The sequence below is a fragment of the Vulpes lagopus genome, chromosome 6 (genome assembly GCF_018345385.1).
Source record: "Vulpes lagopus strain Blue_001 chromosome 6, ASM1834538v1, whole genome shotgun sequence".
Lineage (NCBI taxonomy): Eukaryota > Metazoa > Chordata > Mammalia > Carnivora > Canidae > Vulpes > Vulpes lagopus.
This window is the reverse complement of record NC_054829.1, coordinates 38193721-38337899: the sequence shown is the minus strand read 5'-3', so window position 1 is coordinate 38337899 and position 144179 is coordinate 38193721. Positions and strand designations below refer to the sequence as shown.

The following is a 144179-nucleotide window of genomic DNA, read 5'->3' as shown; positions in this document are numbered from 1 at the left end:
GCAAGGTTTGAGAAAGAGGCTGGAAGCAGGGAAACCAGTTAAGAGGCTTTTAGAATAATCCAAGAGGGAGATTATAAGATTTAGACTAGGGTGGGGCAGTAAGAAGATAAGTGAACCTCTAATGTAAGTGAAAGTCAGAGAGCAAGGACATTAGTCAGTGAACAAAAATTACTCTTAAAGTGCATATTGAAGAGAAAAGAGGTAAGACTACTGTAGATACTTTTAGTTAAAGTCAGTGGATTCCCCAATACTCTCCATCCCTTCTGCAAACCAAATGGATTCTCAGAGCATACTGGAAGTTTGATACTAGAGGCTCCTCTCCAGTCCACTTCTGCCTTCAGTAATAGATTCACACATTTATCAAGAGTTGGCTATGTTTTTTCAAAAACTTACATGTCAGTTCTTTTATCTTAAATAAACAGAAATGCTACAAATGCAAATTTAAAATTATTATTTCTATGTTTCTATGAAAACCAAAATGAGATACTTTGAAAAATCTGGGTAAAGATCAATCTCAAACATACATGCACAAATAATGTCAAATTAAGTTGGGAAAAAATTGTAAAATATGGGAAAAATTATAAAAATTCAGGCACAGTATGTGGAAAAATTATTTTTAAAATTTTGACAGCTTTTGTGTTCAAATTTTCTCCACATGTCTTTAAATTCTTGGTACTTTCAAGAAACCCAAACTGGAAATTGTAGGCAAAACTCTAAGGATGGATTTGTCTACAAACAATTAGATAAAATACCAATCGAGGGACTCTTACTTACAGAAGAGGCCTTAGCCCTTCATCACAAGATTGATGAGTGCATGTGCATTTATGTTTTAAATTTTAAAAATAGACATGAATTATACACATAATTCCTTACTATTCCCTGAATATTTTCATTAACCTTAACTCTTTTTGGTTAACCAAGGAGTTTCTATTATAGGTCAAAGTAGCTACAGAGACCTGCAAGACTTAAAGTTGTACAATGTTAATAAAGATTATCTGGATTAGGCAAAGGAAATTGGTTCATCTGTAGGCTATATCTACAAAAATTATTCTGAAAACTATGCTTTGTGAAAAAAATCTTAGCTGCTTATTTCTATGCTATAACTAAGAAAGAGCACCATCTAATGTGATCTACTGAAATTATTGTCGCAGGCCCCAGTCTTTCAAAAGAGAGAAAATAATAATAATAATAATAATTAGGTCAGTGATTTAAGCCTCCTTTCCTTTTCTCTATTCTGTATTCCAGGAGCAAGTCACTTCTTACTTCCAGAAGTGGAAGACTAAAGGAAACTTTAGCCTGCTATTGCTTCAACAAATTGCCTCAAATTAAGTGGCTTGAAACAACACAAATTTATTATCTGACAATTCTGGAGGTCAGAAAACCAAAAACTAGTCTTACAGGGCTAAACATTGGCAGTTAGTTCTGCATTCCTTCTGGAGCTCAAGGAGAGAATTTGTTCTTTGCCTTATCAAATTTCTAGAAGCAACCTGCATTCGTTGGCTCATGGCCCTCTTCCAGCAATAGCATCATTTCAACTTCTGATTCCATTATCACATCTTCTCTGTCTCTGATCCTCCTGATCCATCTCTCTTATAGGGATTCTTGTGACTGTACTGGCACCACCTAGATAATCCAAGATAATCTCCCCATCTCTAAACTCAATGTAATTATGCTTGTAAAGTCCCTTTTTGCCATGGAAGGTAATGTATTCACAGGTTTTGGAGAGTCGGATGTGGACATCTTTTGAGGGGGCATTATTCTGCCTCCCATAACCATATTTGTAAGGGCTCCAGTGAGAGACCTATAAAAAGTATCACATTGAAATTTATAAATTCTATTTTAAGGTAATGTTGACTGAATTTGAAAAATTATGTATAAATTCGCTAAATTACATATAAAGAAATCACTTAGCTTTAAAGATCCCAATTTTCATAAGTATTTTTTTATTAGTTTCATATAGCAGAAAAAGTCCATAAACTCAAATTTTAATTGATGAGTATTTCACTAAAGGATTTGCTTCTTGGCTATTCTTTTCCATTTTTCACATAGTAAAGTCAGATTTTTCCCATTACCATACTATGATACATTAATATGTCTTGAGTGGATCTAGACACATAATCTTGCCATTTGAATCAGTGCCATCTGTAAGAACTTAATGATTTTTCCACTTACTCTATATGTGAACATTTTATTAAAAATCATTATTTTTTTATGATTCATCTATACAGGTTAATAAAATAAAAGGAATATTTCAAGTCTTTATTTTAGAGAAATCTATTTTAAGATTCAATAATAACAGGGACATCTGGGTGGCTTAGTGGTTGAGCATCTGCCTTTGGCTCAGGTGGTGATCCCAGGGCCCTGGGGCCCAGTCCCGCATCAGGCTTCCTGCAGGGAGCCTGCTTCTCCCTCTGCCTATGTCTCTGCTTCTCTCTCTGTGTCACTCATGAATAAATAAAATCTTTTTAAAATTTCAATAATAATGAAATTTTCATGGATAGAACAAAACTGAGCTACTAAGGAGACACAAAAACAGAATTTGTCAGTTCAGTCTAATTTATTTTTCTTTCAGTTACTGCTCTTCCTTTTCTAACAGCAAGTAAAGAGGGAATCCATGAACTCTAAAGTTGACCTTTAAACTAGAAGATTCTGGTGCTTTTGGCTTCAGAAGAAAATTGGACAGCATTCTAAATTAGTGATGGGAACTCCTACAAAGGAATTAGTTAGGGAATTTGGGACAACTAGCTTTAGTAAAAAGCCTGATACTTTAGTGCTTATTATAAAGCTACATTCTTGGTAACGCCTATTGAAACAGGGCAATCAGTCATTTTACACAAATGACAAAAGCCTGTATGTCTGAATAAGTTGAATCATTTTATTAAGAATTCATATTTTTAAAAATAGAAACAAGGTCAGTCTTAATGAAGACAGAGCAAACATAAAATTCTAGAGAAACCAAGAGTCTCCAGTCTAAAATACTTCCCTCTTCTGTTTGCTGATTCCTGAAATTCTTTTAAAAGCCTCCTAATCCTCAACTAACTTAAAATGTAAACACCATTTAGAGAGCTCATTCATTAGAAGTGATTGTTATAAGATGCTTTCCTTAGTCCCCAATTTATTTACTTGTTTGTTTTTGAAAAACTAATTAACTAACTGCAAGGCACCTGATGAGGAAAATGAAGATGTAGAAGATAGAACTCTTACCAACTGAAAACTCCCGCTCAGTAAAAGAGAAACAAAGGGGGGAAAACTTTATTCTCATTTTCTGCACTTACCTTGTTAAGACCCTTTGGAAAGGGGGAAGCACCATCATATGTGATGAGGATGACGCCATCTGAAAAGCTAGAACGTAAGGTTCTGAGGGAGGTTAAAGGTTCAACAGTCTCTCACAGGTTCTGCCTCAAAACAACTCAGTTTAGTCATATAACTCTTGAACTAAAGAATTTTAAGTTGATTATCAAATAGGGCTTGTGGTAAGGACTGAATCTATTGATCTGAGTTTTGGAAGGTGAGCCGTTCTTAACTCTTTTTCTTTTATTATGTAGTTTATTCCTGTTACCAGCTCACCAATGGATGGTGGATCATTTGGCCAAGTGAAAGCTCCTCCCATAAAGATTACGAATGTAATAATGCCTGGGGGATTTAGCCATTACTTGGGATCTGACTTCACTTTAACTCCTGAAGTTGAAGGTATTTTCACAGTTTCTTAGTGAATGTAAAAGCAAATGAACAAAACACTGCATTTGAAACAAAAATCTCACTTTGACTTCCATTATTTCTTAAAACTGCATTTTTAAATTTACATTTCCTAAAATTGCACATTTGTTCAAGTTTCATGTAGTCATTCTGACTTCAGAGACTACAGTATTTTGAGGTTTTGCTCAACTACTAATATGTTGTACCTAAACATTTGCTCATAATGTGAACTTTGTGATACTTGCACAATTATTTCTTGAATTACTTATTTTCAAAGCTTTTGTTTCATTTTATGTATTTCATAGCACATGACTGCTAAAACCAATTCATCTGTGTGTCCTTCTAAAAGTAGAAAGTCAAAGGTTTAAAACTATCTGTGACAACAATTCTTGGAGCACAAAGAGAAGATCAGACTTTATCCCTGAAACCACAAGTAAACCATGAAGCTAATACTAGAGAAGAGTTTCAAGAGGTAGAGCTCTAAAGCAGGGAGTCCATTAAAAGGACAGGGCATGGAAATAATTCCTTCTATTATATACATTTTAGTTTAGGGTTGATCAAGACTTTTGTGTATTTCCAGATCTTCACCTCTTCCATTCCTTATTACATCCCACTTTGCATGGGATCACTATTAGAGAATAAAATTCAAAATCACAGTAATTATAAAATGGTCTAAGAGTCTACTAAGGATAATAGATTGCTCTGTGTGATTATTTTTAAAGGAAGCTCAGTCAAAAGAAACCCAAAATAATTTACTTTGTTAAGATATTATTTTTTGTTCAACTTATATCTCATACTTCTAAATACTTAAGATTTTAGTCATAGTGAGAATTTTTATGCTTTTGTCTAGTAGACATAACTGTCAATAAAGTGAGATAATGCCAAATTATTAGCTTCCTCAACAGTACAACGTCATCTTCAGGAATGTCATTAATATCTTTTTTTTTTTTTCGGCACTAGTTCAACCCTGGATTCATCTCCATAACATCCTTCTCAGATTTCTGTCTTCAGGATTTGTAGTGTGACTATTTTTTATGTTTTTCTTGAAAAGTCCTGTAATTTCTCTCCTGTTTCCAGACTGTTGCCGCAGTTTTGTTTTGTTTTGTTTTAGAATTATGGTCACTGGGATCCCTGGGTGGTGCAGCGGTTTAGCGCCTGCCTTTGGCCCAGGGTGCGATCCTGGAGACCCGGGATCGGATCCCACGTCGGGCTCCCGGTGCTTGGAGCCTGCTTCTCCCTCTGCCTGTGTCTCTGCCTCTCTCTCTCTCACTGTGTGCCTATCATAAATTAAAAAGAAAAATAGAATTATGGTCACTTTGTACATTTATTATGATACAGAGCTCTAGATATTTATATTTTTAAAAATTACCTAGAAACAATCAAATAGATTCACGAACTCAGAGAAATTTAAGCAGCATTAAGTGCTAGAAATCTATTCCAATTCTGTATTTTTATTTAAGATGTTTAATACATGTTATGAAATATGTACAGTGCACATTCAACAAAAGGGCAACAAAGCTTTATTACTTAATTCATTTTATTACTTAGTGTTTCTCATTGTTCCACAATTCCTAATTTCAGACAAAAAAAACAAGAATGCAGGCATTCTGACAAATAATCCTCGGAGCATCCATGCAGAAATAGCTTTTCGGCAACTCAGAGGGATAAATCTCTCTCCACCTCTTTTATCACATCAGAGTATGGCATCTCCAACTACACAGATGTACCAGAGCAACCCGGATGAGGGAAGGTAAAATTATTCTGTGTTTTAATATCATTTCTCATCATTAAAAAAAAAAACACTCCCCAAATCTGCTAGTCATGTATAAAAATAGGAAATATTGTGTTTTACTATTATTTGCTTACTGAGAGCTGGGAAAAACTGTCAGCATAAGGCTTCTTCTCCCACATTCACCCCACTTTCCCAAAGTCCTGTGTATTTAGATCATAATTCTAAGAGGCTTAGTAATGGCTGTTGAAGTAGAATAGTTCTCATCTAATACTTATATGAACACTGAAATAAACACTTGTAATTGCATTCTCTCCCAAATCACTTCTCAAATATGCAAAGCAGTTCACTTGTATTTTCAACAAGAGAAAAATTCAATTCTGAAATCACAAAGCCCAAGAATTTTTTAAATTCTTCAAGCCTCTCCTCTGGGAGAGGCTAGCCCTAGTAGCCAGCTCAATGCCTGAGAACCTGCAACTTCTCATCAGGAATCCACTCTGTTGCTCAACACCTGTCCACCTAGATTTCCAGTTATTTCCTGTCCACCAGCTTCTTGATAGCCAAGCTCCAGTCATATATCAGTGACCAACTCAGCAGCAGACCGAGGGTAGGCCTGGCTCTCGCTCTACTGACTTCCCTGCTAGTCTGGTCACATTCTGCGGACTCCTTAGGATAACCTGATTTTTAGATGGCCAAGAATAGGATCACTTTCTCTGTTGTACTGTCTTTTTGAAATTGAACACATATAAAATTTTTTACTGCAAAATTACCTTAAATTAGCTGATCCATTAAGAAAATAAGTCATAATTATTTGACTCATAAATATTTTATTTCTGATAGAATTCCTGGCAGTACTTTCCAAGATCAAATCAAATGAAATTGCCTAGAGAAATGAATATACACAAAGAAACCTATTTCTGTTTAGGAGTTATACAAAAACTAGCAGACAGAGCTGGTGAAAAAAATATATGAGATAATCATGTTACTTATTTTACTGAAGCACTTCAGTTCCATATGAAGATAATCTCTATCACCCTGGTTGAATTTTATTTAATATCACCCCTCTTAAACTCTCATTATGATTACCTTTATTATTCATTTGAATTCCTATATTAGAAAAACCATGAACCATTATATCATACAATTTGAAAAGATAGAAGTGACATAAAACAGAGAATCAAATATTTAGTCCTAGTATTGGAAGCATTTAGTTACAAAATCTTATTGTAGACTGTCATATTAAGATACTAAAAAAGGCAATTCTAGCAAATAAGTATATTTTATTTGTTGAATATTTATTTAGTTGGAGTTACCTAAAACTAAAGCATACATTTCTTACCAAACACAACTATTACTAAAGCAAGTTGAACTTTGTTCACTGAGCTACAAATTAGTATTTTAGGACTATAATTGGGAAAAAATACCTTAAACCGTATCTTCCCTAGGATTTGTTTAGAGATGCAAATTATGGGCATCAGTAGTACTTTCTAAAGGTGGCTAAGAGTTGGTGCAACCATGTATTCATGCTCTAAGAATAAAAAAATACTATTTCAAATAAAGGATTTGTTAATTGTACCCATAGTAATATAATTTTACAAGCAGTTTTAGGCTAAAAAGGACAAACTGAGTGGACACATTTAAATTCAAGACCCTTAACAATTGTATTTCACTGGAAATAATTTTTCTAAAACATTACGCTGCATAGTACTCGGACAGATCACAAATCAATCAAATATGTAATATCATAATTTTGAATTACATTGTTTTATTAAACATAGTTCTTTAAATTAATGACTCACTTGCCAATCATATTTTTATATAAATGGCCTGTATGATTCATGAATTATTCTACTAAAATTTTTCAGGTATTGGTTCAACATTGCATGTAGTTTTCCTACTATTTTAGATGTTCCTTACATGAAAATAAATTTTTACTAAAATGTGTGTATTTTATAATCTACCTGGAAATAGGCTGAAAGATATTTTGGAAACTAATTCCAATGCATATGCAATAATTTGTATCTTTTCATCTTTAAATGCTGTATGTTGATGAAGTAATCATGTAACATTTAAAATTCCAAACTTAATAGATTGATTTGATACTTCTTAATGGGTGGTTTTTAAACAACTATTGCTCTTAGGTGGAAATAAGATCCTTTGTTTAAAAAACAACTATGCAGTTCTTAAGATGTCCAGAAGATGTCTTTATTGCTCTTTAGTTTTGACAACTGCTTTCCTTGCAGTGCTCCAATGATGGTCTGTTCTCTGTTACTAACTTGGTATCATCGGCTTTTTTCTTTTATGATTTTGTATAAATGAAATACTGAATATATGTTGCTTTTGTAATGACAATTATCTTTAAATAATAAACTGGGTGGGAAAAGTAAATGTAACTGTCTTTCACTTAGAGAAAAGGAATTTTCAAGAATTAGAAAAGTATGAAGCAGGAAAAACATACCTCATTATTCAACATCCCTTTAACATTTAGCACACTTTCTTGTAGCCATTTTTTCTATGCATTTGTAATATATTTGAGATCTCTTATTTGATTTTTATGTACTATACATCATTAAATTTAGATATATCTTACCATTTTATTGTAAATTTTTAATTATATCTGAATTTCTTCTTGAAAGTAAATTAATTTGTAATACATATTTTTTTTAAATTGTTTTTAGAGAGAGAGAAGGGAAGAGAGGAAGAGAGAGAGAATCTTAAGTAGGCTCCATGCTCAGCACAGAGCCCATGCAGGGCTCAATCTCACAACTCTGAGATCATGACCTGAGCCAAAATCAAGAGTCAGATGCTTAACCAAGTGAGCCACCCAGGGACCCCAGTAATGATACATAATTTGATAGTAACACGAAAAATAATGTGAACATGTGCTTAGGCATTGCTAGGTACTATACAGAAAACAGACACGAATCCAACCTTTAGAACATTTTAATATGAATACATGCTAAATAATTTCATATAAAGCAATGAGGGAGATGATTACTAGCATAATTTGCACAGTTCTGAATCTTTTCTGCCATGAGAGCAGATGACACTGACATGATAGACAACATGCTCCCCTGGGAATGCTTAGATGCGTTAAGCCATTGGTTATGTGCAGTTCATAAAACAATAGCTAAAACTTCATCCCTTTCCTGTTTGACAAAACAAAAAGATGTAATTGAACAAGAGGGATGTTTTTATAAGAGTGACTTTAGATCTGCCCTGAATTATTTAAGTAAATAATACACACACTGAGGAATTTAAGTTATAGTTACAAATTTTTTGTAACATACTTCACAACTGATTACGATAAAACAGGCAAGTAGTACTTTAAATTTACAAACCACTAGCCCATATTTTACATGGTTATCCTAATAACCCACTCTATGGAGTAGATATGAAATGTATTTTCTCCATTTATATATAAGGAAATGGGAATAAGAAAAAGAGTAGATATCATATCAAATCCTAGATTTTTTCAACTCCCAATTCATTACTTTTTCAATTACTATGAGTGAATCAACATTTAATTATTATTCATGTGCTATGTAACCAGCTGTCATAGAGCCCTAATATATTAAAAACTGTAAACTATCATTATCTTCCAGTGTATTTAGCTTAGGGAAAATGCATAATTTCTACAGTAAAATTAGTCCTTTGCTCCCAGCAAATGTCCTGATAGATTTATTTTGTATGTAGCCATATGCGTGAATACATGACTTGTTTTAAATTAAAAACAATTCCACAAACAATATGGAAAGCTAAAAATTAGGGCACTTTATAAATGAGGAGCCTACAATGCTGAACTGAATATAGACAATATCAAAGTGATCTTTCAGTTTCTATATATGAAGATTGACTATAATTATTCAATAAGAAATTTATTATTTACTTCTATTTTTATAGTTCTAGACTTCTCTGATTATTGACACAAAATTAACTATGGTTGTGAACATAGTTTTGCTTAGAATATTTAATGTGCACTGCATATGTGTGTTTGTAGGCATTCATGGCCAGTTTTAAAATAATCCTTACATTTAAGTAACATGCCATTTCATTATTTATTTGTATCTTTCATATATTATGAGAAGTGTTTGTTTTAGAACATTAGATCTTATTGTTAGTCATGCTATAGGCTTTAAGTTTCAATTAAATGTTACGTAAAAAGAAGTAAAATATTTATAGTTCTATAAGAGTAGAAGCAAGCACTTATGGCCAAGTTCTGTTGGCTATTCAATGAATCAGATCAAATCAATTTTTTTATAAGGTAGAAACTGGCTGATTTGTTAGATTCCTCTATTATAATACTTAGAGCTTCTGGATGACTTCCAAGTGCTTACTTGCCTTCTTATTCATCTCTCTGTGCTTGCCTTCACTATTGAATACTACTTTTTAAGATTTTTATTATTTTTTTAAGTACACCCAACCTGGGGCTCAAACTTACAACCCCAAGATCAAGAGTCTCACTCTACCAACTAAGCCAGCCAGGTGCCCCTATTGAAATAGTTTCTTGTTTTGTTTTGTTTTGTTTTGAAATAGTTTTAAAGAAAAACTGTACAAATTGCAATTTTAGGGGGCACCTGGGTGGCTCAGTCAGTTAAGCATCTGTCTTCAGCTCAGGTCCTCAGGGTCCTGGGAGTGAGCCCCAAGTTAGGCTCCCCACTGTGGTGGGGGGAGTCTGCTTCTCCTTCTCCCTCTGCCCCTCCCCCTGCTTGTGCTCTCTCTCTCTCTCAAATAAATAAATAAAATCTTTTTTAAAAAATTGGAATTTTAGTTCACAGTCACCTTTAAGAACTAAGTCAAGAAGCATGCGGTTATTTTTTAGTAATATTTTATTTCCAGAAGTTTTTATCTTTTAAAAATATGAATTATAATATTCTTTATTACTATTTTTATTTTATTGATGAATAAAAATGTTTTTTAATCTGGGCATTTGGGTGGCTCAGTTGGTTAAGCATCCAAATCTTGATTGCAGCTCAGGTCATGATCTCAGGGTTGTGAGGTCCAGCCCAGCGTCAGGCTCTGTGCTGGGCATGGAGCCTGCTGAAGATTTTCTCTCTCCCTCTGCCCCTCCTTTCCCTCCTTCTTTAAAAAAAAAAAAAGAAAGAAAGAAATGTTTTGCAAATACTGAAAAGACACTTCTCAAAACCAAATTTGTGGGCAGCCTGGGTGGCTCAGTGGTTTAGCGCCGCCTTCAGCCCAGGGCTGATCCTGGAGTCCCGGGATTGAGTCCAGAAGTCGGGCTCCCTGCATGGAGCCTCCTTCTCCCTCTGCCTCTCTTTTTCTGTATCTCTCATGAATAAATAAAGTCTTTAAAAAAAAATTGTGCATTTTTTCTATCTTAAATTTTTGTTTTGGTGAGGATTTTTCCTTACAATTACGATAAAATGAATGATTTTATAGCCAAAACATGAAATGCAGTAACTTGAATGTAGAATATCCAGAGGGACACCTGGGTGCTCAGTGGTTGCATATGTCTGCCTTCAGCTCAGGGTGTGATCCTGGAGTCCCGGGATCGAGTCCCACATTGGGCTCTCCATACAGGGAGCCTGCTTCTCCCTCTGCCTGTGTCTCTGCCTCTCTCTGTGTGGCTAGCATGAATAAATAAATAAGATCTTTAAAAAAGAAAAAAAAAGAATATTCAAAGGAATTCAGAAGTAGCTTTGAAAGTGGTAATCATCTGAAATCAAATTATTAACCATTTATGTTTTATTTATTAGGCCTTTCTTTAACTGTATGGTCTCTTCAAGATATCAAAAACCAATTCATCAACATCATCATTTTCTATATAAAATACATGTGATTCTGAAATGCTGTTTAAAATTAAAATAGATTTTTCTTTTTCTCATTAAAAATTAGTATTTCCATAGGCTATGGATAACATTCTAATTAACTTACAAATGTTTAAATATATTTCATACCAAAAGAGTTAGATTTTTAAACATTACAAAGAGGGGGGAAAGGTTAGTGATGATCTTACTATTTTTGTAAGCCATTTTTGGTTACATTTATTTTTAAATAACATCTTTATTTTAAATAAAAAAAAATAAGATCATGTGGTATAAAAGCTGTAGATTTTAATCAGGGACCTGCATGTTTTACACCTTGCTTACTATAAAACATTCTTGTCTAGAAAATGTTTTAGTTCATTTTAGCAGTTTAGCTCTACTAAACTTTAGTTCCATCTTTAATTATAACATAATTATAATCTTTAATTATAGCATAATGCACCCTTTCTCTTTTCTTCCTCCCCAAAATGTTTTGCAAGTATGTTTCTCAAAGATCAACCAAAAGAGGCTAATCTGTAAAAAAATATATCAATAACATTTTAAAGTTTCTAGTTATTTCTTATTTCTTCCCATCATTTTGACTGAAAACAAGTATTTACAAACACTGGTAGCCTACTTTCTTATGGTCTTTCACTTTTTTATGAAGTGCTTTAAAAGAGTTCAATCAACCTTAATGGTGCATTTTTAGTTAAGGAAATAGAATGGGGAGAAGTCAATTTGAGCTCCCAGACGAACAAGTGTCTTGAGAAAGAATAGGCATAAATGGATTTAGAAAACAGAGAGAGTAGGAGTAAAATGCAGTGAGCAGAGCACTCAGGGAAGCCAGATACAATGGAAAGAGTAAAATACTGCAGAGCTTTTTAAGCTACATACAATTGGAACAATGGACTTGATCCAGCCATCTATGTTAAACTGTTAAAAGGTGAAAAGCAAGCTGGAATTCTATAAAGAGTGTTGAGGAACAGTAGAATGAAGAGCTTTAAATCTAAAGAGAATGAATGCAGTCATTCAATAGGATGGAAATGAAGTCAAAATTGGCATATTTCCCTGGTTAATTTACCTTGTGAAGGACTCTGTTCAGTTTTAGATATTAAGCCATTATTAGCAACAAAATAGTCTTTAAATTGCCACCTTTGGAGTTTTTAAGCAACAATATAGTGTACATCTGTGAATTTCATATGTACATACCACATACACATATACATGCAAATAAAAATACAACACATAGGTCTCATATAATTGTAACAATTTAACATTATAGACTACAGCAATAAGTACACTATATATGTCAAACTTACCATTCTTTAAAAACAAGGCTAATTTAGAGTTAGTGACAAAGATGCAAGTGTACAATTACAAAAACTTGAAAAAGAAAACTAATCTAGAATAACACATGTAACACATAGAACAGAATACTGTGGAGTGATTGAATGGCCTAATGTTTTCTTAATTAGCTGACAATCAGAAAAGTTTTTTTTACATTTTGGGGAAACTTTTATTGAATGTATCAATATACTTTCCTGCTTTGGTAACTAAAATAAATAAAATTTTATTTTCAATGATTTATAGTGAGAGCCTCATGGTGATAGTTGTTAATAATTTACAATTTTACAGAAATATAGCTGAAGAAAGTGTATAAAGTATGTCCTGTACTGAGGACATAATCTTGAAAGTTGCTTATGGCCAAGAACTAATATCGTATTATATTACTACTATGTTTTGAATGAAGGTATATCTATGGAACCAAATCTAAAACATCTATAAATAATTTAGAAATTGAGTAAGACTAAAATCCAAACATGTATTAATGTTAACAGGTTGGGCTATTTGTTAACTCTCAAAAAAAGAATTAGCCATATAATCATCATCCTTTTTTCTGTTATTAAGTGCTCTACATATTTATTTATTTTCTTTAGACTTAGTATTATTAACTGACTAATATTGACATTATCAAGGATTTAAACAACAGCTACAATGGACTTCTACAACACTGAAGATTTCTTAGTGTCACAAGAACCGTTTCAATACAATGCTAATTTCAGATTTTTTTCAGTGCATCGTAAGAAAATAAGAGTAGAAATATGTACTTACAACATGAGTATTTTGGTTGACTTCAATACTTAGAAAAGAAATAATCAAAAACAGTTATTAAAGATAATAAAGGCCAAACTTAATTTTTTTTTTAAATTTTTATTTATTTATGATAGTCACACAGCCAAAGAGAGGCAGAGACACAACACAGGCAGAGGGAGAAGCAGGCTCCACGCACCGGGAGCCCGACGTGGGACTCGATCCCAGGTCCGCAGGATCGCGCCCTGGGCCAAAGGCAGGCGCTAAACCGCTGCGCCACCCAGGGATCCCCAAACTTAATTTTTAAAGAGTATCATTTTCATGGCAGAAACAAAAAAATGAAAGAAAATTAATTTTTGGTTGGAAGCCATTTCTCTTATAACTCAGAAAGTGAAGTAGTTGTTTCTAATGTTAGATGCTGCATATTTTTAATCACTTTCAATCATATTCAAAAGATCAAAAAAGAATACTATGAGAAGCCTAGATGAGGAAAATCAAGTGAAAACAAAGCAGAATATTGGTATCAAGGTAATTTTATTCATATTGATTATAAAGTTTACCTCCTTTATTGGATCATAAACATTTATTTTACCCAGAGAACAATTATTAATATATACTATTTTGTTTCTCACTGAATTTTATAATTGTATTTATTGTGTTTATAATGAGTCCTTCAATGATATGTGGCGGGAAAAGAATAAAAATGATTTTTTAAAAAAATTCTAAAATCTACTCACTAATTTAACTGATGGTATAAGATTATTTAAAAAATATTAGAAATTTATGGGCTTATAAGTTTTTAAAAATTGATACTATTCCTTTGATATGTGTCACTTTTTCATGTATGTGTGATCAAGCCTACTATAGCTAACTGGACTATATACTATTTTTTAAATATTTTTATTTATTTATTTGAGAAACAGAGGGAGTACATGCACACACCAGTTGGGAGGTAGGGGGAAAGGGAGAAGCAGACTCCCCGTTGAGCAGGGAGCCTGACATGGGGCTCAATTCCAGGACCCTAAGATCATGGCTGGAGCCAAAGGCAGACACCTAACCGACTGAGCTACCCAGGTACCCCAAAATGGCCTATATATTAAAGAGCTAAGCACATGAATAATGTTTTGGCAGAGAATAGAAGATACACAAGTAACAAAAAGAAATATATAAATCAAAGAGCTGTCTTTCCACATAGTAGATCATTTCTAGTTCCTGACATTATACTATTATTGTTCTTTTACATTTATAAAAGATGTATACTTCACCATCTGGGAGACCAAAAACTCAAATATATACCGTATCAAATCTTCAACTGAACATATCAGTATAACAAAGAAAACAATATCAGAGCCAATTCCATGATCTATGAAATTATTTCCCCTAAGAATTACAAGCTTAGAAGACTTCAGGGACCTGTCATATAACCTAAATAAAGGAGATCAGATAAAACAAAAATTAACAGCCAGAAATATAATTGACTGCACTCTTACTAAAATAAAATGTGCTAGCTTCCATTTGCCCTTCCAGATATACCCACCACCTTTTTCCTACATTGTGATTCTAGAGAATGACTCATCAATTGACAAAAATCAATTGACAACATCAATTAGGGTTCTCTGTCTCTCTATCTGGCAGGTGGGTTTAGCCAATGGGAGACACTGGCAGTATATCAAAGAAAGGGAGAAGAATAAAATTTAGGCTTTAGTAGTAATTCTTTTACAAGGGCCCCAGCTCCTCTTGGGCTCTCCTAAAACTTCCTGGATTCTAGCAAACTCCCTCCTCTTACCTTCAGGCGTAAGGCAGTTGCAAATTTGTAATGTTTCACCAAAGCTGGTCTTTTATTATTTGTTACTCATCTGTTTGGAACTGATACCTGACATCTTTTTCTTCTACAGCAAGATGTTAATGTGAGGTTGGACTTGTGATGTGCTGCATAAAATACAGACTTCAATTCTGGGAGCCATATTTTTAAATCAGCCTCATGGGAAAATAAAGTGTTCCCAAATACAGGAACTTTAATTATGGATAAAAATCTTTGCACAGTATTTTTACATATTACTCCTGCAAAGTCTATGGAATTCTGGTACTCCAATGTCACTTTATTTAATTTTAAATTCACTAAATTCCACTTATAACTATTCATTCTCATTATCACTATTGAGAAAACTGCACAATTAGTTCATATTCTTAAAGTTTGAAATCCTGTAAACATTGAAATTTAGTCTTAAAGTCCATAATTTTAGAAGTGTCATCAGACCATCACTGATTTTTCTGGAAATTAATTTCAGCCTAAGTAAGGGGGCCAGACTACCCTTGTCAAGTTTGCAAAGATTAAATTTCTCTAGGATTGAGTAAAGTAAACCATACATCTGTGTAACTACTAGTGAATGTCCTTCCCGAGAAATTTTCAGAGCATTTAGATGTAATATCTGCCAAAAGGCTGTCCTTAAACAAATCTTCATTTGTGATCTGAGCCAAGAATCTTGTGGATAATTTGCACAAATCAGTTTTCCTGGTTGAAAAAACTCTCTTCAAAACCATGCTTGACTAAGCACCAAATCTGTTGTGCAGTACAGCAATCTATAGCATTGCGCATCCAGCTCATTAAGCTCCCGGCCCCACTCCACCGCCAACTGTACTGTGGCTTTTTCCCCCCTCAATTGTAGGTAATTTACTATTTTGGGCTAAAAGCCTAAAGAATTATTTTTCTTTATTATTAAATCTTATTAGCTGTAGCCCTGTGCCATGCTCCAGAATTTTTCTGTTTCCTTTACTGGCAACCAGTATTTAAGGTTTATGGTTAGGTCCTCCTCTGTGGTTGCTGATGGTGATTTTTTTTTATTGTTTCTGTTGTTGTAGTTGTTATTTTGTTAGAAATTGGGGGACAGTGATTCATTTGCCTATCTTAATCTAGAAATTCTTAATGAAGATTTTCATGTCTTTCCTAAACACTTAAAAATAATTCATGTGTGTCTTTAATGTCCAAAATGCTGAGTAAAGCTATATCAATCTAAAGGGAATGTAGTGTATTAAAGATTGGTTTTTATCAAGGTTAGTAGAAATGAAATGTGTTTGATTAGTATATTCAAGAGGTATATACATAGAAACTTTGAGGAACATTAGACAAAATGGGAAACCCAACAGAAATAAAGAATGTTTTGCATTTTTTTCAACCCAAGGAGTTGAAAGAAAGCTAAGGATGCTACCTACCAAGGATTAAGGTTTTGGTGAAGACTTCTTCATGACTACTATAGGTTGTCCTGGCAATGGGAGCCCCACCATATGAAAGTGATATTATGATGAAAACAAAAACAACCAAACTCACACACATGAAGTACATGAGAATTAAAGGCAAAATAACTTACGGTCTGGCTAGCTCTATATTGGGAAAATGTCTGGGGATGTTAAGTTTGAGTGTGGTTTATGCTGTATATAATCAGATAATGTAATCAAGTGTTATGTATCCATAGTAACTTATCCGTTGTACTTATGGCAATCATAACCTGGAAGAGTTTTTACATTGAGAAAATAAAGGAGCTTATTATCTTCCTGTCAAGTATAAGTTGGCTGGGGATTTAGGGAGTTCCAGTTCTTTGTTGTTTACATAGCTCTCCCCATCCTTTGCTATGGGCCCAGGTTTATTCTGCACAAATAGAAAAGTGGGATTAGAACTAAGAGTCAACACAGAAGTTCCTTGCTTCCATCAAAAATCATATGGAACCTACAAATAAATAAAAATAACTGGATTATTCATTGTGCTCTTCTCAGCAGTAGACAATGCTACAAATAATATATCCATACAGTTTTTCCTGTAACTTTCACAAACGTCTCTACCATTTCCTTAACTTACTGATGAAAATAATTTCTAATCAGGTTAGTGTTGGGGCTGCTGATGATAGGGGTGGGCACACCTGAACTTGAGATATGGACATCGGGACAGTGATTTATTTTTTCCACTATGAGTGTGAAGCCTCTGAAGGCACTTGTAGGCCATTAGGAATCTATTTGAAGAATAAAGCAATGCAAAACCAAAAGTGGAGAAAGTCTTGACGATGGTCTTTGAGCCTCTGGATGCAGTTTTTTCTTAAGATCTATCTTTAATCAATCCTACATGAATTGATAAGTCATTTGGGGAATTCAATTGCTGTCATTTGCAACCGAAAGTGTTCTGACATAGTGCAATGCATAAGATGTAGAAGATGATATCCTTTCTGTTTTGAGTTCTACAATTAAAGAGTAACGAAGAAATACAATTCCCCCACTTCCCACAATAGTAAGGATATTTGGTCATCAATTCATAAAACAGATTAGCTTTAAAAGTAAACAAAATGTAACTTCTCTTAGGATCAAAGGAACAATGGCCTGGGGAAAGAAAAGCTGCGAAGTTAATTGCTTGAGAAACTCAAAAGCAGGAGTAAGACATAGAGTAAAGCTATACCATAGGAAATCACATTTGATATAAGACTTTCTTAACAGGGAAGAAATAATTAAATGTTTCATAAGGTTTTGTTTTTTTTTTTTTTTTAAGATTACAATCTGGCCTGTATAAGGTGGTATACATCTAAGCATTATACTATACATAGCATTATACTATAACATAGTAATAAAAGTCAAAGGATCCATTACCCATCTATAAAATCCTAACTTCTCTGGACCTCTGGTTTCTCACCTCTAACACAAGCATCTCTTTTCACCCCTAAAATTGTGATTGAACATTAAAAGTTCATTTCAGTCTGACAATTAAATTTCTCAGCTACTACCAACATACACAAGCTTAGAAAAGCATGAAGAGTAAGTAGAAAAATTTCAAATAATAAATTTGAGCATAATGCAACAGAATTTGATGATATCAAATTCTTTTTCCAACCGCTTTATGCTTTTCATTTTTTCACCGTACTGTACTTTTAAATCTATTGACTAGCCCTCTTTTCAACTTCTGGTGCATATCTAGAAATCCATTCGTAGCTTCAACCACTTAAAAACTTTTTATTGTAGTAAAATATACAGAACACAAAATTTACCATTTTAATATTTTTTTCAAATGTGGTGGAATATACATAAAATTTACCATCTGAACCTTTTTTTTAAAAAAAAAAGATTTATTTATTCATGAGGGGGAGAGAGAGAGAGAGAGAGAGAGAGAGAGAGGCAGAGACACAGGTAGAGGGAGAAGCAGGCTCCTCACAGGGAGCCTGATGTGGGACTCAATCCCGGGACTCCAAGATCACACCCTGGCCAAAGGCAGGCGCTAAACCACTGAGCCCCCCAGGGATCCCCAACCATTTTCAATTGTACAGATCAGTGGCATTGAGTACATTCACAGTGCTGTGTAACCATCACCACCATCTATCTCTAGATCTCTTTTCACCTTGCAAAACGGATATTCTGTACCCGTTAAATAACTCCCTATTCCCCCTCCTGTAAGCCATTTTATTTTGTCTCTATGAATTTGATTATTGTCATGTAAGTAGAATCATACAGTATTTGTCTTTTTATGACTGGCTTATTTCACTTAGCATTATGTCTTCAAAGTCCATCCATGTCATAGCATGTGTCACAGTTTCCTTCTAAGGCTGAATAGTATTCCATGCTAAGTACATACCACCTTTTGCTTACCCATTCATCCATCAATTAACTTGGTTTGCTGTCACCTTTCATGGAATAATGCTGCTGTTATGAATAATGCTACTATGAACATTGTTGTACAAATATCTCTTCAACTCCCTGCTTTCACTTCTCTGAGGTATATACCCAGAAGTAGAATTTCTGGGCAATATGGTAATTCTATGTTTAATTTTTTGAGGAGCCACCATACCATTTTCCAGAGCAGCTGTGCCATTTTATATTCCCACAGGCAATGCACAAGAGTTCAGTTGAGAACTACTTTTATATACTATTTTATTATTTTTAAATAGTGTGCATTTCAAAAACACTGAAATGATCATCTAACCATGCTAACACGGCTATTATTTTCTAAAATCCAAAAGTTTTCTCATTTGTTTATTTTTACAGAACTGTAATACTTTATATTTTTTATTTTTTCTGCATTATACATCTAAGCATTTTCCATATTACAAAGCCCCAAATTATCATTTTAATGTCTGGATTATATTCAACCAAAGGGAGATACTATTATTTTCTTAATCATTGAAACTTTGAATATTCGAGTTGCTTCCAATTTTACATTAGAAATATGTGATAAACCTATGTTCATAAATCCTTTTGTTCTATTGAATATTTTCCATAGGAAGGTATTAATCAGTTAAAAAGTTTACACATTTTTATAGAGTTGACAAATATCACTAAATTTATTTCCAAAGGGATCATAACAATTTGTATTACCCTAGCAGTCTCACTGCAGTGACCCATGACTGGAGGGAGTTATCCTTCCAGGCATCTCTAATTCTCTAACAAGCTGCCTATCACCTGGCAAACACACAATCTATGTTTACTAATTGAATTCAAGAATAAATGAGAATTCCATTTAACTTAATCCTCAGCATTACTGAATTTTATTTTGTTTGCTAATTTACGATAGCCATTGCATTTTAGACTAGCTTAAATAAACTATTTAAAAAATTTTTGGCCTGCAAATCAGAAGGTCCATTAAAAAATGAATCTTCTTGCCAGCATAAAGGTCTTTCTTGGTATGTAAATATTTTCCTATACATTTCCAGGTGTAATGTAATTTCACTCAATTACAAACTTTCTAAACATAAAATTGGGGATCCCTGGATGGCGCAGCGGTTTGGCGCCTGCCTTTGGCCCAGGGCACAATCCTGGAGACCCGGGATCGAATCCCACGTCGGGCTCCCGGTGCATGGAGCCTGCTTCTCCCTCTGCCTGTGCCTGTGCCTGTGCCTCCCTCTCTCTCTCTCTCTCTCTCTCTGTGACTATCATAAATAAATAAAAATTAAAAAAAATAAACATAAAATTGTATTGTGGGGCCACTTTCCTAACTTGCCATCTTAAGTATTGGGTAGATATAACCTCTACTTAGCATTTATGTATAAGCAAACAAAATAGTATCAGCCATCAACTCATCATAACCAAAATGTAATTGGTTTTAAGTTTGTCTTATTTTTTCTTGTGAATTTTCTAGCCATTAAACTGAGTTTCTGACATTAATGTTTCTTTTTCATCTTTGTATCTGCCAAACTGACAAAATTTTGCATAGTAGGAATCAACAAATAGTTTTGGTATATATATTATGCTATATATTTTATTTGATCTAATTGAGAATAATTTTAAAGAATCATAATAAAAATAAATTATATATCCATTAAAAATACACATAAGGTACCCTCTTTATGTTAAACTACTAGAATAAAATTATCAAATAAAAAGATTTAAACTATCCTGATATTCAATGTAGTATTCAATTTTTCTTCACGGGTTGTAAATGATAATGGGAATGTTACAAAACTGTCAAATTCTTCCCAAAGCAATCTTCAATTTAATCAACATAGACAATCACTCTTTTCATTTCTATGGCAATAAGAAAATTTTAAGCAATATCTTTTGATTGGAGTTATCTTGAAAATTGCTTAGTTGGAGGCCTTTATTTTAAAATGCAACAAGCCTGAAATATTAAATGTAATTTGTCATGCAGCCTAGAGAAAGAATGAAGCATTTGGTACATTTTTCCTAATTGTTTCTGATTGCTGCCTGGATAGCTCCAGCACTTCTCTATCTTCAAAATCACCTTCCATGGCTTCAACATCCTTGACCATTACTTTTAATCAAAGAGGCTAAACATAAAATAATTTGACTATTATGTACCAGAAATCTTAACAATACTGGCTTTCACATTTTTATTTAATTGATCTTAAAGAGAGAGCCCTCAGTAAATTGTTAATGAATTCTGATTAGGGTGACAAATTACCTAATGTTAATACCAACAGCAATCACTGTCCCAGGAAAAGTGGTCAATACTGAAGTCAGTAGAATTCAATTTTCCAATGATAATCATGTTTTGGCCTGCTTAACAGTAAATAAAGCCCATTCCTATGTTTAAAGTGTGATTATTTAGAAAAGTTACACACCTTAAAAATTTGCATCAATTTGGGACGCCTGGGTGGCTCGATGGTTGAGCATCTGCCTTTGGCTCAGGGCATGATCCCAGTTCTGGGATCAAGTCCCACATGGGGCTCCCCACAGGGAGCCTGCTTCTCCCTCTGCCTAAGTCTCTGCGTCTCTCATAAATAAGTAAAATCTTTATTTAAAAAATTTGCATGAATTTCTTTCACACTAAGAATACTGTTTTCTTAAATTTCCAGGCTGTTATCTGAAGTTCCCATGTCCATTTATCCAAAAGGGAAGAAATCACTTAAGTTAATGCTTTGATAAGGGGTGAAGAAAATATTTGTCTAGCAAATAGGGATTATGAAAAAGGGACAAAGTATTTCAGAGCATTCTCCAGTAGGACTACTTTTGTTTCTGAACAGAATGGGTCATTTTCCTTGGGAGGAGGTAATAATGGATGGGATATTAATGCTGTAACTAAAAGGAGGGGAAATTAGCGTAGGGCCCTACTTGTTCACTTTCTCATAAGGCAAACATTATTCACTATGTGCACCAGAACAAAAACTAATAAAAATTTTTCCTGGAGGAATCCACATCACATTCAGATTAGAATTTTTAAGATGTACTATATTTTTAAAGAAAATGTTGGGGGATAGGGACACAGATTTTAAAAAAAAGAAGTCCTTTTACAGAGTAAATATAACTTGTAAGTTTTCCTAGTCCAATGTTCTAGCCCAGAGTGTATGTGAGCATACCAATGATGGAGGGACAAGTTGCACAGGGATACGTACTGACTCATGGGATGCCAAGTATATGCCTCTACACTAACTGTGCCATTGAATACAAATAGTTTCATCTGAGTTTTTCAGCAGAGAACATGAATTATTTGTTGGTTTTTTTTTTTTAAGATTTTATTTATTCATTCATAAAGACACACAGAGAGAATGAGAGGCAGAGACACAGGCAGAGGGAGAAGCAGACTCCATGCAGAGAGCCCAACGTGGGACTCGACCCAGGGTCTCCAGGATCACTCCCTGGGCTGCAGACGGTGCTAAACCGCTGCGCCACCAGGGCAGCCCATATTTGTTGGTTTTTATTACACATGTTAGACTGGACCTATGTGCCCTTAAAGAAAGCTTGTTTCTAAAATTTTATTCATTGTTGCCAAGAGGAAAAGTTATAAGGGAGAAGATTCACAGGAAAAAAAAATTCAGACTAGCTTTATATTTAAAAAAAAAAAAAAACACAAAAATGATCCATAGTTTTTTTTTTCCAAGTTTTTACTTAAATTCCAGTTAACATGCAGTTTAAGATTCATTTCAGGTGTAGAATTTACATACCCTCATCCCAACAAGTGTCCTCTTTAATCCTCATCACCTGTTACCCTATCCCCCCCCCACTTACCTCCCCTGTTTGGTTCTTAATACATGGTTGCTTCCACAAGTTAATACATCTTTCCTGCATGCTGCTCTTTGTTGTTATATATGTTTTCTAATTACAAAGTCTTTTAGGAGGAAAATTTTTTTAAGTTTTTTTTTTAATTTTTATTTATTTATGATAGTCACACACAGAGAGAGAAAGAGGCAGAGACATAGGCAGAGGGAGAAGCAGGCTCCATGCACCGGGAGCCCAAGGTGGGATTCGATCCCAGGTCTCCAGGATCGCGCCCTGGGCCAAAGGCAGGCGCTAAACCGCTGCGCCACCCAGGGATCCCTAGGAGGAAAATTTCTACGTAAAAAGTGAATCCAATATTTGGCTTGAAATTGATACGTAACAGTTTATTTATTTTTAAAGATTTTTATTTATTTATTCATGAAATACACAGAGAGAGAGAGAGAGAGAGGCAGAGACATAGGCAGAGGGAGAAGCAGGCTCCCCACAAGGAGCCTGATGTGGGACTCGATCCCAGATCCTGGGATCAGGACCTGAGCTGAGGCAGTCAACCGCTGAGCCATCCAGGTGTCCCTGTAACAGTATTTTAATTCAGTAGGTTTAATTATTATTTTAATATTCATTTCTATACATTGGTTTTCATTTAAATTATAAGCCTAAAATGCAGCTCTCATTTAAAAAAAATTTTGTCTAATTCTTGGAATAAGTTTTATTAAAAATTGTACTTTCTTTTAGGGCTGGGGTGGGGAGAGGCAACAGGAGGAGGAAAGAGAGAATCTTAAGCAGGCTCCACACCTAGCACGGAGCCCAACTCAGGGCTCCATCTATGACCCTGATATAATCTGAGCCGAAATCAAGAGTTGGGATGCTCAACTGACTGAGCCACCCAGGCACCCACCAAAATTGCTGTACTTAAAAATTGTGTTTCTAAGGGTGCCTGGGTGGCTCAACTGGTTAAGTGTCTGCCTTTGGCTCAGGTCATGATCCTGGAATCCCTGGATGGAGCCCTGCATCAGAATCCCTGCTCAGTGGAAGTCAGCTTCCAGCTTCTTCACCCCCTGTGCTCCCCACACCCTCCCCCCAACCCCAGCTGGTGCTCTCTCTCTCTTGCTCACTCACTCTCTCTTAAATAAATAAAATCGTTTTTAAAAAGTTATGTTACTAGGGGCACCTGGCTGGCTCAATTGGTGGAGCATGGGACTTGATCTCAGGGTTGTGAGTTCAAGCTCCACGTTGGGTGTAGAGATGACATAAAAGTATAATCTTACAAAAAAATTATATTGCTAAAAGATAAGTCACATATGAAAATTTCCATTAACATTTAGTTATTGCTAGTTTAATAAAATAGGATTCCCATATATTTTGTTATATATGTTTTACGTATGTACAAGTAGTTTACATATACATATCTGTATAAATAACACTAATACATGTAAAATTTACATACTAAAAATTTTATGTGCAACATTACAAAGAAATTCTAATCTTGAGAATATATATATAAATTCAGCCCAAAGGCTCTCATTTAGTATAAAATAAACTCACTTTAGGGATTCCTACAGATACATCATTGGAGTAGTCCAGATTCTAAAGCAGTCTCTGATTACCAGAGCTCAAAATGCACTGATATGCCAAGTAACTTATTGTGATTTCCAACTGTAATATAACATTTGAAAATAACAGCATTTCTCTCCCCATGAAAGCATGAATACTGTAATCATTTACTCATTAGAAACTAGCCAACTATATATTCCAGTCATTTTCTGGATAAGTGTACTATTATAAAAAACAAAACTCCCCTATGCCAAGTGGGTTTTTTTTGGAAGTGTAGAGATGTTTTTTATTGTCAGTTTAGTTTTGTGTATAATTATTTATCTGAAGAGATAAAAGTAATATGTGTTGTAAAAATACATTTATAGCACAAAAGAGTGACATAAAAAGCAAAAGTTCCCCTTCTCATCAATCCCCAATTAACTTCTCAAGGTTGACTTCTTTCATAGCTCCTTATGTAGCCTTCAAAATAAGCAAATCCAAAGCATGCTCATGCTTACATCTAGGTTTTAACATAAGATCATATTATAACTTTATAAAAGCTGGAATTTTTAAATTTTTTAAGTTAGACACGTTTGCAGAGCAACACACACACACATATATTCCCTTTTAACCTAATTTAACCTGCTCTCTATTGAAGAATGTTTTGTGTTTTGCTAAGTTCTGAGTATATCTTTGTACAAATATCACTGCATATTTAGGTGAGAAATCTGTAAAGGTGGGATATCTTTTTTAGAAATGAAATTTCTCTGTCAAAGGGAACTAAAGAGCCAAGCTAAGTTTCAAAGTTTGCAATCTACTAACTAACCCACCAACACTGGTTATTGTTGATATTGCTGTTATTTATATTTCATGTATAAATTTTGTTGTTGATATAGTTTATGTCAAGGTTTTTGTGGCTTTTTTTTTTTTTGCTAGATGTGGTTTCATTTCCCTTAAATATTTATCTGTGAGTAACCTCCAATTTTTATATTTTTAAACTTATTAACCTAAAGCAGGCATCACAACATAAGCTGTAGGAAGTAATTCTAACAAGTGTGGACTTTTCCATTCAACAGCAATAGTATGACTCTGGAAAGACTGTGAGAGTATATAAACTTTCTTCTACCTTTAGACTAATTACACTGAACTTCCTCTCCACCCTCCCCCCGACACACACATTCAATTACAATTTCAAACAGAAATTTTATCAGGCAACTTGCTCACTGCACATCCTTATATGTTCATTCTAAAGGAAAGTGATGATAACATTCACATAATCGTAAACAATCCGTACATTTATAAATAAAGAAGTTATCAGTTAAATGCCAGGAAAAGGACGTCTAAGAACTCCACCTCTAGCTTTAGAAATTAGTATTACTAAGACATATCCTTGGTAACTGCATCAATAGAAGTTAATCTTTGCTCCAATCTTAGTGTAGAACACTGGGAATAGATTATGAAATTTCATTTGCAGTCAGTTCTTATTTACATGTGCCAAAATAAGGGGAAATTTTTTTTTTTCCTTTGGAAATTGTTTTAATTCAGATCCATGTGTACCTTAATTTTTGTAGAGTCAAATCATGAATACACGTGGATATTTACAGAGTTTGATCTTTCAGTGAAAGTTATATTCACAAACTCTTACAAAATTTAACATAATTTTAAAAACAAAACTCTGGCCTTTTAAATATTTCAATTTTAGTGATTTTTCAATCTACCAATAATTCTACTGTGCTCTTTTTAAATGAATACCTAAAACGTTTTTTGGAACAACTTTTTAAAATAGTATTAACTAAAGCACTCCTAAAATTAAAAATCTAATCTGTTAAGTTACTGATGTGAATAATGAAATTTGAGAAAATTAAAAATTCTTAAAACCAATATCTGAGAAATTCTATCCTTTTCACCCTATGCTCATCAGAAATTAAACTTTTCAGAATTGTAATTTCATATATAATGTATTTTACGACAGTTTAAAACTAATTAATAACAAGCTACAATTACATTATGTATTGTTTATGGTCCTATTTATGAATGTTTACCTAGCATGAAATTCTCTTTTATATTAAAGGAAGTTTCAATATGAAACTTTATAATTAACTATTGGTCACTCCTTGTCTTATTTTATTAAAATATAGTTGATACAAAATGTTACATTAGTTTTTGGTGTACAACACAGACTGGACAAGTTTATAAGTTATACGATGCTCACTTTAAGTGTAGCTACCACCTGTCACCATACTATCCTATTACAATACCACTGACTGTATTCCCTACGGTGAGCCTTTTATCTCTGTGACTTATTCATTCCCTAATTGGAAGCCTGAATCGCTGTCTTTCATCCATTTTGCACATCCTACAATCCTCCTCCGCTCTGGCAACCATCAATTTGTTCTCTGTATTAATCGATCTGTTTCTGCTTTTTGTTTCAGATTTCACATATAAGTGAAAGCATGTGGTATTTGTCTTTCTCGGACTTTATTTCACTTCCCATTATATCCTACTCCCTGTCTTTAATATCCTCATAACTCAATGTCACCCAACCCATACGCCTGTGAGCATACTAAAATTGCTACCTATGATGACATGCCCATTCACAGGGTCTTTATATACATTTATATACATATCATGTTTTGTGACATAAAGAAATTAGATGAATTTCAAAAGCCGTGTAAAAAATCATCTCATTTTGTAGGCCCTTTTCTCTCTCCTAATGGTTTCCTTTATGTTTACTAATATCCAAACTCTGGCATTTCTTTCAATCTCATGATTTCATATAACTTATTTTAAGCGTAGAACACTTCTAAATCTCTAGGTCGTGACCAAGGTCTAATCCTATATCTGCAACTGGACATGTCCCTTTAAAACACATAATGTCTCAAGTGGATGATCTTTCTTTCCAAATCTATTCTTCTTATGCCTACTTTGGGGCACCTCAGACTTTTTGGTCACACAGCTTGAAGCTTAGGCTCAAACCTTTCCCACATTTTAGCTTTTCTGTTTCTTTGCCCTGGAAACTCAGCTTCCAAATTCCCTGAAGCCACTTCTCCACTTTAAATAATCTTACCCTGTGCTGCAGCTCTGTATTATTTTCAGAGCCCTCTGGTCAGTGGTCTGTGGGCAATAGGGCAGAGTGAGGATTTTATAATTCTGGATTCTTTTGTTCATTTGTTTTTTACTTTTTGGCAAGAGGAGTAACTTGAAAACAGGCATCACCATTACACAAAAACATGTATGCCATGATAATGGCTGGGTTAAACATTTTCTCTGGCTGAAGCAGCAGCTTCAGATTCTTGGTAATATTTAATTTTGTGTCAATCAGCAGAGTTAACAGAAAAAATATGGATCTTGAAGACATACAGATATAGGCTCAATTCCAAATCTCACTTAACTTTCTGAGGCTCAGAGTCCTTATATATGAAATGAGAATAAGCTACCTCCATAAGGTCAAGATTAAATAGGATCCATATATACCTGACTCATGTTCAAAATATTTACTAATTGAATGGATAATGTTCCTCATTCTGGAATACCTCTTCTCCCGCATCTTCACCAGCTAACTAGTATTTATTTTTTTATACTTCCGTTGCGGCCATCCTGAATTTCCCTAGAATGATTCCTATGTCCCACTTCAGTGTTTCTATGGCTGCAGTGCCTGTTTATCACACACTCTGTAATTACTGATGTCCTTAAGTCTCTCATTATATTCTGGTAAATTCCTTGAGGATACAGATCTTGTGTTACTTGATTTTGTATCTATAGCAATAGGCATGGTTCCTGGCAAACAGCCTCCACTATTTCAATAAATGATGAATGAATACTTTTTATATACAAGTAACCAAAGGCCTTGTACTGTAAATTTACTAATTTTATTCCTAGTGCAAAGTAATAAACATACTAGAAAAAAGAGAAAATTTTAACAACCAAATATCTGCAGCAGGTACCGCAAAAACAAAAATATTCTGATTGAATTATACTAATTTAAGGTGACAAAAATACGGCCTCTCTATGTAAAGAGAATAGTTTAAGCACTGAAGCTGTGCCTAACTAAGCGATCGTCAGTTAATGTAATCCAATCTACCCAATTCCCTGCGCAATAAATTGTCTCTATTATTACTACTACTTTACAATCCTGTATCACACAAGCAGTGAGCTGTGATGTCAGGGTTCCAACAATTTGGGCTTCCTGACTCCAGAGCCTCTACTCTTGCTTGACACACTACCCTGACTTCCTAGCAATTGCAGATGCCCCAAAGATGCTTAATGTGGTACCCTGACCCACGATGACTAAGGTTATGTCTTTCCCCCACAATGTGGGGAAACACGGAGTCCATTCCCCCTTCAGATCCAACGGTGAAAGGTTCTATCCACCAACTGTGTCTTTGAAGACAAGTGTATGTACATCATTGAAAGTGCACAGGGAGGCAGCCCAGGTGGCTCAGCGATTTAGCACCACCTTCAGCCCAGGGCCTGATCCTGGAGACCCGGGATCGAGTCCCTCGTTGGGCTCCCTGCATGGAGCCTGCTTCTCCCTCTGCCTGTCTCTGCCCCTCTCTCTCTCTCTAAATAAATAAACCTAAAAAAAAAAAAAAAAAAAAAACTGCACAGGGTTGTCTTCCACACACGTAAAATAAACTACACTTTCCCTCTGAATAGAGTAGTATCTTTTGTATATAGTTATCTATATCTATAGAGTAGTACCTTTTACATATATTTATATCTATATATAAAAGAATGCTTTGGCTTTCTTTTCATATTAGCACAAAAAGTCGTCCTATTATGGCCTGAAAACCTAGATATTTAAGAACAAAGAAATCATCTCCAGGAAAGCCAGAAAACAAAGGCCGCATTTACAGCCTTGAGGTTAAAGAGATCCAAACAAGGCCGTCCTGGAGAGCTCAGGAGTCCCAAGTAGGCAGAACTGCTAGTGTCAATCACTTAGGGAAACCCAAGCACCTCAACACTGACAAATGGACTTCAGAGTTCCCTCAAAGAGCCTCTAAATCACTGGAGACCAATGAACCAGTTTAACGCTCTAAGGGGCCGCCTCGTGGGCTTCCAACTGGCAATCTGGTGATGTCCAGAACACGGGCAAGGACTCTGACTCCATTGGACGTGTAACTTTAAACCAGCAAAACTGGGACTGGGACTCTGTGGCCACCCTGTAGAGATTCCCGCATCTTAAACTGCCCCTAAGGACAACAGTCCGCCACGGAGTTTGGTTTTGTTGTTGTTTTGTTCCGATTAGGATACGGGGGGCGGGGGGCGGGGGACTCGGGGGGGCTTTGCCTTATTAATTAAACAGACGCCTCCTTAGTAGCAATGATGCAGTGAAGGACATTCTGGTTCCTTGCATTTAAAATGCAAACACAAACCTCCTCAGGGAGAAAAGAAACAGGCAATAAAGGGCAACCGCTGGCACATCGACTCAGCTCCAATCTTCCAAGCCGAAGAGGACGTAGGAAGCAGCCCTTAAAAGCAAGCATCACCGGCAGCGAGCTGCGGAGGGACAGGCAAAGCACGGACGCGGTTAGCGGAAGTCGGCAGGCAGACCTCTGGGAAGCCAAAGCTCGCGAAATGGCGGCCGCACGCACGTCAATCGGCCGGAAAGCGCCACCCGCCCCTCGGACACGTCACGTCACCAGGGAAACGGCGCTCTTGCGTAGGGGCGGGGCTCCGGGTGAAAGTTCACGGCTGAGGCTGAGACCTTTCTCTCTCGTCCGGGTGGAGGCCTCGCGGCCCCGGGGGCGGCCGGAACTCGAGAGGCTCCCGCCGCCCGCCGTAGCGGGTTGAGGAGGGAGCGTGGGCCTCTCCCGCCAGCCCCGCCTCGCCCCGCCTCGCCCCGCCCAGCCGCCGAGCGGGGAAGCGCCCCTGAGGCGAGCGCAAGCCGAGGGGCGGGGCGAGCCCTCGGCTGCGGCGGAGCGCGCGGGAGTTGACGTTAGCCATGGAAACACGGAGCGGGCTCCGGGGCGAGCGCGGGGAGCTGGCGGCGCGGCCGCCTGCGCTTCTCCGCCTCCGCGTTCGGGTCGCAGGGAGCCTCCGGGCGGCGTCGCCCACCCCGGGTTTACCTGCAGAAATGCAGTTCCCGGGATTCCTTCGCCTCGCCTCTTCCCTCGGGTGACTCGAGGTACGTTTGATTCCCCGACACCCACCTGGGGACTTCTTGCCCACCTTGATTTCCAAGCCCGTGCAGAGCTACGCGTTTCTTTGCAGTTTTGATTCCCACAGATTTCCTCGTTCTTCGTTATACGACCTTTAGGTGCGGTTATTGCGCTTTTTAGACAGAAGGTGAACTCAGTAGCTGGAGGCATCTATACAGTGGGACTTTAACTTTCTTTCAAACGACTGCTGTAGCCCGTTGAGTTGCCGCGTTTTGTTTCTAAGAGATGCTTGCGAAATGGACAGTGGCCCATTGCGTCTTGATTTAGTGATGTCCTTGTTATTCTCAATAAAGTTTGTAAATTGCGTCCCTAGGGTAATACTGCGCTCATTCCTTACCTCCAGTAAACCACTTTTGCCCAAACGTAGTCAGCTTCTGGCCCCTTGAACATGAATGACCATCTGCTGGTCTCTTCACAACCCTATCAAGGGCCAGCGTTTACTTCAGTGAAATCTGCAGCAACAGAGGTTGTTTATCAGACCTGTGGAGTGATTATCTGGGTGTTTTTTTTTAAAGATTTTATTTATTTATTTATTCACGAGAGACACGGAGAGAGAGGGGGGACAGAGACAGGCAGAGGGAGAAGCAGGCTCCATGCAGGGAGCCCGACGTGGGACTCGATCTCGGGTCTCCAGGGTCACTCCCTGGGCTGAAGGCAGCGCTAAACCGCAGCGCCTCGCGGGCTACCCTGATTATTTGTTATTTACCAACCATTTCTCTTTTATTCGACTATATAATGTTAGGTGAGGGTTTTTTTTTTTTCAAATCATTCTTACGATTAGGGTAAAGGCTATCCTTTTTTTTTTTTTTATTAATTTTTATTGGTGTTCAATTTACCAACATACAGAAAAACACCCAGTGCTCATCCCGTCAAGTGCCCACCTCAGTGCCCGTCACCCAGTAACCCCCACCCCCCGCCCTCCTCCCCTTCCACCACCCCTAGTTCGTTTCCCAGAGTTAGGAGTCTTTATGTTCTGTCTCCCTTCCTGATATTTCCCAACATTTCTTTTCCCTTCCTTTATATTCCCTTTCACTATTATTTATATTCCCCAAATGAATGAGAACATACACTGTTTGTCCTTCTCCGATTGACTTATTTCACTCAGCAAGGCTATCCTTTATATTATTGAGTGTCCACTGCCACCCATGCCAAATCTCCAAACCTTTATCGTAACATCCAGAGCCAGACTCATGACCAGAGATACTGCCATTTTAATAATTTAACTGAGACATCTGTCAGCCACTCTTAAGTTTCCTTCGAGTTATTAGACAAGACCTGGTTGGGGAACTTATCTGTTTTTTTTTTTTTCTTTTGTAAGAACTTTGTTGAAATATAATTCACATTCCGTATAATTCACTCATTAAAAGTGAATTCACTCATTAAAAGTGTATATTACACATTTTTGGATGTATTAAACATTTTAAAAAGTGTACAGTTGTTTTTAGTATATTCAGAGAATTGTGCAGTTATAACTACAGTCAATTTTAGAACATTTCATCTCCCTTCAAAAAAGCCCTGTACCCTTTAGGATTATTCCCTCCCATCTTTGTCACTATCTTCTCCAGCCTTAGGCAAACATTAACCTGTTCTCTTGTCTTTATAGATTTGCATGTTCCAGACATTTCATATAAATGAAAGCATACAACATCAACATGTGGCCTTTTGTGATGTCTTCTTCCACTTAGCATTCAGTTTTCAAGGTTCATCCATGTTGTAGCATATGTCAGGACTTCATTCTTGTTTGTAGCCTAATAATATTCCGTCGAGTGGATTTATTACATTTTATTCATCTGTTAGTGGACGTTTCGGGTGTTTCCACTTCTTGACTATTCATATTTTTGCTGTGAAAGTTCCTGTACAGATTTTTGTGTAGTCTTATATTCTTATTTTTCTTAGGTGAATACCCAGGAATAGAATTGCTAGGTCATATGGTAACTCTAAGTTTAGCCTTTTTAGGAACTGCCAGACTAGTTTTGAAGGCAGCTGGGCCATTTTAGCTTGCGACTTGCGGGTTCTATTTTTTCCACAATCTCAACAATACTTGTTATTGTCCATCTTTTTCATAACCAGTTAAGTGGGTTTGAAGTGATAACTCATGGATTTGGTTTGCATTTCTCTTTTCTGATGTGGAGCATTGTCTTGTGTGATTATTGGCTATTTGTATATTATCTTTGGAGAAATGTCTATTTTAATCCTTTAAAATGACTTGTTTTTTTCACCATTGAGTTATAAGGGTTCCTTAAATATTCTAGGTGTAAGTCCCATATCATATATGTGATTTGCAGAATGTTTCTTTCCATTCTATGGGTTGTTTTCATTTTCTTGATAGTGAGAACCTTTTTCTTCTAGACACTTTCCCACTTGTTAACTCTTGTTGAGTCTTGCTTGCATGCCAGTGTCCTCATGCCGGCTTAGCTGACAAAAGTTTCCCATTTGACATTTTGGAGATTCCTCTTAGGCCCTCTTTTCCCTGAAAACTGTTTCTCCCAAATTACCTTCTATTTTTTCTAGCCTCAAAAAATAAAATTCCCTTTCATTTGGCAATGACTTAGTACGACTGAAAAACTCAGGCACCAACTGACATGGTGTGTTGGTTAAGTCACTTAATTTCACTGGTTCTCAGTTTTCTGTAAAGTAAGTTGGTTTACTTCTAGTACTCCATGTGAATGGTAGACTTCATTTACCTGATACTTGATTTTGAAAGAAAAACTTGAATTAATTAAGTTGAATTAATTGAGTTTATAATTGGTAAGATATACAGTGTGGAAAGGGTAAATTGGGGGAGAAGGAAACGTGTCAGCTGGCCCTGCTGCACATTTGTGATGTTAGGATGTGACTTTTGGCTATTTTCTACCATCTTATTTTTTCTCTAAAGTAACAAAATGCTAACAATTCGTATTCTACTGTTGTGCACTTGGGAAAGGTGAATTTTAGAACTGACAACTCATCATTCTACCTGTGAAGCTTTCCCAATTTCTGCAATAAATAGATCCTATGAGCTATCTACTTACCCTTTCCATCCAGTTATAGTTTTCTAATTCCTGTGAATTTACAGAAAGCTCTTAGAGTCAAAGACCCTTCTAAAATCTTGAATTTGAATAAATGCCATTTTGTAGATCAAGGAGATGATACAGCCTTTCATTTTAAGACTCTTTTGGGTGCTTACTACATAATTGATAAACTATAACATGAAATGTGTTTTTCATGTTTTAGCACTAAATGTCTTTCAAAAGGCTCTTCAAGAATTTAACTGTCCATTGAATGGCATTTAGTTAAGATTCATAGAGTATTTTCAGGATTATAGGGGTAGCTATCTTTGCATCTCTAGATTCCTATTAATATCCTTAACTGTTAGCACTATCAAAAAAAAGTCCACAGGTTTTTGCTTTTTAGAACTTCTTTCACAGTAACAAGTCATTGTATCCAGTGCAAACGAGAATTAGGTTGTGTTGTAGAATGTTTTTGAGTAAACCATTTCGTTTCTTATCCAGACATGAAGTTTTTGTTTTCTTTTTTTTTTTAAGATTTTATGTATTCATTCATGATAGAAAGAGAGAGAGGCAGAGACACAGGCAGAGGGAGAAGCAGGCTCCGTACTGGGAGCCGGACGGACTGGATCCTGGGACTCCAGGACTGCGCCCTGGGCCAAAGACAGGCGCTAAACCACTGAGCCACCCAGGGATCCCCTCTTTAAAAAAAAAAAAAAAAAAAAAAAGATGTTATTTATTTATTCATGAGAAACACACACAGAGAAGCATAGGCAGAGGGAGAAGGACCCTGGGATCACAGCCTGAGCCAAAGGCAGACAGACACTCAAGCACTGAGCCACCCAGGCATCCCAAATTTGTGTTTTTTTCCAAATTAATAAAGGTATGATGCTTAGAAAAGTAGAACTTCAGTATATTTCCTTTCACATTTTTATTTTATTTATTTATTTTTTTCCTTTCAGATTTTTAAAAATACTTTTTTAGGAACGTGGATGAGGACATTGTATTTATTACTGATAAAGTTTGTGTAGGCATTTTTTAAACAAGCAGAAATTGGGGATCCCGGGATTTAAAAGATTTTTTTTAAATCTTAAAAAAAAAAGTAGAAATTAATTTTTCTTGATGAGTTAATTATGTTTAAAAATTTTATATTATTTATAAACTGTGTATTATTCTCTTGATAATGAAAATGAAAGTAAATCCAGAGTTACTTTTACCAGTAATAATTATTTGAGAGGGAAATGATAAACTACCCCCCCCATTATAAACCTCTTTGGATCAGATAGCAGTCTTATTACCATTACCTAGTACATTGTAGGAATTCAAAAGTTTAAATATGAGGAGAGTATTAAATTTTCATTTAGCTATCTCTCTATGAAAGGAAGGTTAACATGTCTATATTAACAACTGTCAAAATGAACTCTTTAATTCTTACCAGCATCTTCTAACAGTGCTTCAAGCACAAGTTAACATAGAGGGAGAAAAAAAGATTAGAACATATGTCAGACTTAATATCCTTCATATATAAAAAGTTTTTCAAATTAATAAGAGAAATGAACACTTTAAAAGAAAAAGGGGCAAAGGACATAAAGAGACAATTTACAGAGAAATTAAATGACATTTATCTGCATGTACGCACTCATGTATAGTGAATATTCTCAGAAAGACCATATTAATGAAATAATAATAGGATCCTATAAAAAGGGGAACATCTAGGAATTAAAGATGTACTTTTAAAAATTAAAAATAAGGGCAGCCCAGGTGGCTCAGCAATTTAGGGCTGCCTTCAGCCCAGGGCCTGATCCTGGAGTCCCGGGATCAAGTCCCACATCAGGCTCCCTGCGTGGAGCCTGCTTCTCCCTCTGCCTGTGTCTCTGCCTCTCTCTCTCTCTCTCTCTCACACTATTTCTCATGAATAAATAAAATCTTTTTAAAATTTAAAAAAATAAAATATGAGAGCAGATTTAATAAAATTTGACAAATATATTAGGATATAGTAAGTTTCCTGAAAGTATAATAAAATACAGTTGAGGCACAGTGCAGAAGTGCTCAATAAATATATGTGGATTCAATGTTACCTCACACCTGTGAGGATGGCAATTATTTTTAAAAAAAAAAAAAAGGAAGAAAAATAACATGTTGGCAAGGATGTAGAAAAATTGGAACCCTTGTAGAGTGTAGGTAGGGTGCAAAATGATGCATCTGCTATGGAGAATAGTGTGGAAGGTCCTCAAAAAATTAAAAATAGAGCTACCATATGATCCAGCAATCCCACTTAAGGGTATTTATCTGAAAGAATTGATATCAGAATCTTGAAGAGATACTTGCCTCCTGTGTTCATTGCACCATTATTCGCCTTAGCCAAAAAGTAGAAGGAACCCAGTATCTGTCAGTGGGTGAATGGATAAAGAAAATGTGTTATATACATATGATGGAATATTGGCTAGCCCTAAAAGGGAAGAAAATCCTGCCATATGTGATCACATGGGTAAACTTTGAAGACATAGTGAAATAAGTCAGTCAGAAAAGGACAAATACTGTAGGATTCTACTTATATAAGGTATCTAAAATTGTCGTCTGACAAAGACTTGTTGAAACAGTAGAATGAAGATTACTAGGAACTTAGAAGAGGAAGAAATAAGTGGAAGACTTGCCATATAAAGTTTTAGTTGTACAAGGTAAGTTCTAGAGATCTACTCTACAGTATTCTGTTGTTACTTAACAATACTGTATTATACGCTTAAAAATTTGTTAAAAGGGGACACCTCGGTGGCTCAGTGATTGAACGCCCCTCGTCGGCCCAGGGCGTGATCCTGGAGTCCCAGGATCAAGTCCCACATCAGGCTCCCTGCATGGAGCCTGCTTCTCTCACTGCCTGTGTCTCTGCCTCTCTCTGTGTGTCTCTCATGAATATATAGATAAAATCTTTTTAAAAAATTGTTAAAAGGATATATCTCATGTTAAGTGTTCTTAACAACAAAAAAATCTGAATCTAATAGAACAGAAAAAAAACTGTGGGTTCAATGAATGAAATTAACCAATCAATAAAAATAATGTAGGTTAAAAACAAGTAAACTTCACTAAATAAAAATCAGACAATTGGCTAAAACTTCTTTTTTTAGGAATTCTGTTTGCCAAACTAAGAAGTTTAAATAAGTTTATAAATTTATTGTAATCCCACCAAAATGCTACTTTTTGTTATCTTTTTTTTTAAAGGGGTTTTTCAGGTTGATATCTTGCCTGATTCCTGCGTTAAAGCTGAAAAATAAGAATTCCCTCCTAGCATATTGCCAAATTGATCTATTTCTCAGCCTTCTGGATAATGCATAAGAAACATGGCTCAAATTCCAAACAAAGCAGCGTTTCTATGGCTACTTTGTTGGCCCACTTTCAGAGTAGCATATGAAGAAAGCATATGGCCAAAATCAATGTTGTGATGCCATCTTTATCCCTTAACCTTTCTTTTATGGCATTTTTTTTCCCCTAAGCCTTGAGACACATTTCATTTTAACTTGTTGTTGTTGGAGGCAGCAGCCATACAAATGCATTAGTCTGCTTAGGAATTATCTCTAAGAATATATGCAAAACTTTCATTCAGGAAGTTAAATTTTAATTATTCTGATTTTACTTTCCATTCCAGTAATCCAGATTAGGATTTAGAAGGTCTCTGTATAAATGTTAAGTGTTGCTTCCTATGAAGAAAATATTTTTTAAATATTTAAATCTGTAATTAAATTAAAAATCACAGTATCAGTTTATCATAATTTTTGCTTTAATGAATTTCTAGCATCTGTCCTACAGTCTTCCTTTATCCTTAAAATATTAGGGAAAATATACCCATATTAGAAATAAGCTTTTCAGCAACCTGATATACTTGTCACTTGTCAAATTTCTATCATAATCTCTTTCCTTGTCTACCTTTGTGAATTTCTACTTGATTGGTATATCTTTTTTAAAAATTCTCTTGGCTTAGCTAAATCTTTAAGATCCTAATTGAAGCTCGACCAATATTTCTTAAAGTGGTTTATTTTTTTATTTTTATTTTTTTTTAAAGATTTTATTTATTTATTCATGATAGTCACACACACAGAGAGAGAGAGAAAGAGGCAGAGACACAGGCAGAGGGAGATGCAGGCTCCATATAGGGAGCCTGAAGTGGGATTCGATCCCGGGTCTCCAGGATCACGCCCTGAGCCAAAGGCAGGCGCCAAACCGCTGCGCCACCCAGGGAGCCCCTCTTAAAGTGGTTTAAATAGAACACTACACACATGAACTGTTGCTAGATATCTTGGGAAAGATGAGTTCCCTGTTCAAGTAATTTCGGAAAATTCAAATGATACATTTAATGCAGGTTTGCAGTAGTGTGTTGTTGTGTTTTGTTTTTTCTTTTTAACTTCAAAGATGTCTCGAAGTCTTCAGTTTGCTGATATCTACTGTGACCCTTCAAGATAACAGTCTAGTGTGTTATTTCTCAAACTTCTTTGGCCATGAGCCCCCTTTTAAGAAACATTGTATAAGGCAAATAATTCTGTATACTACAGCCTTGCTTTCACTGTCACATTAAAAATAATTCAAATCATCATCTCAGTGTCCTCCCACTTGCTGCTGCTTTTTTTTTTTTTTTTTTTTTAAGATTTTATTTATTTGAGAGAGTGCCTGCGCAGTGGGAGAGGAAGAAGCAGACTCCTTGCTGAACAGGACCCTGAGATCATGATCTGAGCCAAGGCAGATGCTTAACCAACTGAGCCATCCAGGTGCCCCTCTCCCAAATGCTTCTAAGGTGTCTTGAGGGAACTTGAGTATGAACACTCTTTTCATACTTCTCAATGTGCTCTCACTTCTTTATTGATTGCTCCTGCCTCATTTTCATTCTTGTACTTGCTATTTTATCTCTGCTTTTCTTCACTAGTATGATCTAGCTTCTCTTTCCTGATAACGAAGGAAGTTAAAATGTAGCGTGGATTTCTGACATGTTAAAATTCTCCAGCCATTTCCTTCTCCATTGCAGAAACCTAGCCATGTTTATTACTATCAATAAGTACTTTCAGTATTTATTCTATATTAAAAATAAATTAAGATATTTTTAAACATTTAAAAAACAAGAATAAAGAGTTTACAAGTTTATTGTTGCGAGTGAAGCAGAGTATGTAGGAAGAGGTTTTCAAAAACAGTGAACTGGGCAGCCCAGGTGGCTCAGTGGTTTGGCGTCGCCTTCAGCCCAGGGCCTGATCCTGGAGACCCGGGATCGAGTCCCACGTCAGACGCCCTGCATGGAGCCTGCATCTCCCTCTGCCTGTGTCTCTGCCTCTCTCTCTCTGTGTCTCTCCTGAATAAATAAATAAAATCTTTAAAACAAAACAAAAACAGTAAACACTTCCAACTTCCCTTGTAAACAGCAGTATTTAATGTTTTAATTTTAATCATCTTATTTAAGCTACACCATTAATGTATCACATTTCTCTCCATGCCAAGATATTTTACTAAATATTAATGGAGAATTGGAAGTGTCTCAAGATTTGACCCCTGCCGACAAATAACGTATTAGTAAAGATGTATATATGAAAAAATAACACATAAAGAGGTGAACAATAGAAGAAATGCCCTATGTTGATATATGTTACAAGATGAGTGGTATGAACAATCAATGTTTAATACGCAAAGAGAAGAGAGTACTCTGGGGAATTTTCAGAAAGGATTACACTCAATCTTGAAAGTTGATCAAGAATACCAATTAGGGAGCAAAAGAAAGGACATCCTAGGCAAAGGAGAGGGCATGAGCAGAAGCACCCAGAAAGAAAAGACTGGATGAACCTGTTTGCGGGGCATGGGGCTGAGAGTCCTAGAGGTTATTTGGTAATTTGAGGAGGTATCAAAATGTTCCATGTAAAATACACAGGCACACAAGCACACCCTAGCGTGTATACTATCTGGAATTTTTTGCACCTATACAAACTGTATACAACCATAAGTGTGTGTACTTTTTATTTTTGAAAGTGCAAATGGGATCATCAGTGTGTCTTTCACTTTACAACATACGGCACCTTTCTGTTTCCACATAAACAACAGATCTTCAGAATATTTCAGTTTGGAATATAATCACAGAGTATTCCATCAAATGGGTAATAACATTTCAACTAAGCTCTACCAAAGATTCCAAAGTAGTAAAAGGTAAATGAATATGGGTAGTAATATGCAGCTAGATAATCTGGTTCATAAGGTGTCTTCAGTTTCTGGCTTCCTTTCCCAGCAAGCCATCTCACCTTGTTCCTGACTGATTAGCCTCAGTGGAGCAGAAGGGACTAGCTTTTACCTGACTCTGAATAAATTCCAGGCACATCCAGTCTCTTGAAAAAGCCCAGGCCAGACATCTGAGTTCATTTTCCCTTCTGATGGCATCTTCTGTGGATAATTTAAACCAAAATATTTATACCCATTCACAGGAGTATGCCCTTACTTACCCTTTGGCTTCTATAGAACAATAATATATTTTTTTAAAGATTTTATTTATTTATTCATAGAGACACACAGAGAGAGAGGCAGAGACACAGGCAGAGGGAGAAGCAGGCTCCATGCAGGGAGCCCAATGTGGGACTCGATCCCAGGTCTCTATGACCATGCCCTGGGCCAAAGGCAGCGCCAAACCGCTGAACCATCCGGGTCGCCTCGAACAATCATATTAGAATAGAGGAGTACACTGAACCTGACATCCAGACAGGAGTTAAGCTCATCCAGAGGGGAGACTACTTTTTATTCCTTGAGATTGAACCATCAATGACTAAGGTTCCATTTGGCCCTGTAGTTCTCTTATTTTGTGAGTACTTGCAGGGCTGTCACATATGTAAAAGCTATGACCTGTTCTGTGTAGAACTAAGACCAATGGCCAAAAGATTTTTTAAAAAATGGTGTTTACAGTTTAAAGAACTTCCTAACAGTAGAACAAGAGGTACTCTAAGGTAGTGATTCTTAATGGCAACCCTCAAAACTTTCATGATGCCTGCAAGCTCTCTCTAGGACTGATGTTGGTTGAGTAGAACTGACTTGCAGGAAGACTGTTTTGTTTTGATTAAGATTTTTATTTATTCATGAGAGACCAAAGAAACAGGTAGAGTCTTAGGCAGAGGGAGAAGCAGGCTCTCTGTGGGGAACCTGATTCAGAACTCGATCCCTGGATCCCCGGATCATGACCTGAGCTGAAGGCAGACAGATGCTCAACCACTGAGCTACCCAAGTGCCCCTGAAAGACTGTTTTAAACTAAAGAAAAGAATGAAAGGAAGGAAAAGGAAAGGAAGAAAGGCTGTTTTAAGTGTTGCAGCCCAGGTAGGTCCAGGGCCATGGCTAGTATTAGGTTTAGGGCTTCTGAGCCAGTCTAGAGGCCTGTTTCCTGTCATTTACAGACCTTCTAGGAGGGCTGATTTGAGGGCATGAGTTAAGGTGAGGGTCAGGCTTAGGGTTCAGGTTCTGGGGATGACTGATGGTTAAGGTGAGGGTGAGTGGTGAGGGTTAGAGTTAATTAGGGTTAGGGTTAGGGGTTAGGGTTAGGGTTAGAGTTAGTTTGCCAAAGGTTTTTCCATTCTATCATGAATGGATTTTTAATTTTATGCGATGATGTTTCTCACTGCACTCACATGATCATTTGTTCTGTAGATGAGCTTAATTACTTAAGTAGATTTTTGAATGCTAAGTCAATCTTCTTTTCTAGAGTAAGTCTATGTGATCAAATTATACTACCCTTTAATAGTGTTTGGTATTTTGATAGCATTTTATATCATTAACTTTTGTAATATTTTCTTTAGCGATTATAGACTTGACTTTCATCACCCTTTTATTTAAAGCCTTTGTGAAGCTTTTGTATCAAGGTTATGCTAGCCTCAGATACTGTGTTAGGAGTGTTCCTCTTATTCTGTTTCTCTGGTAAATTGATGTAAGTTTGTTATTTTGACCTGAAGTGCGTGGCAAAGCTACCCAGTCTGAATTTTTGGTTAGAAAGTGACCCAGGGGGATCCCTGGGTGGCGCAGCGGTTTAGCGCCTGCCTTTGGCCCAGGGCGCGATCCTGGAGACCTGGGATCGAATCCCACGTCAGGCTCCCAGTGCATGGAGCCTGCTTCTCCCTCTGCCTATGTCTCTGCCCCGCCCCCCTCTCTCTCTCTCTCTCTGTGTGACTATCATAAATAAATAAAAATTAAAAAAAAAAATCTTAAAAAAAAAAAGAAAGTGACCCAGGTGGGCGGGGGGTGGGGGTGACTGAGTGACGGGCACTGAGGGGGGCACTTGGTGGGATGAGCACTGGGTGTTATTCTATATGTTGGCAAATTGAACACCAATAAAAAATAAATTTATTTTAAAAAAGGAAAAAAAATAAGATGGCTTTAAATTTGTGCATGTGTGGTAAAATACATACAATGTTTACTGTCTTAACCATTTTTAAGTGTATAGTCGATGGTATTAAATACATTCACGTTGTTGTGCAGTCATTACCATCATTCATCCCTGTGACTCTCTTCACCTTGTGAAACTTTATGCCCATTAAACAGGAACTCCCATTCTCTTTCCTCAGCCCATGGCAACCACCATTCAACCTGCTATGATTTTGACCACACTAAGTACCTTGTCTTAGTGAAATTATGCAGTATTTGCCTTATTGTAACTGACTTGTTTTGTTAGCATAATGTCCTTAAGTTTCATCAATGTTATAGAATATTGCAGGATTTCCTTCCTTTTAAGGTTGGATGATATCCATTATAGGTATATACCACATTTTGTTTATCCATTCATCCTTTGGTGGACACTTGGGTTGCTTCTGTGTTTTAGTTATTGTGAATAATGCTGCTATGAACATGAGTTACAAATATATCTTTGGTACCCTGCTTTCACTTGTTTGGGTATATAGCCAGAAGTCAAATACCTAAATCATATGGTAGTCCGATTTTAACTTTTTGAGGAACCATCATACTGTTGTCCACAGTTCTGTTTTTCCACATCCTCACCAATACTTGTTTCCTATTTTTCTGATAGAAGCCATCCTCATGAGTGTGAAGTAGTATCTTGTTATAGTTTTGATTTGCATTTCTCTAATGATTCATGGTGATGAGCATCTTTTCATGTATTTATTGCCATTTGTATATCTTCTTTGGAGAAATGTCTATTCAAGTCCTTTGCCAATGATTGAATTGTTTTATTGTTGAGTTTTAGGAGCTGTCTATATATTGTGGATAGTAATCCTTTATCAGATAGATATGTAGATATTTTGTCCCATTCTGTGAGTTGCCTTTTCACTCTGTTGATAGTGTCTTTGATGCACACAATTTTTAAATTTTCATGAAGTCTAATTTGTCTATTTTCCTTTTGTTACCTGTGTGTTACCTTTGGTGTCATATCCAAGAAGCCACTGCCAAATCTAGTATTGGAAGCTTTTGTTCTATGTTTTCTTCTAGGAGCTTTATTGTTTTACGTCTTACACTTCGGTCTATTTTGAGTTAATTTTTGTATATGATGTTAAGGGTCTAATTTCATTCTTTCGCACATGGATACTCAGTTTTCCTGGCGCCATTTATTGCAAAGACCATCCTTTCCCCCATTGAATGGTCTTGGTGCTCCTGTCAAATATACAACAGCAGAATTGAGTCATTGTAGCTGAGATCATATGGTCCACAAAAGCTGAAATATTTACTCTTCAGCCCTTAGAGAAAAATTTTCCTAACCATTATAATAGAGGGAAAGTTTAAAAACAAACATCAAAAACTATTAGGGAAACAGTTAAATCACTGGCGGATTTGCATTGGAAGAACTGGCTTTTTGCACTTTTCTTTGACTTAAAAATCTAAAAATGTTAGCTAATTTAAGATCTAATCCCAAATATCTAAGTAAATTAGTAGTGAATGATTCTTTTTCAAGTGAAAAAACAACTTCATGACTATTTGTTTAGTGCCCCATGTGTGTGAGGCAATGGGGAAGAGCTAGAGAGGTGAAATTATAAATCTTGTCCTTGAAGGAATTAAGGAGATAAAATAGAAATGTGGGGTTCCCCTCACCATCTTTTAAGTATGACATGGTCAAATAGTGACTTTTTTTTCTTTTTCTTAGAGACTGCTATGTTACAGAAGAAGATGCGGCTTTCACAATAATCCTGAATAAGAAGGATGAGTCCGGATGTGCCTCTGCTGAATGATTACAAACAGGACTTCTTTCTGAAGCGTTTTCCACAGACTTTTCTTGGAGGCCCTCGATTCAAATTAGGCTATTGTGCCCCTCCTTATGTATATGTTAATCAAATTATCCTTTTTCTGATGCCATGGGTTTGGGGTGGTTTAGGAACACTTTTGTATCAATTGGGCATTTTGGAAGACTACTACACAGCAGCACTTTCAGGTGGACTAATGCTTTTTGCTGCATTTATCGTCCAGTTCACAAGTTTATATGCCAGAAACAAATCGGTTTCAGTAGAAAGAATGCTAACCACAGATATCTTAGCAGAGGAAGATGAACATGACTTTACAAGTTGTGCTGGTGCTGAAACGATCAAATTTCTAATTCCTGGCAAGAAATACATAGCCAATACAGTTCTTCATTCTTTTCTTGCTGGGTTAATGTGTGGTCTTGGAACATGGTATCTGCTCCCAAATAGAATATCCCTGCTGTATAACAGTGCAGGAGGCACTGTTCTACTGTTTGTCTTTGGATGGATGACATTATGTATAGGAGAATATTCATTAATTGTAAACACAGCTGCAGAGACTGCGACTTTCCAAACCCAGGATACTTATGAAATCACTCCTCTTATGAGACCTCTTTATATTTTTGTCTTTGTTTCTGTAGATCTTGCACACAGGTAATAAGTTATCAAATACTTTATAACTTGCTTTGTTTTTAAGCATGCATAATATGAGCTCTCCTTAGTATTAAAAAAAATGGATCTATGAATTGAAATCTTCAAGACCAAACCATTGGATGATAAGATTGTTTTGATGATTAATCTCTTAGGAGTAATCTCTGTTAAAACATGCATGCTAACACAGTCTCTAAACTTTATTGAAAAGTAAAAGAAAATCCTTTATAAGGTAAGATAAATAAGCAAAATTTCAGTTCTTTGTTTCACTTTAAGTAAGGATCTATGAATCTGTAAGATAGCCTGGCTGAGACTTATGAAAAGAGATGAAACTTTCCTATGAGGGTCTAATGAAGAATTTTAAATTATACACATAAATATAATGTACAGATTAAGTAAATTTAAGATGAATAACATTTCTAATTCTGTTGTAACTATTAGAAGGAATAGTGATAATTATGTTATAGTAGAAAAATAGGAAATAGAGTTTTTAAACAAAAGTGTTTACCAAACTATTTATATAATTGTTAGATAACCCTCTTTACTTGCCTTTTCTAAATCTGACTTTTATTTTTCTGTTTCTATAGATTGTAGCTTTCTCTTTCACAAGTTTGTGTCCAGGTAGAAATGTATAGGCATATAATAAACTAAATATTCATGTCCACCCTCAGATTCATATGTTGAAGCCCATCCCCCAGTGTGACAATGTTTGGAGATGAGGTCTTTGCGAGGTAATTAGGAAAATGAGGATGGGGCCCTGGTCTGATGGGATTAGTTCTCTTTTAAGAAGAAACACTGGAGAGCTTAATCTATCTCTCTCTCTCTCCCCACTGTATGTGGATACAGTAAGAAGGCTGCTGTCTGCAAACCAGGAAGGGAGTTCTCAGCAGAACCTGACAGTGCTGGCACGCTGATCTTGAACTTCTAGCCTCTAGAATAATTTCTGTTATGTAAACCACTCAGTCTGTGGCATTTCATTATGGCAGCCCAAACTGATTAAGACAGATTTTGATACCAAGAAGTGGGTTGCTCTTATAACAGATAAGTAAAAATGTGGAAGTGGCTTTAAAATTGGGTAATGGGTAGAGGCTGAAGAGTTTTGAGGTACATGCTAGAAATATGGACTTAAAGGCATTTCTGGTGAAGTGTTAGGAAAGCGAATCTATTATTGGAAACTGGAGGAAAGGTGATTATTGCTATAAAGTGGCACTTGGCCAAACCATTTTCTAAAGTTTTGTGGAAAGTAGAACTTGAGAGTGATGAAATTGGATATAGAGGTGAGGATATTTCTAAGCAAGTGTTTGAAAGAACAGCTTGATTCCTCCTGACTGCTTGTATGAAAGGAGAGATGAATTGAAGAAGGAATTGATAAGTAAAAATGAACCAGAACTTGAAGGGTTGGAAAATTTTTGGCCTATCTGTATTACCAAAAAAAAAAAAAAAAAAAAATTAGAAAGCATGTTCTGAAGTGAGCACCAAGAGTATGACTGGACTACCACTAAATAGTTTATGGGGTTGTATGACCAAAAATACTGTCAGTTTCAATGAAAGGGGTCAGAGACAAGATGAATGAACTAAGGCTGTTAGATTTCTTAGATTTGACAGGTGTTTAAGAAGAGGGAAAAATGACCCCAAAAGTGATTCAGAGATTGTCAGGGATATTTTTCCTTGGTTTCAACAAACTAGAAGCTGGAAGCCTTGGGACTGGTACTGCCCTACAGAGCCTTGGGAATGGGACCCCCCACTAGAGCTGTTTGGGTAATTATTGCAACCCTGGAGGCCTGGAGGGCAGAGTGTGAAACCAAAGAGGATTCTTTCCCAGCCTTAAGATCTAATGGAATTTGCCTTGCTATTGGGACTTTTTTGGAGCCTGCCACCCCTTCCTTCCTTTCTATTTCTCCCTTCTGGAATAAGAATGTCCATCCTGGGGCTGTCCCACCATTTTGTTTTAGAAGCACATAAATTGCCTGATTTCACAGGTTCGCAGCTGGAGAGAGATTTTGCTTCAGGATAGAGTGTACCTCAAGTATCACCTATATCTGATTTAGATGGTAGTTAGGTAAACTTTGGACTATAGATTTTAGAGTTGATGCTGGAATTTGTTAAGACTGTTGGGATAGAATGAATGTATTGTGCATGTAGGAAGAACATGAATTTGGGAGACTGGGTGGAATGTTATGGAATAAATGTATATGCCCCCTCAAGATTCATATGTTGAAGCCCTAACCCCTCAATGTGAAGGTATTTGGAGATGGAGGTCTCTGGGAGGTAATTAGGTCATCAGGGTAGTCCTATTCTAATGGGATTTGTGCCCTTATAAGAAGAAAAACTAGAGAGCTTTATCTCTCTCTTTCTCCACCATGAGAGAGCACAAAGGGAGAAGGAGAAGCACGCCTCCCGCTGAGCAGAGAGCCTGACTCTGCGACTCCCAGTCCCATGCCCATCCTAGAACCCCAGGATCATGTACCCAGTGGAAGGCAGACATTCAACCGACTGAGCCACGCAGGCACCCCCAGAATTTAGATTTTGTAGTTATTGTCTCACTGTGCTATTTTTGAAATCAGAAATTCCATACCTGTCTATATTACATCTTTACATTTAAAATGATGCCCTAAGTACTTGAAATTTTTTTTAAATCTCAGTTAATTTATAATTTGGTTACCTTGACTCTGTGCATTACCCATTTCTAAATGAAAAAGCATAATGTTTTTTTACTAAATTCTAGTTGGATTTAATATACAGTTTTAATGTTTATAGTTTGATCATTACAAAGACAGTTCACTTTTTTTTTTCAACTAAAAGGAAAAGACAAAAGCAGGCCAAAATCTATTTTTATAGAAAAAGATTGACATATTTGTGCATAACAGTTACCTCCCACTTAACTTAGAAATTTAAACAAAATAAGAATCAAGATGATCTTTATATAGTAGGTATGATTCTGTAGATAAATAATGTATGAAATGTGTGCACTGTTGAAGTTTGGACAGTTGTCAGATAAATCAAATTGTGTCTTAATTTTATTTCAGAGAATGTAAAAGTCGAAGAGACCAGCGTCACAGTATAATAATATTTTCTCTTTCCCTGTTGTTTATTCTACTCAGTATACTTGTGTATTAATAATTTTAAGTGACTTTTTCTGTGCATTTTTATTAAAGACAAGTGTTAAATCTTTAGTGCTTTTTAGTTCTTAGATCTCAGGAATTGTTTCAATGAATGATGCATATTTATATCATCTTAGTTACTATAAATACTTTTTTTCTGGGCATGTGGATCTTAGTGAGTATACAGAATTGGAAATGTTTTTATAACTGTTAGATATTCAAAAATATCTCTTGAAAGCTGAGATATTTTACCATAGAAAATTCCTGTTACATTATCAGAAATAGAATTTAAACATATTTTCCATATAAAAAGACTTAACCACAATAATCATATTATTTGAAAGACTTAACCACAATAATCATTATTTGAGTCTAAGTCATACAGGAAAGTGATCACAGTGTTTGGTTGCTTAAGTTATGTATGCTTATTTTTGTGTGTGATATTCTTCTATATAGACAGATTTTCTGTGTCATTGCTTAAGAACAAGAAGATTTGAGGAGGTTAAATCGAATTTGGGTAAAATATTTCTTGAGTATACATTATTTTACATAAATTATACTGTTGTTGAATATGTTAGAAATGTTGTCGTTAACAAGAAAAATAACTACAGATCTGCATGTTTTCCTTGACCTTCCTGCAGTTTATTATGTGTGGTTTGATTTTCCTTTTTTTTGTTACTTGAGTATTTTCTTCCCAGAATGAAAATGAAATGTATTTTAAAACTATACTACAAAAAGGATTGTCCTCTAATTTAGCATCACATTGTTAACCTTGTATTCATTAATTCTCTGCTTATAAAATTTGAAGGACATACATTCTGAGACAGTGTGCATTAACCAATATAGTCCTGATATCTGTGTAACCGAACACATTGTGTCCTTATTATAATCCATATTTGCTATACATTTGCTTCTGGGCTGTTAACATACACTTAAGTGGGTAATTATTACAGAAGGTGCCTTCTCCTTGACTTTGATTCTTAGCAGCTCAGGTATTCAAGTACAATTACGCTATAAGTTTTGAGATTTAGTTTTCTCTTTTGCAAGTTATTTTTGGAACCTGTATTCTGACATTATTGGTTTCCAGACAAAGTGTTTGGTCAACTTTATTCTAAAGAATTAGTAAGATATTCATAGTGTTTATTCTCTTATGTTCTACATTTTTGTTAAATTATTTAAAACCATATAATACTATATTTAACTGGTAAGTGCTGTACCAAGAACCGATTTCTCCACCTTATAGAAGCCATCTCTAATTTATGAGATTTTATTTTACAAGTTTGTATCCTCAATTCCATACCACTATTTATATAAAATAAAAACAGTATTATAAATGCCAATTAAGGGGCACCTGGGTGGCTCAGTAGGTTAAATATCTGCCTTCAGCTCAAGTCATGATCTCAGGGTCCTGGGATCAAGCCCCGTTTCAGGCTCTCTGCTCAGCTAAGAGCCTGCTTCTTCTCCCTCTCTTGCCACTCTGTGTACTTGTGTGCTCTCACAGTCTCTCTCTCTCTCTCTCTCTCTCTCTCTCTCTCTCTCTCTGTCAAATAAGATGTTTTAAAATTTTTTTAGTTAAAAAAAATGCTAGTTAAGTTCCTAGGCTTTAACCCATAGAGGGACATTCATAACGTAATATTCTCGACTCCTGATACTAATTCTACTGACTTCAAATTCTGGGTCTGGGGGTTAAGACAGTATGGAAGGAAGCAAGAAAAGCTCTCTTTGTTGGCAACTAATGGTAAGAACATCAGTAAGGCTTTGGCTTTCCCAGAGTTACAATTTTAAATTAGAAATTTTTAAACTCAAGAATCATTGGTAGAGTTTCAGCCAATGTAGTTTAGACAATTAAGAGTGAAATTTTTCTGCTCTGGGCTCAGTTCAGCTTTACAAATCCCTAAATTCAATTATATTCTAAGTAAATTGCTTTTATTGACTTCTTCCTTCTTTCTACATTTGAATCCACAAATTGTTTTTAAATATTTATTTATTCATGAGAGACACAGAGAGAGAGAGAGAGAAGAGAGAGGCAGGCTCCACACAGGGAGCCCGATGTGGGACTTGATCCCCGGACTCCAGGATCACTCCCTGAGCTGAAGGCAGGTGCTTAACCACTGAGCCACCCAGGCATCCCTGAATCCACATATTTTCTAAGTGCTAATCTACACAATTGAGTAAGGATAGTCACTGATAAAGGGGAAGGACCATGGTCACAATTTATTAATGTCGATCTTTTGCAGTTTGGGACTAGGATCTTTTTGTAAGTGTTCCTTTGTTTTGGGGAGTGGGTTACATGCATTGTTTTTCCTGGAAAGATCCTCTTCTGTATATCATTTGGTATGATTTAAATGTATCCTTTTTCTTATAGGTTTATGGTAAATGTACCAGCTCTAGAACAAATGAATCAGATTTTACACATCTTATTTATATTTTTACCCTTTCTGTGGGCACTTGGGACTCTGCCCCCACCTGATGCACTTTTCTTATGGGCAATGGAGCAGGTTTTAGAGTTTGGCCTTGGAGGCTCATCTGTGTCAACTCACTTATGGTAATCATCTTAAATATTAAAGTTGTATGTAACTTATTCTTAAAGTATAACTTTTAAATTTTTAAAGCAAGTCTTTCTTTTTTTCTACAGGTTATTAATAATGTTCACCATTTCTGCTGGAACAGCTGTAACATCATATTTCATTCCCAGTACTGTTGGTGTGGTTCTTTTCATGACTGGACTGGGATTCTTACTAAGTCTTAACCTAAGTGACATGAGTCTTGTCTTCAAACACAGTGTCACCAGAGTTGGAACCAAATCTAAAGCTTCACCCAGTGGTTCAGAAAAACAGTTTACTTGGAAAGAATGCCTTTTCTACATCATCATATTAGTCTTGGCTCTCACAGAAACTAGTTTGCTGCATCACTTTGCTCGTTTCCCACAGATTTCCAATAACAGTCCTCAGGCTATTGTTGGCTATATTTTGATGATATTGCTTATAATACTATGGATACTTAGAGAAATTCAAAGTGTTTATATCTTTGGAATTGTCCGAAACCCTTTGTATCCAAAGGATGTGCAAACTGTGACTTTATTCTTAGAGAAGCAAACAAGACTCGTGAAGATTGGTGTTGTCAGACGGATTTTGCTAAATCTAGGTAGGAAGATAAAATCTATATGGAATTCCCATATTTTTGCAATATACAGCATGTAGGTGTTTATTCTTTTATGTTTGTTTCTTAAATTTTTTTCAGTTAATTGCTTAAATGTGCTCATAAAAATCATATTAGCCAAAATAAAATATGGTAGAAGCAGTTATTTTGCTTTAAATTTGTTTCTCTCTCTCTCTCTCTCTCTTTTTTTTTTTTTTTTTTTTTTTGGTCCTAGTGTCACCCTTTGCTATGATAGCATTTCTTTCACTGGACAGTTCCTTACAGGGGCTCCACTCTGTGTCTGTCTCCATTGGATTCACAAGAGCCTTTAGAAAGGTAATCCAGATAAGCACCCAACAGTATTTTTGTACTGCTAAATGTAATTGCAATGTTGTTTATTCTACCAATTTACTTAAATCATTAAACTCTACCTAATAAAGTGGATACTCTGGTACTACAGGTATGGCAGAGTACAGAAAATGCTTTATTGGAGACAGTCATTGTGTCAGTAGTACACTTGCTGATCTCCAGTACGGATGTGTGGTGGAACAGAAGCCTGGATACAGGAATCAGACTCTTACTGGTAAGCATATGTTTTAATAGCTCTATTTTTTTTTTTTTTTATCTATTCATGAAAGAGAGAGAGCGAGGCAGAGACACAGGCAGAAGGAGAAGCAGGCTCCATGAAGGAAGCCCGATGTGGGACTCAATCCCGGGACTCCAGGATCATGCCCTGGGCTGAAGGCAGACGCTCAACCGCTGAGCCACCCGGGCATCCTGTGTTTTAATAGCTTTATTGAGATGTATTTCACATACCGTAAATCACCCACTTACTCTGTTAGTTCAGTAGTAGAATCCTACAACCATCACCACAGTCTTAATTTTAGACCATTTTCTACATCCCAAAAAGAAATGTCACACATATTAACGTCATTTCCTATTTCCACTCTCCATCTCACACGTCCCCCCATTCCAGCCCCAGCAACCATTATTGTACTTTCTGTTTCTCCGGTTGTGTTATTTATCAGATGATTGATTTTTAGGTTGATTTCACTTTTTGTCTATAATGAGTAGTGCTGCTATGAACATTTGTGTACATGTTTTTGAACATAGGGGTTTTTTTGGACACATGTTTTCATTCCTTTTAACTATATATATACCTAGGACTGGGATTTCACTTCCACTTCGTGGCTTGCTCTTTTATTGTTGAATTTAACAGTTCTTTATATATTCTGGATACAAGTTCCTTGACATATATATGATGAACAAAAATTTTCCCCCATTGTATAGGCTGTCTTTCTCCTTCTTGATAATATGCTTTGAAGCAAAGAATTTTTTTGATCTTGCTGAAGTTCAGTTTATTTTGTTTTTCTTCCATCTCTTGTATTGTTGGGGTCATATCTAATAAACACTGCCTATTCCCAAATCATAAAGATTTACTGTGTTTTTTTCTAAGAGTTTTACAGTTTTATTTTTTTTTTTTTATTTTTTTTTTTTTTGAGTTTTACAGTTTTAGATCCTACATTTGAGTCTATGATTCACTTTGAGTTTATTTTTGTATATGATGTGAGGTGGGGTTCCAAATCCATTCTTTTATATATGGTATATACAGTTGTCCTGGCATCATTTATTGAAATGTCTTTTTTTGGGGATCCCTGGGTGGCGCAGCGGTTTGGCGCTTGCCTTTGGCCCAGGGCGCGATCCTGGAGACCCGGGATTGAATCCCATGTCGGGCTCCCGGTGCATGGAGCCTGCTTCTCCCTCTCTGCCTGTGTCTCTGCCTCTCTCTCTCTCTCTCTCTCTCTCTCTGTGTGACTATCATAAATAAATAAAAATTAAAAAAAAAAAAGAAATGTCTTTTTTTGATAATCTGGTCAAAAATCAAATGAAACATGCAAGAGTTTATTTCTGGATTCTCAAATCTTTTCCATTTATCTGTGTGTCTATCCTTATGCTTGTACTATCCTATCTTTATTACTATACTTTGTAGTAGGTTTTGAAGTCAGGAAGTGTGAGTCTTCCAACTTTGTTCTTTTTTAAGATTGTTTTGACCCAGTGCCCTTGCATTACCATGTAAATATTTGTTTCAGCTTTTCAGTTTTTGCAAGAAGATATCTGAAACTTTGCTAGATTACCTCAAATGTGTAGATCAATTGCCATCTTAAAAATGTTAATTCTTCCTACCCATCAACATGACATGTCTTTATATTTAAGATCTTTATTTCAACAATGATTTATAGTTTTCAGTGTTACAAGTTTTACACTTCTATTAAATTTTTTCTAAGTATATTATTGTTTTTGATGATATAAATGGAATTGTTTTCTTAATTCATTTTTTAGCTTGTTTATTGCTTGAGTTTAGAGTACAGTTGATTTTTTTTAATATTAATCTTGTGTCCTAAAACCTAACTTCTATTAGTTCTAGCAGATTTTTAGATTTTTTTTTTAAAGATTTTATTTATTTATTCACAAGAGACAGAGAGAGGCAGAGACACAGGCAGAGGGAGAAGCAGGCTCCATGCAGGAAGCCTGGTGTGGGACTCCATCCCAGATCCCCAGGATCACGCCCTGAGCTGAAGGTGGTGGTAAACCGCTGAGCCACCCAGGCTGCCCAGATTTTTAGTAGATTTTTAACAACAATTTGTGTGTAAGATCACATCATCTGCAAATTAGATATAATAGAGATATTTTTACTTCTCCCTTTTCCATCTAAATGTCTTACCTACTTGTCCTTGCCACAACCTCCAGTATAATATTGAGTAGAAAAGTAGACATCAAAAAAAAAAAAAAGAAAGAAAAGAAAAAAGTAGACATCTTATGAGGAAAGCATTCAGTCTTTCTCCATTAAGTTGATGTTAGTCTTTTACCATTAGAACAATATCAGCTATTGTAGATGTTCTTTTGCACGTTGAGGAAGTTCCCTTCTATCTGGTTGATCTTTTCATCATAAAGAGTGTTTAAAGTGATTTTGTCAGATGCGTTTTCTGTGTCATGTGGTTTTTGTCCTTTAATCTGTTAACATGGTGTAATATGTTGATTTCTGGTTGTTAGACCAACATTGCCTTCTAAGAATAAATGCCATTTGGTCATGGTGTCTAATTCTGCTTATAGGTTGCAGGATTTGGTTGGCTAGTATTTTTGTGTGGTTGATATTTACATGTATCTGTGACTTTTCTTGTCATATCTTTTTGGTTTCAATATCAAAATAGCACTAACTTCATAGAATGAGTTAGGAATTTCATACATTATTCTTAAATGTTTGATTATATTTGATAAGTATCTTAAAATTTTTGTGGTATGTAGTATTTTATAATATGAAAGCCATCCGAGCCTCAGCTTTTCTCTGTGAGTAGCTTTTAAATTACATATTCAATTTCTTTACTTTTTACAGCTCTGTTCAGTTTTTCTATTTCTTCTTGAGTTGCTTTATGTTTTTCAAGGAACTTGCCAGTTTCATCTAAGTGATTAAATTCATCAGCATATAGTTCATAGTATTCTCTTATAATCCTAATTTTTTTTGTAAGATTGGTGGTTAAGTTACCTCTTTCATTCCTGATTTTAATAATTTGAGTCTTCTCTGTTCTGTTCTTGGTCAGTGTAGCTAAAAGTTTGTCCATTTTATTGATCTCAAAAAACTAGCTTTTGATTTCATTGATTTTCTCTATTGTTTTTATATGCTCTATTTTATTAATTTCTGCCCTAATCTTTATTATTTCCTTTCTTCTGCTTACTTGAGGTTCAGTTTGTGCTTTGTTTTCTAGTTTCTCTAGTTTCCTAAGGTGGAAGATTAGGTTATTGATTTAAGATCTTCTAAAGTAGTCATTTAAAGTTAGCTATAAATTGCCCTCTGAGCATGTTTTAGCTGAAACACAAGTTTTGGTATGTTGTATTTTTGTTTCATTCATCTCAAAATGTTTTCTCATTTTTTTTGTGTGATGTCTTCTTTGATGTCTTCTTTGGTTATTTAGCAATGTGTCTTTTAAATTTTTTTTGGTAAGTTTTTTTTTTTTTGTAAGATTTTATTTTTAAGAACTCTCTACACTCAGTGTGGTCAAACTTACAACCCCAAGATCAAGGCTTGCATGGTCTACCAGTTGAGCCAGCCAGGCACCCCAGCAATGTGTCTTTTAATTTCAAGATGTCTTTCTATTTTTTTTTTATTCCTATTGCTGATTTAATTCTGTTTTGATTAAAGAACATACTTTGCGGGCAGCCCCAGTGCCCCAGCGGTTTAGTGCCGCCTTTGGCCCGGGGTGTGACCCTAGAGACCTGGGATCAAGTCACACGTCGGGTTCCCTACATGGAGCCTGCTTCTCCCTCTGCCTATGTCTCTGCCTCTCTCTCTCTCTCTCTCTATCATGAATAAATAAACAAAATCTTTAAAAAAAAAAAAACATACTTTGCATGATTTGTATGAACATAACTTAGTATAACTGCAATCTATTAAGTTTGTCTTTGGCATGGCTTCTGTTTCTTAATTTATAAAATACTCTAAAATAAGGATGAATTAAGGATAGTTGCTTAGCTATTTACCACTTCTGGTTCTTGTGACCTAACAAGCATAAAATAGAAAAGTTAGTCAACCTTAAGACATAGCTAGCACTCTGTTGGTTCTCTTTAGTATTACTTTTTTTCTAAGAGAGCCCAAACTTTTAAAAATGTAGACATTTATTATTTGTAAGGTTGGAAAAAATTATAACAAAGAATCTCATATAAGGATATAAGGACTATTTCCTCAAAAATGTTACAGCCATAATAAAATTCTACAGTTTTCCTTATATGATCTTGAAAATTCATGAAGTCTTTGAAAATAAAAAAAAAATCATTTTTACATTTTTACAGGTTGGTATCATGCGTGATCGTCTGATTCAGTTCATCTCTAAACTACAGTTCGCTGTGACTGTACTTTTGGCATCGTGGACTGAGAAAAAACGTCGAAAGTCAACCACCTCTTTATGTATACTCAACATTGTCTTCTTTCCATTCGTGTTGGTCTTCATAGTTTTTTCTACACTACTCTCCTCTCCCTTACTCCCCCTCTTCACCCTTCCTTTGTTCTTGGTGGGCTTTCCCCGACCTATTCAGATTTGGCCAGGAGCAGTGGGCACCACAGCCTGCGTGTGTGCAGATACAGTATACTACTACCAGATGGTCCCAAGTTTGACCACTGCATTGCAGTCTGCAATGGCAGCTGGAAGTTTAGGTAAGTACATGGGTTGTGCTTTAAAAATCCTCACTAACGTAAAGTACAAAAACATGAACATAGAGAAAAGTCTTTTATCCAACCATTATGTAGATTTTAATATTTTTGATATATGGCAGAAGGACTAAATATGAAATAGAAGTATATCTCTTCTTATTTTGAGGTAAATAATAAAGAAATAAAAATAGTAAGAAAAAATTTCATTAAGGTATTTTGACATTTTTTAAAAACATTTCCTTGAATAAAATCAGGTTCTAATCCCACCACTATACCATGAAAACACCTATCTCCCAAAATTTCCATGAATTTATAGTGGGTTCACATCAAGTAGATGCAATGGCTTAGATCCATAAATAGGAAAAATTAGCTTTAATATCAGATTGAAGGGCTTATGAGAGTTTGTTCATATCTTATTAGTTATTGTATAGCAATGTAAGCAGTCTGACAAGGTTACAGGGCAAGATAACAAAAGCTGTGGTCAATGATCGGTAGTCCCCAAAAATGAAGTACTATGCAAGTATCCATAAAGAAAAATATTTTTGATGAGGATGAACTAATTTTATGAATTAATGCTTTCATTGTATGCCAACTACAAATTCAACTATATTGAACTTCTGAGGTTAGTTTCAGGTTAGGCACAAGCTGATGACAGTAGTGTGTTGTCTCCTACCATATGCCTTAGCTCTTGAAACTTGTTTTAGAAATCTCCAGTGACATCTTGGCAAACCTATTCCAGGCAGAATAGCAATTTCAAATTGGAATTTTAATGAAATGCTTACTTGGATTGAACTTTTCTAATTATCTATTATCTAAAATATGCTAGGTAATCTAGGAAAAACTTTGTAGTATAAATTTTTAATGAATAATATTTCTTTCTCAAAGAAAATACCCTTTTAATCTTTTCATCCACTTCTAATTAATGTTTATTATCTAATACTATGCCACTTTTAAAAATACCTGTGAGATTTGACTTACATCTGAAGTAATAAATAGGTAGAAATTAATACTTTATAATCAAATCAGTTATACTCAGCAAAGAAGTGTGTCATAAAGTTTCCCTGGGGACAAAAAAAAACAATGAGATAGCATTTCACATATATCTGCCTTGCAGAAATATAAAAGTTTAAAATTACCAAATACTGGCTAGGGTATGTGGAATGGGAACTTTCATACCCTCCCGGAAGGAAATATAAATTCATAGAACCACCTTGAAGAGTAAATAGTCTGTAGTAAAGGTGTACATATCCCATAACCTAGGGATTTAGCTTTAGGTTCCATAATTCTAATTAGATTCTAATTCTGGAGGAACTTCTACACATGTGGTTTGGGGGTCCCCAAGCCCATATCTAGGTTTGGTGATTCACGAGCGGACTGGCAGAGCTCAATATATCTTTGGACTCACAGCTAAGATTTATTATAACAAAAGGATGCGGAATAAAATCAATGAACAGAAAAGTTAGGTAGAGTGAAACATGGTGCAAGCTTCCAGATGTCCTCTCCCAATAGAATGCCACAGAATGTGCTTAATTCCCCACCCATGTGTTGTCACAACTTGTATATATGGTGACTACTAGGAAAGCTTATTTGAGACCCTCTACCTAGCATGTACCAAAATTCCAGACTCCCAGAGGGAAAGCAGGTGTCCAGTATAAACTGTATTGTTTGTACAGGGGGATCCTTGGATGGCTCAGTGATTTAGTGCCTACTGTCAGCCCAGGGTGTGGTCCTGGAGTCCCAGGATCAAGTCCTACATCAGGCTCCTTGCATGGAGCCTGCTTCTCTCTCTGCTTAGGTCTGTGCCTCTCTCTGTGTCTCTCATAAATAAATAAATAAAATCTTAAAAAAATAATAAACTATTGGTTGTACAACCTGTTTAGGCACAGTGAGACTTTTATCAGGGTCACCACCATCAACCAGCTTTGCAAGTAGGACTTTTATTTTTTTTTTTTTTTTTTTTTTTTTTTTTTTTTTTTTTTTTTTTTTTGTTTTTTTTTTTTTTTTTATTTTTTTTTTTTGCAAGTAGGACTTTTAAAGGGTAGCCATCAGTTCTGCTATTTTAACTCTTTACTGTACAGCACATTGTATAAGCAGACTTACACAAAGCTAATCCCTGAAGTATTATTTATGATAGAGAAAAACTGGAAATACAGGAAATATATTGAATGTGCTTTTAACAGTGAAATGAATATTCAAATTAAGCTATAGTCATACAGTGAATTCTCAACTATAGGTACAATGAATAATGAGCTATTTGCAGTCAACAATGGGCAAATCTCAGACACTTAATGTTGAGAGAAAACTAATTTTTTAAAGTTTTTGTACAGTGTGGTAGTTAGCATTTAATGTAAATTTTAACACCACAAAACATTTTTATATGCCTCTATAAAAGTGTCCAAAATGCTTTAAGTAAATAATTAATGTGAAATTGAGTTTTATACATTTTTTACATTTAATACTTTTATACTTTTAGTATTTTTCCTACTGTATTTAGGATTTTATATAGCAGATTCTACTTGTTTCTCTAGAAAATATATCCTTGAATTTTTATGTATTATCACCTACAGATTTTCTCTTCTGTTCCTGTTCCAGTTCCAGTAAAGAGCTTTAATTTAGCCCCCTGATATGCAATGAATAATTGTTTCTATTCTTGACATAAAGAGAGAATAAAAGGAGCTATGAATCATTCCAAATGTGCTATCAATTTTGAAGATTCACATGGCAAAATAAAACATGCTTGAATATTACTTACCTTTTTTCTCTAATTTGTTTTAGGTCTCCTCTTACCTGGGTCTCATTACTTGGGCCGTTTTCAGGATCGTTTAATATGGATAATGATTCTAGAATGTGGTTATACGTACTGCTGTATTAACATTAAGGTCATTGTACATTTGAAACCTCTTTCTAGTATTTTTATAGCACGTGTGTAAAATTTTTTTACCTGTTATAGACATATCATACACTTAATATTTCAATTTAAGAGTATCAATTTAAAAAAAAAAAGGAGTATCAATTTATCAACCTGTGAAAACACCTAGGGATTTTTAAAGTGTATTTCAATATGCACATGTTGATAGGTAGGCTACTGTTGATTGCATAATAGAGCATAGTAACAAAATACACCTGCCCTCTTTTTGTCCAGTCCTGTTCTTTTTATCCTTATCTAGATGAGCATCTCAAAAGTGTGACTCAGTAATATTTTTTCACTCCTACATCACGTAAGCATTCTCAACGTAATTAAAAACTTATTCTGGATCCTTACTCCCCTAACTGCTTCACCCTGTTTTTCTCCTCTTTTTAAAGCAAAATGCCTTAATAGAATTACTTATAATCAAACATCAAATTTCATTTCTCCCATTTTCTCTTCAACTTACCCTAGGTTTTTGACCCTGTTGCCTGTTACTGTACCAAAACTGTCCAAGTTTCCAGTGGCTATCACATTACTAAATCCAATGACTGGTTCTCAGACCTGGTCTTATTTGACCTGTCTGTAGCATTTGACACAGTCAGTGTCTTTTTTTAGCTTATTTCATGGGTCAGTCCTTGTCAGTCTCCTTTAATGGTTCCTTCTCTTTCCCTTGATCTTTTTTTTTTTTTTAAGATTTTATTTATATATTTGAGAGACAGTATGAGTGGGGGAGGGGCTGAGGAAGAGAGAGAAGCAGACTCCCTGCTGAGCAGGGAGCTGGATGCCAGGCTCCATACCAGAACCCTGGGATCATGACTTGAGCCCAAAGCAGACACTTAACCAGCTGAGCCACCCAGGTACCTTTCTTGACCTCTTAATATCAGACTGCCCCAGAGCCTGGCAGTCTTTGGTGACAACCCCATACTTCTGGTTGCTCAGCCCCAAAGCATCTGATCTTTAGTCCAGTGATATTTCACTCCTGTTTACTTCATACCCCGCATGCACTGCAACAAGAATCCTGTTGGCTCTGTGTTTAAGCCATGTCCTATATCCCACCATTTCTCACCACCCTACTATTAGCTCTCTTTATCTCTTTTCAGGTAATTGCAATAGTCTCCTAAATGGTCTCCCTGCTTCTTTCTACCTGTGCCTCCCTATGTCTTTTCTCAACTAGAGTTATCTTTAAAATCTAACTCATATCATGTCAATTCTCTACTCAAAACCATACAGTGTATCTCTTTTTTTTTTTAATTCAGAGTAAAAGCCAAGGGCCCTGGATGGTCAGGCTCTCTATTTCCTCTTGGCCTCATCTTACTACTTGAATCTTCTCTACTCCAGCCTACTGGCTCTTCTCTCTACCTGGAACACCCCTCCTTCACATAAGCACACAGCTAACTCCCTTACCACCTTCAATTCTTTCTCAAATGTCACCTTCTCAGTGAGATCTACTATGGCTATCCTATTTAAAATTGTATTCCCACACCCATCCTGGCAGTCCCAGTCATCTTTGGCTTGCTTTACTTTTTCTTTATTTTTATAGCACTTATACCTTCTAACAAACTATATAATTTACTTATTTTCATTGTTGATTGTCTGTGTCCCCTTTACTCTCTAATGTAAATGTCACAAGGGCAGGGCTCTCTGAAGAGACATATCCTAAGCCCCTGGAACAGTGTCTGGCATATAATAGGCCCTTGATAAATATTTGTTGAATGAATAGTGGTGAATGAATGAATGTTTTGTCTTAGCACCAACAGGATAAAATTGCTGGTGACTAAAAAGCTTTTTCTTTTACCCAGTGGTTCTCTAAATTAAGCTCCCTAGATTAGTAATACTAACATCTCCTGGAACTTATTAGAAATGGACATTCTTAGGCACCACTTCAGACCTACTGAATCAGAAACAAGAAGGGGGGGCCCGACAGTCTGTTTTAACTGCCCTCCAGTGGTTCTGACTTAGCTTACGTTTGAGAACCTAGTCTAACCTGTACAGGTAAGAGAAGGCAAAAACTCATGCAAAATATTGAGGACATACTGCATTTAGGCTGTATTTTTAAAATGGTATGTTTTATAATACCTAATAATGTGGATCCTTTATTGATCTTTTGTGCTCTGTCATATATGTAAAGATTACTTTTTTGATGACAGACTTTTTTCTTTTTCATTTATTTGGACACAAGGTAGCTTAGCAATATCATCTTACCAATATTTATTTATTGTATGCTTTAAAGTTTACAAAGCACTTTTTAAGAAATTATTTTTTAGAAAGAGATTGTTAGAGGAGAGGGGCAGAGGGAGAAGTAAAGAAAGAATCTTAAGCAGGCTCCATGCCCAGCACAGAGCCGTTGTGGGGCTAGATCTCAGGACCCTGAGGTCATGACCTGAGCCGAAATCTAGAGTCCAAGGCTTAACTGATGAAGCCACCCAGGCACCCCAACAAAGCACTTTTATTACTTAAATCTTCATAACCCTATGTGCAAGGATTAGTTTTCTTTGAAAGAGAAAGAATAGGATTCTCTGGATAAGTGATCTACTCATGATTATGTACTAACACCTGGTAAAGCCATGATTTAAAAATGGCTTCTGATGTCACATTCCAGACTCACTGCTTGGATCCTAATACAACCTGACAGCATTGTCTTCTATTAAAGGCACTGGTAATTTTGTAAATATGTGTAAATAAATGAACAATGGTAGCAATAATAACAGAAAACAGTGACCTGGTTCATCCTCTTCAAGTGGTTCCTTGTAGAGAAGTAACAAAAATGTGTTTAAAATTCACATAAAAACACATTCAGGGGTCCTGGGTGACGCAGTTGGTTGGGCATCAGAGTTGGTTTTGGCTCATGTCATGATCTTGGGATCATGCGATTGAGCCCCACATTGGGCTCCACACTGGATGCAGAGTCTACTTGGTACTGTCTCCTCTCCCTTTACTCCTCCCTCCCTTCAAATGAATGGATACATCTTTAAAAAGGAAATAAATAAGGGGATCCCTGGGTGGCTCAGCGGTTTATTGCCTGCCTTCAGCCCAGGGCGTAATCCTGGAGTTCCAGGATCGGGTCCTGCGTCAGACTCCCTTTAACATTTCTTGGCAGGGGGATGCCTGGGTGACTCAGCGGTTGAGCATCTGCCTTTACTCAGGGTGTGATCCTACTGTCCGGGGATCGGGTCCCACATTGGGCTCCCTGCATGGAGCCTGCTTCTCCCTCTGCCTGTGTCTCTGCCTCTCTCTCTGTCTCTCATGAATAAATAAATAAAGTCTTTTAAAAAAAATAAAAAGGAATAGGTAAAAAGTAAAAACACATCCATAATATTCATTCTGTCAGCATATATTTGCTGCATACCTAGTGTGTGCCAAGTACTGGTTTAGGCACTGTAGATATAGTATCCAAAAGAGAGCTGCTTTATGGAGTTTACATTATAGTTAGATGAGACAGACAGTAACCAAATACATAAATCTATATGATGATGATGATGATGATGTTATAATTAAAAACTGGAACAGGAAAATGATTGAGTAAATCATTGTGGCGTATCCATACAGTAGAATAATGCTTTCATATAAAGTAGGATAAAAAACTACTGTATATGCTATATAATTCCAATTTTACCTCTTACCCTCCAAAATTTTATATTAAAAAGTTTTTTGTAAGTGTAATTTGACCTTGACTATACATATAGTCATTCAAAATTGCAGTCATAGTCAATTAAATTGTTTTGGTAATTTCTAGTGGCATTTCTATAATTTCTTTTAAAATAGCATTTTTCATCTGTATGCAGCATCAAGTGTGTTTAAGTGGCAATAAGTTTGAGTAAAGGTATAGTTCTTGAGTTAAATTTTTTTTGCATTTTCTATATTTTAATTATAATCCAATATGTGGGCACATACAAAAATAGTTGCTTTTCTCTGTGTAATAAGTGATCATAAACTGAAGTACTTTTTATTTCCTGTTTAGGGGTTAGAATTGCAAGAGACGTCCTGTCATACTGCTGAAGCTCAAAGAGTTGATGAAGTTTTTCAAAGTGCCTTTGAACAAGAATCTTCAAGAATATGTTCTATTAATGAACACTTTGGAAATGTCTTGACACCTTGTACTGTTTTGCCAGTAAAACTCTATTCTGATGCCAGGAATGTTCTATCTGGCATAATCGATTCACATGACAATTTAAAGGAATTTAATGGTGACCTTATTAAAGTACTTGTGTGGATACTTGTTCAGTACTGCTCCAGAAGACCCAACGTGCAGGAGGTTGTTCACGAAATGGAAAATAAAGGGAAAGCATCCCCAATAATCCTGCCTGCTTTGACTGCTTCACCACAAACCCAATCCCCAGAAGACACAGATAGTTTAAATTCAGAAATTTTGGATGACTGGTCTGATGATAATATTTTTGGCGATGAGCCAACTATCAAAAAAGGAAAAGAAAAAGATCAATTAAAGGTTGTACCAGGTATAAATTTGCCTATTCCAGGATCACTAGAAGCACAGGAGGTTGGCGATCATTTTTTAGGCACAGTTCCTGAAAGCAGTCTTTACAAGTCAGTTATATTGGGATACCCTGTGGTTGACAAAGGAAAACCAAAAGATATGGCATATATCCCTCTCATGGAGTTCAGTTGTTCTCATTCTCACTTGTTAAGCTTACCTGAAGAGTGGACATCTAATTGTTTGCCTAATTCCAAAATGAGGGAGATGAGCTCATTATTTCCAGAAGAGTGGTATCAATTTGTTTTAAGGCAGTTGGAATGTTTTCATTCAGAAGAAAATGCCTCAAATGTACTGGAAGAAATTGCAAAGGACAAAGTTTTAAAAGACTTTTATGTTCATGCAGTAATGACTTGTTATTTTAGTTTATTTGGAGTAGATAATATGGTTCCCAGTCCTGGTCATTTATTGAGAGTTTACAGTGGTGTTTTGCCTTGGTCTCTTGCCTTGGATTGGCTCACAGAAAAGCCAGAACTGTTCCAACTAGCACTGAAAGCTTTCAGGTAATTCATTTTGATTATATATAAATTACTGGTAGAAAATACTGATTATTTTAAAATAACCTAGAAGAAGATACTTCATTTCTAACTTTCAAAAATAATCACTTTCCTAAAAATAGGGAAAAAGATGCTTAGCATATACAGTGATTATATCAGGAGTACATTTTAATTTCGACTTCTTTTTATTTTGTTTATATGGAGAACCTGTTTTTCATATGACTTAATGGATTTCTTCACTTTCACTTCACTCCATCATTCTCCTTGATCTTTTTATCTGAAATATGTATGATTTCAGTGCAGTGTCTTAAAAATATTGATTGAACAAAATCTATTTCACCTATAAGGTTGATTTGATAAATTTTATTAAAAATTCTAAAATTCGTTGTTTCTCCATTTTTAAGGTACACTCTGAAATTAATGATTGATAAAGCAAGTTTAGGTTCAATAGAAGACTTTAAAGAGCTGACTAACTGCCTTGAAGAATATGAAACTGACTGGTACATTGGTTTGGTATCTGATGAAAAGTGGAAGGAAGCAGTTTTACAAGAAAAACCATACTTGTTTTCTCTGGGATATGACCCTAATATGGTAAGGTTAAAAATGTGTTTTTAAACGTTTTTGTATATTAACCTTAAAGAACAGAAATCAGTTATAAAGTATTTGAACTAGTTGATAGAGATACAACATTCTGGGTATGGATATATTAATTATCTTGTTAAGGCATTTGCAACCGTGACTTTATGGCCAATATAGTACAATCCTAGAATGACTATTTTCTTTTGGAAACATAATGTGAGCCAATTAAAAATGTGTAGCCATTGTGTAATAACTGACCTATAAGATAGCCAAGTAAACTTAATTTCTTAAATTGCTATAACATATTTGACTACATGGATTATATTCCTATGCCAAATTTGAGTCATGACTTATCATTTTGGACTTGACTCCTAAAAGAAAAATTAATTTATAAGTGGCAGAGTATTCCTTTTGCTGACTTCTATGTTTTATTTTTTTTCTATGTTTTATTTGAAGCAACTCTGACCTGTGAAAAATCAGACTCCGGGAGTTTTGTTTTGTTTTTTTTTTTTTTTAGATTTTATTTATTTATTCATGAGACACACACAGAGAGAGAGAGGCAGAGACACAGGCAGAGGGAGAAGCAGGCTTCATTCAGGGAGCCTGATGTGGGACATGATCCCGGGAGTCCAGGATCACGCCCTGGGCCAAAGGCAGGCGCTAAACCACTGAGCCACCCAGGATCCCCAGGAGTTTCTTTTTTTTTAAAGAAATTAGTGGCTCTTCTCATTACATTTAAAATGTCATCAAGTGTGCACAATGTGATTCAATGTTATAAGCTCATTATAGGTTTCATATCTGGTATTGCAGCTTGAGGAGCTCCACAGATGTGCTCTCCATCAAAAATAATGAAAGTTATTTTTTTTAAGGTTTTATTTATTTCAGATAGCGAGAGAGAGAAAAAGAACAAGCAGTGGGGAGAGGGAGAAGTAGGCTCCCCACTGAGCAGGGAGCCTGACATGGAGCTTGATCTCAGGACCCTGAGATCACAACCTGAGCTGAAGGCAGACACTTAACGGACTGAGCCACCCAGGCACCCAAAAATTATTTTTAAAAAACAACCATTTAAAGACTTGGAATGGTCCTCAGGGCATATGCAAATGAAGAAACATTTATTCAAGAGTTTCAACTAAAACCCAGTAAGAGTGAGGGACTGCAGTATTTGAACCATTCCTTCCCAACTCAAGACAGAAATTCCACCCAGACTGATATGAACAGGAAGAGTTCCCTCTCACTTCAGCTCCTATCTAGTTGGAGGACTGTTTTCCTGGGAGAGTCAGGGCTTCGGCGTTTCTTATCTTAGCTGCCTGTTGTGAGGTTAGATTCTGAGCATGTATAGTTAAGAGGTGAGAATTCCTTTTTGGCCACCCCATCACTTTGGGTGGAGACTTTACCCTGTATTTGGTGCCACTGAGAATAATGGGGCCCTGGCCACCCTTACCTCCTTGGAAGGTGGAGGTTCCACACTGAGAGAGGCAAGCCAAGAAAGCCTGAGGTTACTGCTCCCCTTCTACCTCCTAAAGCAGAGGTGTCTCTCAGAGAGAAGCATGCCATTGTCTCATCCCCAGATACAGAGCTCTGGCTCAGAGATTTTGCCCAGTGGGAGAAGCAGACCATTGAAAAAGAGAACTCTAAATTTCTCCCACAGGAAATTAGTTTATTTGCAGCAGTATGTATACATTGACACCTAAGATGCTCTCAAAAACAATGGAGCTTATGGTAAAAAGTAATTAAGGGGCTACGGGTAAATTTGTTAGATACATAAACTAAACTTTAGGCTGAATAGGTAAATAGATCCAGGGGAAGAATCCATAGAGAAGAGCCCTCCTGGGGTCAAAAGTGTCCATGTTTAATTGGATCAGTCTATAAAACAATTTACTTCCCAGGTCATTGTTGAAAACAAAGCAACCACCTGGCAATCATTGGAGCTTAGCAGTTGAGTGTGAGCAATTATAGATGAAGAGAGCCCTGCTAAAACCACTGCCATCTCATCGTAATTGTGGACATTCACAAGGCTGCAGTCCCTGAGGAACTACATCAAAGGCTTCATACTTGTTGGGAAGGTTAGGGATTAATTTCACTAAAGTCATCCAGCCACTTACTAAACTAACAAGCAAATAAATAACAAGCCCCAGGGTAAGGGGCGGGGGGGGGAGGGGCAAAGATCAATGCTCAGAATTGCAGTGGTGTTACATAAAATATCCAGTATTCAACACGAATTATAAGACATAAGAAACAGGAAAGTCAGACCCATGCACCAGGGAGGGGATATTGCCTATGAGTGACTAAGATGTCAGATTTAACAAAGATTTCAAAGTAGCCATTATAAAAGTGTTCAAAGGGCTGAAAGAAATCATACTTAAAGAAGAAAATAAAGTAGGCAACAAAGTGGATATAGAAGGAAAGTACCTCAATAATAAGGCCATATATGACAGCCCACTGCCAGCTTCATAATCAGTGGTGAAAAGCTGAAAGCCTTTCCTCTAAGATTAGGAATAAGATAAGGATACCCACTCTTGCATAGTATCAGAATTCCTGCCCCAGCAATTAGACAAGAAAAAGAAATAAAGTCATCCAGTTTGGAAAGGAAGAAGTAAAAGTGTCACTGTTTGCAGATGACATGATATTATGTATAGGAAGTCCTAAGTACTCTACTAAAAAACTTAGAAATAATAAGCAAATTTAGTAAGGATACAAAATCAATATACAAAAATTATTGTGTTTCTATACATTAATAGCAGGCTATCAGAAAGGGAAGCTAAAACAAGTTACAATTACATCAAAAAATAAAATGCCTTGGCATAAATTTAACCAAGGAAGTGAAAGATCTGTACATTGAAAACTATAATACATTGATTAAAGAAATTTAAGAAGACACAAATAAATGGAAAGATGGATTGGAAGAATTAGTACTATTAAAATGTGCATACTACCCAAAGCAGTCTACAGATTCATTGCAATACCTATCAAAATTCCAGTGGCACTTTCCACAAAAATAGAACAGACAATCCAAAATTTGTAGGGAGACACAAAAGACCCCAAATACCCAAAGCAATCCTGAGAAAGACCAAAGCTGAAGGCGTCATTCTTCCTGATTTCAGTGCATTTTTGTGTCTATATCACATAGAAAGGTGTATTTGCCAATAATTGCAGAATGGAAGTCAGTGGAAACAAAGCTATACTAAGCAAAAGAAATGATTCCAGATGGTAACTTGAATCCATAGGAATAAAAGAGAACCAGAAATAGTAAATAAGTTAATGTAGCAAAAGCAATAAATATATACTTGTTTTCTTCTTCTCAGTTTCTTTAAAAGATATAAAAGTATGTAAAATAATTATAACAATATACTATTGGGTTTGTAACATTAAAGATATAATATGTATAACAATACCACAAAAAGTGGCAAAAGGAGAATAGAACTATACAGGATTATTTTTTATATATCTCACCTAAATTAGTATAAACTAATGCTGATTCTAATAAGTTATTCATGGCAAGCCCTAGAGCAACCACTGAGGAAAGTTTTAAGTGAAAAAATCGGGCAAAAAAGAAAAAATCAGGGCAGCCGGGTGGCTCAGCGGTTTAGCGCCGCCTTCAGCCCAGGGCCTGATGCTGGAGTCCTGGGATCGAGTCCCAAGTCAGGCTCCCTGAATGGAGCCTGCTTCTCCCTCTGCCTGTGTCTCTGCCTCTCTCTCTGTGTGTCTCTCATAAATAAATAAATAAAATCTTAAAAAAAAATCATTAAATAAATTAAACTTCTGCATTAGAGGATATTCACTTAAGGCAAAAGAAAGCCGTAAAGGAGGAATAGAGGGATAAAGATGAGATTAGAAGACAAAAGGAAAATGACAGACTTAAATCCAGCTATATCAATAGTTACTAACATTAAAAGATTAAACAGTTGAAAGAGATTGTCAGACTGGATAAAAAAAACAAACCGAAAGTAAAAAGGTGAAAAAGATATATCAGGCAAGCAGCAACAAGAAAACTGAAGTATCTAGACTATTGTCAGAAGATAATAAACTTTAAGAAGGGTACATGATGTAACGAGCTCTGGGTTTTACACGCAACTGATAAATTATTGAACACATCTGAAACTAAGGGTGTACTATATATTGGCTAATTGAATTTAAGTTAAATAAAGAATAAAATAATAGACTTTGAAACAAAAAAAAAAAGTTACTAGAGAATAAGAGGGACATTTTATAGTGATAAAAGTGTCAGTCCAGTTCAGTGGAGCTAACAGTGAATCATCAAAATCTATGAGGCAAAACTGACAGAAATGAAGAGAGAAATAGAAAATTCAGCAATAATAATTTAAGATTTCAAAACCCTACTTTCAGTCATGGATAGAACAAGTAGGCAGATCAGCAGAAAAATATTTGAACAACGCTATAAACCTGTAACAGCAGACAAACATCTATTTAATATTCCACCTAAAAACAGTAGAATATGCATTTTTCTGAAGTGTACATGGAACAATCTCCAGGATAAATCATATACTAAGACATAAAACAAAATACATTTCAAAGGATTGAAATTCTACAAAGCTTATCCTCTGACCAAAAGAAAATGAAATGAAAAATCAGTAAGAGGAAGAAATTTAGGAAACTTACAAATATATGGAAATCACAACATGTGCCAAGTCACCAGTGGTCAAAGAAAAAATTAGAATATACCAAGAGATAAATGACAGTGAAGAAGACACAGTATACCAAAACCTGTAAGAGGCAATTAAAGCAGTCTTTAGAACAAAATTTGTAGCTTTAAAATGCCTATTTAAAAAGAAGAAAGATTTCAAATCAATAACTTAACTTTCCACCTTATAACACTTCTGGAAAAAGAGGAAACTAAAAGCATACAGAAGAAAAATTAATAAAGATAAGAAAGGTGATTATGAAATACAAAAAAAAAGGGAACATTACTTCTGACCTTATAAGAATAAAAATGATGATCAAGGAATACTGTGAACACTTGTATGCCAGTGAATTATATAACTTAGATGAAATGTACATATTCCTACAAATACAAACTACTGAAACTGATTCAAGAAGAAGTAATCTGAACAGACCTATAACAAGTAATAATCAAAATACTAACCGTAAAGAAAATCTGAGAACTAGATGGCTTTGTTACATAGTTCTACCAAATATTTTAAAGAATACTACCAGTTCTTCAAAAACTCTTCCAAATATGAATAATAGTGAAAGGGAATATAAAGGAAAGGAAAAGAAATGTTGGGAAATATCAGGAAGGGAGACAGAACATAAAGACTCCTAACTCGGGGAAACGAACTAGGGGTGGTGGAAGGGGAGGAGGGCGGGTGTTGGAGGGGAATGGGTGACGGGCACTGAGGTGGACCCTTGACGGGATGAGCACTGGGTGTTTTTCTGTATGTTGGTAAATTAAACACCAATAAAAGTTAATTAAAAAAAAAAAAAAAGAAAGAAAGAAAGAAGATTACGATTTAAGGAAATAAATGGAAAAAAAAAAAAACTCTTCCAAAAAAATAGAAGAAAAAGGAGCACTTACCAACACATTCTATGAAGCCTGCATTACCCTGATACCAAAAGCATTAAAGACATTAAGATGTCTTTAATGTCACATAAAGACATTACAAGGAGAGAAAACTACAGACTAATATCTCTTATCAATATGGATGTAAAAATCTGTAACAAAATAATAGCAAACTGAGTCTACCAACATATAAACAGAATGAGACACCATGACAAAGTGGTATTTATCCCAGGAATGTGGGGTTTCTTTAACATCCAAAAATCAATTACTATAATATACCATATCAATTGAATAAAAAAAAAAAACTGTGTTGTCATATCAGTAGATACAGAAAAGGCATTTGACAAAATCCAATACCTTTCATACTAAAAACACTTAAATTAGGAATAGAAAGGAGCTTCCTCAATTTGATAAAGATATCTATGAAAAACCCACAGTTAACATTCATACTTACTGATGAAAGGCTGAATGCTTTCCTTAAGATCAGTAATAAGACAAGGATTTTATTCATCATTTTTATTAAACATTATACTAGAGATTCTAGCCAAAGTAATAAAGCAGGAAAAAAATACTCAGATTGGAAAGGAAGAAGTAAAGTTATCTCTATTCACAGATAACATGATCTTGCATATAGAAAATCTAAGGAATTCTCTAAAAAACTTAAAACTAATTAGTTCAGCATGGTTACAGGTTACAAGATAAACATACAAAAATCTGTTGTATTTGTATACACTAGGAATGAACAATCCAAAAATGAAGTTAAAACAAGTCTACTTAATAGCATCAAAAAGAATAAAATACTTAGGAAAAAATTTAACAAGAAAAGCACAAAACTTATTCTCTGAAAACTGTAAAACGTTGGAAGAAATAAAGATTTAATAAAATGGAAAAACAACCCACGTTCGTGGTTCAAAGTGATATGATGGCAATACTCCCCATTTGATTCACAGATTTGGTACGGTCCCTATCAGAATCTCAGCTGGCCTTTTTGTGAAATTGTCAAGCTGATTTTAAAATTCATAGGAATTTCAAACATGTTCAACAAGTGGTATTGAGACAGCCACATTCAAAGAATACCATTGGACTCTAGTAGTTTCCAGAGCTGCTGCAACAAATTACTGCAAACTGAGTGGCTTGAAACAACAAAAATTTATTCTCTCACAATTCTGGACGTCAAAAACCTGAAATCAAGATGCCAACAGGGCCACACTCTGTCCAGAGATGTTAGGGAAGAATCTTTCTTCTTCCATCTGCTGGTGACCTCTCACATTCCTTGGCTTGTGTCAGCATAACTCCAATCACTGCTTCTGTCTTCACATGGATGCCTTTTCTATATACCCCATGTCAGTTCTCCCATCCCTTTCTAAGGGTATCAACCACTGGATTTAAGATGACCTAAATTCAGAATGATCTTAACTCAAGATTCTTAATTACATCAGCAAAGACATAGTCCAGATAAAATTTACAGCTACCATTAGGACTGGGATATGTCTTCTTTAAGATATAGTATTCAGCCAACTGCAGACCCTTACTTCATACTATATTCAAAAATGAACTCAAAATAAAGACCTAAATATAAGAGCTAACACTATAAAAATCTTAGAAGAGAACATAGGAGTAGATCTTTATATCTCAAATATGGCCATGGATTCTGAGATATAACACCAAAAGCATGAAAACAAAACAAAAATAAATAGGACTTCATCTAGAGTAAAAAAAACCTTTGTGCTTTAAAAGATACAATCAGAGGCACCTGGGTGGCTCAGTAGGATAAGCATCTGCCTTTGGCTCAGGTCATGATCTCAGGATCCTGGGAATGAGCCCCACATCAGGCTTCTTGCTTGGTGAGGAGCCTGCTTCACCATCTCCCTCTGCCTGCCACTCTGCCTGCTTGTGCTCTCTCTGTCAAGTAAATAAATAAAATCTTTAAAAAAAAAAAAATACAATCAAGAAAGCGAAAAGACAACTCACAGAAAGGGAAAAATATTTGCATATATCTGATAAGGAACTTGTTACTAGAATATTCTAAGAACTCTTAAAACTCAATAATAAAAGGGCATTTTTATTTAAAATATGAGCAAAAGATCTCTATAGATATCTATTCAAAGGAGATATACAATTCGGCAAAAATAAGCCCATGAAAAGATGTTGAATATCATTTGGCATAAGAGAAATGCAAACCAAAACCACAATGATATATCACTTCATATAGGACATACTGTGATGGCTGGAATTAAAAAAGCAGATAAGTATTGGTGAGGATATGGAGATTAGAACCCTAATATAGTGCTGGCAGAAATGTAAAATGATACAACCATTTTACATTTTGGCAGTTTCTTAAATGATTAAACTTAGAGTTACCATATGACTCAATAATTCTATTCCTAAGTACACATACACCCAAGAGGAATGAAAGCATAGTTCCACATAGAAACTTGTACATCATTGTTTATAGTAGCATTATTCATAACTGACAAAAGGTGGAAAAAGTCCAAGTATCCATCAACTATGAATCAATAAGAAATTGTGTTTTATCCATACAATGGAATATTAGTCCACCATAAAAAGAAATGAAATACTGATATATGCTGCATGAATGAGGCTTGAAAACATTATGCTAAGTTAAAGAAGCCAGTCACAAAAGACCACATTTTTTATTATTCCATTCATATGAAAAGGCAAAACTATAGAGATGGAAAGTACATTAGTGGTTGCTTCTGACTGAGAGAATAAAGGGATAGGAGGGTAATTGCTAAAGAGTACAGGGTTTCTTTTTTGAGGTCATGAAAATGTTCTAAAATTGTAGAGATATTTATATATATTTGAATATACTAAAAATATTGAGTTATACACTTTACATGAGTAAATGGTATGGAATGTGAATTATATCTCAATAACTGTTTTTAAAAAGAGTCTATTGTGTAATTATCCACTGACTAGTATTTATAACTGACTTATCTCTGTTGAAGCCGGATGGGATGAAGGAATAGAGAAGGAAAGGAAAGAGAAGTGCTGAGATTTTGCTGTTTGGGTTATTGAATGAATGTCATTTCAAGCTTACTCAGAGAGCTACCAAATAGAGGTGATTCTTGATTATGAAGACAAGTAACTTGTGTGTACATTTTAATACACTACTTTCTGTTTAAATTTGCCTAACCACAATGGAATTTTTCTCTGAGTTTATAAATAAAATATAAAGGCTTGAATGTAATCTCTTTATCCCCCTTTTATACTTCAAAGGGAGTTTACACTGGGAGAGTACTTACTCTTCAAGAAATGTTGGTCCAAGTTGGGAAGTTAAATGCTGAAGCTGTTAGAGGTCAGTGGGCCAATCTTTCATGGGAATTGCTTTATGCCACAAACGATGATGAGGAACGATATAGTATACAAGCTCATCCACTACTTTTAAGAAACCTTACGGTACAAGCAGCTGATCCTCCCTTGGGATATCCAATTTATTCTTCAAAACCTCTCCACATACACTTGTATTAGAGCCCATTTTGACTTGTAAGTGTATTATCATCAATTGAGATGTTTTTATTTTTTCATTCTAGAAGAGTAACAATGTTATTCCTTATAATTTCACTGAACTTCTCTTTTTCCTCCTACAAGTCAGATGCCTGGGAAAAGCAAGCTGTGTAAAGTTGATTCTCTTAGCTATCTTAATGATTAAAAAAGCAAACAAACTTTGTCTAACATAAAAGTTAGAACTAGTTGGCCAATATTTGTGCCCTATGAACTGTAGTATAGTAGACTTTAGCAAATATGAAACATTTGTATAAGATATGTAATGAGTTTCTTAATGTTTTCTTAAATATGTGATAGGTGACTTGCCTTACAGAAGTCAACAACAATGTTGACTTTTACTTAGAAGATATACACACATATCAGTGTTTTCATGTAATGATATTGGGTCCTATTGAAAGTTGCATAATGTGTATATATTTATTCAAAATATTAAATTTTATAGTATTTTCAAACTTTGTGCTGTTTTAACGTTTAACATGGTCTGAGTGTCTTCATATGATCTATTCATTTTCTTTTCATATGCTTCAATTCAGAAACCTTAAAAGCTTTTAATAAAACATCTTCCAATAAAATATTTTCCTTCCTTTCCCAGTATCCTTTTGATATATGTGAAAGGAAATGGTTTATCTTGTTCATCAGAATTAAGTGTTTGGGTACAACATAATGAGTGACTGCTAGAGACCATTCTGTAGATGTGACTCCTTAAGAATTTCTTCTCAATTAAATATACTGCTTCTGGAGAATTACTTGACCCACTAGGACTAGTGGTTACTAGTGTCTTAGGTATCTAAAGGCAGAAAGAAATAGGAGAAAAATTTTCATAATACGAACAGAATTTTCATTCTTTTGCTGCTTATAGGTGCAGAGAAGAAGTTAATGGTTGCATGAGGAAGAGAGTAGGGGAGGATGAAATGGGTGAAGATCAAAATGTACAAACTTCCAGTTATAAATAAGTCATGGGGAGGCATGATACTATAGTTAATAATGCCATGTCACTCGCCTGAAAGTTGCTAAGAGTATATCTTAAAAGTTCTCATCACAAAAAAAAAAAAAAAAAAATTTATAACTCTGTATGGTGACAGATGTTAGTTAACTAGACTTACTGTGGTGATCATTTCAGAATAATATATACAAGTATTCAATCATTATATATACCTAAAACTAATAGAGTGTTATCTGTCAGTGATATTTCAATTTTTAAAAAATAGTAAGCATTTTCTAAATTCCATATCCATTGTAGCCAATAAAAAATATTAAGCTATGGCTGCTTCCTGGTGCCTGGAGATTCAGTTGGTTAAGCATCCGACTCTTGATTTTGGCCACACACTACTAAAACTCAACCAAAATTTAAAAAGATGAAATAGACAATCCCAATATCTTATAACCATTAAATAAATTGAATTTTTAATTTAAAATCTCCTGAAAAAGAATAATCCAGACTCAGATGCTCTTCTTTTAGATTCAGCCATATTGTTGCATGTATCAGTAGATCATTTTTCTTGCTAATACTCCATTGTATGGAATAGTCCACAATATGTTTATTTCATTCATCTGTTGATGGACATTTGGGTTTTTTACAGTTTGGCACTATTATGTAAAAGCTGTTACGAACATTCATTTGCAAGTGTTTGTATGGACATATGTTTTCATTTCTCTTGGGAAAATACCTAGATCTAGAATGGCTGAATCATATGGTAGGTGTATTTTTAACTTTTAAGAAATTGCCAAACTTTTTCAAATCAGTTGTACCATTTTACATTCCCACCAGCATTATGTATATAAACCCTAGAAAATACAAACAAATCTATAGTGACAGAAAGTACATCATTGGTCACCTGGGGTGGGATAGGCAGGGGCAGCAATTAAAAAGGGGCACAAAAGAACTCTGGAGGCTGAGGGATATGTTTGCTCTCTTTATTGTGCTAATAATAGTTTCACAAGTGTGGCCTGTATGTCAAAACATTTCAAATTGTATGTTTTAAATATGTGGAGCCATAGTACACCAATCATACTTCAGTAGAGGTGTTAAAAATAATAGGTTATTTACTTAATAAGATATGTTTATTTCGCCCCTGAATAACTGATTATGCCTGAGGTCTGATGTGACTTACTGCAGCACCTAGTAGTCAGCAGACTAAGCCTGAAGCCATAGCTTCTGCTGGTGACTCTTCTAACCGGCTCACCAGTTGTCACCTTGCACAACCCCATCTCTGCCTCACTTTCAGCATTGATAGAATGAGCACATCATTTCCTTCCTATTTCAAAGGGCCAGTCGAGATGATTAGGAAATGAGAGGTCAGAGCAAAATAATAAACTTCTAAATGTATGTGAACAGTTGGTTTCATAGCTCTTGACTATCTTTGACAAAAAGCTGCCTTTCCATCTCAGACTGCTCACAAAAAAGACCGAGGAAGAGAGGGTTTATAACACAGAAAGGTACATAATTGTATATGTCATAGAAAAAAATGCCATACAGATGAATTTGTAAAGATCATTTTAATTTGTTTATGCCTCTTCTACTCTTCATTGGCTGGAGTAATTGAGCAAACCGAACTCATTGTTCCTTCATCCTCATACTATGCTATGAGTTTTCATTCATGACATTCTGGAAGACTGGCATACTCTCAACAAATCCTAAACATTGGTGACCATGACAAGGTCTTGGAGATTTAATGACAGAACTGACCTGGATAACAGTCTCTTGAAACCTTCGTCTAAATTCCACCCTTTCAAAAAAAACAAAAAAAAAAAAAAAAAAAAAAAAAATAAATTCCACCCTTTCAAGGCTCAGTGCAAATTACCTTCTCCACAAAGGATTTCCACACTATTCTAACTGCCCCGGAGGGGTTTCCATAGCATAGTGATTATCATGTTCACCTTGCACTATTCTATATTCAAATCTCTCCCTTTTCTTAATTATTTGTGCTTATAGTACCATGCCATGTGACAATATTATTTTGTAGCATTCTAGAATTGTTCCAACAATTCATTTTTTTTTAACCTCAGGTGTGGTGTATTCAATTAATCATAATGCCCGTTTTCATCACTGGTTGTGCAAGAGCCCTCTTGTATATTATATTTTATCCCCATACTGTACCCTCATTCATTGCCTTCCTCATCCTGAGTTACCATTTTAATAAATCTAATGTATATCTTTTTATTGTATGTTTTCTTATAAAATGAGCACTACCTTCCATGCACATAAATTTAAGTGCATGTAAACAGAATTGTGTTATGGCTCATCATTTATGTCCTCTACTCATTGCCACTCTCCTAAGATATAAGCATGTTGCCATGTGTTCATTTATTCCATTGCTGCTGTACCCCATGGTATACCTCTGTCACCTTCCCCCTTTTGTTAAGGATAGCCATCCGAGTGGCCTCGAACTTACCCAACTATTCTAGTTATTTTATGTATGTTGACTATAGCTAAACTATTAACTGCTTATAAAAAAAGAAACATTTTTCTTCTCTACATCCCTCTTGATGGTAGGTAGTCAAGGAATATTTGCTGATTTTCTGTTGTACTTATGTATGTTTTCTACTATAAAGAGGTAAACATTAAAGTAAAACTCATAATAAAAAAGTAAAATTAATAACTAAAGAGTTGCCAATGGAGTTTTCCTGAGTTGAATTTAATCCTAGCTTTACCTCTTACTAGCTCTGTAACTTTGGGAAAGTAATACCTACTTGCTTTGAGCATCTCTTTCTTCCTCTATAAAGGTGGATAATACCACGCATACCTTAGTGGGCTGTTAGGAATAAATGAATTATCTCATACAAAGCACCTCAACAGCAAACGCCATAGGACAGATGTCTAATAATGGCTGCTATGAGCTACCCATTGCTTCAAATTATAGTCACTTGTACCTGTCAGCTCTTCTGAGAGTGTAAGTACCTTAGAGGCAGGTCCACTTCAGCTACGTCTTTATATCTGCTCATTATCCTGCACTGTTTCATATAATAGTCCATACATTTATGTCTAGTGGGTTGCTATAATTTTTTGGTTAGCATTTCTACTAACCTAGATTTTAAATATATATGCTGAAGCATTTCAAAATGCTTTTTGCTGGAGAGGAGATGGGTAGGGGGATGGGTTGTCAAGGTGATGGGCATTAAGGAGGACATTTGAAATAGCACTGGGTGTTGTATGCAACTGATGAGTCACTAAACTCTACCTCTGAAACTAATGAAACAAGTACCAAAAAAAAAAAAAAAAAAAAACATTTTATCCAAGAATGCAGCATGTGTTAATATCTTTATTGCAAGATTCGTGGCAATCTTTTATTTATTATTACATGTTGAAAGAAAAGCTTTATCTACTGAAAAATAAAATCCGAAGTTAATCTTCAGTGTATAAGAAGATTGCAGTTTTCAGTTCTCCCTCCAGCGGTCTAAAAAAATGCAAGCACTCCTTCAATCATGTTTTGTCTTCCAGGTTTTAAAGTAAGAGATATCTGCATCCTATAACAAAGTGACAGAACATGAATCAACTCCTCATATTTACTAGTTTTTTTTGTTTTATTTTACCAATTCCTTCTGTTTTTAGGAGCTATATCATTATGATTCACTGTTAAGAATCCTTTTAAAACCTGGCAAATGCTCAAATTAGAATAAAAGTCATAGCCAGAATTCTAGATCTATAGAAAAATATCTCTGTAGGGCTTAGTATTATTACATCCTCTATCAGGCATAAATATCATTGGCATCTGCTCATGCCACTTCTTAAATGCTGAAACGTCTTATTATTATTCTGGACCAACATGTCTTTCATACCTATAATAAATACAAAGAATTGGGGCGTCTGGGTAGCTCACATGGTTAAGCCTCCAACTCTTGATTTCAGCTCAAGTCATGATATCGGGGTCGTGAGATCAAGCCCCGCATTGGGACTCCACACTCAGCATGGAGTCAGCTTGAGATCCTCTCCCTCTGCCCCTCCCCCACTGCTCACACCTGTGCATGTGCATTCTCTCTCTCTCAAAAAAAAAATAGATCTTTAAAAAAGAAAACTAAATAAATACAAAGAATTGGTCAGGGTATTTAGAATTAAGTATCTGACAGACAACTCTAAAATGATTTATGAATTTCTAGTACATTGCTTAACAGAGTAAACCAAGGTAACTCAATAAACCTTAAAACATGACATTTCATTTGGGAAGATATGCATTTACCACTTCTAACAATTTGCACTAAGATAAAAAAAAATATAACACAATTCAGTGCAGTTTTTGTTCTTGATCCTGAAAAATGATATACACTCATAAAAACAAAGTTCCAGACATAATGCTCCTACTCTAAACAGAAATTCAAGTATTATCAACAAGTACATTTAGCTTTATTGGCATTACCTTAATATATATGCCTTATAGGCAAATTTCAAAAAGGAGATAAATATATGAGGGATCCCTGGGAGGCTCAGCACTTAAGCGCCTGCCTTTGGCCCAGGGTTTGATCCTGGAGTCCTGGGATCAAGTCCCACCTCGGGCTCCCTGCATAGAGCCTGCTTCTCCTTCTGCCTGTGTCTCTGCCTCTCTGTGTGTGTGTGTCTCATAGATAAATAAATAAAATATCTTTAAAAGTTCTTTAATAAAGGATATATATATATATATATATAAAATCTGTATTGCATATATACATGCAATACAAAATAATGGGTGGGAAAAAGGAAGAGAAAACTGAGTACAAAAGGAACAATTATTTTTTTTAAGTTCATATGGAGTGTAAAAAATGAGGTATTTTATTTCAGAAATGTTCTTGGGACATGAAAGGATGCCTTGTCTATAATCATTAAAAAAGTGATTAGCAATAAGACCATTCAATAAGCAGGGGCACCTGGGTGGCTTGGTCAGTTAAGCACCTGCTTTCGGCTCAGGTCATGATCCTGGGGTCCTGGGATTGAGCCCCACCCCATGTTGGGTTCCTTGAGCAGCAGAAACTGCTTCTCCCTCTCCCTCTGCTTCTGCCCCTCCCCTCTGCTTCTGCTGTCTCTGTCTCTCAAATAAATAAAATCTTTTAAAAAGAAAAGACCATGTAATAAGCAATATATTAAAGTTGGTGTTAGGAAGAGAAAGGCCATCATTTTAGCAAAGACTAGACATAATCAAATGCTTGATTTACTGAGTAATATTTACATTTTACAGTTAGATGATCTGTACACCAAACAAAATAATGTTACTGTGGACATTTCAAATAGCACAATTGATACTGTAGTACCAAAACTCTAGCCCTGGTCCCCTCTTCCTTCAAAAACAATCACTTCTATAATGTATTCTCTCTTCACCCTATTGCTTAACTCTATAATCTTTACTATTAGCTAAATATCCTACTACCATCAAAAGAAAAGCATTAAGGGCTAGTTCCTAACATAACGTTCCAAGATATGTTTTAAGTGCTTTCCATAAACTAACTCACTTAATCCCCATGACAATCCTATGACTAAGTGCATCATTTTGTAGATGGGAAGATTGACTTACAGGAAAGAACCTGCCTGAGACTGAGGGATGAGGTCACAGGATAGAGCCGGGATTTCATTGCAGGGAGCCTGGTACGAGGCTCCATGCTCTTAACCAGGATGCTATGTCACCTCCCTAGTATGGAGGCCTTCCTTTCTCAACTCTTATCCATCAATGGGCACAATATCACTATATCAGCTATCCTCTGACTTTAAAATTCACATGTAAATCTTTGCTGAAGCTCTACCTTTGGAGCCATCCCACATTTCTATATCCCAACATTACCAAAACACTTATAAACGGCCCACATTACACCTTGGTAGAAATGAATAGCCCCCTTTATGATTTTTTTCAAGCTCTGGACTTGTTAGTGTATCACGGAAGTTTTATAATCTTTAAGTCTCTTTAAGTATTTTAGTTTGTTTTTGCTTTTTTCACGGATTCATGTTCACTGTCCTGCAAAAACTGGTAACAAATTAAGTGCCTAACAATTTGTGGATTGTTTAAATATTGGTAGGTTATATAATGATACATATGGTATGCTCCCACTGAATAATTCTCTTTATGTATCGATCCCTGCTACCTTATTTCTAGTAGTCATTGAAAAAATACTTTAACAATAAAAACTATCCACAGAAATGGGCTTTCTTTGCATAATTGTATCCATAATTTTTAGCTTAACCCATTACATTTTCTGTGCTCTTTATACATTAAACTCCTGTGATGGTCACAATTTTCTGAGAAATAGTTCAAAACATTCCTCACTTTTCTGTAAGAATGAGTGCCTAAAGAATGAATAATCACTATATTTTTTTCAGACACGGACATTTTGGTACATCTCATAGGTACACAGTGCTTCCAGAATGAGGCCAAAGGAAGCAGCACTATACAGAGAGAGTACGTGAGTGTTAAGAGTGCTTTGAGAGAATTAAGCACAGAGCTAAGGTACATGTCCTGGGGAGAAATTGGGAGGGGATGCCAGGTAGCAACCCAAGGAGATGATACGAGGTAGGAACTTGTGAAGAACAGGAGCAAAAGAGTATTCTGACACATACACCAATCAGTCAGGAAGTGTTGAAGATAAAATGGCAATGTATGATTTGTCTTTACCTTGTAGAAACTTCTTTCTCCAAGACCAGTAGTGATTTATAGTAAACCAACAGATATGCATGGGGGACACAATTCTTACATCACGTTGGTGGAGGGTTACTAAAAAGTTTTCAAGCACTAGAAAATGCCATACTTTACTACAAGACTGATTAAGAATTGTATAAATTGGTCTTACCAAACCATTCTTAAAGTTCTCAATTCTTTTCTTCCCTAATATGTTGGTTAGCCACCAAGCCCAGGTTGGCATATATTGCCACAAATATACCACTAACAAAAAAGGATGATCCGCAATCCAAACTTCTTTCAAATCATTGGCCATGCTGATTAACATCAGCCGCACACAACGACTGGTCGCCATCTTGTGGGACTGGACTGTATCAATGCCTACAGACTAAGAAAATGTTAAAAAAAAAAAATAAATAAGTGAATGCTGAGTATTTTAACCAAGATATTTCATAGAACTTTTAAGCTAGAAAGGATGCATAGGTCATTTAGTGACTTTTTCATTGGGACCTCATTCCCCTTCGTAGCCCCACAGGTACTAATGAGTGTCTGTCTATAAGCTATTTGTAAAATTTCAAAAAGCTAAGAGAAATCATACACTTACCAGATAAGATTGTACAGGCTAAATAAAAGATGAAAGTTCTTTGCTTTTACTTAGATCGCCTTTAATGTATTTACTGATAATTATATGTCATTTTGGCAATGAAAGTTTTTAAACAAATTAATACATTTAGCAAGTGAAATTCTATAAAACGTGGAGTTCATAGGGATAAAATGGAGGAAGAAAATAAAAGCAGTTTCTGGTAGTGAACAAATCTGGTACTGCTCATCTAGTTAACCCACCACCACTCTATGAATACATAAACTGAGGCCAGGAAGTTAGTGACTCTTCTATGCTCACACAGATCATTAGCAGTAACCAGGTCTACGTTCAAGTCACTTGATTCCGATAATAGCATGCTCATTCTATTTTACTTAGAGCCTCACAGAAAATGTGAAAATATAAATTTGTATCTGTAAACTTTTACATAGAATCATAAATCGATCTACATCTCAGTAGAAAGTGATCTTTATGAAGAAGAAAGAAAATTTCATGATCTTTAGTGGGATTTTGTATTATTGAGTGATACTGGATTCTTCAGAAGACATTTGTCATCTACTGGGGAACTCACTATGCATAATCCATGAGCCAAGGGAAACACAGGCTTGTGGTTGGTTGGTACAGGTGAAGCTAACCTAAAATTATCACAATTCACCAAGGCTTTTTCACTTTTAGCCCCTCTTTGAAATTCCAGTAAGATTTGATGTGCTAAAATTCAGCCACATAGAACCTTTCAATGTTGCTATAACTTGTGAATTGATAGAAACTCGGTTTTAAAAATACTGACAGCCCACATAATAGTGGATTACTTCTAAGCAGTATCTTAACAATTTCTTTAGCCTTTATTAAAACTGAATGCCAAAGCACCATCAGCTAACCTTAACAGTGTTCCTAATGCCATGAGTTAAGTTTTGTAAACAATTCATAATGTGATAACATGTTAGTCTAACATGTTAGAAAAAATTCTAAGCCCTGAGACAGAGTGGTACAATACAAATAGATAACTAATAAAGCATCCAAATTATTCTCCAGCTAGACATTTTTACCTTTGTTACTTCTTCAGTTAGGGAGTTCTTCACAATATTTGATTGCACAGGTCCTGGGCAGATGTTAGAAATTAGTATACCTGGGTACTCAGCAAGTTCAACCCGGAGGCAATTAAAAAAACCCTAAGAGGCCAAAAAAAAGGGCAACAAATAGAATTAAATATACATATCTCATGTTTGCTATTAGCATGGAATTACTTTTCTTCAACTTTTTATGAGGGACAATAGTGGCCCATTATCAAAATATGTTTTGAAATGCCAAGTAAAGGACAAAGTAATATAACTCGGCAAGCTTATTAAACATTATTAACTGTAATACTGGAGGAATCTAGAACAAGCATCCTTAGGTGTCATCATCTTCCGGTATGAATAGTTCACCCCTTTGACAGTGGTGGCTCATAACATCAGTGATTTTTTTTATGGTAGGTGCTAGAGAAGTGAAAAACTATCCCTGGAGATTTTTCAGACACACCTTCACACCAGTCCCCAGCTCCCCATTCCAAAGGTGCATGTTCTCCTTTAAGAATCACTGAGGTTGGGCTTCTTTTATCCCTCAAAGTGGTCTACAGTGCCAATGTTGGCACCAGAGGGAGTGAGAGGGGTTAGTAATACTTAACAGAAATTATTAGGAAGGATTTAACTTTTTCTATTTCTATTACTATTTTAATGGACAATTCATTTCAGCAAAATTTTTAGGGTTAGCAAGAGAGTACATGGCTGGTTAAGAATGTAATATGACTGCTTAACTTGATGGCTTTTGTAAAAACAAGCCAGACCCTCTAGACTTAAAGATACTGGCCATTTCCAGACCAACTAGGGAGTAAACATCTACTTCCCCGGTCTCTTTTTCCTAAATTAGGAAATGTTCAAAGACTACATTTGTATAAGCTGAGTTAACTATTGAAAAGCCTAAACAGCTAACCCAGGGTGTGTTCATTTATGGTAACATTAAACAGTTACCAGCTCTTAATGCTGACCACTAATGAACAGACTGTAAGGGTTCACACTGTCAGACAGACTTAAAAAGCACCTGACCCAGATGGACAGGAAGAAAGGCTTTGAAAATTCAGGAATTCCCCTACCCTTAACCTTTTGCCTTTCTATAACAAAAGAGGAGACAGGACACCATGGACACAAATCCTTCAGATGCTAATACATCTCCTTGTTTGAAGTCACAACTGGTATAGGGTGTGAACTTTCCAATGATAAACAAATTGACTCTACAGCTTATCAGGAATCAGGGTAGGAAACTGTTCTTCAAAAAAGTGCCTCCTGGTGCCAGTGTTCAGCTACTGGCTTAAGGAACTAGAGTCTCAACCTGCTACATTGTATCAGAGGATCAAATCCAGTAATAAAACAGTGAGTCCTGGAAGCCAGGCCAGACAATGCAGTTGTGTTTTATTGAAAGCACTGTGCATGTCAATGAGAAACTTGGCTGCCTTCCCTCATCTGCCTGCCTGAGACTTGCCCAGTTGTTTTGCAGGAAGTGACTACTACCCCATTACCAAATATGGGGAAATCATTAGGGTAGCATCCTGGTTCACCAGTTTGCAACCGTTTGCTCTCCACAGCAGAAACAGGGTACCCTAAAGAACCAAAGTTTCAGATCTTCATGAAAGTGTGATGACCATTCAGATGTTGCATCTCATTATTCCAACAGTGAAACATTCTACTTACATTGACCCTCAACAGCATTAACTATAAATTATGTGTCTTGGCTTTAGGCTCTAATTTGTTCCATGTTACAATTTAATAACTCTTCATATCCACTCTTAAGCCAGCACTAAAACTGCATTTGCTTCCAATATTTACATCTAGTAAGTTATGCAACCCAAATCAAGATTTTCTCCTAGCCTCTGCTTTGACTAGATTTTCTTCTTTCAGTGAAGCCTTGGTCAATAGAGTCAAGCCCAGTCCCAGTAGGGATATAAAACCTAGGGCTAATCACCCCATGGGGAGCTCCTATTTGTGTGTGTGTGTGTGTGTGTGATAAATACCAACTACAATGGGGAAGGATAAAGAAGTTACAGAAACAGGAAGGACATGTACATTCTCAAGTGTGTGCGGAAGAAACGAGGGGTAGATCCCAAATTTGCCATGAAAATGTGGTAGACATGAGGATATGGGTGACAGGTTGACTAGACTATACATTTCTGGAGGGTGGGGACAGTTTCTTATCTTTATATCCCCAGGATCTGTGGCAGTGCAAGGGCATGGCAAAAATGTAGATAGATACTCAATACATGTTTGCTGAATTCAGAAGAGGCATGTGAGATTTAAGTCTTTTAGCATCTTCTGGGGATGTCCTCACCAAAGGTCTCCTTGGGTCTCTTGCTGTCTCCCTACATCACTGCCCAATTCCAATGACCTCTTGCATTGATGGCCATATCTCCCATATGTCTATTTAGATCAGTACCATCAGAGTTGAGTTTGAGCAGCCTTACCCGAAGAGCATGTTTGCTGGCACAATATCCACTAGAGAGGGGTGCAGATATGATACCCAGGAGGCTATTCACAGTAACAATCTTTCCTTGCTTCCTCTCGATCATGTGAGGCAGAACACACATTGTCAAGGACACTGTCCCTAAGTAGTTAAGCTCCATTAGCTCCTTGAACACATCCAGGTTGGTGTCCACACACAAAGAACGCTGGGATTGTCCACCATTGTTGACCAGAATGTCGATCTAGTTAAATAAAATCAGAAAAAGGGGCACTTTGAGGATGACCTGTAAATGGAATGATGGAATTCTTAGGGATGGCTGGTGGTATCATTAACTTGGAAAATCAACGGAATGGTGAATTTCCAGAAGTCAGCAATAAAGAGATAAAATAAAAACCAGAATTCACCTATGGAATTTCTAAATGTCATAAAAATGAAAGGCAGAGTGAATTTTTACCTCCTTGTGTTCTATATCAAGGAATTAGCACTTGTTAAGGTATGGAAAGTACTAATTGCATAAAGACAAAGAGACTCATGGGCACTGATCTCACTACATGGACCCACTTACCTCAAGCCCTTTCAATGATAGAACAAAGACAGGAATCTCTGTTGTTGCTATATCAAAGCAAGACTTATCAATTCAAAATAGCTCCTTACTTTACCAAACTCCTGGAGTACCGCTTTGGTAGCGGCTTCATGGGAACTTCTGTCGGTCAGGTCAAGCGGTAAAACGAATATATCTTTTTCTTTTAAAATGCCATTCTCTAGATAAAAACATTTAAAAATTAGTGTAGAAGTCATGAGATAGTTCAATCAAGCTTCTTTCTACTTGAATTCAGTTTAATACCCGCTCTTACAACTGGACTTGGCAACGAACTCATTTCTGGGTGGCCTTGTAGAAGAATTTCTCTCAGTGCCCAAGAGGACTGGTGGTAATAAGGAAACATCTTATCAGACAAAAAGCTGGCTGGGTACACAGGAAGTAGAATGGCTCTCTTCAATTGGAATATATATAGTCTAACACTGGAACAGACTCTAGAAGAAATCAAGATTATGCTACAAGCTAAAAAAAAATTTTTTTAGAGCTATTTCTTCAAGTACAGAGGTATATTTGTCTTATGATAGGTTCACAGAGTATAGCTGCTCTTTAACACACATTGAAAAATAAAAACCATTTATGTTTTATACTCGTAAGGCATTCAGAATTCCCCAGTCACGCGACACACAGAATCTTCCTTCCAGAGAAAAAGATTCCAGGAAGCAAACAAGGAACAGGACACAATCCTGAAATTCCCAATCAAGATATATGTTGAGGTACACCTGCGTAGCTCAGTGGTTGAGCATCTGCCTTCAGCTCAGGGCGTGTTTCCAGGTCCAGGGATCGAGTCCCGCATCGGGTTCCCTGCGAGGAACTTGCTTCTCCCTCTGCCTATGTCTCTGCCTCTCTCTCTGTGTCTCTCATGAATAAATAAGTAAAATTCTTAAAAAAAAAAAAAAAAAAAAAGAAACATGTTGAACTATACTGGCCCTTTCTATTACTGTTCATCAGAAGAATAAGACTCTAACTTCAAAATACAACTAGAATGCCAATAAGAAAAATAAGCCAGTAGGGAAAACATAAGAGGTAGAAAGGTTTTATGGGCAAAGTGTAAACTGTGAAACATGACCTGTTTTAAAAGAAATGGAAATGTTTGCACCAATGATCAGACAGAAAAAAGGAAAATAATCAGCCAAGAAATGCTGACATGGTGCTTTTCTGCCAGTATAGGACTTGCAAACTCTCAACAGCTGGAGGAACAACCACCATAAGAAGTGTTCCAGTGCAAAACACAAGAGGCCTCTGAAGGCAACGTGTCTCAGTGCGAAACACAAGAGGCCTCTTTCACGACAGCTGCCTTCAGAGGCCCTGTGGCCTTGGCTACTGACTCTCTTTTTTGGGTGGTTAACATCATCAGCAAATTAAAACAAAGATGTTAAAGGAATGACAAGTAGAGAGATGACCAAAAAAAATGGTCTGCTTGAAAATTCAAAATTATCTAATTTTAGGTACTAAATGTCCCATGAGACATTTTTATTTTATTACTTGAGACTGCTTTCAAGTGAACATAACTATACCAAACTCAAACCAAAAAATAAATAAAAATGAACATTGTTGCTCAATATTCTGTAAATACGAATATTATCTCAAGCTGCATCTTAAGACCTAATTTAATGCCTGTTCTTTCATTTTTTGTTCTTTCATTTTGATAAAAATCTTATAGTATCCCATATGACTTTAATATCTCACATTTTATCAAAATGAAGGATCCTTTCTAATTAAGCTTCTATGATTACATACATGTATGCCATACATAAGAACCAAACTGTTCTTTAAGACAAAAGAATGTAAGATGTGGTCACTGAAAACCCACCAGCATTTGAGAGAATTGGTGGTCACTCCCTAACACCAAGAGTCAGTGCAAAAGAAACGTAGAAAGGCACACATGAATCAATGGAACAGAACAGAAAAAATCCAGAAATAAGCCCACAATTATACAGTCAATTAATCTTTGACAAAGCAGGAAAGAATATCCAATAGGAAAAAGGCAGTCTCTTCAACAATGGTGTTGGGAAAACTAGACCGCCACATGCAAAAGAATGAAATCTGGACCATTTTCTTAGACCATACCCAAAAATAAATTCAAAATGGATAAAACACCTAAATGTGAGACAGGAAATCATCAAAATCCTAGAAGGGAGGGGTGCGTGGGTGGCTGAGTCGGTTAAACATCTGACTCCTGATCTCAGCTGAGGAGATCTCACCCTCTTGCTCTCAGGGTCACTTGAGGTCAAGCCTCACGGTGGGCTCCAGGCTGGGTGGGCTCCAGGCTGGGTGTGCAGCCTACTTAATAATAATAATAATAATAATAATCCTAGAAGAGAACACAGGCAGTAACTTCTTTGACATTAGCTATAGCAACATTTTCCTAGCTATGTCTCCAGAGGCAAGGAAACAAAAGCTTTTGGGACTACACCAAAATAAAAATCTTCTACACAGCCAAGGAAACAATCAACAAAACTAAAAGGCAACCTCTGGAATGGGAGAAGATATTTCCAAATGACATATCTAGTAAAAAGCTAGTATCCAAAATATATATTGGATACTTACAAAAACAACCCCCAAAAAACAAAGAACCCAACTAAAGAAATGGGAAGAATCTGCAACGATGTAGATGGAATAGAGTTAATATTATGCTAACTGATGTAAGCCATTCAGAGAAAAACAAATACCACATGGTTTCACTCATATGTGGAATTTCAGAAACAAAACAATTTTGTATATGTGCTGCCAAAGCAAGCTCTGAAAAACAAAACAAACAAGTATAGGGAAAAAAGAGAGAGAGAGAGAAGCAAACCAAGAAGTGGACTCTTAAGTATAGAGAACAAACTGATGGTGGCCCGAGGGGAGGTGGCTGGGTGATGGGGGATATAGGTGATGGGGATTAAGGAAGGCACTTGTGATGAGCACTGGGTGTTGTTTGGAAGTGTTGAATGTCTACATTGTACACTCAAAACTAATACAACATTGTATGTAAACTAAATGGAATTAAAACTAAAACTTAAAAAACAAAACAAAGAAAAGTAGAAAGGTGTCAGAAAAAGAGAAGAAAAAGGCCAGGGCAGCTAATGAGAGGATGCCCAAAGGAAGAGGATTTGGATCTGAGCATTTGAAGCATTTGGAACCAGAGTGGATTGCCCAGGAAAATCCCACTCTTTCCTCTAAAATTCTCAAAATTGTATTTGAATTTGGATTCTGGTTTATTTCTAGGAAGCATTGCTGCCATTTTAGATTTACTCACCAAGGCACCTTCTCTTCACCCTTTCCAGCTCCTGCACTCTTCTGGCTGACAGCACAAGGGAGACTCCTAGTTTAGACAGCTGGTAAACCAGCTCCTCACCAATCCCACTCGATGCTCCAGTCACCCATATCACCATATCAGTCAGCTCCCATTCTAGTGAGAAACAAGTACAGAGTAAAGGCAGAAAATAAGTTATGGATTATGCCTATAAATAAAAGATTACCAAAAAGATAGTCTTAAACACTACCACTAAATATGAACACACAATGTGTGGAGTTTTTAATTTTTAATATCCTATATTTTGGTCTTGATTCTGGTGATGATCTCACAGGTATACACTTACCTCAAACTAACTGAGTTGTATACATTAAATATACAGTTTTTTAACATGCTAATCATACTCCAAAAAAGTGACTTAAAAATGTTTTTAATTAAATATCCTCAGAAAGCACCTACCTAATTTTTTTTTAAAAAGCATGAATACAAATCTTACTAGTAACAGTTTTCAACACATTACCTTGGATATTCCACTCTTGGGCGCATTTTCCAGACTTTATTTAGGGTGAGCCTTGTAAACTCGATGGTCTGACTCCAAGGGTCTATTTATCTATATATTCAACTAAGAAAGGTAAGACTAAGTGGACAAAAAGTCTGTCTGGACTCACCTTCTCACTTTCATTACCCATGATGAAGGATTCAGATAAGATGATCACTAAAGATCCCATGACAGTTTTGAATTCTATTATTCTGATTTCTTGCAATGGAGGTATTGATGATGACTCTGAATATACCAAGTTCTACCGTACAGCATGGTGGAATCATTCTGGATTTTTGTTTTCCCCATTTGCCAATCGTATCTGATACCTATCAAGTGAAGGCCATTTTGTAAAAGTGCTCCCCAAATGCCTGAGCTTCCATCTTGGAAAATAACTGCTCACCCAAGATGAAATGCACACGATAGAGAAATGAAATGCTATTCTCTGCCTGCCCAATTATGTTCTTGTTAAAGACTGTAAAAAAAGTTATAGCACTCAAGCAATGAGAGGTGGTTTATTCTCCTTTTCTCCAATGAAAAACTTAAGTTGCATTGTAGGACAGGATAACCACTGTCTATCTGAATTCCTAGAGAGTCATTGTGGTACAACACTCCTGTGTACTTTCTTTATTAAAATATGTGTTATCAAAAACAGCAAGCTATCTGGATGGCTCAGTCGGTTAAGCATTGGACTTCGCATGATTTCAGCATCCTGGGATCAAGCCCCATATCCGTCTCCCTTCTCAATGGGGAATGAGTTTGTCCCTCTGCCTCTGCCCCCACCCCCCGCTCTCGTGCTCTCTTTCTTTCTCAAATATCTTTGCAAAAAACAATAAACAAGGCATCACTTACCACACAGACTTCTGATTTTAGATCATAAAAATTAAAATTGGGAAATCAGTTTACTCTTTTAGTCAAATCTAAAACCTAACTGTCAGGTTAACAGTATAAGCTCTGGAGACGGCCAGGGTTCAAATTTTGGCTCTGTCACCCAGAACAATGAAATGCCTCCATGAGAAAACTTGGTTCCTTAATTTTCCACTGGATAAATAATAAAACCTCCCTCATAGCACTGTTGAGAAAAATGAGTTAAAATAAGTCTCCAGAGCAGTGTCTGATACATATTCAGTGCCTAATGAAATGTCAACTAATTATTGCTAAACTGTTTAACAAATAGACTTTTTAGCAGCAAAACACAAAATATTCATGCAATAACATATGTGTTCTCATGTGTTCAGCCAGGGGCAATGGGGTTACTAACTATAATGGCTTAATATATTTCTATGACTTCTATGTGCTTAAACACATTACCTTATTAAAACCTTCACAAGAAACTTATGAAATAAGAATTTTCTTAATTTTGTAAAAAAGGAAACTGAGGATCATAGACATGAATTTGCCCAACTAGACTGCATACTCCCTTAAGGATGGGACCCTGTCTGCCTTGTTCACTGTTCAGGGCCTAGCACAGAGCCTGGAATATAGTAAGAACTCCATCAGTAACTGTTGAGTATTTTTTTTTAAGATTTTATTTATTTATTCATAGAGACACAGAGAGAGAGAGAGAGAGAGGCAGAGACACAGGCAGAGGGAGAAGCAGGCTCCATGCAGGGAGCCTGACTTGGGACTCGATCCAGGGTCTCCAGGATCAGCCCTGGGCTGCAGGCGGCGCTAAACCGCTGCGCCACGGGGGATGCCCAGTAACTGTTGAGTAAACACCCAACAACCCTAGCAGGGCTGGGATATAAGCCCAAGTACATCTAGTTCCAAAGCCCACACTCTGACCACTAGCCCATGGTGTCCACATTTTAATATGATTAATATTTTAAAGCCCAACTGTTTCTTAGCCATTCAAGAAAATACACCTTGCCTTCAGAAAAGTTTCATGTAAAGATCTGAACTAAAGTTGGAAACATCCCAAATAGCCTATGTCTAGGCTACAATGTCTTCCTATCATATGATGTGCTTTTATGGAAATGCACAACAGAGGACTCCATCGGGAATAGCAGAATGTATATTCAGATAATCATGTATTCACTCATTGAAGACTCCTTGTACCAAAGTTCTGTAATACCCAAGACTACAGAGTAAATATTGTTAACTACTCATTAACCAGCATAAAATTAATAAAAATTTCTTCATGTTTACACTACTAAGCAAATATTACTTAAAACCAATGATGAAAACCCCCCAGGCTCATGCTGACCTTAGTTCACCTGTAGTTCTGGCCCCCTTCTTCCCACCCTGAAGAAGAAAACTTGTATTTAGCATCAATTTTTGTTTACCACTTCCATAGAATCTAGCAGACATAATGGCTCCCCTACAGAGTCTCTGAAAGCAGATTCTCAGAGTTGGAAAGAAAACTTCAGGAGAGTTCAACCCCAACCCAGTTTGAGAATTTTCTCCTCAAGCTATTGACTAATGTCTACTTAATTCCTTCACAGGATGAGGAAGCTAGTTATCTCCAAAGCACCCCCTCCTTTTCTGGAGGAGTCTCATCCTTCAAAGGGTCAAGGATTCTTTCTTTCTTTTTTTTTTTAAGATTTATTTATTTATTTATTCATGATAGACATAGAGAGAGAGTGAGAGAGAGAGAGGCAGAGACACAGGAGGAGGGAGAAGCAGGCTCCAAGCCGGGAGCCTGATGTGGGACTCGATCCCGAGGCCCCAGGATCATGCCCTGGGCCAAAGGCAGGCGCCAAACCGCCGACCACCCAGGGATCCCCAAGGATTCTTTCTTATACTGTGATATACCTTTAACTTCTCCTGCCCTGCGGCAGTTGGCAGCGGCTCTGCCTTGTGCCAACATTAAGAATACATCAGGCCTGACTGCACATGACAATCCTTGGCCAATTTGAAGATGGCTTACGTGTCTTCCCTAAATTCTCTCATCTCTTGCTTCTCGAAGGCTAAATAAACACTTCCAAAGTCTGCGACCTTCCGTCAGAGGACGTGGCTTCAGATTTCCCCACTCTTTGGCTCATATCCCTCTGCAACTCTAGTTGGTCAATATTCCTATTGAAGAGAAGTGGCCTGAAAGGATCCAGGATACCCGTGGGGTCTCCACAATGGCTGGCTCAGTCACTGGGGCGTCCCAGGGTCCAGCACAGAGGCAGATACATACAAGCAGTTATTTAGAAGGCATCTGTTGTGCACTGCCATTTGTTGCTTCAGACATGACAAGCCTCCTAGGCTTGCCTAATCTTTCTTGGCAGTCATTTCACAGGTCACTCAGATGGAGGTTATTGCCAACTAAAACCCAAGTTTTCCTCTGGCGCACTGCTGCTGGTGACATTCCCTACTCTGGACTAGTGCCAGGGATCTTTCTGGAACTAGGAGCAGGATCTAAAATTAGTCACCCTTAAATTTTACCATGTGATATATATGCTTGGAAGATGGAGAATTTCTCTAGAATTTCTCTAGGTGGGAAATATTAGTTGCCTCCAGAGAGGCATATTTGGTGGCTGGGGGCCACTTTTCACCATATTATTTTTGTATCATTAAATTTTGTAGCATGTGAATATATTATCTATTTTTTAAGGTGACAAAAACAATAAACCTATGGAGAAGACAAGGAGAATTTGTTTATTTATTTAAAAATTATATTTTGTACCTTAATAGAGTCTGCCCATCTTTCCAGTCTAAATTATTCTGAGAACCTGATGGGAACCTGAGTGCATCACCATGTGCCTTTAAACAATTTTTTTAAAGATTTTATTTATTCATTCATGAGAGACACAGAGAGAGAGAGAGAGAGAGAGGCAGAGACACAGGCAGAGGGAGAAGCGGGCTCTATGCAGGGAGCCTGATACGAGACTCGGTCCTGGGTCTCCAGGATCACCCCCTAGGCCAAAGGCAGGGGCTAAACTACTGAGCCACCCAAGGATCCCCTCCATGTGCCTTTAACTTTGTTTTATTATCACTCTCCCAAACCTCAGTAGTCTTTCTAAGCATTTTTGTTTCCAAAAAACTCCCCCATGAAATTTTAACACCAGATATACTATATATCTGTTTATGTACTGTACATACATATATCTGTGCTTTATACATAAAAAAGAAGTTCAAGAAAGCTTATTCTTCAGTCAATGCAGGTTTGAGAATGACTAAATTTAAAAATTAAGTTAAAAGTTAAATTAAAATTTAAAAGCCATTACCATGTAATTTTATTATAGTATTTGCAGAATAACTTTTAATGTCATTTATCTACTTAGATAAATGATAACCTAATTAGATAAATGATAACCTATCAAATTAGTATGCAAATTAGCCTATTACATAAGTTCATAATAATAGCAATGTAATTAAATGTATCTTAAAATCCTTCAAAATTATTTTTCCAGCAAAACATTGAACAGATTAATACATTTCTTAAAAATTAGTTTTAGTCAACTTTTAATTTTTGCTTAATAGGTGAAAACCTTAATATAACTAGTTGTTAGATATTCATTCATTCAGACATCCGTCAACATTCTTCCTCTTCACCACTTGACATAACTGATGGATCCAATGACTTTTGCAGAATTCAGTCCTTTTAAAAAAGCTATTTTTAGGTAATCTCAAAGTCCAAGTTAACACAAAAGCGCTGGGGGTCAAATGTAAATATCCACTAAAGCAGCCACAAGGCAGCCATCAGGCAAGAGAAAGACCCATGGAGAGAAGGCCTGACAATCCCATCTATTTGCCATAGCTTTGTAGCGTCGACCTCGCATAGGTGCATTTCCCATGAACCCAATAATGGCAGCACTCCAGATGTTATTCCCAAGAAAATGCAACGGGAGAAACGAAACATTAAGGAATAAAATTTTGTCCAGTAGGGTTGGGCTTGGGAGGGACCCAAAACACGGTACCATCTAAGATTTTATCTGATTCTCAAGAACCAGGTTTGACACCCTGAGGAGCCCTATCTCTTCCCTTCCCTCCCAGGACCTTTGAAAGCAGAGTCTGTGTTCTGAACTGCTATCGCTTCCCAGTAAAGCTCCTCACATGCTTTTTGGGTCCAGGATACAAAGTCCAGGGAAACCTCACTGCCCCTAGTCCTTAGGGAGCCAAAGCCTGGTTTCCCTGTGTGGAAAGTAAGATGAATGATGCCTACTTTGTAATAGTGTGTAAAGGCCAGAGGTCAGGTGTGCGCAGGGCGGAGCACATGGCTGTCGCACAAAGAATGTGTTTAGTAAACGACACCAAATTTTCACCAGGGCACAGATAACAGTGGGATGGGCTCAACGCCCCTGAGCGTGCGAGTAGAGGTCTCACGCCACGCAAAATCCAGCTCTAACTGGGGTGATACTTCTAGACCGTGGCTAGTTAGGGGAGTCACTCCGGATTATCTCATTTTATTTCGCAATTCAGGGAGAAGGAACAAGTTCAGGAAGTAGAAAAACCGGGCTCCGGTTCTCGAAAGAAGCCTTGGGGCCCACAAACTCCGGGGCCGCCGCTGACGCAGCAGGACGCGGGGAGCGGGCGGGAGCCGCGAGTCCCGAGGGCGCCCCGCCCGCGCGCCGCCCAGCGCAGCGCCCCCTCCTTCGGCCAGCGGGCAAGCCCTCGCCCACCCCGACGGGAGACCACGGCGCACGACCGCCAGCCACCTCGGCCCGGCTCCGTGCTCCCCGCCCCGGCCGCCCCAGGCTGCAGGCTGCACGCCCCCAGGGCTGCGGGGCGCGCGGGGGCGGCCGCACGGAGCCCGGCCTCCCGCTCCGGAGGCGCGCGGCCGGGCCTCACCTGGGCGTCGCCCCTGCCACTCGGCCCACAGCAGGGTCAGGTCGCCATCGGCGCGGACGAAGCGCAGCAGCTGCACCAGGAGCGCGAGCAGCGCGCTCAGCGCCAGCAGCCAGAGCAGCAGCTCCCAGCTCATCGCGGCCGCGCGCGCCCGGCTCGCCGGGGAAGACTGGCCGCCTCGGAGCCGCCGCAGCTCCCGGCAGTCGGCCCGGCCGCCTCCCCCGGCCGAGAGCCGCGCCCCCCGGGCCCCGCCCAGAGAGTGGCAGGAGGAGGGGCGGCCCGGGCTGGGCGGGGAGTGTGGGCGACGCCCGCGCCGCGGACTGGCCAAGGGCGGCAGGAGGGACCCGAGGCGTGGACGGCTTAAGGCTGGGCGCCACCTGCTGCCAGGGCACCGGCCACAAGGTGTGAGATAAGAACGATTCTCTAACAGTTGATTTGACGGCCTGTAGTTTCAAGGTTGGGGTTGTGTCAAAGGAAGAGCACAGATGTAACAACTTAAGATCGCCACTTCCTCCATCCTCATCTTTCTGTTTTTTTTTTTTTTAAAGATTTTATTTATTCATTCATGAGAGACACAGAGACAGAGACAGAGAGGCAGAGACGCAGGCAGAGGGAGAAGCAGGCTCCACGCAGAGAGCCCGACGCGGGACTCGATCCCAGGTCCCCAGGATCACGCCCTCGGCCTAAGGCGGCGCTAAACCACTAGGCCATCCAGGGATCCCACCTTTCTATTTTTAACTAAACGAACCGAACAAACTATCAAACTGTCTTCCACCCTGCCCCCACCCAAATAACCGCGAGTCTGAGTTGCCACCCTGTCGGTTTACATTTGGGAAGCAATTGCAAAGAGAGTTGCCTCCTTGCTGGACGAGAAAGTGCAGTTTCAGTCAAGATCGTCCACGAGGACTAGCAGGATTGGGGACCTTGACCCAAGCAGGTTCCACCCTCAGCAACCTAAGTACATTTATCTTTCGGTAGCTACAAAGAATAGGGAGGTTTAAATAAAATGCCAGTGAAGGGCACAGTAGTTCGTACGCAATGATTATATTCATTCTTTGATAACTATGAGAATTGTCATTATTAATTATTATTTATTTTCTCCACTATAATTATCGCTTCTTAGAGTCCAACCTGAAAGACAGGGACTTTGTTTATAAACTGCTATATTCTGGTCGTATAGAATTGCCCTTGCTCATGAAAGCAGTAAGAGTGTTTAAATTGTGATGTATCAGATACTGTACTGATAGGGATCTCATTCTCCAAGGAATATGTACACTAGCTAAACTTAGATTTTGATCGATTGTTTACCTCAATTACAACTTGATATAATATTGCTCAAGAGCTGCCCTCTTTAGTTTACTTTTGCAATATTGGTTTTGTCTTATGATAAATGACTTTTAAACTATGGTGCTTAAAAATACCACACTGAATCTCACTCCTGTGAAAAAATTTCAAGAGTTTCCTCTGAGGGGCAGCCCTGGTGGCTCAGCGGTTTAGTGCCGCCTGCAGCCCAGGGCGTGATCCTGGAGACCTGGGATCAAATCCCATGTTGGGCTCCCTGTGTGGAGCGTGCTTCTCCCTCTGCCTGTGTCTCTGTCTCTCATTAATAAATAAATAAAATCTTTAAAAAAAAAAAAAAAAAAGAGTTTCCTCTGAGCCTGGGTCCCCTTCTGTAAAATGTAAGGATTGAATTAGATTTAGTGTCCCAAGCCAGACCATACAATGGATGTGTCTCTGGATTCTCCATCACAAACTCCAGCTCTGGGGAGGGTGAAAAGGGAACAGAGCTATTTTTATGGAAAACTGTGACTAATACACAAACTTTAATAAAACCACAGGGTCATTTAACCTCACTAGCAGATTATAAATAACAACAGATTCAGATCCCTGGGTGGCGCAGCGGTTTAGCGCCTGCCTTTGGCCCAGGGTGCGATCCTGGAGACCCGAGATCGGGTCCCATGTTGGGCTCCCTACATGGAGCCTGCTTCTCCCTCTGCCTGTGTCTCTGCCCCCCCCCCCCCCCGTATGACTATCATGAATAAATAGAATCTTTAAAAAATAGATTAATATACAAATTTCAACATTATAAATTTCATTTTGCCTGAATGGAAGCATAATTCGTTTTGGAATTCAATTAGATGTTTAAAGAAGCAGTCACTATGCTCAGAAAAACAACTGTGACAGCGAGTATCTTTGCAGTGCCTAATTGTCCTCATTTGTTTTATTCACCAGTGAGAAAAATCCAGCCTCAGAATCTGCTGACTCTGGTGAAGATACTCAGCAAGTTCTTAATGCAGTAGCATCCATCAGGATTGCCTCTTGCTATTTTGAGCAGAATTTATCTCAAAACTGGAGCCAGAGTGCTCAAAGCAGATAAAAGACTAATAAACAAAAGAAGGGACTCCTCAGAGGCCCATAGGGGACAATGGGCAGAACAGTGGAACCCCAGCGTCTACTGGATTAGTTCATTCAGGGACAATTTCAATCATTTTATAAAATTCCAATAATTTTAAAAAGATTCAAATACCAGCTCATTATTTCCATTATGAACAGAGAAACTTAAATGACTGCCAGAGTCAAAGAAAGAAGCACTCTCCATTCACCCCCTTCTTCATTCCCACTTAGAAAGAACATTCGACTGCTCCCTCTACTCACATTTCCATATCTTTTCATGAAGCCAGGACAGTGCTGATGTAAAGTGGCCATCACACAAGTTCCCATGAGCCAAGGCTATGGCTTGCTTGGAGAAAAAGCAAGGGTCCTTGCACAGTTAGAGAAAAAAAGACTAATGCCACATGCCGTATTTCAGTGCTTTACAATGTGCTTCTGATAGCACACAAGCTTACTCTTAGCCAAACTATCTGTTTTGGCAAAGCAAATTTTAGTTGGGTGCTAAATATCCCTGTTCCCACACTGTGATTGACCTCCCAAAGGAAACAGCAGAATAAAAACAGAATATAATCAAAACAGCACTAATTACACAAAATACCAAGATATTATTCTTGATTCATTTCCACTAGAAAGGTGCTTCAAAACATTTAATTACTTCCTTCTAAACACCTGCATGTGTTAAAATTAAGACTATAAAAATAAGGGATATTGATCCACAAGACCCCTAGGAACCTAGTTAGAGTGCATAGAAATTAGGTCATGGCTGAGAACCATAGAGAGTCTAATGGAGAATGTCATAGGTGTTGATGCAATAGAATGTCCATCCTCTCTAATTCCTAGAATACCTCTTATGCTCTGGTGTCAAAGGCTGTTACTTGGCCTGTAACTTTAAAACAGTGATGAAAGTGAGAGAGACAATGGCTTCCTTCCTCAACATTTTATTTCTTCAGTCTTGCTTAACAAGCTTCTGCTCTCTTTTGTCTTGAAATGTGTTGACTATTACCTGCAATAACTAAGTTTCCTTAAACAGCCTTCCTTCTCCCTTTCCAACCCTGTTGCAAACCTCTACCCCAGCTCCCCACTCCCATCCGCCTCTAGAAAGATTTTTGTGCCTCTCAGGAGTCATAAACACCTCTTCCCTAGGCTCACCTCTTTTTATAATTACTTCTGATGGGAACTATATCTAATATCTCTATTTTCAGGGTTAATAAATTATTACCCCAATGAAACTAAGTTTCTTGAGATCAAGTACCAAAGCTAGTACTTCTTTTGAAGAGTCTACAATACTTAGCTTAGTGTTAATACAACAAAGGATAAGCCCACATTGAATTGAACTCTCCTTTTCTTAAAAGTTAAACCTCCTTGTAGTTCTTAACTCAAGTTGATAGAATAAGCGTTGCTAGAGTTTAGCAAATCGATCTTCCCTGAGTGTCATTAAAATACTTTAATAAAATCCCAACCAAGGCCTTTTGTATAATTTGTACCCTTATTTTTAAATTTCAGCTGTGATAGAATGGTAACCCCTTCTTTCCTTTCAGTACTGTTCACTTTTTGGTGGTATGAGCTCAGGCCTACTCAGGATAGACCAGCAGAGATGGAAGTCAGTCACGTGTAAGAAAACGGTCACTTTCCATAATAAAAGCACGTATAAAAATAACTTTAAAAATCCAGATCCAAAAAAACTCCAGATCTCCCATTATTGGCTGTCTCTGGGGAAAAAAACAAAACAACAACAACAAAAAAGAAAGACCCTTTGAGTATAAACACAGCCTCGATGAAGTAGGGGAGAAGATTATTCTTCTGACGAAGAATGGGTTTGTGCTTTTTGCTTGGGGTTATTATCACAACCTCTAGATACTTATTTTGTTGAACATACTTTGTTTTCATGGTGTCAGGTGGCCAAGGACCAGAAGTGCTAAAGATCTGGGCAGCATATAAGAGCATGCCCAACAGAGAATTGTCTGGCCCCAAAAGCCCCCAGTGTCCCTGTAGAGAAATCGTATAGCCCAACCTTGGTGGACACGTGCCCCTTGATCTCTTCTCTGATGAAGGGAGATATTCTCGCATTCCTCTGCATCTGCTTGCCTGGACTTATTATATATGCATTCTGGCTATTGTGTACTATTCTGATATTCTTGCAGGCAGATCTGGTCTTACCTGAATAGTTTTGTGTCTTTGTGTCTCATATAAATTGTTTCCTTATCTTTAGTAATCTTAAGGGATTCCTCAATGAGAAGATTTCACTGCACTGTTGGCCACATGTAGTTCTTGCATATCATTGAATTGATCGTCTTTTTAGATAGCTGATTTCCACAAGATCTTGAGTCTCTTAGACTTAATTCACTCTCTCCCCCCTCCCTCTCCCTCTCCTTCTCTGTCTCTGTCCCTTCCCCCTTCTCTCTCATGAAATGTCTCATTTCAAACTTCCCCTTACATTTGGTAATAACTGTTCTGGTCAGTGGTGTTTGTTACTCAAATCTACATAAGTGATAAAATTGCCTAGAATTATATGCACAGGCACACACACACCTACACACAGATGCATATATGTGAAGCTGGTGAAATTTTAATAAGGTCTATGAATTGTGCTGATAACAATTTCCTGGTTCTGTTTTTGTCCTAAAATTATGTAAAATGTTACCAGTGGGGAACATGGAGTGAAGAGTACACGGGACTTCTCTGTACCATTTTTGCAACTTTCTGTAAATCTGTAATTATTTTGAATTAGGAATAATTTGTTATTATAAGATGCTTGCACTACCTGGAAAGCCAAATAGTGTTGGGGTTTGCTTGGATTGATTATAAATGTACAATGTAAATTCTAGGGCAATCACTTAAGAAAAGTTTTTTTAAAAGTATAATTGATATGCTAAGAGAGAAGAGTGTATTTGGGCTCCAGAGAAACAGAACCAAAAGCTATGGGTATGTGTGTAAGAGATCTATTATAGTAGTTGGCTCATACAATCAGAGAGACCAAGAAGTCCCACGATCTGCTGTATGTAAAAGAGAGAACCAGAAAAAACAGTGATATAATTGGCTCCAAGTCTGAAGGTTTGAGAACCAAAGGAGCTGATGGTGTAAGTCACCACCCAAGACCAAATACCCAAGAACCAGGAGCACTGATGTCTTAGGGCAGGAGAAGATGGATGTCCCAGCTCAAGCAGAGAATAAATGTGCCCTTCTTCTGCTTTTTTGAATGAATTGGATCATGCACACCCATAATGGTGAGGGTGACCTTACACAGTCTACTGATTGAAATACTAATCTCTTCCAGAAACACCCTCAACAAGGTGTCAATTCTTTGCAAGTGATCTATAGATTCAATGTAATTCCAATAAAAATTCCAGCAAGTTATGTTGGGGAAAGTGACAAACTGAGTCTAAAGTGAATATGGAGAGGCAAAAGCCCAGAATAGACACCCTAATATTGATGAAGGACAAAGCTGGAGGGTTGATACTACTTAAGACTTACTATAAAGCCACAGAAATCAAGATAATGTGGTATTGGGCAGCCCCAATGACGCAGCGGTTTGGCGCCGCCTGCAGCCTGGGGTGTGATCCTGGAGACCCTGGATCGAGTCCCACATCCGGCTCCCTGCATGGAGCCTGCTTCTCCCTCTGCCTGTGTCTCTGCCTCTCTCTCTGTGTGTGTCTATGAATAAATAAATAAAATCTTAAAAAAAAAAATAATGTGGTATTGGTGAAAGAATACACAAATAGATTAATGGAACAGAATAGAGAGCTTGTAAGTAGACCTACACAAAAATAGTCAACTGATCTTTAGCAAAAGGGCAAAGGAAATAAAATGGAGCAAAAACAATCTTTTCAACAAATGATCTAGAACAACTGAACATTTATATGCAAAAAAATGAATATCTGCTCGGCAAGGACCAGGTCAAGAGAATGAAAAGACAAGCTACAGACAAGGAGAAAGTATTATAAAAGACACATCTGATAAAGTAGAAGAATTTCCCCATCAAAATTGCAATGTCATTTTTCACAGAAATGGAACAAACAATCCTAAAATTTGTGTGGAACCACAAGAGACTCCAAATAGCCAAAGCAATTTTGAGAAAAAGAACAAAGCTGGAGGCATCATGCTTCCTGACTTCAAACTATATTACAAAGCCATTTTAAACAAAACAATAAGGCATTGGCATAAAAACAGACACACAGATCAATAGAACAGAAGAGAACCCAGAAAAAACTCACACATATATTATCAATTAATTTATGACAAAAGAGCCAAGAATATACAATAGTGAAGGGACAGTCTCTTTAATTAATGTCAGGAAAATTGGACAGCTACACGCAAAAGAATAAAACTGAACCACTATCTTGTACCATACACAAAAATTAACTCAAAATGGATTAAAGAATGTAAGACCTAAAATCATAAAACTGCATGAAGAAAACAAGCAGTAAGCTCCTCGACATGGGCCTTGGCAATGATTTTTTTGGATTTGATACTAGAAGCAAACAACAAAGCAGAAATAAACAAGTGAGACTACGTCAAACTAAAATTCTTTTGCACAGCAAAGAAAACCATTAACAAATGAAAGGCAATGTAACAGAATGGGAGAAACCATCTGCCTATTGTATTACCTGATAAGGCCACAATATCCAAAATACATGAGGAACGTATACAACTCAATAGCAACAAAACAAAACAATCCAATTAAAAATGGGTAGAGGATCTGAATAGACATTTCCAAAGAAGACTTACAGGTAATCAACATGTACATGAAGAGGTGCACAACATCACTAAACATCAGGGAAATACAAATCAAACTACAATGAGCTATAATCTCACATCTGTTAGAAAGGCTATTATCAAAAAGGCAAAAAATGTGTTGATAAGGATGTGGAGAAAAGGGAACCCTTGCGCATTGTTGGTTGTATGTAAGGCAGTGTAGCCAATATGGAATATAGTATGGAAATTCCTAAAAAAAAATGCAATAGAATTACCATATGATCCAGCAATTCCACTTCTGAGTATTCATCCAAAGGAAACAAAACCACTAACTTGAAAAGATCAATGCATTTCAATGTTCATTGCAGCATTGTTTGTAATAGCCAAGCCTGGGAAGCAACCTAAGCGTCCATCAATGGATAAATGGATCAAGAAAATGTGTTATACACATATAACAGAACATTCATGAAAGGAATGAAATCTTGCCATTGTGACAATGTGTATGGAACTTGAGGACATTATGCTAAGTGAAATAAGACAGAGAAATGCAAATATCATGTGATCTTACTTATATGTGGAATCTTAAAAAAAAAAAAAAAAGCCAATTCATAGATACAGAGAACAGATTGATGATGCCAGAGGCATGGGGTGTGAGGTGAGCAAAATGAGTGAAAGTAGTCAAAAGGTACAAACTTCCAGTTATAAATGTCACGGAGTTGTAACATACAGCGACTATAGTGACTAAAATAAATAATACTGCATTGTGTATTTGAACATTGGTAAGAGAGTAGGTCTTAAAAGTTATTATCACACACAAAAATTTGTAATCTTATATGGTGATGGATGTTAACTAGGCTTACTGCAACGGTCATTTTGCAGTATATACAAATGTCAAATCATTACACTGTGCACTAGAAACTAATATAATATCTCAATTATATCTCAATTTAAAAGATATGACATCATTTTAAAAATGATGTCTCCCATCTATAGTTGAGTGTCCCCAAAGAGGAAATTCACATGGACTTACAAAGCAGAATGTCAGCAACAACCTCAAATCATCTATCCTCATCTTTTGCCTCTACTCCCACTTGTTCATGACTGACTCCTACAGAATCAATTGTGGAAACTTCACTGCTTCCACCCACCATTGCAAGAACATCAAGTTAGGTATCAAGACTTTTGTCTCCAATATTTCCATTCTGTGGGATAGTCACTGGTTTCCCTAAGAGTCTCTTCCCTCCCCTATGCCTTATGTATTATTCTCTTCCATCAGCTTCACAAAGCTTGTGTAACTCCACTAGACCCTACGAGCCTCAAACCTTTCTCTTCATGGGAGCCACAGACCAGCCTAAGGACCAGTAGGGACAAGATGGTACTCTGAATCATCGTCCCCAGCACAAGCCCCATAGCTAAGTCTATAAAGGAACATTAATGGGGCCTGGCCCTGGGAGTGTGGGACATAGTGCCTATACTATCCTAGTCTTGGCTCAGCACTCAGAAAGGTACCTTTTCATCAGTGCCTGGGCTGAGACAGCACAGAAACCTGGATGTTCTGACAACAAAGCTGATGGCCATGCTTCTCTTTGGTAACAAAGTCATGTTTGATGAATGCTGTCTGTCAGAGGCTTCCTTTAAAAAAAATGTTTTTTAAACAAAATAAAAAAATAAACAAAAATCTGAAACAGACCCATAAATACAGAGAACAAACTGATGGTTGCCAAAGGAGTGTGGGGAAGGGGTATGGGTAAAGTGGATGAAGGGGGGGGGGTACAGACTTCCACTTACGGAGTGAACAAGTCACGGGAATAAAAGACAAAGGTTAGGGAATATGGTGAACAGTATTGTAATAGCACTGTATATGGTGACCTGGCAGCTACACTTGTGGTGAGCATAGCATAAGGGATAGATTTATACAATCACTATGTTGTACACTAGTAATTAATATAACATTGTGTCTTAACTACAATTAAAAACAGTTTTTAAGGCTTTTATTATATACGAAATTTTGCATCGTTCATTGAAGGCATCCATGAATAAGTTAGCACTGCCCTCTACTGGATGATCTGTGTTTATTACTCAATAAATAACCACCAAATGATTTTTAAAATAGGATTTTTGATATTTTTTTCTTAACATCAATGAAAAACTAATGGAAACTAGGACATCGGAGCTGTCTAGATATCCCTCCATACCTACTAATATGGTGAGATAAAAAGTTCCTTGAGAAAAAGGGCTTCATTTTCTAGTTTTGAGAATCATAAGTTTAAAAAATGAATTCACATATATTAATAACAAAGAAAGAAAATGTCAGAGAGACAAAAAGGTAGAGGGGAGAGAGAGAGAAAATGAATTCTCATCTGAGCACATGGGGACTGGTTTCCTACTTTGGCAACCTCAAAAATAAACTCAAGTAAATGCTTTCTTTGTGACATCACCAGCTGCAGTTCTTCTAATGTGTGTGCTAATTCTGGCTCATGGGATAAACTTTTTATCTTCTTGAGACAAAATGTAAGCTGAGTTTAGTCAACTGTAATGATCGCTTCTCCTACTATGAAAATGGTATGTTCCTACCTGAGCAGATTAAATTGTGGTTGGTTGGGAGTCAGCCAGCAAACTGTTATACCTGATACCTGACATAGTAGTAGCATTAAAACTGACTGAAATGTAGCCCATATTTTGACTTCTAAGATAAGAAAAAAAAATAAAGAGTCATTAAAAGATATTACTACTTGACTCATCTTGTTAAGCATCTGACTCTTGATCTCAGCTCAGGTCTTGATCTCACAGTCAGGAGTTCAAGCTCCTCATTGGCTTCCACTAAAAAAAAAAAAAAAAAAAAAAGATATTACTACTTAAGTAGCATTTACAAAGCAAAAAGAAAGAAATTTTTAAAAAAGAAAAAAAGAGGAATATCTAATATAAATTAAACTGTATGCCATAAATTACCATGACAAGAACACCTGGATGCAATCTTCATAAGACAAATGCAGAAACGGAATGAGCCATCATTTCTGGGTTAGAGACTCCCAACCCAGAGACTCCTAACTCCCCCAAAGATCCTAGAAAGAACACAGGGTTTGGCATAGACACCTTGGATTCAAGCTGCAGCTCTGCTATTGTGCGGCTTTGAAAAGTCCTCGCTTTCCTTGTCTGTAAGGTGAAGACAATAATATGTTACTCAGAGAGCCTGACAAAAATGGGGTGAAATAAAGCATGTAAATCACTTAACCCAGTATCTGGCATATATTAAGTTTTCAATAAAAACATGCTTTTGGGGGCACCTGGGTGGCTCAGAAGTTGAGCATCTGCCTTTGGCTGAGGTTGTGATCCCAGGATCCTGAGATAGAGTCCCACAGCAGGCCTCCCACAGGAAGCCTGCTTCTCCCTCTGCCTATGTCTCTGCCTCTGTGTCTCTCATGAATAAATAAATAAAATCTTTCTAAAAAGTTTTTAAAAACTACCGTCCTTTTCTCTTTTTGTCTTCCTTCCAAACTCCTATATCCACCCAGCTATTTTTTAAAAAGATTTTATTTATTTATTGATGAGAGACACACACACAGAGAGAGAGAGAGAGAGAGAGAGAGAGAGAGGCAGAGACACAGGCAGAGGGAGAAGCAGGCTCCATGCAGGGAGCCAGATGTGGGACTCGATCCCAAGTCTCCAGGATCACACCCTGGGCTAAAGGCGGCGCTAAACCGCTGAGCCACCTGGGCTGCCCTATCCACCCAGTTATTAGACAGCCTCTGGGTGATACACGGGCCATCATTTCCAAGCACCATGTCTAGAACTCCTTTCTCTCCTGCCTATTTCCTAATTACAGCCACCATTATTCACCTAGTTGTCCAAGTCAGACATTTGAACATCACTCTAGATGCCCTTCTCCTGCTCACCTCCTCACATACTTAAAAGATTCCTTCTCTGCCTTCAAGACTCAGTTCAGAGGTCACTTCTGAGAAGAGCGTGGATTTTTCTGCTCCTCTCAGGTTGACTTAACTTCTTGATCTGGTCACATGTTTCCAGAGCCCCCCACATGTGCCTCTATTAAAGAGTTACAGTGTTGTTGTGACTTGTTTTCTCTTCCCCACTGGGGTATAGGTATTTTTCAAGGAGGGACTGTGTCTGATTCAAAGTTTTACCCCCAAGCTCTAGCATCGCACCTGTCATATGAACATGTCGAAAAACATCTGTGCAATAAATGTAAAAATGGATTCATGGATTAATAATATGTTGTTGGAGTTTCTGAAATGCTAATCTTACCTCTTTCATCTACAGAGCAACAGAGTTAGGAGTCAGAGAGTGCCATGTGGCCTTAGGAGCCAAAATCAGTCTTCCTATTCCATCCCCCCCAGTGTAGATTTCTAGACCCTGGAAGTTAGGCAAGGCTTGCTGAGCAGTCGCCTGCCTCATACCTATCAAACACAGAGATGAGACAGGTCTGCCCCTGAAAGCCTACCCTTAGGCTTTGACCCAGCTGTGCTAGCTCACAGAATCAGGGGCAAAGGAAAATGTGTGCTCTTTGCAGTCAGGGCAGTTCTAAAAAGGAGAATGTATACAATAGTTTAATTGTCCCCTGCATAGGGTGCTAGCCAAGGGGCAGGTGGGACCCGAAACCCAACCCACACTTCATTAGCCAAACAGGAATGCCAGTTTGAGTCTGTGTTGCATAAACTACAGTCTGCTCATCTAGCCCGTTGGTCACCCCCTGAGGTCTGCATCTACCCAGAGGGAACACAAAGCTCCATGTGAAATGGATGGTCATTTCATTTTGATGGGCTGGGAGAGGAAGGGAAGTGTTCTCTCCAAGAAAAATAGGTAGGGAGAAGATAATTAGCACATACTGAACATCTACTATGTGCCAGACACTGGAGCACGGGATTTGGATAAACCACTTGATGTCATTCAAACAAATCTTTAAAAATTGGTGTCTTCAGATGAATGTACTGATGATTAGAGCCAGGAAGACCACGAAAGTGACGACACTTGGATCCAAAGCCCATCATCATACCCCCACTCCATGATACTTTGCACTCTGCAGACAGAACATCCCACTACTAGTGATTATTCTTTAGTATTCCCAGGAGCTACGGAGCATGAAATTGAACAATGCAGACACATCTGTTATCTCAGGCATGTGAACTGAGGATTGCAATCGGGGCGGTACCCAATTTTCAAACAGGTACATGCCAAATTTCATTCCAAGACCAGAACTTTTCAAGTATTTTTTCTAAGCTATAAAGTGAAAGTTAGGCTCTTGAGCAAGCTCACAAAATTGTTTTTAATATGGTTTGGAAGCTTAAGCCCTGAAATAGTGCTTCTTTGACCCTCTGTGAATATTGAGTTCCTGATGGTCCTGGACACCCAATCACAAGCTGGTAAATTTCAAGATGGACTGACTAGCTGTGCCTACAGGGGGCTTAAAAGGCAAGTAACATAAAATAAAAGGCCTATGTAAAAAGTCCTACAACTAAGATTTGGAAAATCTCTATTTCAGTGTTTCTCAATCTCAGCGCTATTAACACTGTGGTCTAGAGAATTCTTTGTCATAGGGACCTATCTGGCACATTGTATGATCTTTAGCGGTGTTCTACCCACAACCCACTAAATGTCTGTAAAAACATCCCACCACTGGTTCTCTGTTAACAGCCAAAGAAATGTCCCCCGGGGGGACCAAAATCACTCTCCGTTGAGATATTGGTATGCACTGGTCTCTGAACAATGGCTTACAGCCACTTCAGTGTCCTGTAGCTCTCAAAGGCCAGAAACCCAGGTTTTTGTGAATAAACTACTAACATGCAAAGACACATAACATTTTAAAAAGTAAAACACACCTTTTGAGGGTTGGGAAAGATTATTTGCAATTCTTTCAAAGATTTAACACATTTAAATATCTAGGTCATTTTAAAATACCTAGAAAGATTTAATACTATATTCTTAAGTAAAGGATGATTGAAAATGCTTTCCCAGAGTCAAATAAAATACAATGTTCCCCAGAAAAGTCTAAGATATTTTAAGTGAATTATGATATGCTGGTTTCCAGGTAGTTATTTGGCATCAACAATGGGCCTTTCTTTGGCTGTAAACAGAAAAATGTGGGTGTGGACATAATGAAGCAATTGTACAGTTGGAAATGGTGAATAATTCACATCTCTCATAGAGAGGGGGTCATGCCACCTTCACAGCAAAGACCAAGATGATTCCCATGATGCTAAGAGAAGTTTCAGATTCCACACAATACTTCAAATCCCCCCCTTTTTTTTCTCCCATGGGACTATTCTCTGCTTTCAAATGAACAAAAAGTGGTTTCCTTCACAGGCTATCAAGCTAATGCCCAATTGCCCCTTGGGGGAGTTCAACCTTTTTTTTTATATGAAAATTTGATTCTTATCTGATCAACATCAAAATCTCCATTCAAAGATACATAGGGCAGGCAGGAGTTGCTATAGCTCTCCAAATGCTAGCAAAGCCAACTAAGGAATTAGATTTCAAGACTCTTAAAAAAAAAAAAGGCTCTTGTCTCCTGAGTTTTCTGTACACATTATACATTCTCCTTCTGAAAGCTGGATTATGGGGGCTAGCTGTTCCATTAAACTGACTTTTCTCCTCCTCCATCAGCCCCTAATGCCAAAGCTTTCAAAGAGAGTTGAAAAACTTTGTGGTTCGTATATGAGTAGCGTGGAGTGGTTAAGAGCAGAGACTCTGGGACATATCTGGAGTTGGAACTAAAAATCTCAGCTCTCCACTTACTGGTTCTTGGGGACCCTTGGGACACTTCACCATGTGTGCTTGTTTCCTCATCTTTCTGCTGGAAATAATCAAACGTGCCTTTTTAAGGTAGCCATGAGGAACAACAGGAGCTAGTATTCATAAAGTGCATGGAATGGTATCTAAGGCCTAGCAAGTACTACACAAGTATTTGTTAAACAAAATTGTAAAATAAATAAAGCCTCGGGAGGCTTTTGTCTCATTTTTTAAATCAAGCAAAGCCCTAGGGGAAAATTAAGAAATAGGCATTTTGTCTTTCCTACCTGCACTTCCTTCTTTTGGTTCCTTCTTCCTTTATCTTGAGCACCCTTTTCAAGTGCCTACCAGGGTGTTAGCAGATCACAACTGGTGATGTTTAAGATGCCAATCTCAGCTTCCTTTTCCAAGTGGCTTTTGAATTCCCCCTGGAGACTCTGAAAGACTGAAAATCATCAGAGCTTAAAGAAATGAACCTGCAGGCTGCCTGGGTGGCTCAGCGGTTGAGCTTCTGCCTTTGGCTCAGGGCGTGATCCCGGGGTCCTGGGATGGAGTCCTGCGTCAAGGTCCCCACAGGGAGCCTGCTTCTCTGTGCCTATGTCTCTGCCTCTCTCTTTGTGTCTCTCATGAATAAGTAAATAAAATCTTAAAAAAAAAAGAAAAGAAAAGAAAGAAAGAAAGAAAGAAAGAAGAAAAGAAAAGAAAAGAAAAGAAAAGAAAAGAAAAGAAAAGAAAAGAAAAGAAAAGAAAAGAAAAGAAAAGAAAAGAAAGAAATGAATCTGCGGGGCACCTGAGTGGCTCAGCAGTTGAACATCCACCTTTGACTCAGGTCCTGCGTCCCACACCAGGCTCCTCACAGGGAACCTGCTTCTCCCTCTGCCTATGTTCCTGCCTCTCTCTCTCTGTGTTTCTCATGAATAAATAAAATCTAAAAGAAGAAGAAGAAGAAGAAGGAGAAGAAGAAGAAGAAGAAGAAGAAGAAGAAGAAGAAGAAGAAGAAGAAGAAGAAAGAAAGAAAGAAAGAAAGAAAGAAAGAAAGAAAGAAAGAAATGAACCTGCAATACTGACATGCCAGTGAGGAGTTGTATTTTCAGATGGGGGGGGGGGGGGGGTGGAAATCCGTCTGTGCCTGAGGCTGGCTTGGGAAAATAATGCAAATTCATACCTTTGAGCCTAAAAATTAAATTAAAAAAACAAGCAGCCTCAAATTACTGTGTTCTAGCATATGGAAATTGTGGCACTTTCTTGAAATGAGTCATCCCAAGACCAAGTTAGAAGCAGACATAATTTCCAGATGTCAAAAATTTTTTACTTTTCACTAAATAAAAAAGCAAGCAAGATGGAGTATGGTTTTTAATACTGCTTCTCTTACTAGCTGTTAATGTTTACTCACTTCTGATTTTTCTAAGATTATCCCCTTGTAAGCTGTGGCCTAAATGCATTTAAATTGCCTTTGAATATCCCAAGCAATCCTTACTACCATGGAAACAGAACCAAGGATATGCAAGATGACTCCTCAGGGGCATAATTTGGTGCTTTAGATACTTTTGATTGGTTGCTCAGTGCTCTACCACCCCTTGTCTGAAATGCAATAATCTTGGTTGTATTTGTTTTTATTATCCATGGGAGCACACAATTCACCAGGAAGTAGAAAGTGCCATTCATCCATCAAAGTGCTACCATAGATATTTATAATCACAGGCAGCATTAGCAAGGGCAAATCCCTGTGCATCAGAAGTGTGGGCAGATTGATCCAGAAGGATTTAGGCATTTGCCCAATGGTCTATGAGATAACCTGCACTTTTTGTGCTCTTGAAAATGTGACTTGACGGTTGTACAATTCGGTATAAACGGCATATGAGATAGTAATAATAAAGGTCAAAACTGAGAAATATCCAATTTACAACGCTGACGGTAAAGTATTTATAACCTTAATAAAATACCTTAGCTGCTTATCCCATACGTGTAAAATGGCCATTTCTAGAGTGTAGAATTAGGGTTTTGGTTCAGTTTGAGATCCATGTTTGTAAACTAATGACCCTCTGGATGAAAGATTAGATATAAAGAATAAATATTTCCCTTGCCTGTCTCATCAATCCATGATGAAGCCAGGAGAAAGATGTCAAGGTCATGTCCATCTCTCTTGTTCAAAAAATACCGCCTGAGACATGAGAATTTCAGCCACTTACAGGCATAATATTCTCATGCCTCCTTACATAACTAGAGTCATGATATGATATGTACAAAGGCACAAAACAAATATTGCTGTTTCAGATTCACTTTTTTCTTCCCTTTTTTGAGTTACCAGGAGTCCTCTGGGCATAAGTCTCAAGAGACTAGCTACCTCTTAGAATAAACGATATCATGGCAACAAAGGGACCCAAAGACCAGACAGATTGAGCCTACCTGGCCTTCACCCAGCATAGAAATGATTATGACATTTAGATGTCGAAAGATAAAAATGTTGACAACTAAGTTTTATCTCTACAGGATAATGAAGTTTCTACACAGCTACAGGAAATATATTAATAAATATACTCACAGAGATTTCTGGTAGAAATATTTCTAATATTTCTAATTGATGAAGAAGCTGGACTGATAGAGTCTGTGAGTGGATATAAAACTGGCATGTAGAAATGTGAAAAGAAATTTAAATAGTAATCAGATAAATTTTTTAAAAAGAACTGTTTTATAACTAGTCAGCAAAAACAATTTAATTATCTAACATTCACAGCTATGGAAGGGGAGGCAGACATATCTCATGTTGGTGGCCGCCAGTATCTTTTGAACAAATTTCTTATATTTGGAAAAGTTATCAAATTATGAATTGTGTCTCTAAAGGAAAAAAGACACAACTCATTTTCCCAAGCTCCTTTGCAACAGGGACATCAACATATAACCCACAAATACATCCAATTGGGAATCTGATATAGAAGAGGGAAATAGGAGGAAGCAGATGACACACAGAATTCATTTCCTGTTGGCGATGATAGCAGAGTGTCCAGCTTTGAAGGCAGCAGTTTCTGGCATCAGCCATTGCCCAGACTCAGCAGATGAGCTGTGGTGGTATCTCCTGATGACGACATTCTTTTCTGGAACAGCCCTACAGTGTGGCATGGATATCCTTCATTGTGTTGAGTCTCCAAGACTTACTCTCTGCACCAACAAATTCCTTAGTTTGCAACTAAGAATCCTGATTAACATAGTATATATGTATATATTATAGTATATACATTTATAAATCCTTAGTGCAAATATGAACTGAAACATCACTTTTATAAAGTGCTTTAGTATTATATATCAAGATCCACAAAAAAAATTCATCTCTGAGTCATCAACTCTCTTCTTTTTTTAAAGATTTATTTATTTTTTTGAGAGAGAGAGCACTTGTGCACACACACACACATACACACACACACACACACACACACACACACACACACACGCACGCACGTGGTGGGGGAGGGGCAGAGGGAGAGAGAATCCTCAGGCAGGCACATTGTTGAGCAGGAGCCCAACATGGGGCTCAATCCCAGGACCCTGAGATTATGACCTGAGCTGAAAACAAGAGTTGGATGCTTAACCGACTGAACCACCCAGATGCCCCTCATTAACCTTCTTCTAAGAATTTGTGCTAATAATCTAAAGAAAGGAAAATGGATGTATGAATGGGCATGATTTAAAATCTCAAGGCATGAGAAACTATCTGAACGCTCTCCACCAAGGGAACAATTAAGTTAGTTATGGTAAGGCCTTGGCCATCAGTAGAACACCAACATTTCCACATGGTAAGGGTTTAAGATACAATTCCATTGGAGAGAGGCCAGAGGGCTCAAAGCTGCATTTAGACAGAGTACATGTTTGTTTTCTTCCTTAGACAGAATATTATTTTTAAGACAGGATATTTATTTGGGGTTGCTTGTGGGGAATGAAGAGTGGGATTGGGGGACATTAAACCCCAATTATCTCCCCTACACCTGTGACCACTGGCAGAAAATTGCACAGTGAATAAAATAATTATTAGGAAGCTTATGTAGCAAGGGAGGAAAAAATGCTCATGCTATCTTGTTTAGGGAATAGAGCAAAAGACAAAATATCTCCATTAGTGACTACAGTTTTGTAAAAAACTGAAGTAGTAAATTGAGCTAGGTCTGGAAGGAAACAGAAAAACAGTGTGATCCATTGAATGGCAGAAGTGTCAAAAAATATTTTATTCTTGTTTTGTGCTGATGTCACTCAGTGTGACAAATATTTTTATGCTTTACAAAATTATCTTGTGGTCAACATAATATCCTTTCTTTGGTAATGTTTCAGTGATATTATGGCAATATAGCTACCTACTCTGTGAAGATGACTTTGGTACTTACTGTCTTGGAGTTAAACTCAATCTGGGCTTTGGGTAACCTGGCTCCTTTAGTGTGCATGGATCTGCAGGACCAAAGGAAAAAGGCATCACTCTATGAAATCACTAGCCACATAGTTCTTTCCACCAGAACTCTAAAAATACACCTGCTCACATGGATCACTGCGAACTGCTGGTAAGGGTACATTAGCAAACATCTTTGGCTTTGTCTAGTAATGACAGAGGTATCTACAACCATAGATAACCATAACCACACCATAACCCAGAAATTCCATTCCTAGGTATTTACTCTGGCAAAACTATTGGCACATTTACACCAGTAAATACATACAAAAATGTTTACAGTCACATTATCCTAGTCACCAAAAACTGAAAACGATTCAAGTGCTCATTTTTTAAAAAGATATATTTATTTATTTGAGATCAAAGCAAGAGAGCATGGTGGAGGGGGAGGGACAGAGGGGAGGAAGAGAGAGTCTTAAGCAGACTCTGCCCTAAGCACAGAGACCAAAAAGGGGCTCCATCTCATGACCCCAAGATCATTACTTGAGCCAAAACCAAAAGTCAGGAACTTAGACTGTGCCCCTCAGGTGCCCCTCAATTTAGCTAACTGTTCATTAACACTACAATGGATTTTCTTAAAAAAAAAAAAGACTGAAAATCATCAGAGCTTAAAGAAATGAACCTGCAGGCTGCCTGGGTGGCTCAGCGGTTGAGCTTCTGCCTTTGGCTCAGGGCGTGATCCCGGGGTCCTGGGATGGAGTCCTGCGTCAAGGTCCCCACAGGGAGCCTGCTTCTCTGTGCCTATGTCTCTGCCTCTCTCTTTGTGTCTCTCATGAATAAGTAAATAAAATCTTAAAAAAAAAAGAAAAGAAAAGAAAGAAAGAAAGAAAGAAAGAAGAAAAGAAAAGAAAAGAAAAGAAAAGAAAAGAAAAGAAAAGAAAAGAAAAGAAAAGAAAAGAAAGAAAAGAAAAGAAAGAAATGAATCTGCGGGGCACCTGAGTGGCTCAGCAGTTGAACATCCACCTTTGACTCAGGTCCTGCGTCCCACACCAGGCTCCTCACAGGGAACCTGCTTCTCCCTCTGCCTATGTTCCTGCCTCTCTCTCTCTGTGTTTCTCATGAATAAATAAAATCTAAAAGAAGAAGAAGAAGAAGAAGGAGAAGAAGAAGAAGAAGAAGAAGAAGAAGAAGAAGAAGAAGAAGAAGAAGAAGAAGAAGAAGAAAGAAAGAAAGAAAGAAAGAAAGAAAGAAAGAAAGAAATGAACCTGCAATACTGACATGCCAGTGAGGAGTTGTATTTTCAGATGGGGGGGGGGGGGTGGAAATCCGTCTGTGCCTGAGGCTGGCTTGGGAAAATAATGCAAATTCATACCTTTGAGCCTAAAAATTAAATTAAAAAAACAAGCAGCCTCAAATTACTGTGTTCTAGCATATGGAAATTGTGGCACTTTCTTGAAATGAGTCATCCCAAGACCAAGTTAGAAGCAGACATAATTTCCAGATGTCAAAAATTTTTTACTTTTCACTAAATAAAAAAGCAAGCAAGATGGAGTATGGTTTTTAATACTGCTTCTCTTACTAGCTGTTAATGTTTACTCACTTCTGATTTTTCTAAGATTATCCCCTTGTAAGCTGTGGCCTAAATGCATTTAAATTGCCTTTGAATATCCCAAGCAATCCTTACTACCATGGAAACAGAACCAAGGATATGCAAGATGACTCCTCAGGGGCATAATTTGGTGCTTTAGATACTTTTGATTGGTTGCTCAGTGCTCTACCACCCCTTGTCTGAAATGCAATAATCTTGGTTGTATTTGTTTTTATTATCCATGGGAGCACACAATTCACCAGGAAGTAGAAAGTGCCATTCATCCATCAAAGTGCTACCATAGATATTTATAATCACAGGCAGCATTAGCAAGGGCAAATCCCTGTGCATCAGAAGTGTGGGCAGATTGATCCAGAAGGATTTAGGCATTTGCCCAATGGTCTATGAGATAACCTGCACTTTTTGTGCTCTTGAAAATGTGACTTGACGGTTGTACAATTCGGTATAAACGGCATATGAGATAGTAATAATAAAGGTCAAAACTGAGAAATATCCAATTTACAACGCTGACGGTAAAGTATTTATAACCTTAATAAAATACCTTAGCTGCTTATCCCATACGTGTAAAATGGCCATTTCTAGAGTGTAGAATTAGGGTTTTGGTTCAGTTTGAGATCCATGTTTGTAAACTAATGACCCTCTGGATGAAAGATTAGATATAAAGAATAAATATTTCCCTTGCCTGTCTCATCAATCCATGATGAAGCCAGGAGAAAGATGTCAAGGTCATGTCCATCTCTCTTGTTCAAAAAATACCGCCTGAGACATGAGAATTTCAGCCACTTACAGGCATAATATTCTCATGCCTCCTTACATAACTAGAGTCATGATATGATATGTACAAAGGCACAAAACAAATATTGCTGTTTCAGATTCACTTTTTTCTTCCCTTTTTTGAGTTACCAGGAGTCCTCTGGGCATAAGTCTCAAGAGACTAGCTACCTCTTAGAATAAACGATATCATGGCAACAAAGGGACCCAAAGACCAGACAGATTGAGCCTACCTGGCCTTCACCCAGCATAGAAATGATTATGACATTTAGATGTCGAAAGATAAAAATGTTGACAACTAAGTTTTATCTCTACAGGATAATGAAGTTTCTACACAGCTACAGGAAATATATTAATAAATATACTCACAGAGATTTCTGGTAGAAATATTTCTAATATTTCTAATTGATGAAGAAGCTGGACTGATAGAGTCTGTGAGTGGATATAAAACTGGCATGTAGAAATGTGAAAAGAAATTTAAATAGTAATCAGATAAATTTTTAAAAAGAACTGTTTTATAACTAGTCAGCAAAAACAATTTAATTATCTAACATTCACAGCTATGGAAGGGGAGGCAGACATATCTCATGTTGGTGGCCGCCAGTATCTTTTGAACAAATTTCTTATATTTGGAAAAGTTATCAAATTATGAATTGTGTCTCTAAAGGAAAAAAGACACAACTCATTTTCCCAAGCTCCTTTGCAACAGGGACATCAACATATAACCCACAAATACATCCAATTGGGAATCTGATATAGAAGAGGGAAATAGGAGGAAGCAGATGACACACAGAATTCATTTCCTGTTGGCGATGATAGCAGAGTGTCCAGCTTTGAAGGCAGCAGTTTCTGGCATCAGCCATTGCCCAGACTCAGCAGATGAGCTGTGGTGGTATCTCCTGATGACGACATTCTTTTCTGGAACAGCCCTACAGTGTGGCATGGATATCCTTCATTGTGTTGAGTCTCCAAGACTTACTCTCTGCACCAACAAATTCCTTAGTTTGCAACTAAGAATCCTGATTAACATAGTATATATGTATATATTATAGTATATACATTTATAAATCCTTAGTGCAAATATGAACTGAAACATCACTTTTATAAAGTGCTTTAGTATTATATATCAAGATCCACAAAAAAAATTCATCTCTGAGTCATCAACTCTCTTCTTTTTTTAAAGATTTATTTATTTTTTTGAGAGAGAGAGCACTTGTGCACACACACACACATACACACACACACACACACACACACACACACACACACGCACGCACGTGGTGGGGGAGGGGCAGAGGGAGAGAGAATCCTCAGGCAGGCACATTGTTGAGCAGGAGCCCAACATGGGGCTCAATCCCAGGACCCTGAGATTATGACCTGAGCTGAAAACAAGAGTTGGATGCTTAACCGACTGAACCACCCAGATGCCCCTCATTAACCTTCTTCTAAGAATTTGTGCTAATAATCTAAAGAAAGGAAAATGGATGTATGAATGGGCATGATTTAAAATCTCAAGGCATGAGAAACTATCTGAACGCTCTCCACCAAGGGAACAATTAAGTTAGTTATGGTAAGGCCTTGGCCATCAGTAGAACACCAACATTTCCACATGGTAAGGGTTTAAGATACAATTCCATTGGAGAGAGGCCAGAGGGCTCAAAGCTGCATTTAGACAGAGTACATGTTTGTTTTCTTCCTTAGACAGAATATTATTTTTTAAGACAGGATATTTATTTGGGGTTGCTTGTGGGGAATGAAGAGTGGGATTGGGGGACATTAAACCCCAATTATCTCCCCTACACCTGTGACCACTGGCAGAAAATTGCACAGTGAATAAAATAATTATTAGGAAGCTTATGTAGCAAGGGAGGAAAAAATGCTCATGCTATCTTGTTTAGGGAATAGAGCAAAAGACAAAATATCTCCATTAGTGACTACAGTTTTGTAAAAAACTGAAGTAGTAAATTGAGCTAGGTCTGGAAGGAAACAGAAAAACAGTGTGATCCATTGAATGGCAGAAGTGTCAAAAAATATTTTATTCTTGTTTTGTGCTGATGTCACTCAGTGTGACAAATATTTTTATGCTTTACAAAATTATCTTGTGGTCAACATAATATCCTTTCTTTGGTAATGTTTCAGTGATATTATGGCAATATAGCTACCTACTCTGTGAAGATGACTTTGGTACTTACTGTCTTGGAGTTAAACTCAATCTGGGCTTTGGGTAACCTGGCTCCTTTAGTGTGCATGGATCTGCAGGACCAAAGGAAAAAGGCATCACTCTATGAAATCACTAGCCACATAGTTCTTTCCACCAGAACTCTAAAAATACACCTGCTCACATGGATCACTGCGAACTGCTGGTAAGGGTACATTAGCAAACATCTTTGGCTTTGTCTAGTAATGACAGAGGTATCTACAACCATAGATAACCATAACCACACCATAACCCAGAAATTCCATTCCTAGGTATTTACTCTGGCAAAACTATTGGCACATTTACACCAGTAAATACATACAAAAATGTTTACAGTCACATTATCCTAGTCACCAAAAACTGAAAACGATTCAAGTGCTCATTTTTTAAAAAGATATATTTATTTATTTGAGATCAAAGCAAGAGAGCATGGTGGAGGGGGAGGGACAGAGGGGAGGAAGAGAGAGTCTTAAGCAGACTCTGCCCTAAGCACAGAGACCAAAAAGGGGCTCCATCTCATGACCCCAAGATCATTACTTGAGCCAAAACCAAAAGTCAGGAACTTAGACTGTGCCCCTCAGGTGCCCCTCAATTTAGCTAACTGTTCATTAACACTACAATGGATTTTCTTAAAAAAAAAAAAGGTAAGCATACAGTGTAATCACGCAATTCTATATAACAGTGAATGCATACAAACTACTTTTAGACTTAACAAAACAAATGAAGGGACACCTGGGTGGCTCAGTGGTTGAGCATCTGCCTGTGGCTCAGGTCATGATCCTGGGGTCCTGGGATCGAGTCCACCATCAGACTCCCCGCAGGGAGCCTACTTCTCCCTCTGCCTATGTCTTTGCCTCTCTCTGTGTGTCTCTCATGAATAAATAAAACGTTAAAAAAAATGAAGCTCATAAGGATGACCATGAATGAAAGATGCAAGATACATGGTATGACTTCATTCATGAAAAGTTTAAAAGCAGATAAAATTAAACTATGCCAGTTAAGGATGCTTACAAAACTGGCAAAACTATAAAGTAAGGACATGATTAACTCAGATGTCAAGATGGTAGTTACCTCTGGAGAGGGAAGGGAAGAAGAGTTTGTTTAGAAAGTGACACACTGAGGGCACCTGAGTGGCTCAGTGGTTGAGTGTCTGCCTTTGGTTTGTGATCCTGGAGTCCTGGGATCAAGTCCTGCTTTGGGCTCCCCTGAGAAAAAGAAAAAGAAAGAAAGAGAGAAAGAAAGAAAGAAGAAAGAAAGAAAGAAAGAAAGAAAGAAAGAAAGAAAGAAAGAAAGAAAAAAAGAAAGAAAGAAGAAAGAAAGAAAGAAAGAAAGAAAGAAAGAAAGGAGCACGCTGGGGCTTCTGGCCTGGAAGTGTTCCTTCTTGATGAGATGGTGTTTTGCAGATGTTCACTTTATAATTTTACTTTAAATAGTGGTACAGTTGTATTTTACATTCCTTTCTTTGTAGTTTATATGTTGAAAAAGAAAAAATAGGAGACCCTAACAAAGAGAGAAGACTCCTGTGTGTCAGGAGTAAGGAGGTTGAGAAATCACCTTTTCTAGAAACAGAAACCACTTTTTCAAGTTACTGAAGTAGGAGTGAAAGGTAGAGAAATTAATGGAGATCTTGATTAATGAAACCAAACCACCTTCAGGATTTGGTTGTCCAGGAACATGATTCAGAATCATTACCTAGTAAATAAATGTGGTCTTTTGAATTCATCAAAGCAAGGTATTACCAGCAAGAATTGTACCTTGGAAAGCGTACAATTCCTCCATACAGTGGAAATGAGAGTTCTCCGCAGGTCCTGGAGGCTCATGCACTGGGAGGAGTCCTCTTTTCATGCAGGCTGGCACTTTCTCCTGCCAACAGAGAAGTTGAGATTGCAGCTTCTGTACCTGAATTCAGGTTGTCTCTAGCAGTCATGAAGAGTTATGAACACAGGCATGTTTGTTATCTGGACAATCCTCATAGGGCTTGTGGCCTCTGGAAGTTCTCTGAGATGAAAAAGAAAAGGTTTCAGGGACTTAGCCTGGAGGCAGGACTCCAACAATTTTTAATGGAACCTAGAATGAGAGAGTAATGAGGAGTAGAGGGTTGTCATGACATTTTGCTACAACCAGAGAAACCACCTAAAGCACTCCCAGGTTATGAACAGCTGCCCAAGAAGATACTAGTTAAGCTTATTGAGCCTTTCTCAAGCTGACTTGGAAAGCATAACACCTAGCAATATGTTCCTTTGATTGGTCAGCATGGATAATCTGCCCCAAACTAAACATTCTCCCAAGAACCAGAAGTTTGCATCGATTACTTGTGCATTTGAAGTCTATCATTTCAAATTCAAATCTGAAGATTCTCACTGGCTTTAGTTTAATTTTGTATTCCTGGCACACTATTAAACTTGGGAAGAAGCAAAAAAGGTTACTCAATCCTCTTGCATTGTAGTGTAAAGTTTGACATACTGTTGTCTGGGGGACTTACAGCTCTGGAGGAGTGGAGGTGAACATAGAGCTTCTTGTCTGGTGCACATAACTTCTGCCTGGTGGAACAGGTAACCCCAAATATTATACTGTGGCCCTTTGGACATTAATTGGTTTTGTATATAACCCAGCAATCTATGTTAGCACTATCAAAAGTATCTAGTTTCTGAAATACTCTTTTTTTGTATATTTTTTATAGTTCGATTTGCCAACATATAGCATAACACCCAATGCTCATCCCATCCAGTGCCCCCCTCAGTGCTGGTCACCCAGTCACCCCAAACCCCCACCCGCCTCCTTTTCCACCACCCCTTGTTTGTTTCCCAGAGTTAGGTGTCTCTCATGTTCGGTCACCCTCTCTGATATTTCCCACTCATTTTCTCTCCTTTCCCCTTTATTCCCTTTCACTATTTTTTATATGCCCATATGAGTGAAACCATATGATTGTCCTTCTCCAATTGACTTACTTCACTCAGCATAATACCCTCCAGTTCCATCCACGTTGAGACAAATGGTGGGTATTTGTCATTTCTAATGGCTGAGTAATATTCCATTGTATACATAAACCACATCTTCTTTATCCATTCATCTGTCGATGGACACCGAGGCTCCTTCCACAGTTTGGCTATTGTGGACATTGCTGCTAGAAACATCGGGGTGCAGGTGTCCTGCCATTTCACTGCATCTGTATCTTTGGGGTAAATCCCCAGTAGTACAATTGCTGAGTCATAGGGTAGCTCTATTTTTAACTCTTTGAGGAACCTCCACACAGTTTTCCAGAGTGGCTGCACCAGTTCACATTCCCACCAACAGTGCAAGAGGGTTCCCCTTTCTCCACATCCTCTCCAACATTTGTTGTCTCCTGTCTTGTTAATTTTCACTATTCTTCTACATGTGGATGTCCAATTTTCCCAGCACCATTTATTGAAGAGACTGTCCTTTTTCCAGTGGATAGTCTTTCCTGCTTTGTCGAATATTAGTTGACCATAGAGCTGAGGGCCCATTTCTGGATTCTCTATACTATTCCATTGATCTATGTGTCTGTTTTTGTGCCAGTACCACACTGTCTTGATGACCACAGCTTTGTAGTACAACCTGAAGTCTGGCATTGTGATGCCCCCGGCTCTGGTTTTCTTTTTTAATATTCCCCTGGCTATTTGGGGTCTTTTCTGATTCCACACAAATCTTAAGATGATTTGTTCTAACTCTCTGAAGAAAGTCCATGGTATTTTGATAGGGATTGTATTGAATGTGTAAATTGCCCTGGATAGCATTGACACTTTCACAATATTAATTCTTCCAGTCCATGAGCATGGAATATTTTTCCATCTCTTTGTGTTTTCCTCAATTTCTTTCAGAAGTGTTCTGTAGTTTTTAAGGTATAGATCCTTTACCTCTTTGGTTAGGTTTATTCCTAGGTATCTTATGCTTTTGGGTGCAATTGTAAATGGAATTGACTCCTTCATTTCCCTTTCTTCAGTCTCATTGTTAGTGTATAGAAATGCCACTGATTTCTGGGCATTGGTTTTGTATCCTGCCACACTGTCGAATTGCTGTATCAGTTCTAGCAATCTTGGGGCGTAGTCTTTTGGGTTTTCTAGGTACACTATCATGTCATCTGCAAAGAGGGCAAGTTTGACTTCTTCTTTGTCAATTTTAATGCCTTTTATTTCTTTTTGTTGCCTGATTGCTGAGGCTAGGATGTCTAGTACTATGTTGAATAGCAGTGGTGAGAGTGGACATCCCTGTCATGTTCCTGACCTTAGGGGAAAGGCTCCCAGTGTTTCCCCATTGAGAATGATATTTGTTGTGGGCTTTTCATAGATGTCTTTTAAGATGCTGAGGAATGTTCCCTCTATCCTTACACTCTGAAGAGTTTTGATCAGATATGGATGCTGTATTTTGTCAAATGCTTTCTCTGTATCTATTGAGAGGATTATATGGTTCTTGTTTCTCTTGTTGATATGATCTATCACATTGATTGCTTTACGAGTGTTGAACCAGCCTTGCATCCCGGGGATAAATCCCACTTGGTCATGATGAACAATCTTCTTAATGTACTGTTGGATCCTATTGGCTAGTATCTTGTTGAGAATTTTTGCTTCTGTGTTCATCAGGGATATTGGTCTGTAATTCTCCTTTTTGGTGGGGTCTTTGTCTGGTTTTGGAATTAAGGTGATGCTGTCCTCAGAGAACGAGTTTGGAAGTACTCCGTCTCTTTCTATCTTTCCAAACAGCTTTAGTAGAATAGGTATGGTTTCTTCTTTAAACGTTTGACAGAATTCCCCAGGGAAGCCATCTGGCCCTGGACTTTTGTGACTTGGGAGATTTTTGATGACTGCTTCAATTTCCTCCCTGGTTATTGGTCTGTTCAGGTTTTCTATTTCTTCCTGTTCCAGTTTTGGTAGTTTGTGGTTTTCCAGAAATGTGTCCATTTCTTCTAGATTGCCTAATCTATTGGCATATAGCTGCTCATAATGTTTTTAAATAATTTGTATTTCCTTGGTATTGGTTGTGATCTCTCCTTTTTCATTCGTGATTTTATTAATTAGAGTCTTTTCTCTTTTGTTTTTAATAAGGCTGGCAAATGGTTTCTCTATATTATTAATTCTTTCAAAGAACCAACTCCTGGTTTTGTTGCTCTGTTCCACAGTTCTTCTGGTCTCTATTTCATTGAGTTCTGCTTGAATCTTTTTATTAACTCTCTTCTTCTGCTGGGTGTAGGTTTTATTTGCTGTTCCTTCTGCAGTTCCTTTAGGTGTGAGGTTAGCTTGTGTATTTGAGTTTTTTCCAATTTTTTGAGGGATGTTTGTATTGCAATGTATTTCCCTCTTAGGACTGCTTTTGCTGTATCCCAAAGATTTTGAATGGTTGTATCTTCCTTCTCATTAGTTTCCATGAATCTTTTAATTCTTCTCTAATTTCCTGGTTGACCCTTTCATCTTTTAGCAGGTCCTTAACCTCCACGTGTTTGAATTTCTTCCAAATTTCTTCTTGTGATTGAGTTCAAGTTTCAAAGCATTATGGTCTGAAAATATGCAAGGGACAATCCCAATCTTTTGGTACCTGTTAAGACCTGATTTGTGACCCAGTATGTGGTCTATTTTGGAGAAAGTTCCATGTGCACTTGAGAAGAATGTGTATTCAGTTGCGTTTGGATGTAAAGTTCTGTAAATATCTGAAATTTATCTGGTCCAGTGTATCATTTAAAGGTCTTGTTTCTTTGGTGATGTTGTGGTTAGAAAATCTGTCATTTGCAGAGAGTGCTGTGTTGAAGTCTCCCACTATTAGTGTATTATTATCTAAGTATGTCTTTACTTTGGTTATTAATTGATTGATATACTTGGCAGCTCCCACGTTAGGGGCATAAATATTCATGATTGTTAGGTCCTTTTGTTGGATAGATCCTTTGAGTATGATATAGTGTCCCTCTTCATGTCTTACTACAGTCTTTGGGATAAACTTTATCTGATATGAGGATTGCTACCTCTGCTTTCTTTTGAGGACCATTTGAATGGTAAATGGTTCTCCACCCTTTCATTTTCAGGCTGTAGGTGTCCTTATGTCTAAAATGAGTCTCGGCGCCTCGGGGGTTCCTTGATGGGCTAGTGAATGGGGCAACCCCTTTGGCTGGAATCCCTAAGCCGACCAGGCTGCAGGGTAGGGGTGGGGAGCTGTTTGCCAAGTGGCAGAGACGAGCAGACAGAGCTGCCCCCACGCCTGCCCAGCTCCTCCGGTCACAGCAGCTCAGTCTTCCAAAGCTGCTGGACCCCAGGGAGTGCTGACCACCACCTGAGCAGCCGGCTGAATCTGCCTCCACAATGCCGCTCTCAGGAACCCCAGCCCCCAACAAGAAGAGGAAACCCAGAAAGCTAATCATGGAACTCACTGGAGGTGGATGGGAAAGCTCAGACCTGAACTTGGGCAAGAAGATCAGTGTCCCAAAGGATGTGATGTTGGAAGAGCTGTCGCTGCTCACTAATAGGGGCTCCAAGATGTTCAAACTGCGGCAGATGCGGGTAGAGAAATTTATTTATGAAAACCACCCTGATGTCTTCTCCAACAGCTCAATGGATCACTTCCAGAAGTTCCTTCCCACTGTTGGGGGACAGCTGGGCACAGCTGGTCAGGGATTCTCCAACAGCAAAGGCAACAGTGGAGGCCAGGCAGGGGAAAGTGGCTCTGCCACACATCATGGCTCTGACCAGCATCACCATCAGGGCTCCGGGTCTGGATCTGGAGGTACAGGTGGTCCTGGGGGCCAGACTGGCAGAGGAGGAGCTGCCGGAACAGCATGGGTTGGCAAAACAGGAACAGGAGACCTGACGGGTGGAGAAGGAAAACATATCACTGTGTTCAAGACCTATATTTCCCCATGGGAGCGAGCCATGGGGGTGGACTCTCAGCAGAAAGTGGAGCTTGGCATCGACTTACTGGCCTATGGGGCCAAACCTGAACTTCCCCAATATAAGTCCTTTAACAGGACGGCAATGCCTTATGGTGGATATGAGAAGGCCTCCAAATGCGTGACCTTCCAGATGCCCAAGTTTGACTTGGGGCCTCTACTGAGTGAACCCTTGGTCCTCTACAACCAGAGCCTCTCCAACAGGCCTTCTTTCAATCGAACCCCTATTCCTTGGCTGAGCTCTGGGGAACGAGTAGATTACAATGTGGATATTGGCATCCCCTTGGATGGAGAAACAGAGGAGCTGTGAGGTGTTTCCTCCTCTACTTTGTATCAATTTTCTCTTCTCATGTTCAATTTGAAAGGGAATGCTAAGCAAGATGTCCCTACTGTAAATCCAGTATCCTGGTGGGAATGGAGGGGAAAAGGAGGGAAATATCTATCTTTCCAGGCTTCACTCCAAGTCCCCACTCCAAGCATCCTTCCTCACCAGCTCAGAGCTCCCCTTCCACTTGCTCTGTATGGAACCTGCTCTTTTATGGAATTTGCTCTGCCACTGGTAACAGTCAATAAACTTCAAGGAAATGAAAAAATAAAATAAATAAAATAAAATAAAATAAAATAAAATAAAATAAAATAAAATAAAATAAAATGAGTCTCTTGTAGACAGCAAATAGATGGGTCTTGCTTTTTCATCCAGTCTGAAACCCTGTGTCTTTTGATGGGATCATTAAGCCCATTCAATTTCAGAGTTACTATTGAAAGATATAAATTTAGTGTCATCATAATACCTATTCAGTCCCTGTTCTTCTGGCTTCTTTGGGCTTCCTCTTTCTTTTACAGAGTCCCCCTTAATATTTCTTGCAGAGTTGGTTTGGTAGTCACATATTCTTTCAGTTTCTGCCTATCTTGGAAGCTCTTTATCTCTCCTTCTATTCTGAATGAGAGCCTTGCTGGATAAAGTATTCTTGGCTGCATGTTCTTCTCATGTAGGATCCCGAATATATCCTGCCAGCCCTTTCTGACCTGCCAGGTCTCTGTGGAGAGGTCTGCTGTTAATGTAATACTTCTCCCCATGTAAGTTAGGGATCTCTTGTCTCTTGCTGCTTTAAGGATTTTCTCTTTATCTTTGGAATTTGCAAGTTTCACTATCAAATGTTGAGGTGTTGAATGGTTTTTATTGGTTTTACAGGGGGATCTCTCTATCTCCTGGATCTGAATGCCTGTTTTCCACCCCAAGTTAGAGAAGTTCTCAGCTAAGCTTTCTGGTCCTCTGTCCCTTTTGGCACCCTCAGAAACCCCAATTAAACATAGATTTTTCCTTCTGAAGGTGTCATTTATGTCCCTTAACCTTCCCTCATAGTCTTTTAAATGTTTTTTTTTTAAGAGTTTATTTATTTATTCATGATAGACATAGAAAGAGAGAGAGAGAGAGAGAGGCAGAGACACAGACAGAGGGAGAAGCAGGCTCCATGCAGGGAGCCCCACGCAGGACTGGATCCTGGGACTCCAGGATCACACCCTGGGCTAAAGGCAGGTGCTGAACCACTGAGCCACCCAGGGATCCCCCTCCTCATGGTCTTTTAATTGTTTTTCTCTTTTTTCCTCAGCTTCCTTCCTTGCCATCAACTTGTCTTCTATGTCACTCACTCTTTCTTCTACCTCATTAACCCTGTTCGTTAGCACCTCCAGTTTGGATTGCATTTCATTTAATTGATTTTTAATTTTGGCCTGATTAGCTCTAAATCCTCAGTCATGAAGTCTCTTGAATCCTTTATGCTTTTTTCCAGAGCCACCAGTAGCTTTATAATTGTGCTTCTGAATTGGCTTTCTGACATGGAATTGTAATCCAAATTCTGTAACTCTGTAGCAGAGAATACTGTTTCTGATTCTTTCTTTTGTGGTGAGTTCTTCTTTCTAATCATTTTGCTCAATGCAGAGTGAAAATGAGTTGTATTGAAAAAAGGAAGAAAAAAAGAAAAAAGAAAAAACGAAACAAAACAAAAAACAAGGACGGGTATCCTCTGGTTCTATTATACTATAATCCCTTGACTTCCCCTGGAGCCTTCCAGCACTGCTCAGTCAAGAACTTGCTCTTCTCCTGTCCTTTCAGCTGGGGAAAGCTCCTCTTCTGGGGGAGGGGCCTGCTGTGCTGAGTCTCAAGTGTGTGCACCTGGGGTAGCTGCCCCGCCCCCTGCCGGGTGCCGGGCTCAGTGGGGGCTGTTTATCCTGTGAGGCCCCAGTTCCCTGGCGCCCTGCTCCGTCCCAGGCACAGGGTGACACCAGGAGGGACACCACCACTGGTGGCGGCCAGCTCTCCAGCCCTTGAGTCAGCTCCCGCAGTAATTCCCGCAGCAACCAGTCCACAGGGGCCTGGATGCTCTGGAGGGCGGGGGGCGCTGACCTGCACAGCTCGGGGGCGCCCGGTGGCAGGAGCGTCCTCGCTGTCCTGAGTCCTCCTGGACTCCGCCTGTCCCGGGGGGAGCGCAGGATCCTGGGCTGTGTCCCCAGCACCCTGGGCTCTGGGGCCTGCGCTGCTGGGATCGCGCTCCCGGGGCTGCACAGTCCCCTCCGCGGAGCCGGCGCCTAAGCTGCTCCCGGGCCCACTGGGAGCGCTCCAGCCCTTTAGGGAGCTCAGCCCGCGGTGTGTGGGGCCCTCTCCCCCCGGGGCACACCTCCTCTGTTAGTGACCCTGGGAGCCTGGGGGCTCCCCTGCCCCTCCTGGGGACCTGCCAGCGTCTTTCTGTCCAGGAAGAATTCGGTGCTGATTTTTAAAGTTCCCGCTTCTCTGGGACTGGGCTTTCCTGGCCTGGAGGCTCTAGCCACCCCCCTTAATCCGGCTCCTTATGGGGCCCCTCCCCCACTTGATTCTTTTTTATTTTATTTTTTTTCTGTCTTCCTACCTTGTTGGAAGTGAAAACCCTTCTCTCTGTGGCATTCCGGCTATTCACTCTTTAAATCTCAGGTTGAATTCGTAGGTTTTCAAGATGATTTGAAAATTATCTAGGTAAGTTGGTGGGGACAGGTGACTTGAGTACCCTACTCCTCCACCATCTTGCCCCACCCCCTGAAATATTCTTTAGACAGGTTTTATTTTTTTAGATAGGTTATTTATTTATTTATTTATTTATTTATTTATTTAGAAGAGACAGAGGCATAGAGAGAATCCCAAGCAGGCTGCATGCCTAGCATGGATCTCAAAACGGGGCTCCATCTCCAAACCTGAAATCATGACCTGAGCCAACATCAGGAATCGGACACTTAAGCAACTGAGCCGCTAAGGTACCCCTCTAGATAGGTTTTAAAATAAATTGGACAATCATAGGCAAAAAGGAAGGAAGGAAAGAAGGAAGGAAGGGAGAAAGAAAGACAAAAGCCTTTGCTCTGTGAGAGACCATGTGAATAGGATAAACACACAAGCTGCAGACTGAGAGAAAATATTTGAAAACCATATATCCAACAAAGGAGTGGGATCTAGAATATATATACAATTAAAACTCAACACTAAAAAAAAAAAAAAAAAAAAACCACCAGCACCTCAAATCATCCAAGAAGATGGTCAAAGTCATGAACAGATATTTCACTGAACATGGTAAATTAGCACGTGAAAAGATATTCACCATCAGTAGCTACCAGGAAAATTCAAATTAAAACCACAGTAAGATATCACTATACACCTATCAGAAAGGATGAAAATGAAAGTTAGTGACAACATTAAATGCTGGCAAGGAATGTGGAGAAACTAAATCACTCTTACATTACTGGTGAGAATGTAAAATGGAACAGCCATTCTTGGAAAATACTTTGATAGTTTCTCAGAAAACTAAACACACAAATACCATACAAAGTAGCAATTGCACTCTTGGGCATTTATCCCAGAAAAATGAAAACTTATGCCCACATGAAAACCTGTACACAAATGTTCATAGTTGACAAATGTTCATCACAAATGTTCCTCATAATAGCCCCAAAGTGGAAACAGCCCAGAGGTCCTCCAACAGATGAATAAACAAACTGTAACACAGCCGTATCCAAAATACCACTCAGCAGGAATAAAAGAGAGAATGAGCAAGTGAGAGAGTGAGGAAAACTATTGATAGACACAACAATTTAGATTAATCTCCAGGGAATTATACTGAGTAAAAAAAAAAAAAAAAAAAAAGCCAATCCTAAAAAGCTATATACTCTATTATTCTATTTATTTAACATTTAAATGTTAACATTCCAAAATTTAAAATTTAATATACTTTAACATTTTGGACATTTAACATTCCATAGTTTAAATTATTTAACAAATTGAAACATTTATTTACCCTATTTAATATGAAATTGGAGAAGCAGAGAACAGATTAGTGGTTTCCTGGATTAGGGATCAAGAGGGAGGGTGGGAGAAGAGGGAGGGAGGTGTGGGTATGAAAGAGAACTGGAGGGATGCTTCTTACTATAAAGGAACTATTTTGTATCTTGCATATGATTGTGGACACACAAACCAACAGATGTGATAAAATTGTGTAGAACCCCCCAACACACATACACAAGTACAATGAAATAATAAATCTGTACAAGACCAACGGATTGTATCAGTGTCAATATTTCTGGTTGTGATACTCTATTTTTTGTGAGATATGAACATTGGGGGATACTGTATAAAGGGTACCTGGGATCTCCTTGTATTATTTCTTAAAATTGTATGTGAGCATACAGTTATCTCAGTTAACATTTCAACTGAAACAATGAAACACACTCTCTGCAGGCAATATAGAAAACAAAGAAAAAATATAAAGAGGACAAATAAAAGAATGCTCAAATTTATCACCTAGAAATAAACAACTGTTAAGATTTTGAAGTATATCCTTCCAGACTTTTAAAAATTCATATTAAACATATTGGTATCATATTGTTTTATAAGCTACTTTTTTCCCCTTAATATACCGTGAGCAGTTTTCCATATCATTATATCTCCTATAATCATTATTTCTGATGACTATATATAATTCCTTCATATGGGAAAATCATAATCTATTTACTCAATCCCTTGTTTTGTTCAAATTTTCTCTATTGTGAGAAATTTTCAATGAATATCTTTGCAGATAAACTCTGAGATCATGACCTAAACTGAAGCCAAGGGTCATATGCTTAACAGACTGAGTCATCCAGGTGCCCCATGAAAACTTTTCTTTCTTACCACAACTTTTTCTTGTTCACCATTCATCTCACCATTATTGATTGAGTGGCTTCACTTTTCTTCAAATTCACATTCTAAAAGTCATTTTTGTCAGATACTAAATTCTGGTGTGTTTGGAGTTGCTTTCAAAGATTTCTGTAGTGTCCCCTTATTTTGCTTACTATTGGAAAACTCTCACTTTGTTTTATTGATTGCATTGATTTGTCTATTGTAATGCCTGGAAATACAAGCATTCATTTTATTATTATGCTTTTAAAAGTTTTCCTGACTATTTTTAGCAACATATTTGACAAATCTTTTACTGCCTTGAGCATCCAACTAAATGTGTATGTAGATTATACACTGTACTTCCATTTCTCAGCCTGCTAAATTCTGATAGAGAACATCTATTGAGTGCTTTGTGCCAGGCACACAAGTATTTTTACACACATCAACTCATTTAATATTTAATATTAGCAGTGACCCTATAAGTTCGCTGGTTGTGTTCTACAGAATGGAAATGGAAACAGAGAGAGTTTAAGTAAGCTCACCAAGGTCACATAGCTAGTGTGTGGCTGAGCTAGCTATGGCGCATACCAGGTTCACTAAGTCCGGGCAGTCCAGAGCTCACTCTCTGTCGAACAGTCTAGCTAGGACTAAGATTATCTTGATTTTTTTTCTTAAACTGGAAATATTATGAGGTAATAAGCCTCATATTACAATGACTAAAAACAATGTCCTATTCTATAGCAATATATTTTTTCCTCTAAAATGATGAAGGAAGGCAGCCCCCGTCGCCCAGCGGTTTAGCGCCACCTTCAGCCCAGGGCGTGACCCTGGAGACCAGGGATGGAGTCCCGCATCGGGCTTCCTGCATGGAGCCTGCTTCTCCCTCTGCCTGTGTCTCTGCCTCTCTCTGTGTCTCTCATGAATAAATAAATAAAATCTTTAAAAAAAATAAAATAAAATGATAAAGGATAGAATTTTCTTTTCTTTCTTCTTCTTCTTCTTCTTCTTCTTTCTTCTTCTTCTTCTTCTTCTTCTTCTTTTAGAATTTTCTTTACATTATAGCATTATTTACATTATAGCATAGCGCTAAGAATTCTGAATCTCTACAAAGGAGAAAACAAGAGGCTGCAAAACTAAGCCCTGAACTGGGCAATAGGAAAACTAGGTTCTAGTACTTCTATTGGTGCTAACTAGCTTAACCACCACAAAAAAATATCTTCCTTATTAGTTTGTAAGTCTTACAAAAATGCCACTATTACAAATTCATTACTCAAGGGTAACTCTCTAGGGTGTAACTAGCCTGGTGACATAATACTTGTTGGGGCATGTGTTATCTATACTATGGTGTGATTTCAATTCCTCCCAGCTGAGAAATGATCCCTGACCTGATAGAAGTCATCACAGTCCAAAGGAAAGACGGAAATAGAAGGTGCTGTTATTCTGGAGCCTGGAGAGGAGAAAGGCTCTAAGAGTACAGGATGTGTGGTGGGAGACCACAGTTACAAACAGCCAGTTGAACAATAAGTAACCTCATGTGACAGAAGTGAAGGAGGAGATTGGAAGGAGCAGGAGGGTCCCACGGAGAGGAAGGAGGTGGGGTGAGGCTCCTGTACTTGAAGTTTTCTCAGGACTAGGGTTGGGATTACCTGAGCATTCTAAAAGGAGGACTTCCTCTGGAGATCTAGGAAAGAGGAAGGGAATATGAGGGGAGACCACACCCTTGACATTCACCCAGAGGCTCTGAGTTTCATTGGAAATGCTACCTGAGAAGCTCTGTCTAGTGGCATGCAAGCTTACACATGCATACCATAAAAGGAGATAGCATTTTAGACTTTCCTCAAATCCTCATGGCTGTGGGTTTCTTCAACAAAGTTCTTGGAACATCATGCCTCTACCAAATCTTCCCCCATTTGTCACTACCACGGTGATGCTGATCTTGAAATCCCACACCAGGGAAAAGAGGTGGGGGGTTCAATAGCATTATTACCTTGTGTAAAAATTTTTACTAGCTTGCACAAATATTTTTCATTTCTTTGTGTTTTATGGGAGGTGTGAGTGGAATAGCTTTAGTGGTTATGCTGAGTATAAAAGCAATGAATGCTTATTGTAGAAAATCAATGACATAGAGAAAGAAGAAAGTGAACTTCTCCTGTTACCCTGCCACATTGTAGTATGTCTCTTCCAAACTTCAAAATGGTAGCTCACTGTTCTGTCATTGCCGTTTTTACTTAACCTAATATTGTGAACATCTCCTTGTGTCAATAAATGAAGCACTTCTTCATCTTTATTAATGGCTCTACAGTATCCCACTATATTTGCTGCTGTATATGAGTTATTCAACAAACCCAACTGATGGACTTTTAGATTATTGCAATCCCTTTTTATTATACACTATCCTTGTACTAATTGTTCCCAAGGTATTCATTTCCTAAGAAAACAATTGCTAAGGTAAATGACTCTATACATATGTGCATATATATATATATGTATATATATGAGCTGTATTAAATTTTATTGTACCTTTTTATATCTGCACCACTAGCTTGTATCTTTTGCCATGTCTCTTGGTGGCATCATCTTTTTTCAGAAATCATTTTAAAGCTTGCCCTATTGTTTCTTATTCCATTTCACAATTTATAGAATGTGTGTTAGGTTAATAGGGAACTCACAGGTTCTCATATTTGGGGCATTTTTTTATTCTTTAGATCTTAAAGAATTATTTCTAGGGGCATCAAACATCAAGCTGCTGGCAACTGAAAAGTCTACATGAAAAGATAGCCATGACAAAGGAGTGAGGCTGTATGTTCTTGGTGTTCATTGTCATGTAACTAAATCTTCCTTATGAATATTTTAGTGAAAATGAGTTAGGTAGAAAAAGTGCACATTTTAAGCTTGATTATTTTGGATCGCATGAGTGATTCTGGGAAGGAGCTACTGACACCAATTGATTACCCTTTCCCTTTGTGCTGAACACTATATAAAGAGATCAAAGTCTTGAATGTAATCTCTTCCAGGGCCACTTAGCTGCATTTTCTTCCTCAGTCCCTACTGAACCTCTAAACTTTGCCAGAATTAATAAATGAGAGCTGGAGATTTTGAGAAGCCCCAACCAAGACCATGTAAATGGCACCGGGACAGATCTATTTGCTCCACTCAAAGAGCAGCAGCATAACATCAGAGCAAATTAGAATACATTATACTTAGTTCATGGACTGCAGACTGAGCTGGACTGGGCTGAGAATCAGGCCATGATGCCTGTTGTAAAATCACTGGGAGAAAAAAAGAAAAATAGGAAATGTGCTCAGTTAGGGGCATCCTAATTAGGCCATAATTATCCATGACAGTGTTGGGATGTGGTTGTTAAAGAAAGTCACAAATTAAATTGATGGGAACCCAACAAATATGTGCCTAGCATAGGGTCTTCTCTTCCCCAGCATACTTTGTATATTGTACATCTTTGTTCTTTTACATCTCTCTCTCTCTTCTTGCCCCCTCCCCTTCCTTCCTTCATTCTTCCTATCCTAGGTGCTGAATATCCAATGGTCAATGAGACTTTTATCACTTCTCTGTCTCTAATGAATGTCTTCTCCCTTACCTACAAATTATCCCTGTCTTTCCCATTCTAAAGGGTTTTTTCCTACAACTATGTTCTCCCATTTTGGGGAATAGTTTATACTACAGCTAAAACTTCCTTAGTATCCATTCACTCTTTAACCAGTCTTTGCCACTAAAGCCTTTCCTGCAACCCTGGTCTCAAAAGTCCCAAGTGGTGTGATGGTCATGTGGGGATATCCAGCACAGAAACACCTTCCTATATGAGAACGCTTCCATTCATAAGGCTTAGTGGATGCAGATTTCTTTGACCCTTTATGCAAGTTGAAGAGGATAAGACTTGTCCTTCTCTCTGTGAGGGTGTCAGTAGATGAGCTAAATCTGGCCAATGGGATTGGCTAAAAAGGAAAAAGAAACTCTGATTTAGGAGAGAATGAAGCAAGGACACAGATAAGCTAGAAATTGTTCATAGAAGCAGAGGTGAGATTGAACTTTCTGGTTAAATGCAGTGAATATGTCATAGTGGTGGACCTCGTGGCAATTTTTCACCAGACAGCCCCTTGGGCAAGATCCTAATCATGTTCTCTAATTCTCAGTTTCTCTGGTTCCTGCCAATGTTCTTAGTCTGGTTCTCCATTCTCACTGTTTTGAGTTATCGAATAATCTTCCAATGAATCCTTTTTTGAGGTTAGCTGGAGTTGGTTTGTACCACGTGGTTTGTGCCACCACAAACCCTGACTGATAAGGATGTTCTCACCATGCAAAGCCTCCTTCTCAGTTACATCCTCCCTTAGCTGTTTGTAGCATTTGAAACTGAATCTTCTCCCTCCTGAAATTTCCTTATGTTGTCTTTAGCTGCCATACACTCTCTGGATGTCCTATCTCTCTTACTAGTCTTTCCCTATACTTTTTATGGATTATTTTATTTCTCTCATTGTCACTCATTCTGTCTTGACTTTCATTTCTCTATGTAAGGTCTTCCCAATGATCTCACCCTCTCCGATGACTTCGGTCAATCTTTAAACTTAGCCTATGGTCCATGGGACATCTCCATTTTTATGCTCCATCACTACCTCAAACTCAGCATCATGATCTGCCCCTACCTCCTTCTTTTGGTCATCTGGATGCCAAACCTCCAAAGTATTGTTGATTCCTTCTCCCTTCCTTCTCCCTTCTCCTCAACATCATCTCCATGTTAAGACTTTGCTAGTAGCCCAATGAGCTCACAGGAGAAGTGTTCTCTTTTCAGGGTCTCAAAGCAATATCCATAGAAAGGCTAAATGGTCTCTAAGATCTGTTTCTACTTCAACATTCCATGATTGTATACATGCCAGTGGATGCTGCCTCCTGCCATCATCCCTTCTTTCTCTGCCTGTTGTTACCATTGTCAAAAGGCTCTCACTTTTGTAGTCTGGGGAGCATGGAGTACTGGCTCAAAGCAGAGGTTCTGAAATTAGGTATATTAAGTTCAGACTCTGGTTCTGCCTCTACTACTTATAAGCCATAACCTTAGGCAAGTACTTAACTTGTCTGAGCTTCATTTCCCATTTCAAATGGGAATATCAATAGCGTTTACTAATAGGGTTGTTGTTGGGATTAGATGAAATAATATGTTAAGTACTATGCCTGCAATCTAATAAATACTAGGTAAATGCTGTTATTAATTTTTCCTTAGACTATCAAAGTAACCTCCCAATTATCCTGTCATCATTAATCTATCCCTCATTCCACTTCATTATACTTCACTAAACCTAATTTAATAAAGTTGTATACTTTAATATACTGAATAATAATTTTAAAATTCCTCCAAAACACAGATAGGTTATTTTATGCCCCAAAACAATTCCCAGTAACTCCAAACAACTTATCTTGACATAACTTTTCTTTTAAGTGTTACTCAGTCACTCAGTTTCCCAGTTCCCTATTCCCAGGAGAAGAACATATTTTTGTGAGCAGATCATATCAAAAGCAGATAGCCGGCAAGCCTATGAGTGGGCTCACTCTAATGAAATGGCAATACCTGGTCTAATGAACTCTGACCAGATGGTGGGATGACCTGATTTACTGTCCAATCAGCTAGAGTGTGAGATGTCAAGTATTTCCTGCCTACTGACAGTCCCTTCTGTGAGGGTACAATAATATTCTCCTCTGCTCTATTCCACTACCACCTTTAGAATGCCTATCCATACATCCAACTCCAATTCAGCACTACCTCCTTCATGGAGTTTCTGCTGTTCCTCTCAGCCAAATGAGATATTTGTCTCATTTCAGTTCCCACATGCGTGGTTTGCATCTCTGTATAACAGTCATTATATCCTACGGCCTGTTATAATGCCCTTGTTTCTTACACTCATATATACATATCTTCTAATAGTAACTGGACTGTATGCTCCTCCAATGCAACTTCATATTTTTGACTTGTTAAATATAATTGACAACCAATTTGCTTAGGGTCCTCAGGTATCAGTGGACCACCTGCATGAAAAACACCTATGGCACCTGTTAGAGTACAGATTCCTTGACCCTGTCCCAGACCTAATGAATCAGAATGGGAAGAGGACCAAGGCCCACAAATCTGCATACTACCAAGTCTCCCAAGAGATTTCTACATACACGATTATCTGAATTCTCCACTCTAGCAATTGCTTATCCTCATGAAGGTCTGCAGCTTTCCACACGGTAAACCATAGAAAGAACTGTGACTAGCTGTGAGCAACCAAGACGGCTCCCATTCAAGGCCTGAGAAAGCACACACTCCTTTCTCCAGCCCTTCACTAATCTGAACCTCCAAGTGCACATGATGTCCTGTCTTCACCATAGCCTGTGAAGAGACTCTGATGGCTTTTCACATGACAAGAGCAGCTGCTGTTGCCCATGGCACTTTCGTAACCCTAGCCCAGGAGAAAAGCCTGAGAATAATTCATTGAGTCCTGCCTCTAGATGCTGAACAAGATAGAAAAACTGTCTTGCCCTCCACCACCTTGCTGACTGAACACAAAGTTTGTGGTTTCTCAGTGAGGTGGCAAAGATAGCAGATGGCTAGAGTGTTTTGTGTGTGTGTATGGACACCATCTGCTTCTCACAATATAGATGGGAACTCCTCTGTGACTTAAGCTGGAGCTTAGGCTCTAGGGTTGGGATTCTGTACCCCAGCTGTTCATCAGAATCACATGGGCACCTTAAAAAAATCCCCATAGCCAGGCTGCATCCCAGATCAGTAAGATCAGAACCTCTGTGGGCGGGACCTGGCATCAGAACATTTTAACGCACAGGCAGTTAAAAAGCCTCTGTGCAACAGGAAGTTAAAGTATTAGTTGATCTATAGGAATTAACAACCTTCACTCATTGATCAGGCGAAGCCACAATGGCAAAGACGGCAAAAACATGAAACTGAAATATGGCAAAATTCTGACACTGTCAGATCTGAAGCAGTGGCTTTCTCAGCCTCAGGCAAAGCATCTCACCGATGTAATTCAAATTCTGTTAGACAAGGCGATTTTACAACTGGCACTCTGAACAGCTCATTCCTTGGTAAAATGGAAAAAGCCTTTTGTCACAGAGGTTATAGGAACCCTGTGGGCTGTCAGGACTCTCCACTCTGCCTGCGGGTTCACAGATCTGTGTGTGTGTGTGTGTGTGTGTGTGTGTGTGTGTGTGTGCATGTTTGTGTTTTCCATATTCTTTCTTTTCAAAATGGTTGTTATTGAATTTGACAGAAAGGAAGGCAAGAAAGAAGTGATGGAGTGCTGCCATACAGTCTTGTCTGTTTCTATTTGCCTTAATAAATATTTGTCAATGGCATCATGTCAGTTACTAAGCTCACCACTAGATGGATATTATCTTGCTCAATTCCAACAGCTCTGTGAGAGGAGTGTTATTCCCTATCTACAGATAAGGAAATTGAAGAGCACAGAGATTAAATTTGCCTGACATCTGATCAAATCCAAATCGATTTGACTTAAAAATCCAGGCTCTTAGCCACATTTTACTGCCTCTTAGAGCATTTTGGTGGTCATATGCATGCCTTTTACCAAATGCCAAGTTTTAATAAAATGTGCTTTTTACCTTAAGAAACACCAGAATTTACTGATCAGACCCATAATTATAGTTTATGGATCTTTATAGATGCACAATGATCAAAGTTGCTAAGGTAAATGTTTGCTGAAAAAGGATGAATGGACAATGATGGGTAAATCAATGTATGGATAGATAAATATATTAATGAGGTATCTAATGTCAATCTTTACTATTTTTCTTTTTAGATTAATCTCCTTGGGAGCCCCTGGGTGGCTCAATGGTTGAGTATCTGCCTTTGGCTTAGGTCATAATCCCTAGGTCCTGGGGTCAAGTCCTGCATCAGGCTCCCTGCAGGGAGCCTGCTTCTCCCTCTGCCTATGTCTCTGCATCTCTCTGTGTCTCTTATGAATAAATAAATAAAAACTTAAAAAAAATTAATCTCCTTGGGGGGAGAAAAACTATATTTTGTTAACCATTGACTCCATGCCTGGCATAGTGACTGGCACTCACTATGTAAGGAAAAAGTAGGTACAGGCCATGGAATCCAAAATTATTCTGTTGGTAGAATTTGAAAAAAATAAATTTTAATATCTTTCCATAGAGTAAGAAGGTCTGCATCTTACCTAAATTCAGGAAAAAAGAGTACCAAAGATGTGGCTGAAAATTTTAAAGTGTTGGGAACATCTCTTGTTTTTTTTTTTTTTTCTGTAAAATAAGCATCCGTGCATTTGGAAAATATGAATTTTTAAATATAGTTAGCTCTTCAACAACACAGGGATTAAAGGCACCTATCCCTACACAAGTAGGGAATCCACATATAACTTTTGACTCCCTAAAACATAACTAATAATAGCCTACTGTTGAATGGAAGCCTTGCCAATAACGTCAACAGTCAACACATATTTTGTATGGTGTGTTCTATATTCGTAGAACAAAGTAAGCTAGAGAAGAGAAAGTGTTATTCAGAAAATCACAAGGAAGGGAAAATATATTTACAGATCTGTACATACATGTACTGAAAAATGTCTGCATATAAGTGAACCCTGTAGTTCAAGGGTCGTATGGTTTTTAAGGGCCAACTGAATCTTTTTCACTTTAATTTTATTTCTCAGTGTCAGGTATACAAAGTTTGAGGGTTAACCCCATGCGAACACTCAGGAGAACTACAAACAATCATAATGTTACTTCAATCTTGGAAGGCAAGTGGAATTCTGTTTAGCATACAAAGAGCTCATATGATCTGATAAGCACCAGACCCCTCAGAGTTGGGAAGTGGAAGTATTCTGGCTCTTTGGGACACTTTCAGGCTATTCTTCTTCATCCTAAACTCTTCTTCTTTTTGGTTCACACTGTACAGACTATATCATGCTCTACCCACCTTGGCATAACTGTCTGCTGATCACCTCTTTGCTTCGTGCTCCCATTGACTGAAGGGCCCTGCTGTCTACATGGCTCCCACCATTACTCTTGAAGATTCCATCATGCGGGAGTGTAACATCCCTCCATTTCAGTTCCTTAACCTCCCTATTCCTAATGATCTCCATTCCTCCACAGCCACCCATGGTTGCATTCTGTACTTGTTATCACCAGAAATTCATCACCTCATAAATCATAACTTCGGACATCCCATTTCTCATCCTTGACCTCCCCTTTGTAGCTTTCCCACTTGGCCTCATTGAGCTTTTAGATTCATGGATCCTTTTGCCTTGGTTCTTTTGTGGTTTGAGGGTTTTGTTTGTATTTCTCTCCTCCTTTCCCCCATACCAGCTTAGATTCCTGGGCACATGCTTATATTTGTCCCGTTGCAAATATGCTGGGCTTACTGAGCTGCTTCTTTCACAGCATCTACTTACAGGACTCCAGTCCTAGATGAACCACCCACCTCCCCCTGTGGCTGTGCCTGAGCAACTGTGTATTATAACAAGAGTCACAAAATCAATCCAGGTTAGTATCACAATAAAATCTCAATGACAAATTTCAATGGGTGTTTACTTTGTTCTCTATGAAGAACTCAATCTTTTGTTCTCTGGAAAGTTTGAGTTCCTACTCTTCCCAACCACTATTTCTCTGACCTCCTTTGACCCTGACTCTCAGAAGACCACCTGTAGCAGATATTGTAGTTTTGTCCTTAGTTATGAAATCCTGATTTTATTTCAGTGACATGGAATCACATTTGAACAAATGTTTCTGCACTAATCTGCCTGAAAATGTTCTACTGGTCCTCTATTCTCACATCACTCTGGCAATTACCCTTTTTGGGTTTATAGAGTAAATTCATGCATTTCACCTTCTTTAAATCTTACCATGTGGAATTGTACAGTGTTGTAAGCTCTGATGCAGTAAATCAAGGGAGATTTCAAAATATTATCAGAGAAGCTTCTTTAATTAAGGCATCATAAACTTATGATAGGAATTTATGGCTTTTTGATATATTTCCAATAGAAGTAAAGCATAGTTTTGGAAATGGGACATTTGACCTATGTCAGGATATCTTGAATTATGATATAGAGTGTGGGAGGGATGAAAACTTTCGTTTAATGACTTCTAAGAAATGTTAAAGGTGGTGTACTTTGTTTTGTCTTTGGCAAGATTCCAGGATTTCCCTCTCTTGGAATTCATATATTCAAGATTGTTTTGTTTTTTTTAAAAGATTTTATTTGTTCATGAGAGACACAGAGAGAAACAGAGACAGACACAGGCAGAGAAGCCAGCCCCCTGCAGGGAGCCCGTTGTGGGACTCCATCCAAGACCCCAGGACCACGCCCTGGGCTGAAGGCAGGCACTAAACCACCGAGCCACCTAGGGATTCCTCCATATATTCAAGATTGTAATAAGCACGCTGGCTAGTACCAATCTGCATTAGAGTTACTCTCTGAATCTTTACCATTCACGGTAGTGAAAAGTATCAGGTGAATACTTTTCTTTTATCTGTGTCTCTGATTGTGCCTCAGTTGTGTATTTTGTTGGATTTCAAGGAAGAAGAGGTGAAAGGTTCTGTGCTGACTTCCCATAGGTAACAATACAGCTTAGAGTAAAATACCACGAATTACAGTTAATGTTTTATTTATTTGTTCAGACTAGTAGGATAACATTTTCACTACTATATACCAAAAAATTATTGAATATTGTAAATCCACATTCATTTTTCCTTAAGTGAACATCTTCAACTGGCTGTCTAAATCAAGCATGCCCTTGCTAGTTGATTTATACCTACCATCCTTGTACAAGTTTTGGACTATCCCAACAGAAATATGCAGTGGATTCTACTATGCTCTTACCAACTAGTGCTACAACATTGTACAACCCCAGGGAGCACCATTCTCAGGCAGTCCCATTAACAACCATCATTACATATTTTGTAAGCCTGAATTGACAAGTGCCCATTATCTTCTGCCCCTCGTTCTCTCTTATTTTCTGTAACTTTTCACAGCATAGATTTAACTATATTATGAAAAGTAGAGTTTCTATTTATGTTCAAGTTTAGGACAATAAGTTCATTAAATGCAAACTAGGATGTGAACTATCTTCATCCTCTCAGATGAAGATACTCAGTTCTCATAATTCTAACTGCTTAGTCCTGGGCTTTATGATTAAGGGAGAAAACTAAACCCTAATTTGTTTAAGCAGCTTTTAGTTGGGCATTCTGTTACTTGCAGCCAAAGCATCCCAAACTGGCTCACCCTCTTAATTCATTTGTCACAGAGAATACAGACAGTGCCTCCCAACCGTGAATCCCACAGAATTTCTTGGACCCCCCACACTCTTTCTCTCCTTCTTCCACAGTAGAGGGAACATCTGTCCTCTGATCAAAAGTCATTCAGCCACATGTGGTTTGCCTTCCAGCTGAGGACCTTGCTCTGGTAATCATTGTCTCTGTTTTGCATCTTCTGCCTCTTACTCTCCACCCAAACTTTCCAAACAACATTCAAAGCCTCTTATATATTCCACTCTCAAACAAACAACAAACAAAAAATACCTCCCTTGATGATACATTCTTCACTGCCTGTATTCCTATTGTTCTCTCATTTCCAGCCAAGGCTCACTCATCCTCTCTACTTCCTTTCCTTCTTCTATGCCATCAATCTAAAAAAAGAACTCCTACTAAGATCATTGTGACAGTTATGTTGCTAAATCCAACAGATGCTTCTCAGCCTTATCGTATTTCACTTCTTAGCAGCATTTGATACCATTGACTATTGACGACACTCTTATCTGTCTCCTATCAGACCACATACTCATGGCTTACTACCACTCCTGTGGCCCGGGCATCTCAAACTCCTGTTCTGATTCCTCCTCAAGCTGCTTCTGAATGTTGGCCCTCTTCATGGCTCTCTCCTAGCCTTTCTCCTCCTCCTCTTCTTCTTCCTCCTCCTCCTCTTCCTTCTTCCTCCTCCTCTTCCTCCTCCTCTTCCTCCTCCTGCTGCTTCTTCTTCTTCTTCTTCTTCTTCTTCTTCTTCTTCTTCTTCTTCTGTTCTGTCATCCCAGAATGATCTCATCTGTGTAGGCAGCTGACTCTCAGTTGTGTAAGATGCTGAAGATACAAAACAGAGAGGATGACTACCAGAGCGAGGTCCTTATCTGTCAATGGCATCTGGGCTTTTTCCATATTTTGGCTATTGTGGACATTGCTGCTATAAACATTGGAGTGCAGGTGCCCCTTCAGATCACTACTTTTGTATCTTTGGGATAAATACCTAATAGTGCAATTGCTGCCCTAATCATAGGGCAGCTCTATTAACTTCTTGAGGCTCCATACTGTTTTCCAGAGTGGCTGTACCAGGTTGCATTCCCTCCAACAGCATAAGAGGGTTCCCCTTTCTTCACATCCTTGCCAACATCCGTTGTTTCCTGACTTGTTAATTTTAGCCATTCTGACTGGTGTGAGGTGGTATCTCATTGTGGTTTTGGTTTGTATTTCCCTGATGATGAGTGATATTAAACATTTTTTTCATGTGTCTGTTAGTCATTTGTATATCTTCTTTTAAGAAATGTCTGTTCATGTCTTTGCTCATTTCTTGACTGGACTTTTGGGTTTTTGGGTGTTGAGTGCAATGAGCTCTTTACAGATTTTGGATACTAGCCCTTTGTCTGATATGCCATTTGCAAATATCTTCTCCCATTCCATAGGCTGCCTTTTAGTTTTGTTAATTATTTCCTTTGCTGTGCAAAAGCTTTTTATCTGGATGAAGTCCCAATGGTTCATTTTTGTTTTTGTGGAGACATGTCTAGTAAGAAGTTACTGAGGCCAAGGTCAAAGAACTTGCTACCTGTGTTTTCCTCTAGGATTTTTATGGATGTCTGTTTCACATTTAGGTCTTTCATCCATTTTTAATTCATTTTTGTGTATAATATAAGAAAGTGGTCCAGTTTTGTTCTTTTGTATATGACTATCCAGTTTTCCCAACACCATTTGTTGAAGAGACTTTTTTCCATTGGATAGTGTTCCTTCTTTGTTGAAGATTAGTTGACTACATAGTTGAGGGTCCATTTCTGGGTTCTCTAGTCTGTTCCACTGATCTGTTTGTCTGTTTTTCTGTCAGTGCCATACAGTCTTGATGATTACAGCTTAGTAATAGAGCTGAAGTTGGAATTGTGGTACATCCAGCCATGGTTTTCTTTTTCTACATTACTCTGACTATTCAGGATCTTTTCTGGTTCCATACTAATTTTAGAATTGTTTCTTCTAAGTCTGTGAAAAATGCTGGTGTTATTTTGATAGGGACTGCATTGAATATGTAGATTGCTTTGGGCAGTATAGACATTTTAACAATATTTATTCTTCCAATCCATGAGCATGGAATGTTTTTCTGTTTTTTTCTTTTTTTAATGTTTATTTATTTGTTATTTAAATTTAATTAACATATAATATATTATTAGTTTCAAAGATAGAGTTTGTCTCTGATTCATCTGTCGCGTATAACACCCAGTGCTCATTCTATCAAGTGCCCTCCTTAATGCCCATCACTCAGTTACCCCATCCCCCCACCCACCTCGCCTACAGCAACCTTCAGTTTGTTTCTTCTAGTTAAGTCTCTTATGGTTTGTTTCCTCTCAGATTTTGTCTTATTTTTCCCTCCCTTCCTCTATGATTATCTGTTTTGTTTCTTAAGTTCCTTTTATACATATATATACTTTTTATTGAAGTTCGATTTGCCAACATATAGTATAACACCCACTGCTTATCTCATCAAGTGCCCTCCTCAATGCTGGTCACCCAGTCACCCCATCCCCCTGCCTGCCTCCCCTTCCACTACCCTTTGTTCCTCTCCCAGAGTTAGGAGTCTCTCATGGTTTGTCACCCTCTCTAATTTTTCCCACTCATTTTCCCTCCTTTCCCTATAATCCCTTTCACTATTTCTTACATGAGTGAGAGCATAATTGTCTTTCTCTGATTGACTTATTTCACATAACATAATACCCTCTAGTTCCATTCACATTATTGCAAATAGTTAAGATTTCGTTTTTTGATGGCTGAGTAGTATTCCACTGTAAATATATACCATGTCTTCCTTATGCATTCATCTGCTGATGGACATCTGTGCTCTTTCCGTATTTTGGCTATGACGGACGTTGCCACTATAAACACTGGGGGGCAATTGTCCCTTCGAATCACCATATTTGCATCTTTTGGATAAATACCTAGTAGTGCAATTGTGTTTTTTCATTTCTTTGTGTTTGACATGGCCCTTACCTTCCAGCTCACCTCCCTCCATCAACCCCAACTTCAATTCCAAATAAGACATCTCCAAGTCCTACAAATTTTACCTCTAAAATATCCCCTGGGGGATTCCTGGGTGGCACAGTGGTTTGGTGCCTGCCTTTGGCCCAGGGCGCGATCCTGGAGACCCGGGATCGAATCCCACGTCGGGCTCCTGGTGC

The 144179-nt window shown here is 37.7% G+C and overlaps 4 protein-coding genes across 14 annotated transcripts in view; 3 read left to right on the top strand and 1 right to left on the bottom strand.

Moving 5' to 3' along the window:
- Nucleotides 1-7834, top strand: part of LRRC9 (leucine rich repeat containing 9) — a 125749-nt gene extending 117915 nt beyond the window's left edge. For 9 of the 11 annotated variants that reach the window (XM_041760099.1, XM_041760109.1, XM_041760102.1 and 6 more), the window contains 2 exons: nt 3546-3690; nt 5278-7834. In XM_041760099.1, coding sequence (XP_041616033.1) covers nt 3546-3690; nt 5278-5450 — 318 coding nt within the window. In that variant the 3' untranslated portion in view covers nt 5451-7834. Of the gene's footprint in view, nt 1-1245; nt 1373-3545; nt 3691-5277 lie in introns of those variants that run through there. The other 2 variants (XM_041760108.1, XM_041760106.1) reach the window with 2 other exon arrangements.
- A 22385-nt stretch (nt 7835-30219) lies between these two features.
- PCNX4 (pecanex 4) lies at nt 30220-76765 on the top strand. The gene is made up of 11 exons (XM_041760111.1): nt 30220-30358; nt 43462-44206; nt 49670-49849; nt 49940-50448; nt 50678-50778; nt 50903-51025; nt 55285-55645; nt 58418-58521; nt 62509-63542; nt 63941-64127; nt 72874-76765. The coding sequence occupies exons 2-11, from the start codon at nt 43518-43520 to the stop codon at nt 73123-73125; spliced, it is 3540 nt and encodes a 1179-aa protein (XP_041616045.1). The 5' UTR covers nt 30220-30358; nt 43462-43517; the 3' UTR covers nt 73126-76765.
- A 635-nt stretch (nt 76766-77400) lies between these two features.
- DHRS7 (dehydrogenase/reductase 7) lies at nt 77401-95148 on the bottom strand. Its single transcript, XM_041760112.1, has 7 exons — nt 94909-95148; nt 88656-88808; nt 85474-85580; nt 84821-85060; nt 82377-82499; nt 80902-81117; nt 77401-77625 (listed from the first exon to the last, which is right to left on the bottom strand). The coding sequence occupies exons 1-7, from the start codon at nt 95039-95041 to the stop codon at nt 77578-77580; spliced, it is 1020 nt and encodes a 339-aa protein (XP_041616046.1). The 5' UTR covers nt 95042-95148; the 3' UTR covers nt 77401-77577.
- A 28811-nt stretch (nt 95149-123959) lies between these two features.
- LOC121493510 (myozenin-1-like) lies at nt 123960-124980 on the top strand. The gene has a single exon (XM_041759427.1). It carries the CDS (start codon nt 123975-123977, stop codon nt 124866-124868), a length of 894 nt encoding a protein of 297 aa, XP_041615361.1. The 5' UTR covers nt 123960-123974; the 3' UTR covers nt 124869-124980.
- Nucleotides 124981-144179: the final 19199 nt, after the last annotated feature.

Bases quoted from the DNA above. Each gene is read 5' to 3' on its own strand.
- PCNX4 (XM_041760111.1), top strand. From the start codon at position 43,518: ATGAGTCCGGATGTGCCTCTGCTGAATGATTACAAACAGGACTTCTTT. The intron at 63,543-63,940 runs GTAATTCATTTT...TCCATTTTTAAG, and splicing joins CTAGCACTGAAAGCTTTCAG to GTACACTCTGAAATTAATGA. The intron at 64,128-72,873 runs GTAAGGTTAAAA...TATACTTCAAAG, and splicing joins TGGGATATGACCCTAATATG to GGAGTTTACACTGGGAGAGT.
- DHRS7 (XM_041760112.1), bottom strand. From the start codon at position 95,041: ATGAGCTGGGAGCTGCTGCTCTGGCTGCTGGCGCTGAGCGCGCTGCTC. The intron at 88,809-94,908 runs GTGAGGCCCGGC...GTTTCTCACTAG, and splicing joins GTGGCAGGGGCGACGCCCAG to AATGGGAGCTGACTGATATG. The intron at 81,118-82,376 runs GTAAAAATGTCT...ACATTTTCTTAG, and splicing joins TAACTGAAGAAGTAACAAAG to TCTGTAGGCATTGATACAGT.
- LOC121493510 (XM_041759427.1), top strand. From the start codon at position 123,975: ATGCCGCTCTCAGGAACCCCAGCCCCCAACAAGAAGAGGAAACCCAGA.